General features: G+C 42.8%; 2 protein-coding genes across 2 annotated transcripts; one reads left to right on the top strand and one right to left on the bottom strand.

Annotated features, from left to right (window-relative positions):
- Positions 1-41,542: 41,542 nt before the first annotated feature.
- On the bottom strand, positions 41,543-49,525 carry LOC126259906 (dnaJ protein homolog 1). Its single transcript, XM_049956995.1, has 3 exons — positions 49,374-49,525; positions 42,407-43,220; positions 41,543-42,297 (listed from the first exon to the last, which is right to left on the bottom strand). Exons 2-3 carry the CDS (start codon positions 43,211-43,213, stop codon positions 42,064-42,066), a joined length of 1,041 nt encoding a protein of 346 aa, XP_049812952.1. The 5' UTR covers positions 43,214-43,220; positions 49,374-49,525; the 3' UTR covers positions 41,543-42,063.
- A 98-nt stretch (positions 49,526-49,623) lies between these two features.
- On the top strand, positions 49,624-116,206 carry LOC126259340 (very-long-chain enoyl-CoA reductase). The gene is made up of 6 exons (XM_049956049.1): positions 49,624-49,770; positions 49,873-49,923; positions 55,521-55,834; positions 102,641-102,857; positions 113,610-113,802; positions 115,127-116,206. The coding sequence occupies exons 1-6, from the start codon at positions 49,765-49,767 to the stop codon at positions 115,252-115,254; spliced, it is 909 nt and encodes a 302-aa protein (XP_049812006.1). The 5' UTR covers positions 49,624-49,764; the 3' UTR covers positions 115,255-116,206.
- Positions 116,207-144,179: the final 27,973 nt, after the last annotated feature.

Here is a 144,179-nt window from a genome sequence, read left to right on the forward strand (position 1 = left end):
ATGTACTGCTACAGCTCTTAGCCCACTGCAGTTGGCAGCAGTCGTAACCTAAGACAGTCTTCACGAAGAGTACCTACGTGTATCGGTAGTAAGTAGCGAGCAAAAGTTCAGCTTATAGACATCATGCCGTTTCTTGCTGCTGCCAAACTTTGCGATGTAAGAGACGTTGTGTTTCTGTGTCACTCTTTACAACTCTGTCTGAAGTCTTCATCCATCAAGTTGTGGTCCAAATCCATCTCTGCTCCAGGTATGCACTGGTATTCTTTACGCCTGTACCTACGAGAAACTATGATATAATCAATTTGGGATCTGTTGTCATTCAACGTAGATATCCATGTTTATCTTCGTCTCCTGTGATTTTCAAACAGTGTCTCTAATCACAAGAAAAGTTTCTCGGCAGAAATTAAATAGTCTTTCACCCCGCTAGTTCCTGTTTCCCAATCCAAATCTTCCAACCACTGCCCCCTTCTTTTCCTTCTCCTACTACTGTATTCAAATCCCCCGTTATGACGATGCAGGTGCTACTTTTTTCTTAATCCATAATTTCTTCCTCTACTTCCTCATCAGTGAGTTGACTTTTTGGCATGTAAATATGTATTAAAACGACATCCTTCTTGTTCCTCTTAATCTCATCATCATCATCATCAGTCTTTCATCTATGTACCCCACTTTCAATGCGTTTTTTATCAGCCGTTTTCCTATCATAATTGTCTCACCTCTCCCTTACTACCCTATCTCACTTTAAATATATCTAATACATCCAGTCTATTCTTCATCATTTCCTGTTCGGGAATTTCCAGCTTAGCAGCCTCCAATAGTGTGAGCACATTCCATGTTCCAAACTTAACTTCCCTTCCCACTTCCTTCTCCGTTTACTCTTTCCTTCTTTATCCTCCTACAACATTTCTGTATTTGATCTCGATGTTACCCTCTCCCAGTGTTCCGATTGAGGTGAAGTTTTGCTTCTGGATCCTTTAACATAAAGAGCCATATCACGTGTATCCTGGGAAAAAATAATGTAATAGTATCCTGTTCGTTTCAACGTAGGCAGATGATTGTCCAGCCGAATTCAGTCGCTGTTTGTGGCCACCTCTCTGAGAACAGATGCTACAATTTTTCTCCTCCGGTCTCGACAAGGTACCGAAGTCCATCTTCTTCGCTGCCTCCGACGTTACAGATCATGATGAGGTCCCATACTTCGAGGAGCATAGGGGACGATGCGGGAGACCCACACCGCTGTACTAGGCAAGGTCCTAGTGGAGGTGGTTTGCCATTGCCTTCCTCCGACCGTAATTGGGATGAATGATGATAATGAAGACGACACAACACCCACTCGAGGCAGGAAAAATCCCTGACCCCGCAAGGAATCTAACCCGGGACCCTGTGCGCGGGAAGCGAGAACGCTACCGCAAGACCACGAGCACCGATGGAAAAGAAATATTAAAAATACTCTCAAGCCTCGAAACTTAATAAAGGGGGTATCAGAAAGAATCATCCGATTTGGTAAGTCTATATTTCTGAAGCTAACAAACATATATGATGAATTTTGTTTTTTATGAACGGGAAACTCAAGATCTTTTTTGATACTTTTTCATAGGTGTTCAATCTGCCCCCCTTGAGATGCACGGCATATATCAATGCGGCACTCTGCAGCGAGCATGTCTTGAGTTACAACTTCCATAGCTGTTGCTATACGATGTCTCAGTTCATTCATTGTTGTTGGTAACGGAGGCACGTCAACAGTGTATTTTATAAACCCCCACTAGAAATAATCGCATACAGTCAGGTCCGCTGACCTTGGAGGCAAGTAATATAAGGCTGAATCATTTGGTCCAGTGCGACCGAACCACCGTTCAGTAGTTCTTTGATTTAAAAATTCACGCAGTTCCAGACTCCAGTGTGGCAGTGCCCTATCCTGTTGGTAAATGAAGCCGTTCGAATCAGTCTCCAACTGTGGGAAAAGGAAGTTCTCAAGCATATCGAGATATGTGCCTCCTGTAACAGTGTTCTCGGCAGAGAAAAGTGGACCAGACACTTTTCTCTTCAAACTGCACAAAACACATTAAATTTTGAAGAGTCCCTCTCATGCCATCGTCTAATGCTCTGTGCTATAGGAGGATCACCATGCCCAGTACGAAAGTCACCCTGAACAGTTATTACTGACCCGCACTGCGCAGAATGTAGAACAAAAAAAGCTTTCTGTTGTCCCAACACCATTTTTACTGGAACTCAAGTGGACACAAATTGCTGCTATCTAGGAGGAACCATGTAAAAATGGAGAGTTTGCCCTTTGCAACAGTACATTGTTCACCCACGTATCACAAATAACAATATTTCTGATTTTTTTCAATGCAATGATTCTTTTTGAAACATCCTGAACATTTGGGGTAGGAAAAAGAAGAGTTGATCAATGGAGGCCGACAGACAGCAAGACAGCAGAAGCCTGACACAAGTAGGTGTGAGTAATGTCAGACTTAGCTAAAGGCCCATGTGGTGGCCATCTACATACTCCCAGGAAGGTGCTTCCTAGTGGGTCTACACTTTGTCTGCTCTCTCACCTACTGACCAGACTGGCATTGGCGACCCCACCAGGATCAAAGTTCAGTAGATCATTGAGACACACAAACCTCTCCGCCAACCTTAAGGTGGTAGTCCTTGAGAAGGATAAGTGTGCAGAATTTAATCTCATATTCATTACAATTAATAACTGCCATATCTTAACGTGAGAGACTTTACACCCACAAAAACGTAACAGAGAGAGAGAGAAGGGAAGAAAATTTGACTATATAGTTGTAGATTGGGGGGAGACGGGGAGGGGAGTGTGGTTGGACCACCTGCCCTCCCCCCCCTCCCCGTATCTACGCTCACGATTTAAATACAGGTTCCAAGGGAGAGGTAATGGGCGTGCCCCTGTGAACTGCGCCGATTGTAACGGACAGATGAACAGCAGTGCGGCCAAGGCCGAGCAGAGCGGCGCGGAGGCTGACCTCTGGCCAGGTCGGCGTTAGCGGTGCGTTTCCTGTGCAGCCGCCGCCGCTGTTACCAAACACGACGGCCTCGCTGGATCGCGGAGCCAACGGCGGCCCAGCAGTTCTGGGGGTCACAGTTTATGTTTTGTGAAGGGGGTCCGCTACGTCTCATAAATTTAAAAAGCATCACAGCTCATCACCAAGAGCAGCTGATAAATACTTCTTCATGACAAACGGTTTCAGTCCGCAGACCATCATCAGGTGCTTCAAGAAAGTTAAATCAACTTTCCCTGAGGTAGCAAAAGTCATGGGAAAGCGATATGCATACATACATATGGCGGTAGTATCCTGTACATAGGATATAAAAGGGCAGCACATTGGCAGAGCTGACATTTGCACACAGGTGATTCATGTGAAAGGGTGTCTGGCGTAATTATACACCCAAGACGGGAATTAAAAGAGTCTGAACGAGTAATGGTAGTTAGAGCTAGACGCATTGGACATTCCATTTCGGATATCGCTAACGAACTCAATATTCCAAGATTCACAATGTCAGGAGCGTACCGAGACCATTAAATTTAAGGCGTTATCTCTCACCGCGGACAACGCAGTGGCCGACAGCCTTCACTTAACGACCGAGGGCAGCACCGTTTTCGTAGAGTTGTCAGTGCTAACAGGCAAGCAACACTGAGTGAAATAACCGCAGAAATCAATGTGGGACGTACGACGAACGTATCCATTAGCACACTGCGGCGAAATTTGGCGATAATGAGCTATGCCAACAGACGACCGACGCGAGTGCCTTTGCTAACAGCACAACACCTTCAGCTCCTCTCCTGGGTTCGTGACCATATCGGTTGGACCCTTGATTACTGGAAAACCGTGACCTGGTCACAAGAGTCCCGATTTCCGTTGGTAAGAGCTGATGGCAGATGAAGACATGGACCGAAGTTGTGAACATGACACTGTGCAAGCTGGCGGTGGCTCCATAGTGGTGTGGGCTGTCTTTACAAGGCATGGGCTGGGTTCTCTGGTCCATCTGAACCGATCATTGACGTTAAATGTTTTTGTTCCGTTATTTGGAGATCACTTGCAGCTATTCATGGACTTCATGCTGCTAACGGTGGAATTTTTGTGAATGACAATACACAATGTCACGAAACCGCAATTGTTGTTCGTGATTGGTTTGAAGAACATTCTGGACAGTTCGAGCGAACGATTTCGCCACCCTGACTGCCTACATGAGTCCTCTCGAACATTTATGGAACATTATCGACAGGTCAGTTCGTGCACATATTCCTGCACCGCCAGCACTTTCGTAAGTATGAGCGGCTATAGAGGCAGAATGGCTCAGTATTTCTGCAGGGAACTTCCAACGACTTGTTGAGTCCATGCCACGTCGACAACATATTAGGAGGTATCCCATGACTTTTGTCACCTCAGTGTCTGCCCAATCCATCGACAATGTGCTGACGTTATAGTAGCATCTGACCAACGCATCTGAAGCAATCCGAATGCAGCCAAGGTATTGAGACGAAGAAGTTAAGGATTTGCGGTAGACCAATTAAGGTTTCCGTCAGCGTTGAAAATAATATTTTCACTAGCTACTAGTTTCGAACGTTTTCGTTCATTTTCAGACCATGTATTTAGCTGTAACATTGTGGTCTATGAGACACGTAGCATTTGGACACATAATAAACAAATGAAGGAGCCTGTCAAGTTTTTGTATATAAACAACTAAAGACGCCTATCGAATTTTGAATGTAGCGCCTGTGGAATTTTGAGTGTATCAAGACAATAGTAATACAGTCACGTAACATTTGTTATACTGACCTGGTGTAAAAAGAAAAGTATTATGTACAGTGGAACATTACAAACGCAGGTATGTAACAACTGATTTAGTGCACTGCTTTAATCTGTGTAGACAAAAAGTTGGAAAATGTTGTATTTCACGTTTTCTTAATAACATTGTACCTACTAATTTAAGTAATGGTTTGAGAACGAACGAAAATGCTCCAAACTAGTCACTAATAAAAATATTATTTGTTACTCTGACAGAAACTATAATAAATATATTACAAATATATTGCGTTGCTGAATCTAATATCACACAGTGTTGGAATTACGGAAGTCCTTAAGGATTTGTCGGAGCGAGTGATAGCCATATGCAGCATTGCCTACGGTACTTCTTTCTACGTAACAGACAGATGGGAATGAGAGAACAGATTCAATCATATGTCAACAGGTAATGGTCTGCGGACATATCATTATAGAAAGCACTCTTCTACATCTACATCTACATTTATACTCCGCAAGCCACCCAACGGTGTGTGGCGGAGGGCACTTTACGTGCCACTGTCATTACCTCCCTTTTCTGTTCCAGTCGCGTGTGGTTCGCGGGAAGAACGACTGTCTGAAAACCTCCGTGCGCGCTCGAATCTCTCTAATTTTACATTCGTGATCTCCTCGGGAGGTATAAGTAGGGGGAAGCAATATATTCGATACCTCATCCAGAAACGCATCCTCTCAAAACCTGGCGAGCAAGCTACACCGCGATGCAGAGCGCCTCTCTTGCAGAGTCTGCCACTTGAGTTTGCTAAACATCTCCGTAACGCTATCACGGTTACCAAATAACCCTGTGACGAAACGCGCCGCTCTTCTTTGGATCTTCTCTATCTGCTCCGTCAACCCGATCTGGTACGGATCCCACACTATACTCAAGTATAAGTCGAACGAGTGTTTTGTAAGCCACCTCCTTTGTTGATGGACTACATTTTCTAAGGACTCTCCCAATGAATCTCAACCTGGTACCCGCCATACCAACAATTAATTTTATATGATCATTCCACTTCAAATCGTTCCGCACGCATACTCCCAGATATTTTACAGAAGTAACTGCTACCAGTGTTTGTTCCGCTATCATGTAATCATACAATATAGGATCCTTCTTTCTATGTATTCGCAATACATTACATTTGTCTATGTTAAGGGTCAGTTGCCACTCCCTGCACCAAGTGCCTATCCGCTGCAGATCTTCCTGCATTTCCTACAATTTTCTAATGCTGCAACTTCTCTGTATACTACAGCATCACTCGCGAAAAGCCGCATGGAACTTCCGACACTATCTACTAGGTCATTTATATATATTGTGAAAAGTAATGGTCCCATAACACTCCCCTGTGGCACGCCAGAGGTTACTTTAACGTCTGTAGACTTCTCTCCATTGGTAACAACATGCTGTGTTCTGTTTGCTAAAAATTCTTCAATCCAGCCACACAGCTGGTCTGATATTCCGTAGGCTCTTACTTTGTTTATCAGGCGACAGTGCGGAACTGTATCGAACGCCTTCCGGAAGTCAAGGAAAATAACATCTACCTGGGAGCCTGTATCTAATATTTTTTGGTTCTCATGAACAAATAAAGCGAGTTGGGTCTCACACGATCGCTGTTTCCGGAATCCATGTTGATTCCCACAGAGTAGATTCTGGGTTTCCAAAAACGACATGATACTCGAGCAAAAAACATGTTCTAAAATTCTACGACAGATCGACGTCAAGGATGTAGGTCTATAGTTTTGCGCATCTGCTCGACGACCCTTCTTGAAGACTGGGACTACCTGTGCTCTTTTCCAATAAGCTTCTAGTTTTGACCAATACGACTCCCGTAGGAATAAGTGACACTTCCTTTTAAACAGCATATATACTCAAAAGTATGCGTCACTATAAAACCAAACCCTTAGTAAATATGTTTCTTTTAAACAGTGGGACTTTAATGGCACTGAAAACCTCGAAAGAAACCAAAATAAAGCTCAAAAACAGTTAAACCTACGTAGCAAAGTAGAGAAAACTTTAAATGGAACCATTTTCTATTAGGCCTAAACGCGACTGTTATGAATGTCAGTTGAAATACATAATAAACTGTAAGGATTCAGTTTTATTGATCTTCCAGTACACGTTTCGGAGGATTATACCTGCGTATCAGGTGGATTTATTTAACTTAAGAAGATATAGACGTTTTAACAAACGATTTTTCTGCTGCCTACTCCACTACTCTACTATAGAAAGAGTATGTGGAATCAATACCATTAAAAAAATAGCTTGTGAACATTGACAGCAGCGCCACCGGTTTTCCAGAAATCGTAAATATAAATCCACGAAAATGTGGAAAAAGATCGCTAAACAGTGATCGTTACAGTTATACGAGTATTTCTGTTGAAAGTAGAGAATACTTCGGTTCCCTTATTGTTAGTTGATACGGATGAGATGTTGGTTATTTTCTAGTAGTCAACCCATGCTCGTGCGCCGGTAGCACTTTCAGTAATGAGCTACATAATTGTGAAGTAGCTCTCGGCTTCTTCAAACAGCCTCGAGCAAAGCTGGTGACTAATGCGTGAACGCGGAGTTAATTGGAGAAATAGGACGGCCAGCCGGCTATTCTGGGCGAAAACAGTCCGCGGACGATTCCTCGCACTGACTGTGGTCCGGTGCGGTATCTGAGGACTATTTCACAGTGCCCAACTATCCTCGTAGTGGTTATCTAACTAAGCTGCTGCAATAAAAGGTGTCTGGCACTCTCTCGCATGTTTCTCGTTGTTTCCATTTTTACCGAAAGTTTCATTCGTGTCCTTCTCACACAGAGATTAGACGAGTGTGTTTTACCCTCTGACTTACAGGGGATGGACAAAATAATGTGGAAAGTGGTAGTCTTTGGACGGTTGTGTTTGACAGTCAACAACACAGGTAAGGCACGTGTCGCGCTGGACTGTGTGTGTTCAGTAGGCACTAGGCATCAGTGCAGGTTGTTTACGAGTGGTGCACACTTCGTATTTGCATTCAGAGGCCGAGGTCGACGTGCGATGAAAGACCTTACAGAGTTCCAAAGAGGACAGATTGTTGGGGCCCGATTAGCTGGAGCATGAGTAACCAAAACAGCCAACTTACTGAATGTTTCAAGAGCAACTGTTTCAACAGTCTGGACAGCCAACAAAAAACACGGAAAGACATCATCGTATAAACGTAATAGTGGGTGCAAATCAAAACTAAATGAGAGAGATCGTCGTACGCTAATACGAAATATATCATGGACGAGCTGCTGTACCGAAACCATTAGTGACGACAACGAACGCAAAGAAGCGTAAAACATGGTGTCAGGAGCATAAATCCTGAACGGTTAACCAGTGGAAACGAATCATATGGTCCGACGAGTCAACGTTATCGTTATTTTCAACGTCCGACCGGGTTTACGTCTGGACAACGCCAAAAGAAGGCTACAATCCTGATTGCTTGATTCCAACGGTTAAGCGTGGAGGTGTAAGTGGCCAGCCATATCATGGTATTCTAGTGGTCCCATCAGTACTCTCAAAGGTCGTGTTACAACCAACGATTGTGTGAACATTTAGGTGATCAGTTGCACCTCATGATTCAAACGTTGTTCCCCAACAATGATGCCATACTTCAGGACGATAATGCACCCATTGACACAGCCAGGACAGTACAGTCGTGGTATGAGGAGCATGCAACTGAGCCTCAGCGTCTTCCCTGGCCAGCACGGTCCCCGAACTTGAACATTATCGAACCCTTGACGACGGCATTGGAGCGCAGACTCCGGAGCAGATTTCCGCCTCCCTCGGCACTAACGGAATTAGGAGAGGTTCTGATCGAAGAATGGCATAATACTGCATTGGAGACTATACAATCATTATATGGCAGTATTCCAAGAAAAATCGCAGCTGTATTACGGGCAAATGGGGTCCAGTCCTTATTAACAAACCATTCCCGAGTAAGTACAGGTGTTCACATTATATTGCCTATCTCTTGTACGTCTCTCTCTCTCTCTCTCTCTCTCTCTCTCTCTCTCTCTCTAGGCCGGCCGAAGTGGTCGTGCGGTTAAAGGCGCTGCAGTCTGGAACCGCAGGACCGCTACGGTCGCAGGTTCGAATCCTGCCTCGGGCATGGATGTTTGTGATGTCCTTAGGTTAGTTAGGTTTAACTAGTTCTAAGTTCTAGGGGACTAATGACCTCAGCAGTTGAGTCCCATAGTGCTCAGAGCCATCTCTCTCTCTCTCACTCACACACACACACACACACATAGCACGCAGAACTTCCGCAACATACGTAGCATGTCTGAAGTAGTGCTGGAGGCAACTGACACCATGAGTCCTGCAGGGCTGTCCATAAAAACGTAAGAGTATGAGGGGGTGCAGATAGCTTCTGAACAGTACGTTGCAAGGCATCCCAGATATACTCAATAATGTTCATGACTGGGGAGTCTGGTGGCCAGCGGAAGTGTTTAAACTCAGAAGAGTGTTCCTGGAGACACCCTGTACCAATTCCGGACGTGTGGGGTTCACATTGTCGTGCTGGAATTGTCCACGTTCGTCAGAATGCACAATGGGCATGAATGGATGTAGACGATCAGACAGCATGCTTACGTACGTGTCACCTGTTGTATCTAGACGTATTAGGGGTTCCATATAACTCCAACTGCACACCAATAGAGAGTGTCCACCAGCTTGAACAGCCCCCCTGCTGACATGCAGGGTCATGGATTCGTGAGGTTGTCTCCATACCCCTACACGTCCATCCGCTCGATACAGTTTGAAACGAGACTCATGCGGCCAGGCAACATGTTTCCAGTCATCAACAGGCCAAAGTCTGTTGACGGACCCAGGCGACGCGTTAAGCTGTGTGTTGTGCAATCATCAAGTGTGCACGAGTGGGCTTTCGGATCCAAAGCCCATACAGATGATATTTCGTTGAATGGTTCGCACAGTGACACTTGTTGCTGGCCCAGCGTTGAACTCTGCTGCAATTTGCGGAGGATTTGCACTTTTGCCACGTTGAACGATTCTCTTCAGTCGTCGTTGGTCCCGTTCTTGCAGGATCTTTTTCCAGCCGCAGCGATGTCGGGGATTTGATATTTTACCGGATTTCTGATATTCGCGTTACACTCGTGAAATGGTCGTAAGGGAATATCCGCACTTCATCGCTACTAAATAACTGTTGGCTCCGATGTCGACCAGTAGAGTGGTACCATGCAGATATACAGGCCCTTCCAGTAAGGTGGCGTAAGGTCTTCACATTGAAAGGAAATTTTGTCGAAAACTAGGGTATTGTAACCAAAAGAGTGGGGAATAATATGGTGTAGTGGAATCCTGAGAAAACCAATACGCTTTCAGAAAAAAGTTGTATTTGAACGCTCCTCGTACAAGTATGAAGTAAGAACTAAAGAAAAATGGACTCGTTATATTAAATATTATCGATAATATGAAGTGGGAGGGTCTGCTGCAATCCTACAGTGCCCATAAGGGAACCTCCACTCTGTCCATACGTCGTTGATTGGGAGGCTCTTGAGAAATGGGTCAGCTGCCCTAGTCTGTATGCTTTACAGTTGCTTTCCTCGCGACGAGTGCCTGCCTCTGGTGGAATTTTGATTGTACAATTATGAGCAACTGATAGAGAAAGCTGCTGTGTTGGAGAGAGCGCTGTTGCAAATTAGAACAGTACAGTGTGTGACGTGACTGCATGCAGTCAGATGACCTGTGTGCGGACACCCAAGTTTTCAGATTATCTGGGTGTCCAGTTACAGGTATGCTGGCTACTGTTGCGATATATATAGGGATCGTATCAACCCATTCCGCATCAACTACAGCCTGAAGATGGCGCACTGAAACGCCGAACTGGTTGCAACAAAATAAATAAAATCATAAGGACGGCTGTAGGCGTTTTACTTTCTCACGTTTACATTTTTGTGGTTGAAGAACGCGCATAAGTCGTTGCTTCAGTTTCCTGAGGGTAGTACAGTACTCTTCAGAGTTGAACGTTCCACCATGAGGTAGGACATCAAAGAGAATAATCCTTTTACAGTCCCCGAAGACCGTCGCTTGACTTAACCGGCTGAGAGTGCAGATTTGAACTTGTTTTTGGAGGAGAGGTGATGCGGCGCCACTCCATGGATTGCCTTCTTGTTTCCGGTTAGAAGAGATGAACTTAAGTGCTATTCCCTGTGACGAAATTCTACAAAAAACTGTCGCGATCAGCCTTGTAACGCGCAAGCAGTTGAGCACAGATGGTCCGTTGAAAGGTATGTGCTATGGTCTGATCATGGTACATCCAGAAAATAAAGTCGGTAGTTGCCAACCACAAGGTGGAACGAGTATAATATCTTTGAGTAGGAGGATCTCTGATGCTTAAGAGAGCCGGACGCGCGCAGTAAAAAACCGGAGAGTCGCAGCTAGATGCCCGGAGGAAGTAGACGTGTGGTGACAGCTTTAAGGTAGGACCCGCGCTCGCTGCCCCTGACCAAACTTTAGCTCGTAAATGAGAGAAGATATATAATGATTTCAAAATGGTTTTTGTTAAATAAAGTTCAGAGTTAGGATTTGTATGTCCAAGGTTTGACACAGTTAGCGTTTGCTAAAAATTTTTGTAAGAGTGATTCGTGCTACAAAAATGTTGGAAATGGTAGCTTTTGTGTATGACTTAAAATTTTAACAATATACATATTGAGATCAACATTGTGTTTAAATCTAACAGCCTGAATCATAATCCACATCCTTTACTTGTGTTGAATATGAAAATGAGTAGTAAAGTCACCCACCAATGAAAGAATGTAAAGAAAATGAGGCCTCTATGCAATACAAATGTGCAGTTCATGGTTTGAAATCGATTTTAGTCTAACTAACATTATCAGAGCAAAGTTATTTCAAATAACTAATTTTATGCCATTGCAGAACTGGCGTTATTGAAGTCAAGATATAATTTCATTAAGTAAACATCAGGGCCAAAAGTTAAATTTTCAGTGCCATCTTAATGCCCTTGCACAAACGGCATTATTCTCTTAAACTTGATTGCTGAGTCAAATACATGTTGCATTTCTGGCAAAATGGAGGTGTCCAAGAAACAAGTTCACAGACGCAGTCAGATGCAGATTTGTTGAATAATTAATTTGGAACAATCTTATCATTGATACTTTCACAAATAAAAAGGGTACAATTTTATCTAAGAACTTTCACCGTCAATACTCTTGATCGTTTTATGTAAGGCGGCGAGCAACCCAGCGGGCATATACTTTTAGGTATTCCAACTGGACGAGTGTGTCAATGCCACCAACAGAGACCTCCAGTTGTGCAGCGATGTGTTTGACTGTGACCTGTCGATCACATCGAATGAGAGTGTCCACACGTTACAACATTGCAGGAGGCACAGCTACGTGCGACGGGCCAGCACACGGGAGATCGGACAAGTTTGCGCAACCTTGTTGCGATGATGACAGACGCCTCGCTCACGACTCGCCGTGCTTTTGTTTAGTGTCTGCTCTCAAAAATGGCTCTGAGCACTATGGGACTCAACTGCTGAGGTCATAAGTCCCCTAGAACTTAGAACTACTTAAACCTAACTAACCTAAGGACAACACACACATCCATGCCCGAGATAGGATTCGAACCTGCGACCGTAGCGGTCGCGCGGTTCCAGACTGTAGCGCCAGAACCGCTCGGACACCAGCGGCCGGCTGTCTGCTCTCCGTACACGTTCTGCAAGCGCCAATGAATACCTGTGATGCTCTCTTTTTCAGCACAAAGAAACTCAATGACACCTCTCTGCTTGGAACGCACCTCTGTTACAGATGGCTTTTTAAATGCTACATATAGCGCCACCACTTATCGGAACTTCACGAAACCATAGGGGCTGAAGTGGGAATATTCCACGGTCTCGTAACAAATTCCGCATATTTTCAGCCGAAGCTGGCCGAGAAAAAAATGTGCTGCATTACTTATTGAACGCCCCTCGTGCAACATATAATCCTTAAGCTTAATGTCAGTAACCATCCCCCAGTTAATGAAAAAGATGCAAAAATGGAAATGAGTGTACGGCATTGTGGGCCGGGAGTCCCCCATTCAGGGAAGTTCTGCCGCCGAGGGCAAATACTTATTGCATTCGACGCCACATTAGGCGACTTGCGCGTCGGAGATGGGGATGAAATGATGATGAGGACAACACAACACCCAGTCCCTTTTTTTTATAACGTAACTATTTTTTGTGGGGTACCTAACAATAAGAAATAAAACAAAATCATAGCCATCCCTACGGGGCACAGCCACTTGCGTTCCTGCCAAACAAAAATGAACTCTTACCTCTTCGGGTGTTACCATCCTAACTATACGTAACCACCCCCCATCTATAATGTGAAGAAACTATACTATACGGGACTAACGTTGAAACGTCCCCTTAGAAAAATTTGTGAATTTTTACTGTGCTGATAAACCTCTTTCATTATTTGATTTTCAAACAGCTGAGCAGAACTGAACGTACTCAGACATTTCGCTCTTTACCTATTCTGATCAACACTAAACTGACACACAATATTTTTCGCGCAACGCAATCTGACTTTCAAAAATCCCTACAAAAGAATGGCCCTGACTGACATTAACCTATACCTTTCACAAATCACTTACCTCACAAAAATCTTCGTTACTCGAACTACTGCAATACAGCGAGCGCCACTACTGCCAGCTAAATAAAAGATTCAAGCTACTGAAGGCACTAACTACTGATAGGCATAGTTGGCAAATGGAAGATTTTGATAAAGAGCAAACAATGTATTTACCTTAATAATGTTCAAAAGACATCATATATATGTATCAATTCATGATATCCAATAATACAAATTTACTCTTTCTGATGGACACACGTCCAGATAGTCCGCTCTCAAAATTCTGCCATTTCTCTCCCCACATCCACCACTGCTGGCGACTCACCTCCAACTGCGCAATGCTACGCGCTGTTCACATACAACTGCCCAACACTACAATAGCAAATATTGCAACAATGCCGACCAGCCTCAGACTGCACACAGCACAGTCAGTGATTTTCATATAGAGCGCTACATGGCGTTACCAACATAAAAACCTAAACAGCCTACTTACAACGTGTGTGCGCCAACCCACAAAAACACAAAAAGGAAGTGTGGGAAGGGTATTTCTAGTAGGGCGCAGAAGGTTTTCTTTTGTTATGTACAGTATGGACACATAGATATTAATGTGCGAACAGTCATGCGTAGTCAAGCCTGGAAAACTAAAACAGAATGAAGACACCATCGATGATAGTAAACATAAATAACATGAAAATAAAGCTACCACTTCGTAGTCAGGCTTCCAAGCAACTGCGCCCACTGATAAAGATAGTTCAATGTATGAGCGTTTGCACTTCGTTCTGACCTCATCTACCACGGCCGGGAACATTCCAACTACACGGCGGGCTGTGAAAGGCACTCCATAGGTAGTTTGCGAAGCATCGTCGATATCTGGTATGCCCGGCAATAGCTTGAAGTCTTTCTTGCACCACGCGCCACCGTACATCAGAATATTTTAGTTCGACCACATTAAGGGGGCAATAGATGAGAAATGGAAATGAACGTATGGCCTCCTAGGCCGGGAGGATCCTATTCGGGGAAGTTCGGCCGCCTAGTGCAAATCTTGTTGCAGTCGACACCACATTGGGCGACTTATGCGTCGGAGATGGGGATGAAATGATGATGAGAACAACACAACACCCAGTCCCTGAGCGGAGAAAATCTCCTTCCCCAGGCGGGAATCGAACCCGGGCCCCTTGGCGTGTTATTCCACCGCGCTGACCACTCAGCTAACGGAGGCGGACGAAAAACACGCATAAATCTTTGTATAGATCTGGGCACTACACAGTTCCAGTGGCTTGGTGTTCGGTTGTTGTGCGCATGCGCATGTTGGACACTGCACGCGAGATTGCAGGTGAGAGGGGCACAGTCGCTTCCGCAGTGCAGGTAGAAGGTAGGTTTTTTTCTTTTTTTTCTCTCTGCGTGTTGTGCTTAACAGTGTACCATTTACTTGAACGATGTGTGTGGAATTAGACTACTATCTGGCTTCCAGCTATTCTATTTGATTCACTTCTTCAGTTCTTTTAGTTTAAGGAAAATTTTAACTTTGGGGTTGCATCGCCAAGAAGAAACTTCTGTGACTGTAAGCGAACTTTTACAGCTTAAGTTTTCACAGTTGTCTCTCAAAGAAAATGTTGACAAAAGAGGTCATTCAACACTAGGTATTCTAGTATCACAGGCAGCATAGGCAATAACATGAAATATATTCTCAGCTTTTATTCTGTATGGTTCGAACGGAAAAGTTGGCTTTACGGCTGTGTGGTAAAAAACGCATTGTTCTGCTTTCGCGGTTTGCAGCTAAGAGGTGATGTCATGTGGACAAAAGATGGTTTTACACTCCTGGAAATGGAAAAAAGAACACATTGACACCGGTGTGTCAGACCCACCATACTTGCTCCGGACACTGCGAGAGGGCTGTACAAGCAATGATCACACGCACGGCACAGCGGACACACCAGGAACCGCGGTGTTGGCCGTCGAATGGCGCTAGCTGCGCAGCATTTGTGCACCGCCGCCGTCAGTGTCAGCCAATTTGCCGTGGCATACGGAGCTCCATCGCAGTCTTTAACACTGGTAGCATGCCGCGACAGCGTGGACGTGAACCGTATGTGCAGTTGACGGACTTTGAGCGAGGGCGTATAGTGGGCATGCGGGAGGCCGGGTGGACGTACCGCCGAATTGCGCAACACGTGGGGCGTGAGGTCTCCACAGTACATCGATGTTGTCGCCAGTGGTCGGCGGAAGGTGCACGTGTCCGTCGACCTGGGACCGGACCGCAGCGACGCACGGATGCACGCCAAGACCGTAGGATCCTACGCAGTGCCGTAGGGGACCGCACCGCCACTTCCCAGCAAATTAGGGACACTGTTGCTCCTGGGGTATCGGCGAGGACCATTCGCAACCGTCTCCATGAAGCTGGGCTACGGTCCCGCACACCGTTAGGCCGTCTTCCGCTCACGCCCCAACATCGTGCAGCCCGCCTCCAGTGGTGTCGCGACAGGCGTGAATGGAGGGACGAATGGAGACGTGTCGTCTTCAGCGATGAGAGTCGCTTCTGCCTTGGTGCCAATGATGGTCGTACGCGTGTTTGGCAGCGTGCAGGTGAGCGCCACAATCAGGACTGCATACGACCGAGGCACACAGGGCCAACACCCGGCATCATGGTGTGGGGAGCGATCTCCTACACTGGCCGTACACCACTGGTGATCGTCGAGGGGACACTGAATAGTGCACGGTACATCCAAACCGTCATCGAACCCATCGTTCTAGCATTCCTAGACCGGCAAGGGAACTTGCTGTTCTAACAGGACAATGCACGTCCGCATGTATCCCGTGCCACCCAACGTGCTCTAGAAGGTGTAAGTCAACTACCCTGGCCAGCAAGATCTCCGGATCTGTCCCCCATTGAGCATGTTTGGGACTGGATGACGCGTCGTCTCACGCGGTCTGCACGTCCAGCACGAACGCTGGTCCAACTGAGGCGCCAGGTGGAAATGGCATGGGAAGCCGTTCCACAGGACTACATCCAGCATCTCTACGATCGTCTCCATGGGAGAATAGCAGCCTGCATTGCTGCGAAAGGTGGATATACACTGTACTAGTGCCGACATTGTGCATGCTCTGTTGCCTGTGTCTATGTGCCTGTGGTTCTGTCAGTGTGATCATGTGATGTATCTGACCCCAGGAATGTGTCAATAAAGTTTCCCCTTCCTGGGACAATGAATTCACGGTGTTCTTATTTCAATTTCCGGGAGTGTATAAATATACACAAAATGAAAGAAAAAACTAATGAACGTTGAACTCAGAGAAGCACGTTCATTTCACTGTCACTTTTAGGAATGGTTAGTATTAAGGAGAAACTTGGTGAATCATACAGACTTTCAATGAACGAGCATAATATAAAGGATTAAAAGAATCGTACAATTTTGTCCAGATTAATAGACTGCATTCTCTTTTGTGAAGACATTGAAACTCCTTTACGTTGACATGAAGAAAAAGACAATTCAGTAAAATTTGGGGTATTTGGAGAACTACTCATTTTTGTATCCTAATTAGATTCAGATTTGAGTAATCACTTGAAAACCAGTGCAGCCTTCAAACACTATTCAGAATGAGTTAGTTGGTTGCCTTTACATACACTATGTGATCAAAAGTGTACGGACACCCCCAAAAACGTACGTTTTTCGTATTAGGTGCATTGTGCTGCCACCTACTGCCAGGTACTGCATATCAGCGACCTCAGTAGTTATTGGACGTCGTGAGAGGCGGAACTCGTGGACTTCGAACGTTGTCAGGTGATCGGTTGTCACTTGTGTCGTACGTCTGTACGCGAGACTTCCACACTCCTAAACATCTCTAGGTCCACTTTTCCGGTGTTATAGTGAAGTGGAAACGTAAAGAGACACATACAGAACAAAAGCGTACAGGCCGACCATGTCTGTTGACTGACAGAGACCGCCAACAGTTGAAGAGGGTCGTAATGTGTAATACGCAGACATCTATCCAGACTTTCATACATACAGGAATTCCTAACTGCATCAGGATCTACTGCAAGTACTATGACAGTTAGGTGGGAGGTGAGAAAACTTGGATTTCATGGTCGAGCGGCTGCTCATAAGCCACACATCACCCCGTTAAATGGCAAACGACGCCTCGCTTGGTGTAAGGAGCGTAAACATTGGACGATTGAACAATGGAAAAACGTTGTGTGGAGTGACGAATTACGGTACACAATGTGGCAATCCGATGGCAGGGTCTGGGTATGGCGAATGCCTGGTGAACGTCATCCGCCAGGGTGCGTAATGCCAACAGTAAAATTCGGAGGTGATAGTGTTATGGTATGGTCGTGTTTTTCACGGAGGGGGCTTGCACCCCTTGTTGTTTTATGTGGCACTATCACAGCACAGGCCTACATTGATGTTTTAAGTGCCTTCTTGCCACCCACTGTTGAAGAGGAATTCGGGGATGGCGATCTCATCTTCCAACCGATCGAGCACCTGTTCATAATGCACGACCTGTGATGGAGTGGTTACACGACAATAACATCCCTGTAAGGGACTGGCCTTCGCAGAGTCCTCACCTGAATCCTGCAAAACACCTGTGGAATGTTTTCTAAACGCCGACTCAGTACCAGGCCTCACCGAGCGACAACGATACCTCTCCTCAGTGCAGCACTCCGTGATGAATGGGCTGCCATTCCCCAAGAAACTTTCCAGCGCCTGATTGAACGTATGCCTGCGAGAGTGGAAGCTGTCATCAAGGCTAAGGGTGGTCCAACAACATACTGAATTCCAGCATTACCGATGGAGGACGCCACTAACTTGTAAGTCATTTTCAGCCAGGTGTCCGGATGCTTTGGTCACATAGTGTAGTAGATAAGGACGGGAACTGGAAGAGCCTCTTGTGTAGCTCTCGTGGCTAATGACGCAAAAAACGTTTCGGAACAGACTTCAATGGTTCTTTTTCAATGGAACGTACTGAATGGAGAAATATCTGAGAGTTTTTGCGGACTCTTTATTTCACAAAATCAAACTTCAGATGGCGTATCAAAGAATGTATTTTAGAGTAACAGGAGATAATCTTTCACGGAAATGGACAAAAACTGATAGGTCAGACTTTTGTTATGCAAATGTCATGGAAGGCAAAAATGCAGGAGTTCAAGCCAAAATCCAAACAGTTTATAGTAATGCGTTTTTCATTCAGTATTATGCACATCAACGTAATTTAATAATGAGAAATTCAGCAAATATTACCCAAAGCGAAAGAATATTTTTTCTAACATTCTGGCTATTCCAACATTCTTCTCAAGATCACCGCAATATGTGTCCATTCTCAAGAAGCATGTGGACGTCAGCATTCCAGTCCATCTTTTACAAGTTGGTACTTCAACACACGGATCAGAAACAGAAGTTCATGAAAATTTCCAACCTTTAAAAGGCAGCTTTACTAAAAATTAATGAACATCAAATGCAGAACAAACCACTGCAGAAGCAACAGGAATTTTAAAATACATGAATTGTGATAATTTCAAGTTTCGGTTAGGGTATTTCCAAAAGATTATGCTTCATTTTGAAATAGCTTAGAACCAAATACAGTCTCCAGAAATTAGATAATGGATATAAAAGAGAATTCGAAATTGCTATTGCCGGCCAGTGTGCCCCAGTGCTAGGTGTTTCAGGCTGTAACCGCGCGACCGCTACGGTCGCAGGCTCGAATCCTGCCTCTGGCATGGATGTGTGTGATGTCCTTAGGTTAGTTATATTTAAGTAGTTCTACGTTCTAGGAGACTGATGACCTCAGATGTTAAGTCCCATAGTGCTCAGAGCCACTTGAACCATTTTTGAAACTGCTAATTTAAAATTAAGAAACTCAAAGTACTGACAATCCTTCAAAGACACTCATGATAGAAGGAAGTATGTCACTATATATGTGTTGATATAATGGAGAGGTATACTGCCACCGAACCTTTAGCAACAATTAAATTGTTCAGCAAGAAATGCTTCGCTAGTTTTAAGAATGAACATCCTACAGAAGATATAGTACTGACCACTGAAGCACATCCAATGAGAATTAGTCTGCAACACGACACGTTAACAGAACATGTAGAACAGCAGAACCATAAAAAATTATTTAAATGGCAGAAAGGTCGCGTACACTTAGGCCCAACAATATTACGCAATACTCGGTCAGTGGCCGGCCGGAGTGGCCGAGCGGTTGTAGGTGCTACAGTCTGGAGCCGCACGACCGGTACGGTCGCAGGTTCGAATCCTGCCTCGGGCATAGATGTGTGTGATGTCATTAGGTTAGTTAGGTTTAAGTAGTTCTAAGTTCTAGGGGACTGATGACCTCAGAAGTCCCATAGTGCTCAGAGCCATTTGAACCATTTTGGAACTCGGTCAGTGCGGAGTCGTCATACGAAGTGGAAACGTGAAACGAAATGCCAGCGTGCCACGTCGACATCACAGAGCGAATATCGGCATGCGGGTGCGTTCTAATGGGGCAGAGTGGTTGGTCTCCGGAAGGCGGGTCCGTTGTCCCGTGACAAAATGGTTCAAATGGCTCAGAGCACTATGCGACTTAACTTCTGAGGTCATCAGTCGCCTAGAACTTGGAACTAATTAAACCTAACTAACCTAAGGACATCACACACATCCATGCCCGAGGCAGGATTCGAACCTGCAACCGTAGCGGTCTCTCGGTTCCAGACTGTAGCGCCTAGAAACGCACGGCCACTCCGGCCGGCTGTCCCGTGACACTGCAGCCCGTACAGGCGATGCTGCTTCATCAGTGAGGCGTATTTGGAACTAATGGAGCAAAGACGGCCTAACAGTGCCGACAGGGCACTGGACGACACAATGTGACCACAGCGCAAGGTGACCGCCATGTTGTCCGCTTGGCCGTAATGGACAGAACAGCTTGATCCACAATGTTGGTGCGACGTTGGAGCACTGCAACGGGTATGGACAAGTCGGGGTCGACAGTCTGACGTCGTCTTCTGCGGGCTGGACTGCTGGCACGCACGGCATTGCATTAGCTGCCATTGACCAGAACTCATCAACGCTGCAAACTGCAATGGGCACGTGCACGCCGGCGCTGGCGCGCTGAGTGGCAAAATGTAGTGTTTTAGGACGAATTCCACATCAGCTTGTCGTGCAGTAATGGCCGCATACGCGTTCGACACCACTGTGGTGAACGCAGTTGGGCGGGTTATGTTATTGAGCGACATAGCGGACAAACGCCAAGGGTGATGGTTTGGAGCGGTTTTGCGTATAACACGCGATCTCGCATCCTACGTCTTGAGGACAGTCTGAAAAAAATGGTTCAAATGGCTCTGAGCACTATGGGACTTAACATCTGTGGTCATCAGTCCCCTAGAACTTAGAACTACTTAAACCTAACTAACCTAAGGACATGACACCCATCCATGCCCGAGACAGGATTCGAACCTGCGACCGTAGCAGTCGGGCGGTTCCGGACTGAGCGCCTAGAGGACAGTCTGAGCAGCTACCGCTACATCAGGGAGGTTTTACACACCGAGACAATGCCCCTTATGCAGGTCGTTCCACATGCCATACTTCAGTACGACAACACCCAGCCGCTTATGTTGAGAAATGGGCAAGCCTTCAGCGAAGAATGACGGGTACCACTTCTTTCCTGGCCTGCCCGTTCGCCTGCGATGTCGCGCACAGAACTCGTCTCGGATACGAACTGTCGGCAACTTGTTCGTTCAGGTCCTCCTCCAGCCACAGTGAACTTGCCTACAACCGCGTGGCAGGGTATTCCCCAGCAGGACATTCAGGCGCTCTTTGAACCCATGCAGTGATGTCTAGCGGCTCTGATCGCAGCAGGTACTCCGTAGCGAATTTCCACAGTAAATGTAAATGCCGTGTTACTAGGGCCTCCCGTCGGGTGGATCGTTTGCCGGGTGTCAGTCTTCCGAGTTGACGCCTCTTCGGCGACTTGCGCGTCGATGGGGATGAAATAATGATGATTACGACAACACAACACCCAGTCCCTGAGCGGAGAAAATCTCCGACCCAGCCGGGAATCGAACCCGGGCCCTTAGGATTGACATGCTACCGCGCTGACCACACAGCTACCGGTGACGGACATTTCCACAGTTAGAATGGACGTGCAGGCCTGTAACACTAATCACTTGTGTGGTGTCATGTCCCTAATCGGTGGAATAAATTTCATTGTGATCGCATCTCTCGGTCTTGGTGTTTCACTTTTGCCAAACAGTAGTGTATACTGTAAGTTTGATGGTATTCATGAATATTACAAGTAACTGTGCTGCTGTAATTTATCTTGGAAAAGTATGTAGACAATGCTCTTAATGAAATTACGGAAGTGATTTAAAATCCCCTTCATAGTTCCCACAGCCACGCCAGAGGCAGAACGCTGTTTTTCAACATTGAAAAGAATAAGAACTTTTCTGAAAATTTCTATGATTTCGGAAAGTCTTAAATACACTTGCAATGCTTTCAATTTTCTCGGATGTCATTCAGAGATCAAGGATACAGATAATGTTCTTTTGTACAAATTAAAACAAGAATAATGGACTTCCCTTTTACATGAATAGACCGTCCGCCCCCGGCAGCTGAGTGGCAGCCGGCACGGTAGCTCAGCGTGTTCGGTCAGAGGGCTTCCCGCTCTCTGTGATAAAAAAATTGGGCAAAATAATCAACGATCAAGTTGAACGGATGTCTTGTGACGTCCACCCAGACCAAACGCAACGAAAAATACAAAAAAAAAAGTGGTCAGCGCGACATAATGTCAATCCTAAGGGCCCGGGTTCGATTCCCGGCGGGGTCGGAGATTTTTATCTGCTCAGGCACTGGGTGTTGTGTTGTTCTAATCATTATCAGTTCATCCCCACTGACGCGCATGTCGCGGAAGTGGCGTCAAATCGAAAGACTAGCACCCGGCGAATGGTCTACCCTACGGGAGGTACTAGTCACATGACATTTACATTTTATTTTTAAATGAATATTCCAAGATCACAGTAAGGTTACTGTAAGTAAACAGTATTTTACTTTGTTATTTTAGGATTTTATCAATTTTCTGCATAAATTTTCTTTTTATAGGCGTTTGTTTTCTTTTATACAATCCCGCAGCCCCGCTGATTCCGGCTACGAGGCGCCACTGCATACAGTTGAGATTTACTTATATACATGAGCCCTGCTGAGCGTTTTTCTGCGTTTTGCATCCGTTCTGCAGGTAAGGTCAGTCTGCTCCGACACTACGAAACTATCATTTGCATAAAATGCCTGTATTCCCATTGAACCGCGGATTCACGGAGCAGGATCAGTTAACCCAGCCTTTAGTTGTGCCCTGTTACCACACCAGTCGTACAGTCATGTGGCAGCTGTCCAGTGTGACGTCCACGTGACGGCCAACACGCAGCTCACGCCAGTACGCGATCAAGGTCTTTGCCGTCGACGCCGGCAGCGGCGGCGCCACGGCACAGTTGTGGCCAAGATCCCAGGAGCAGCACTAAATCTGCTCCAAGCGACGGCGTCGGTGGGTATGGGCTCCCACACACAGAGCGAGGCACACTTCCTTCAGATGTTCTGTTTACTCAGTCGTGGCTTAGAACATACTTGACGCAATTAACTGCACGGATGGAATTACTAGTATTCTTCGTATATCATCAGTAGTCAGTACAGAACCCAGTAAGTTGTCCTCGACGGCGAGTGTTCATCAGAGACAAGAGTATCGTAAGGAGTGGTCCAGGGAAGTGTGACAGGACCTCTGCTCTTTTCTACATACGTAATGATCTGGAGGACAGCGTAAGTAGCAGTCTTCGGCTGTTTGCTGATGATGTTGTAGCGTATGGGAAAATGTCATCGTTGAGTGACTGTAGCAGGATACAAGATGACTTAGACAAAATTTCTAGTTGGTGTGAAAAACGTAGAAAAAGCAAGGTAATGTATATGAGTAGGAAAAATAAACTCATAATGTACGAATGCAGTATTCCTAGAGTATTGCTTGCCACAGTGACGCCGATTAAAGAGCAAGGCGTAACCTAGTGTTGCACAGCAATATGAAATGGAATGAGCATGTAAGGATTGTAGTGGAGAAAGTGAACAGTTGACTTCAGTTTATTGGGTTAGGAAACTGTGGTTCATCTGTCAAGGAGACCGCATATAGGATATTGTTGAGTACTGTTCGAGTGTTTGGGATCCGCACCAGATCGGATTAAAGGAATACATTAAAGGAATTCAGAGGCGGGCTGCTAGAATGTTACCGGTAGGTTCAAACAATACGCAAGTATTACAGAGGGGCTTCTGGAACACAAATTAGAATCACTGCAGGGAAGATGTTCTTTTTGAGGAGCTTGAGACGTAACAGTCCATTAAAACCGATTTAAAAAATATTTTTCGACCATAAACAGAAAATTTCTGACGTAAATACTGTAGGGGTATAGGTAAACATGTACTTGTTGGAATAGATACAACTAGGGCAGTTACTGCGTTGCAATTGTATTGAACGGTGTAGGTCATGTAATTGGTAGGAATATTGCCCTAAATATGAATCTTCTGTAATTAATAAAAACTACCTATGTATCGTTAACGAACGATACTTAAGTGTTTGTGCACTTTAAATTAATAAACGTGCTAAGATTCACTCATATATTTAATATATAAGAGTCAATGTTATTTATGAAATATTGTACTAATTCTGATAAACAAGTTTTCTTTGTTATTTATTTTAAAAAAGCATGGACAACAATACAGTAGATTGTTAACGATTATATAAATAGTGGGAGCCATCTTGGCATGGGGGCCGGGGGGGGGGGGAGGGGGGCAGTACTTCGAGTGATTTTGAATGGAAAGCATGTAGCTTGTTAAGTAAGATTCATTTCATTGTTGTAAATACGTTAGAAATTATTTGAGTTTTTGTAAAGGAAGGTTGGATTTTTCGAAATTACAATAAACAATATTCTGAAACTTAATACTTGATTCATTGAACTTTTCAGTCTATTTTACAGTCGTTGTCTAAGAATCCAGGATCATGGCTGCGACGGATTACGATGAGTAAAAACCCCAAAATTAATTATAACTACTAGCTAGATATGTTTCAAGCTCTATTAAGAAAATGTCGATAATCTGCATTTGAGGCTGTCTGCAGTACTATTCTACTGCAGCCAACTTACGTTTCGTGTAAGGACCATGAAGATTAGAGAAACAGGGCTATAGTACAGAGTATATAGATAGTCGTTTTTCCCTCACTGTATTTGCGGGTAGAAATTACTACACTACTGGCGATTAAAATTGATACACCACGAAGATGACATGCTACAGACGCGAAATTCAACCGACAGGAAGAAGATGCTGTGATATGCAAATGATTAGCTTTTCAGAGCATTCACACAAGGTTGGTGCCGGTGGCGACACCTACAATGTGCTGACATGAGGAAAGTTTCCATACGATTTCTCATACACAAACAGCAGTTGACCGGCATTGCCTGGTGAAACGTTGTTGTGATGCCTCGTGTAAGGAGGAGAAATGCGTACCATCAAGTTTCTTGATAAAGGTCAGATTGTAGCCTATCGCGATTGCGGTTTATCGTATCGCGACATTGCTGCTCGCGTTGGTCGAAATCCAATGACTGTTAGCAGGATATGGAATCGGTGGGTTCAGGAGGGTAATACGGAACGCCGTGCTGGATCCCAACGGCCTCGTATCACTAGCAGTCGAGATGACAGGCATCTTATCCGCATGGCTGTAACGGATCGTGCAGCCACGCCTCGATCCCTGAGTCAACAGATGGGGACGTTTGCAAGACAACAACCATCTGCACGAACAGTTCGACGACGTTTCCAGCAGCATGGACTATCAGCTCGGAGACCATGGTTGCGGTTACCCTTGACGCTGCATCACAGACAGGAGCGCTTGCGATGGTGTACTCAACGACGAACCTGGGTGCACGAATGGCAAAACGTCATTTTTTCGGTTGAATCCAGGTTCTGTTTACAGCATCATGATGGTCGCATCCGTGTTTGGCGACATCGCGGTGAACGCACATTGGAAGCGTGTATTCGTCATCGCCATACTGGCGTATCACCCGGCGTGATGGTATGGGGTGCCATTGGTTACACCTCTCGGTCACCTCTTGTTCGCATTGACGGCACTTTGAACAGTGGACGTTACATTCCAGGTGTGTTACGACCCGTGGCTCTACCCTCATTCGATCCCTGCGAAACCCAACATTTCAGCAGGATAATGCACGACCACATTTTGCACGTCCTGTACGGGCCTTTCTGGATACAGAAGCAACACCGACCATTCCTGTCGTGTATATTTACAGGTGATGAGAAATTATGTCTTTGTGCCAACATAAGGAAAAGAAAGGAATGGTTGAGCCCAAATAAAGCACCAACTTCCCGTACAAGAAACTGCGCGGGCACTCACAAAATATAATGTTATACATCTGGTGAAACAGCGACGGGATGGTGTACTACGAATTGCTTCTCGAGATGCAACTATCACTGCTCACATTTATTGTCAACAACTGAGACATCTTGCACACGAAATCCAAGAACGATGACCAGGAAGACTGCGTGAAGTGATGCTACTCCATCATAATGCCCGCCCGCATTCTGACAAAAAACACTATACAGGAGTAAGGTTGGAAAGTCGTTCCGCACCCACCTTACTCACCTGATCTTGCACCTCCAGATTTTCACCTTTCCCGCTCTCTTTTGAACAAGTGTCAAGAAACTTCCTTTCCGGGTGAAAATGTGTTACCAACATGCCCCGACGAGTTCGCCTCAAAGCCACGTGATTTGTACAGCCACCATCGTTAATATGATTTCAAGAACATAAATTAAAATGCCTTAAAATTTTCAACCTGTAGTGATCTAAATATATTCCATCTGTTGTCAAAATTGTGTATAAATATTGTAGCAAAATTTCTTAAGTCTTTCTGATCCAACACAAACTTGTGTACAGTGCAAACTGCAACATGATTGAGCCTCTGCTGTGACATTCTTGAACCTAGATGACTCTTTAGTCGTCATAGAGCAGTGAAATTGCATTCTGCATCGCAGCTTGAAGCTGTACACAAACGCTTAAGTCTTGCCAAAGCTTCAACATTAGCAACTAATTCTCGCAATTTTTTTTACATAGACACCAAATCATCATTTGTGTCTTTCAGGAACTTTAGGTAGTGTCGTAAACGAAAGAGTTCGAGTTGTGAAAATCAATTTACGGATGTGAAGCTTCCAAATCATGTCCTTTCTTTTTTCCAGACACTTTTTTCAAGGAAACCTATTTCTTCATGCCAGGTTGGTCAAATATTCGATATCGAAGCCCTTGGGCAGCCGTATCAGTGATTTCAAAATATTACTGCCCGTAACAAGTGATTATGTGGATCTGTGCCACCCTCCTACAAACTTACAGCGAAACAAAGAAGATTCGTGCTTATCTACCCCGATCCATCACTTGTAATCACACCAAAACAATTCATTAAAACTTCGAAATTTGGTTTTCAGCGAATCTTGTAAGTGAATTTGCTTTACTGGCACATTAGTGAATCCTGTAAACCATTAATTTTTCATGTGCAAGAGCTTTTAGTATGTGTAATTAGTTAAGCTTGAATATATATGTTCAAGGGTGTCTTTTTTTGTCAACTAAGAGTCAAACAATGGAAATTGATTTTCACGTCTCTCCCATCCTCAGCCGTTGATGCCATGATGAACAGTGAAGGAGAATACATCACTGATGGCTGAAGTGTCTGTTGTATTTATTAAACCTAAGGAAAAATGATTCGAACTTACGCACAAACCAGTGCAAATATAGCGGATCAACGCGTAAGGTAGATTTAGCATTAATTTACGGCAGTGGATTGCAGCCATGCCCGTAAGACAGTTGCAGGTTTGTTGATAATAACTTTGTGCAGCATGAAGTAGCAAAGTGTGTCGAACCAACATGGGCGCAAGAGTTGCCCCAACGGCGTACTCAGCGAGGTTGCGGGGAACTCTTGCCACAAAGTGCCATCAAAACCAGCGCACTACTGCTAACCTAATGTGTGTCAGTATGTGACCCGAGGAGACATATTTGCTAAACATATGCGCACTGCCGAGCATAAATAGTGGGTAGTCAAGTAGTACCAGTGTTACAACTCGCTTTGACAACGGTGCTGTGCTACAGGGAGGCTACATGAAGCTGCCAGAGGAGGAACACGGTTCCAGACTGTGGTAGGGCCACAGCTTATCCCTCTGAGTTCACAAGGGACTCAGACCCAGCCAGCAGCGGGCCAGACCAGGTTTTGCAGCAGAACAGTAGATTCCTGACCGGAGGCAGGGAGAGGAGGGGGGAGTAGCATCCTGGCTGCTGCAAAGGCCATCCACCCAACAGTATCTGTCTTCCACCATCAGAGGGAGCAGCTCAACGTGGAGGAAGTGGCGCTTGTCAACGGAGGCCGCTGCAGGGCCATCATCAAAGAGTTCGTTGCTGGGGTAGTGTGCCTCGTCGTGGCTGTCACAATTGGGCCATGAGCAATGGGACTGTGTCCTCAGTAAAGCAGAGTGACCAAACCACCAAGCGAGCGGAATTCGACGTGAGCAGCACCACGGACACCTATTCTGCGTGAGGCAAAGGAAAATAAAATATGTACAGATTGCCACAACGTCTCTCTGGAGCCGTGACTTGCCCTGTGCCCCACCCCACAGCCTCCACACCAGCATCCGTGCACCTCTGGCGACTTTATCTGGTGTCGGAGTAGTGGGCATCGTTTTTGCAGTATGGCATTCGGATCCACCAACTACATTTGGATACAGCAGTGGAAACGTGTGATTAGATACTAACAGTTTTGTTTTCGAATGTGTAGGAAGTATGGGAGGTGCACAGTTACATATGTAGAATTTTTTTAAAGTGATGTGTTGGTTTATTACAGAATTGTTTGGAAAAGCACTGAAGAATTGTTTTGTTGCGTATCTTAGTGAGATTTGTAGTGTGAGGAACCTGTTGTTTTTTTACTGTCTCACGGGGGTGGAACTCATGAACCTTTGGTATCTGTAAGCCTCGTATTCAGTTTGCGGCACTAGAGTATTATATTTGTCGCCGTTTCAGCCACAGTACATATCAATGTTTTGAGTCTCTGTGTTAAGACGTAGGAATTAAGGTTGTTTTGTTTGATGTTGTGTTTTAGTGATTTACAATGGTAAGTTGAGGAATAGTGGCGCGACCAGGGAGAGGAGTTTTTCATTTTGTGGTTGTGTGGTTTCTGATTTGGGATGCTGAAGGATGAAAGCAGCACAGTAGCAGAGTCAGAGATGCAAGATGTGTCAGAACCGGAGGTACTGCGGGTGTTACTGGAAAAGCTAGCTCAAATAACAGTACATAATATGCTTTTAAATAATCAGACAGCTGAGTACTAATTTGTTACAGCCGGGTTGGTACTTGCTGAAGTGCAGAAAGAACTGCCACCAGAGTTACATTAGGTAGTGGAACCTGGCAAGCAAAACCTACCATTTTACTATCACATGGTATCGGTGGAAGTAAAGACTGACCAAACATGAGTATACATTCTGGATCGATGCATGCGAAATTCCAGTGTTATAACATCCATCTGTGGGAGTGGAAGTGAGGATTGAGGGGATGTTGCTAATCTCGGCGGACAGAGACAGGTCCGCCGAAATTCCAAGAGAAGAATGCGAAAATTGAAACAGAAGAAGAATCACTTTGTGTCCATCCAGTGTGATACACTTCGATGTGAATGTACGTGCAGTTCAATTGTTTCTATCCAGGCAGAAGAAGATAGATTGCCCAAGAGATATTGTGAAACCCAGCCTGAGGCTACACTGAGTCGTGCTGCATCGGGTTTACTCCAACTTCGAATGTCTGGTGGTAGTAGCAAACTGCTATGAGCAGGGTGGAGTCTTGGAAGCTACACACCTAAAACTCGGAGGAAGTGGAATACTGATTAATGGGACTGCATGCAACATAATAGGACCAACTTCACATCTAACGGCGTTGATTTCAGGGGTCACACAATTGAACATCACACAGCCAAAGCTGTACTGGGCAGAGGCAACGTTAGGATTTTTGCCCAAACGAAATATAACCTTTCCGATTCAGACTTTGAAGACGGGCCTAATACAATCTGTGGATCAAATAGTCACCAGGGAAGAGGGACGCATCTCAGCCGAGCAGTTGATGCAGCATGTTACACGTTACAGAGGGTAGCAGCAGGAATAGTCCTTCTGAGCGCCACAATGCAGAGTGCCTCAGTGGCCCTGGCTCTGATACATGTTGCTTTCATTCTTATAAGGTGGATAGCCAGCAAATAAAAGGAACCATCATGGTACAAATCCCAGCGGATAAGATACCAAGGCCATGAGAGAAAGGAACTCCAGAATTCTTGGTGCCTAGTGCTTAAGTAAAAGTATAACTTTATGATCCACGTGCTTGTAGGTGAACGAATTCCCAGAGTACCACAATGTAATATATCCTATCATGAACACTTGCAGAAGGCATGTAATAGATTAGGTTGTGCTTAAGAGAAACCCACGGTACTAAGGATTATGTAACAGCTGTTAAAAGTCGACCCAGAGACTGGGTCTTCCCATAGGCGAAAATAATGTAGCGTGTCACCCCATAAGATAGTTTTAGTGTGAATTTATGGCAGTGGATTGCAATCGTACCCATAAGTAAGGAGTGGAATTGTTGATAGTAACTTTGTGTAACGTGAAGTAGCAAAGTATGTTGGGCCAACATGGATGCAAGAGTTGCCAAAACAGCGCACTCAGTGGGATTGCAAGTAAGTATTGCCGCAAACTTACATCAAAACCAGGACTGGCGCTAACCTAATCGTTGTCAGTACGTGACTCGAAGAGGCGCATTCGCAAAACATATGTGCACCGTCAGAGCTGCGCCACTTGAGGCTACCGACGGAAGATCACAGTTCCAGTCTGTGGCAGGGTCATTGTTCCACCATCCGAGTTCGCAAGGGACTTGGAACTAGCCAGCAGAAAACCAGACTAGCAGAACAGTCGACTCCTGTCCAAAAGCAGGTGAGGTCACATCCCGACTGCTGCAGAGGAGATCCAACCACCAGCATCCACCTTCCGCCATCGCAGGGAGCAGGTCCGCATGGCACGAGTGCCATTTGTCACCAGTGGTCGCTCTGCGACCTTCATCGAAGAGTTTGCTGTTGGGGGTAGCGTGCCTCGCCAGGGCTGTCACAACTGGACCACGGGCAACAGGGTTGCGTCCTCGGCAAAGGAGAGCGACCAAACCACAGAGTGAGCGGAATTCGACATGAGTGGGATAATGGACACATGTAATCCCTGAAGTAAAGGAAAATCAAATGTTAACAGATTGCTGCAGCGTCTCAGCATCCGTGAGCTGACCTGTGTCCCGTCCCCCATCCTCCGCTCCAGCATCCCCGTACATCTGGCGACTTCGACAGTGACGTGAACGTTTTGTTCGCAAATGTCAGGAGGTGGTCACAGCGAGATTTCAGATTTTCTGCTTGGGAAACTGCAGCAATAAGGCCGGTATAAATTTTCGTTAGCTAGTAACTGGCGACCTATACACCAGTTTGAACTATTTCGCATTTCAAAACAAAAACATTTCAGTGAATATTCCTAAAACTGAAAAATATTTAATGTAGGTTCTTAGTCGTTAGGTGAAGGTTAAATATCTTTCAATGCATCATTAAAGGCTATATGTGGATTAAATCCTCAGACTCTACAAATTTGCGGACATCATAGATGCAGAACCCATTAGAACGGAAGTTGTGTCCAACAATTCTGTATTATTTGCATCATCAAAGTTCTTCATTTTCTTTGTAGTAGTTTGTTGAGGAGCTACACATACCCCCATCATTTATTATGGTCAGGTGTCAGGCTCTTCAGCTGTACAATTGAGCTGCCATAGCATGAATATTCATCCATAGTTTTCAAAACACTTTTCTTGAATTCCTGGTATATTATTATGTTTTCCTACTTTGAAAAATGCAATGCCTTAATCTTTAAAGCAGCGTCATCAGAAACCTTAATACTCGACGCTCAGGGCGTCTCATTTCAAATTTTTATTCAAAAAACCTTTAGAAGTGGCGTTCCATACGATTTTTGTTTGCCTGTAATCATCTATAGATTTACGCGTGCTTCCTTTGGAGTCAGCAGACATTATTGAACAGAAATCTCTTCACAGCACAACCTCAACACACTGCACAATGAGACACACAAACGCCCCCGCTGTCTGTCTTCTGCAAAAATCGCACATTCCCACCCAAGGCGAGAAGCAATGCATTTTATGCACGGCCTCCATTTCCGCGAAATTACGCATGCACAAATGTTTTTATAATACCAATGTAGCCTGATGATGAGGTACCGCCTCAAAACATGTCAGTAAATAAATAATCTAGTAGTCAACAAATTTTGTGATTGGTACCGGTATCTGAAAACCTTTTCATAATTTTGAAAGTCAGCGTCTATTAATGGTCAATATAGCTTTAAATTATTAAAATATGGGACTTTGAGAGATGTTGAGTACATGCATTTCAAATCAAATATCTGCCAGACAAATTACCATGCAACGACAGTATATCATTAAAACCAAAATGTTAAAGTTATAAGATTTGGCGACAGAGGACAACAACACAATAATTACCTGTGAAACGTTTGTGCAGTGGTCCAGTAACACCCACTACATCGAATCAACAGCACATGGAGCACTCCACAAAGCAGGACGTGTCATTACAACACTGTAGGTAATTTCCCCAGTCCTTCACAAGTTTCATTTTACCCTCCATATAGGAGGCAGTACAATGTAAAAGAAACCTTGTGCTCAGGCTGAAACAAAAGTAACTCACAAAAACCATCTTCCCTTTAGCCTTGTGTGTCAAACAGTACACTCACGCAAGGAAGATTGGACCTGTAAGGCTGACAACTAAAATTATTACTTAAAACATTCTTCACTGCAGCTGGGACAGTATGTACTTGGCAGTTTGAAGCATAACTACAATTCATGTCAAAACTCCACACTACACCAACAGGGGTTGATAGATTTCAAACTTTCCAGATAAACTTGGCAACCACACTTCATGACCACAGATTTTTTACGCAATGATAGATTATCCATTCACCCCCAACACTGTTCCTCATGGCAAAAAAAGTAAATAAAAACTCTTCCTCAACTGCCGCATGCTGGCAATGAAAGTTACTTGGAAATCTCAGTGTGAAGACTGCTTGGACACATCCACCCTCCAGCTCTATATCTACATAGATACTCCGCAAGCCACCATACAGTGCGTGGTGGAGGGTAACCTGTACCACTACATGTCATTTCCTTTCCTGTTCCCTTAGCGAATAGAGCGAGGCAAACAGAGCATCCATAAAAGCCCTAATTTCTCATATCTTACCTTCATCGTCCTTATGCGCGATGTATGTTGGTGGCAGTAGAATCGTTCGGCAGTCAGCTTCCAGTTCCAGTTCTCTAAAAGTTTCTCAGTAGTGTTTCTCGAAAAGAAAGTCGCCTTCCCTCGAGGGATTTCCACTTGAGTTCCTGAAGCGTCTCCATAACACTTATATATTGTTCAGGCCTCTGAATTGGTTCAATGTCTTCCTTCAATCCGACCTGGTACGGACACCAAACACTCGAGCAGTACTCAATAATAGGTCACACCAGGGTCCTATATGCGGTCTCCTTTACAGGTGAACCACTCTCATCTAAAATTCTCCCAATAAACCGAAGTCGATCATTTGTCTTCCCCACCACAGTACTCAGGTGCTCGTTCCATCTCATATTGCTTTGCAACGTTACGCCCACATATTTAAATGACTTGACTGTGCCAAGCTAGATACCAGTAACACTGTATCCGAACATTACAGGTTTGATCTTCCTACTCACCTGCATTAACTTATGTTTTTCCACATTTAGGGCTAGCTGCCATTCAACACACCAACTGAAATTTTGTCGAAGTAGCCGGCCGAAGTGGCCGTGCGGTTAAAGGCGCTGCAGTCTGGAACCGCGAGACCGCTACGGTCGCAGGTTCGAATCCTGCCTCGGGCATGGATGTTTGTGATGTCCTTAGGTTAGTTAGGTTTAACTAATTCTAAGTTCTAGGGGACTAATGACCTCAGCAGTTGAGTCCCATAGTGCTCAGAGCCATTTTTTTGTCGAAGTCGTCTTGTATCTTCCTACGGTCACTCAACTTTGAAACCTTACTGTACAACACGGCATCATCAGCAAACAACCGCAGGTTGCTGCAAACCCCGTCAGCCAAATCATGTGTGTATACAGAGAACAACAGCGGTCCTACCACACTTTCCTGGGCCACTTCTGACGATCTCCTTGTCTCTGATGGACACTCGACATCCAGGACAACATATTGGGTTCTACTATTTAAGAGGTGTTCGCAGCCACTCGCATAACAGTGAACTTATGCAATATGCCCATACCTTTGTTAACAGCCTGCAATAGGGCACCGCATCAAATGCTTTTCGGAAATCTAGAAATATGGAATCTGCTGTTGCCCTTCATCCATGGTTCGGAGTGTATCATGTGTGAAAAGCGCAAGCTGAGATTTGCACGAGCAATGCTTTCTAAAACCATGCTCGTTTGTGGACATAAGCTTCCCAGTCTCAAGAAAGATTGTTATATTCGAGCTGAGAATATGTTCAAGGATTCTGAAGCAAACAGAAGTTAGGGATATTGCTCTGTAATTTTACAGGTCCGTTCTTTTACCTTTCTTATACAGTGTGTCCCAGTAATCTTGACCATCCTAAATAACTGTTTGCCCAGATGCAAATTACAAAATGTTTCAAGCAAATGTTCTTTAGCCATCAGGGGCACATCAATCAGCATGATTGACTTCGTTGTAGCTTTGTTTTTTACAAAGATATGAATAGCGGTATGGCTTGTTTAAATAGTACCCTGTATTTTTTATTCGGTAATTCATTTCCTCTCCTAAAGACCTATTCAAACATGTATCACAGTGTATCATTCACTGAAACACAACGTTATTAATGACATAACACAAGACTGATTTTGAGCCCGGGATCATAAACTCGTCCACTTGCTGGAGTTGTCAGAAAACAAATGAAAACCAAGTAAAAACATGACACAAAACTTTGAGTCTCCTCTACCGTTGCCCAGGAGTAGAACATTCAAAGGTGCTCAAAGTGGTGACCATGGACACCGATACACTGGTGCACTCGTTGGATGAAAGAATTATTTACTGCTTCCAGTGTTGCCTGCTAAAGAGAATTACAAGCAAGCACGATACATTCCTGCAAGTCCTCAGGAGTTGTTGTAATACCGCGATAGACAACGTCTTTAATGCATCCCCAAAGAAAAAAGTCCAGAGGATTAAATCAGGAGACCTAGCAGGCCAAGTAACTGCTCCTCCTCGAACAATCCATCTGGCAGGATACCTTCGGTTCAGAACACGACGTGCACGCAAGGCATTATGTGCTGGACATCCATCGTGTTGATACCACATAAGCATTCTGGTTCTTAGCGGCACTTCATCCAGAAGAGGAGGAAGAATTCGTCTGAGGAAGTTGGCATACGCTGTGCTGTTTAGACTACCATTGATTAAATAAGGGCCAATAATTGTAGTACCAAGCATCCCACACCAGACGTTAACTCTCCATTGACGCTGATGTTCCACCTGCCTAAGTCATTGTGGGTTGTCGCTGGACCAATAACGCATGTTCCTTGTATTTAACTGTCATTTATTTGAGAAGGAACATTCATAGGTAAGTAGGACATTGGAGAAGAAGTTCGGGTTGGAGAGGATTTGCTGCTGCGCCCACTTACAGAACTGTAGACGATTCTCTTAAATCATTCCCATGCAATTCTTGATGTGGTTGTGCATGGTAAGGATGGAACTAGTGACGTGTAAGAATACGATGTACACTGGTTTTATGACTGCCAATCTCGTGTTCAAGCTCTCGTGTGCTCACATGTTGATTCATAGCAACGGAAGCAAGAACAGTAACTTCGGCAGTTTCGTGTGTGCGAGTGCTACGACTAAACTACTGTACTAAATGTATCCGTACATCAGTAAACAGTATTGGAATTACTGTTCTGCTAACTTACATTCCCCATAGATGAGTAGCATTTCTACCCTCTCTTCTTTGGTGTACATTCTCTCACGCGACTCTTGAACTGACGATGGTTGACGGAATGATGGATGTGCATTCTAAGTATGTTTACATTTGTCCTCTGTCAACGCCAGCACGTGTGTGTGTTCCATTACCCCCAGTACCTGCCTGCACTAAGCGCTGGGAGCGTCAACGTCAATGTTATGTAATTAATAACGTTTTTTTCAGTGAATGGTACACTGTGATAATTTTGGAATAGGTCTTTAGGTTAGGAAATGAATTACCGAATAAAAAATTAAGGTGCCACTTTAAAAAGTCTGTTCGTATCTTTGCCAAAAAAAAAAAAAAAAAAAAAAAAAAAAACTACAACTAAGGCAATCATGCTGATTGATGTCCCCCTGACGGTAAAGAGCATTTGCTTGAAACATTTTGTATTTTGAATCTGGACAAACAGTTATTTAGGGTGGTCGAGATAAATGGGGCACCCCTGTAAACTGGAATCACTAGCGCTTTTTCCGGTCTTTTGGGACTTTGCGCGGGGCGAGAGATCCACGATAAATGCAAGACAGCTCAGGGACCAATGCCGCACAATACTCTCTGTAAAATCGAACTTGGATTCCATCCTGACCTGGTGACTTATTTGCTTTCAAATATTTCGGTTGCTTCTCTACGCCAGGGATGTTTCTCACAATGTCGTTCACACGGGAGTGTCACACAGTCAAATGGTGGTATGTTTGTACGATTCTCCTGGGTGAACGATTTCTTGAACGTGAAATTTAAAACTTTGGCTTGCATTTTGCTGTCTTCAACTGCCACACCAGACTGGTCACAAAGGGACTGAATGGAAGCCTGAGATACGCTTAGTTATTTTACGTAAGACCAGAACTGTCAATGCGCGAAGCATACAGCTACCACGGGTCACACCTAAGCAAAATATCTGCCCGAGGACACAGAACTTAACTAGGTTTTTTGCCAGATATTTTTCTTGGGTGTGACGGTGGTAGTTGTATGCTACCCGCATAGATCTTTTCACAGACGCGCGAATCTGTACTAACCCTCGCTTGTCATCATTTGTCCGTTCTCTTTTGAACCGAGAGTGCAACAGTCTCTGCTTCCTCAGCATCGTCAGAATTTCGTTGTTAAACACTAGTGGATCTTTTCCGCAGACCGCGATTTACGATCTGCTTAAGTTTTGCCCATAATTCCTCTACATCCATCTTACTGGAGCTAAGTGATGCCAATTCACTGTCTGAGATGTTAGTAACTTCTTATCTGCTCTATCTAGCGGAAACACTCTCCTAGCCTTCTTGGTTGATTTATTAACTTTCGTAATCATAGTTGCTATAATGACATCACGATCGCTAATCCCAGTTTCCATACTAATATTATCGATAACGTCCGGCCTATTTCTATCTACAAGGTCGAAGATATTTCCATTACGTGTGGGCTGCTCAAGACAGTCTTCAGAAAACGTGTTCAAAAGTATTTCGCATGACTGTCTGTCTGAACCCCGCAATGAATCCATAGACATCCCAGTCTATACTTGGTAGGTTTAAGTCGCCACCAATTAGTATTGCACGACATGGGTATTTACGCGCCACTGGCCGTAGACTTTCTTTGATTGACTTTAGAACTGTCACAGCAGATCGGGTGGCCGGTAAAAAACACCCAACAATTAACTTCGTTTCACCTACACCTGTTATACGCAACCAGATTAGTTCATTGTCACACTCAACTCCGACCGCAATCAAGACAATATTTTTGTCAACTGCAATGAACATTCCCCCTGCTACAGCCTCTAATCTGTCTTTCCGATATACTTTCCACAACTCGCTAAACATCTCAGATCTTTCCACTACAGATTTCAGCCAGATCTTAGTCTCAAGAATAATCTTGAGCGCGGGAACTTTCCTGGAGGGCAGTAGATTCAGGAACTTTATAACGAATACTTGTTTTACTGATACAATTATAACAGTCGAAGTGTCTTTATTCTGAAAGCTGTTTGACTTCCCTTGCTGTATATCGACTGGCGAGTGTTCATCAAGGCACCTGAAACAACTACCTAGCGTAAAACACCCTATGTGCACTCTAAGTATTCTGCAACCCGAATAGCTGCTTCTGTTGTGTAGTGCACCCCTGACCTATCGAGGGGAGTCCTACAAATCCCCTCACGATAACACAGGTCTAGAAATCTGCAGCCAAGGTCGTCACAAAGTCGACAAAGCCTCTGGTTGAGACCCTCCACTTGGCTCCAAACCGAAGGACCCTGATCAACTCTCAGAATGACGCTGCAAATTGCGAGCTCTGTTTGCACCCCGTGCACGAGGACAGCAGACTTCACCTCCGCCAGCTGCCTGTATGAACTTAACATCACCTCAGCAGTCAGTGGCGACATAAGCCACATCTTGCAGACTACTGCACCCTGCACACTCGATAGCCACAGGCAAGGCCACCTCCACATCTCGCATCTCGGAATGACAACCCCCCCCCCCCCCAGCAGACATACCGAATGCACACTGGCTTGCTTTCTAGCCCTGAACGCGCTATCTGCCTAAAGGTGCTGCATAACATGGAGCTCCCAATAATTAGTAAACCCCTCCCCAGTGTGCCTGCTGAAGGAGCACTCCATTGTACACCTTTCATAAGTTGAAACAATGTCAGTACTATGTTACTCTTCCATTGTGACAACCGTTATACGTCTTCAGGTGCGCATATTTCACTTCAGCACAACTCTTATTTTTCAAAGTTGAAAATAATGACAGACACAAGGGAGGGTGATTGGAGCTTAACATCACATTGATGACGATGTCATTTGAGGCTTAACATCAAATTGGTAAAGTTTAAGGTTGGAAATCAGCCAGGCCCTTTCAAAGAAACTGTTCCAACATTCAACTTGGACATTTTAGGAAAACCACAGATAATCTAGATCTGAAAAACCAAACAGTAATTGTAACTGGCATCCTAAGTAAGTCCAATGTTTTATCACTGTGCCATATTACACAGTTAATCATCAGATCATCCATAAACTTTGTTAACTGATATTAACTTCAAACATGCTCTTAATTTACACCTGATAAAAATGTATATACAACATTTAATAAGGATTTGCATGCAAAACACCCTGCAATCAATGTGTGTAACAGTAAATTAAGTCTCACTGGGAAACAGATTTTTTTCATAATGTGTCACTCCCTAAAGAAATGCACAGCCTACCTGTAGTGTAGTATGAGTGGGAAAAATATTTACTTATCGTGTAACAGACACTGAAAATTACTATGAGAACAATGGTATATTTATAGCAGTCCCTGAGCTGTATATACAGCTAAAACATGTTAGGATGACAGCACTACCACAGCAGCTGTTGCAAAGCAAGGTAGTGAAAGAAATTGTGACTGCCAAATTGTGTTAAAAAAAATAGAGAAAAACCACTGACAGCGTTTTACAGGATGGAGGCACACAGCTGTCAGTCACAATTCCATAAGTTTTTATTACGCTTGCAAATCTGGATTTCAACTATAAATATTCATCTTCAGTGCATTTTCATCAACACTCATGGCAGCTCATGTCAACATATATTCTTACAGCTGTATAGGCAGGACACTGAGCTCCTCTGTGACTGCCACAAGTTTGTTGAATGGAAATAGAAAATGCACTGAAGATGGCTATTTATAGCTGAAATCTATATTTGCAAACATGATAAAAACTAATGAGATTGCACCTGATTGTTGTGTGACTCTCCTTCCTTACAATCAACAGTCGATATGCACAGTGGTTCCTGAAGGAATCAAAGTTCGCATTTTACAGATCGTCGTCAAACAGCATGTCATCATTTCATGAAAGACTTGATCACAATGTGTGCCAGATACTGAGGTGATGGTGGGCGAGACGATGAGTCATTACCTTTTCGTCAAGTGGGCTATGTAGCAAGCACAAAATTTTCACCTTCGTTTTTCATTTTTATGCTGTGGAAAGTATATTGTACAGCTTTCATCACAAGCAAGCACACAATACAGCAAAATTTCATGTGAATACATTATAGAAATAAGTTTTCTGTTTGGAGTGTTTCCAACAGTCCTTAACATTCAACTGAGATTTTTCCTTTCTTTTTGCATTTCCAAGATATTTATATTTGTTTAAAATGGTTTAAAAATGTGAATATGAAGTTTATTGAAAATACAAGTTGAGTAAAGACCCATTCACAAATATTTTTAGATAATTTAAAACAATTTGTATCCTTGGTGGATTTTTGAATCTTAAGGTGAAAGCTACACCATAATCCTAATCCATAAATCAAGCAAAATTCCACTTTTTAAAAAGTGGCTTCACACAGTACAACATGCAGTCCACTTTTTACCACCCCTGCCGTTTTTGTGGCAGTGGGGTGCATTTTAATAAAGTGGAATTTACTAATGTTACATTGCCACAGGGCCATATAATTTATGCATCAAAGGCTGGAGCTCACTTTTGTGAGTGAAAAGTTAACAGAACGGCTAAATATTTTCACTTCAAATTTATCCTCCGGTCCTCAAATTTTCTCAATGTTTCTACAGTAATGAAGTATAGGTGACAGCAAACTGTTCCACAGTAGGTATTGTGCAGTTCTTTGAAGCTGCACCTGCCATGAATTCCTACACGTTTTAATTCAAAACAGAATGAAACTACCTTTGCTATAAAAGCAGTGGCAATGTATTGTGGTTAACTTTTTGGTCACATGCACTTTGTGGCTTGACCCAAAGTGAACAAGGGTATGGTGTATAAGAATCGCTGGTGTATAAATAATATGGCACAAACATTCTAGAAAAATTATCTGGCATACTTGCCACTATCATTCTCTATTAGAGAAGACAAATATTGTCCTATTCAGTACAAGGTATATAAGTCAACAGTTAATGTTTACAAGTCTTCAATACCAAATCTTGTTTCACTTTATTAGTCTTAATTTCTTGGTAATGTAAAAGTAGCCTACTTTTCTCATTTTACATAGTTCTTACTGGCACAGATTCTTCCCTGTGTGAAACACTATCAATGCTGGATACAGAACATTATCAAACCTATAAATTTCTAGTGTTGATTATTATTTTGAAGCATTTCAGCTATGAGGTTATCAGGTTATCTGTCCATCCTCAGCAATCTGCCAAAAAGAAATGTAGCGTGAGGCGATGTTTCAAAGTTTTCAAAATTTGATAGTACTATTACTTTTAGATTTTTCTTTTAATACTTCATCTACGATTCCAAATGGAGAAACAAATCTACTAATAATTATGAAAGTATTATTGTGTAATATACCAGAAGGACAATAGATGAACACATGACTCTGCTCAGGGGCAGAGCACCTCCCCTAAAAATGCACCCTCCCCCCACAGTGGGACCAAAACTGCTGTAAAAGGTAATTTCTGCTAATATTCAGCAAAGTACTTATTTTTATATAATGGAACTTGTATGAACATCCATTACACTGCATGTGTGTCCAACATGTCTCTATACACCGATTTAGAAAATGCAGCACAAAAATGACATGAGAATAGTACTACTTGGTTGTGAACTATAGATCACCATAATTTCACAAAACCAAAAGTATACTGCAATTAAAAATGCCACAGTACAACACTAAGCTGGACAGCTGTGAAACACTGCTACCTTTAACACTACATGTGCACTGAAAGAAAAAAAATGGAAGTATGTAGTGTTGTAGTGTTCTACAGTGAGCCCAAATCACTTGGAACTGTTATCTCAATTAGCTTTTGAAACATCAAAGCACTGTGTTAGCAAACCAGTGTTCACAAATTTCTTGTTTACTGTATAGAATTCCACTTCCACACTGAATGCTTTACCCATTCTTATTGCAAAAGATATTTCACAAAAACAACCAGGCCTACTAAAATATCTTGCACATTAACCATAAACTGAGCAGTAACAAAAAATAGATTCATGACCTGAATTTTTTTTACTTCTGTATGTGTGTTTTTATGGTTTGTACCTTTTCCCTAATCTAGATGTGTGGACACACACACACACACACACACACACACACACACACACACACACACACACACAGCCCAAACTACGGTAAGGGAAAATGAGGGATCAGTTACATAAAAAATGCAACTTTAATACAAATTTTATTAGCTAAGCTATTGGTTACACAATACTATTCACAAACTAATTATTTACAATATGTATGCAGGCCCACAGAACAGGCAGACAATATAGCATTGTACTAAAACGTACAAAATACAGATTGGAAAATAATAATGTTTACAAATAAAAATTAAATCTTCAATTAAATTTATTACAAATATAGACAAGAACGAGATAGTGACACTGTCACCATTTTGTTATAATCAGTCAACATTGCCACATTCTCACATAACATTCTTGCAGCAATTTAAGGAAAATCTAGACACACACACTTGCACAGAAGAGCAGATTCACTCTCAGATCACACAGCATAAAAGGAACACACACTCTTTATAACAGTCTTTTCATGTAACTGCCAAACCAACAAAGAATGAAAAATAATAATCACATTCTACATGGAAAAGATGAATGAATCTGCATTGCAAGTAGGAGAACAGACATCACTTAAACAGCTTTAACCATAAAATACCCTCACATTAACATTCAATTTGGCAATGTATCATATAAAATGTCTCTGACACTTTGCGAGAGAACATCAGGGAATTTAATATCAAACGAAACCAACAAGTCCCCTTTCCTGCTTGGTTCCTTTGGGAATGGCAGACCATGACCCTGAATGCGCTTCACTGTAGTTGGTTTCACTATCTCATTTGTGAGATTTATAGGAATTTTTTCGCCTGTCAGCGTAGGAACCTGGACGACAGTTCCACATAATGCCTGAAAGAGGACAATTATCATTCAGATTGGGTTGTATTAAAATTGGAGTACATAGTATTTAACACCAGAGACCAAATGAACATAAATTCTAAATAAATAAAAAACTTACCTGTTTCAAAGTAATTTTTGAAGTGAAGCGGATGTCACTTCCTTCTCTCTTGAAAAGAGGATGTGGCTTGTCTCTTATTATGAAAACAATATCAGCTGGAATTTTGTTTCGGCCTTGGTCCCCTTCACGCTGGAAGGTAATTTTCGTGCCTGCCTTCCAACCAGGTTTCACACTTATTGTCAACACTTTATCCTCTTTACGTGTAGAACCATCAGGCTGCAAAACCTTCCTTGATATCTTCATTTTCTTGATGCAACCTCGCAGAATGTCCTCTAATGTTACATATAAATCATGTTCAATTGGAGCATCCTGTATTTTGTCCTTGCTACGAGTAGGAGATCCACCAGGATGGTAGTTGAAAGAATGAGATCTGAAAGCAGGACCACCTGATTTCATGCCCATTGAGGTAAATGGATCATCTAACTCCATGTCATCAAAGATCCTGTTGCCACCAGGCCCACTCATTTCAAAGAAAGCTTGGAATGGGCTTGAAGACCCAAAGAACTGTGCAAATGTTGCACGTGGATCGCCGTGGAATGTGTAAGTGAATCCAGGTCCACCACCTTCAGCCGCACCAGGTGCACCTCCCTTCAGCCCTTCCTCGCCATATTTGTCATACACATCTCTCTTCTTTTTATCACTTAAAACTTCATAGGCTTCAGCTACCTCCTTAAACCTTTCCTCTGCACCTGGGCTCTTATTTTTGTCAGGATGGTACTTCAGAGCCAATTTGCGGTAAGCTTTTTTAATTTCATCATCTGTGGCACTTTTGGGGACTCCCAGGATTTTGTAATAATCTTTCCCCATCTTCAACCTGCAACAAATGAATGACCCATGTCAAAATTATATTAATCAATACTTACAGTATCCTGAAGAACTAACTACAAGTTATCATGAACCAGTCGATAAGGTCCGGCCTATTTCTATCTACAAGGTCGAAGATATTTCCATTGCGTGTGGGCTGCTCAAGACAGTCTTCAGAAAACGTGTTCAAAAGTATTTCGCATCAGTTGATTTTTTTTTTATCAAGTCTGCATATTCTGGACATAGATCATTGCTAATGCATTCACATTCATTTGCTATGACTGGAAGTTGAAGTAGAATAAAACAAAGCCTAAACCACACCAGCTCCCACATGTCACAATTCAAAAGTGGGAATATTTGACACTGCTCTGATACTGTGAGCAACTGTGACAACAGTATACATGATCAATAAATATGAACACTATGGAGATCCCTGCATCTTCTGTATTATTGCTATTTACACTTTATATTTCTGACGTAGCTAAAGGAAATGCAATCACTTGAACCATTTCTTAATTACTGCTCTCATCAATTTTGCCTATCAAAGTATTTTGGTGAAAGAGGATACAAAGTTACCTCCATTTACGTAACAGTGACAGTAACGTTCTTTCCATTTTGACATGTTTGCAGCTAACTGCAGACAGAAGAAAATAGTAAATGATACCTACATATGCTTGAAACACAGGATTTACAAACCATTATTACTGCAGTTAATGATCTTCCTGTACAAGATAAATGTTATTTCAATAATGAAGTGTCATTTAGGCATGTCTGATATTTTTCGAGATTTCAAATTGTGCTTGAGAATGGCTATATAGTGGAAATCATGATTGTGCAAAATAAATTAATAAAATTCTGTAGCTAAGTAGCTGAAATTTTAAAAAAAAGAAAAAAAACTATCGTGGGATTTAATCGAACTGTTCAGGTCCATCACTGAAATCGAAAATTTTGTTGCAGGTGACAATTGTGATAAAAGAACTTTTTGTATCTAAATTTAATGTTCTCCTTAGGAGAGAGAGAGTACTAACAAGTATTTCCAACAATTTACAAATTAATGGCAAGTACTACAACAATTGATGGAGCTGGAGTATGTACCATGGACCAATGATTTTTAAGTGTACAGCCTAGTAATAACAACTCTTACTGTGTGCAGCTGGCAGGATAGTATTACAACTACACTATCATACCAATTCCTTCGTCATTTAGGTACAATACTTTCTTTATACTTAAGATCCCAAAATCAAACAGGAAATGACATAGTCAAAATGAATGTTAAATTGGAGTGTTTTCGTGGCCTAGCAAAAGAACTCAGACAATGAGAACAGTATGTATAAACATTTATTCACATGAAGAGCTTGACTTCCCATCCAGACTAACTCAGAAACTACTACAAACCTAATTTTTACTGCGCTCAACTGCTACCTCTACTAACCTACTACATTAGGGAGAAATGCCCATCAACATGAGTCATTCAAAACATTATGCCAGCTAAAGTGGGACTCAAAAATGAATAAGTTGAGGCAGTAAATTATAATGACTCTGTATGAAGTGATTCACAGGATGCATTTAGAACTCAACCCTAATCTGCCACTTCACTGGTGAAAATGCCTGCTTCAGGCAATATATTTCTATTACTGTGGCCAAGTTGGTAACATACAGATAGGTAACCAAAAAAGGTGCCTGACAACAGCCAATGTGCCTCAACATGCTTTGAGAACCAAAATTTTAAGATTTGAAAACTGTTGTCCTAAGCTTTTCTATTGCTCTCCACCACCTGTTGGAATATATTAAGTACTAGACAAACCGGCAATTGCAACAAATGTATTAGACTTAAGATTTACATCAAAATTTCCTTCTCCCTATTCTGTCCATCTCCTCCTTCCTCTGTTCTATGCCCCCCCCCCTCTCCCCCCCCCCCCACCTCTGACTTTTAGAGCCTTGTTTATTGTTATTACAAACAAAACCTCACTTAGAGTGGGTAAAATGGTTGGGATCATTGGTATACACAGTAAAAGACAGATCTCTACAGCTACTTGTCAGTTAACAGGAAGGCTGAACAATGCCACCTGGAGGTTTAGTATCATGAAGAATACTGAAGTAACTCTGAAGAACATTTCAAAATTTTTGATAATTTCACACATTGTCTTGTCTGTATATAGTTGCATAGATGAGACATCTGTGATTAATGTGAATTGTCATGACTAAAGTGTGTGTAATAGTTGTGCAGTAACTGCAGCATATTGCCGACTGCAATTTGTTCTGAAATTACCGCACATCCTGAGGTTGTGGTTAAATTGGGACAGAAGAGGAACTAACTTTGCCCAATACCCATGGATGACTAAAACCTACTGTCATGTTCCCATCACGACTCTACAGCTAAACTCCAAAAGCCATCCTGCAGTGTGTGGCAGAGGGTAATTTGTCTACCACCACCACTTCCTTTCTTTCTTGTTCCAGTCATGAATTGTTCACAGGAATAACAACTGCTCATAAGCCTCAATGTGGATCAAGTCAATATAATTTTATCTTCACTGTCGCAGATACACATAGCAGGAATCAATATACTTTTGCTGACTTCTACAAATGCACCCTGTCGGAACTTTAAACAGTAAACCACATTGTGACACAGAATGCGTTTCTTGCAGTGCCTGCCAGTGGAATCTGCTGAGCATCTCCATCATGCTTTAACACGTAATAAACAAAACACTAATGAAATGTGCAGCTTTTTTTTTTAATCTTCATTTTTCCCTGTTGGCCTTATCTGGAATAGATTACACAGACGAGCAATATTCAAATATTGGTCAAACGAGGGTTTTTGCGAGCTATCTACACTGTGAGTTGATTAAACTTCCTGAGGACTCTTCCAGTGAATCTGACTTGCATCTGTCTTAGCTGCAATCAATTTTAGGTGATTGTTCCACTTTAAATTGCCCGATACGCACACTCCTAGGTATTTTGTGACTGCTTCCACTGATTGTTTTGCAGTCATGTAGTCATACTGTAATTTGTCTTTCTGACTGTTTATCCACAATGTGGGGCATGGCCAAAGTTATTTTTATACCTGAAGATTTCTCTCCACAGAGTGACATGCTGTGATCTGTTTGCTAGAAACTCTCCAATCTGAACACAGTGTTGGTCTGATTTTCAGTATGCCCATATTTTGTTCACTACATGGCAGTGCAGAACTGTATCGAATGACTTACGGAAATCAGGGAACACGGCATCCACCTGGGTGCGAGTATTTACTGATGGCAATAATAATACGTAAATTGCAGCACCCTTACTTTTATCTCTGCTTACCTATGAATGGCAACTTCAAATCAAATACGAAGAGTGCTAATTGTAACTACTTGGTACATGTTAACAGCACAAACCTTGTCCAAGAACATTCCACACATTTGAAAAATTTAATAGTAAGTTAAGGGAGAAAATTATTGAAGGCGAGAATCTAAAAGTGCCACCATATCTGTATGTACACACAATGTTTACTATCCCCGCACCTTTAACACTTTAAACAAATCTGTTTGCAAGTGCTTCACACAATGCAAGTTTTTTTACATACATTCCTGAAGAATTAAATATGTTTAACTAAAGTACAACCACAAATGTTATCTTGCAAATTGCATAAGAAACATTATCACCTACAAAAATGTTAATACCTGAACAGTTGTGTCTTCCCCCCCCCCCCTCGTTATAGTTCATTGAGCACATTCCCACAAAATCTAAAATTTTTGTCACACCACATATAATATTACAGCAGTATTACCCATTTCTCTCTCATTTCCATAACAGAAATTAAAAACTTGACACTATGTTGCAAGAATTTATGATTAATGATAAATCGAGAAATAGTAGTACAGTGTATACTGCTCTTTTAAAATGTTGGTAAAGATACTATGAAAACCTACAGTTCCTAACTCTAAGCACCTCTTCAGGTTCAAACATATACAATCTTAAACCCATATACGTAAAATGCATTTCACATTTTCAACATTAAATCGCACAGATTTCACAATATTGACCTATGTCGTAACCTACTGTATTCGCTGTACATGCGAGTAGCAGACGAATCAGGATAAGAATATAGTATACCCATACTGAATAATCAATTTTCATAATTATAAAAAGATGGAATGATAGCAACCATATCCCGCATTTACTATTAGTGTGTAACAATGGAACTAACTCCTATTAATTAGCATGTAGCCAAGCACCTTTATAATTTAAATGTCACTGCACATTGAACACACTTATGTTGTCAATGCAGGTACGTTAGTCAAAGTATGTGATAACATCCTTAGCCGCCATTTACTAGCACACAATTATGCAAAATATGTTAATAACTTACAAAAGTTGTTGAGAATGTAATGAAGTTTTACTGTAAATTAGTGAACAAAATAAATATATCCATATGAAATCTCCCCCATAAATTACTTATCCCAATAACTGCCCCCCCTCCCCAAATCCCCACTGCTACAAACAAAATACAAACTGTCAACCTTACAACATCCCATTGCTCCAGTTTCCCCAACAGCCCTACAAGACAGCATTGTCAAGATCAATATGTGTCCTATTAGAAGTATCAGAACACCTAGTAACAGTTACATGCAAATAACAGTGACATGCAAATACTATTTCTACTTAACTTTGAATGTTTCAATTTGTCTGCTATGACAATTTCACAGCAAAACAACTAATATGCTGCTTAAAATACAGAAACACAAATTTACATGGATAAACCATGAATTGTCAATGTATACGCAATCACAATACCCAAGTTCCATGAAAGACTATTCTATTTCCATCACAAGCTAGACACACACATACACTTGCAGTTACCCATGCAGCACCAGTTTATAATTTAATCATCACACCTCATTAGCACATGCAGTTGGCAAAGCTAACAAATGTGAATGCCAAATACAAATTTTGCTAATATAATGGTCTGTGGTGACGCCTAACGTCACAAAAATAAATTGCATAGCATGTTCAAAGAACATATTTGGTAATGGAAAAATCAGTTATTTTGATATTATGTACACATACAATACACAAAACATGTAAATTGCAAGGGGTCGGGCCAAGGAGTATCTTTTACACACACTTAATTTCCGGAATCTTCCAAGATCCGTAACTATTATCATCTGAATTTTCAGATTTTAACATCTTCGATTCCATTGTCATGCTGTCGCAACCTCAGGTGCTAATATAAAAGCAGTACTATGAGCGTTGTTTTAATGTGGTTACTCTATTAACTTAAAGTCAAGATTTGGGAATACACATTGAGGGCAATACGGATACTATCATCAAAACATTGCATTTTTCGCGCAGATATCCATATATCACATTATAATGTGGTGTCAACTGCTTTATTGACGACGTCCTGAAGTGCAACACCGTACTGCACACAAATTCTACGAAAGACTAATCACTTCTGTTGGAGATACTGATTCTGCCATAAAAGCTTACCAACACTAAATGTAAACAAGATCAAAATCTGACGTAACCTAACTATTTAGAACTATAAATAACTTGTTGAAAGCTCTGCTACTGTAACTTCTGCCACAAACCATTCTCGGTTGGAATTTACAACGAGATATCTCCTATATTGGCTAATGTTTTCTTTAAAATGCCTATTGTGAGAGAATGAATACGACCTTAGAATAAATGTGACATTAGATGCAATTAGTTTGTTTAGCACGAGAGCAATTACATAATTTGATATGAGCGCCTATATAAACTAACTTGCCCTAAATTTGTACTGTTATATCCTGATACCTGCCACGTAATTTTTTTATGCGACACGTTACGTGGAATTATCTCCGTCAAAACTGCAACGTCAAAACTTTTCGAAGTGAATTACGCAGATAATACAAAGAGGAAAAAATGGCTAAGGACAGTGAATAATCCAATGCACTCTGAAGGTACGATAACATAAAATGGCTCTACAAAGGAAGCGAAACTTCGCACCCCACCAATACGATCAACCTTTCCCTCAAATATTAGAATATAATTCATTTTCACTCACATTTTCGACGAATAACTAAAATAGTTCGCTCTTGCTTCACTGCATCACACTGCGGATCATTGCTCAGCAGAGAACACAGTCGCATCCATTTGTAAAATATTAATAAAAGCTTCTGAAACATATGGGAGTACTTACGATTTACAACGATGTAGAAGATTCTGCAAATAATTTAAACAAACACACGACCGACAGCACAACTCACAGGACTTCGTCAAACTAAACCCTTACGCGCTTCTGCTCCGTGCATATATACCCACACTCTTCGAGAATATTCCGGAAGCGTCTGTACGCTGGCAGATTTCCAACACGGCAAAGATAACATTTGGAAAGATGTACTCAACGTTTCGATTATCGATATTTTACCTTCGAGCTGTCTGGTGTAACATCCTTGTTGCTGAAGTGCTTCTACCTGTCGGCAAAGAAACGATACTAAGTTTTGCCTTAGTCAGGTTTTATGCAAATATAATGCGGGAGGTACGGATAAACTGGTTAGAAGTTGAGCGTTGAGCGCCGTAGATTAAGCAGGATGAATGTAAGCTATGAAGTTAAATGTAGCGACAGATATGAAATGCAGTTTGTTAATATAATGTGGTTAATATTATTAAATGATGTTGATATGTTTTGTTTCTTTCAGATTGAAATTTTCGCTGCCCAAGATTCAAAACGTATCGGAACTCTCGATAATGTAAGTCACTGTAAAATTATTACGGAAAAAAACTTTATTACAGAAGTGGGGCCCATATTGCTGTATTTTGCTATTTCCTGTGGTTACTTAGTTAAGGAATTTATATTAAAATAATAAAATGCTAATACAGATTCTAAACAATGCATATGATTGACCATCTCTAAGAATCTGAGAAATTATGTTTAATGGGAATAATTATCATGCCCAAGAAAAAGGAAACAATGTTTTTTCTGGTAGCGCAGTTTGTTGCGTGGTCAAGAATATTTGATAGAATTCGTAATTGACAGCATGCTGATAGCTGCTGATTTCAAAGTAAGGTTTAGCGGCAAAAAAAATTAAGGAAAGGTTTCGGAATATGTCAAGTTATGTCATAAAAAAAAGCTCTAATGTGCGCTAGAATGTTGCACGAGATGGTGTTGGAACACTTAAGTTTCCCATTAGAGGAAAAAAAAAAAAAAAAAAACTAGATTTTCGGTGTTTATTAATCAACAGACGTGGAGTTATGAAGACCACCGTGTGCAAAATAAAATAACTTTCAAACTTATTATTTATTCAACAGAATATGGTGCAAAGTTGTTGATAATGATACCTCATGCAAAAGTCTTTTTGGAGACCTACACGTTCTTGCTCTTATGCTGATACATTTCCTGCCTAGTGGTATCTGTGGTTGATAAGGAGTGTACTGAAGATGAACTGTGCAGTTGACAGCCACAATATCGGAAGTAAAACCTAGTAACAAAATACATTTGCCCAGTGTACTTGTATTGAAAGTGTATGTAGTGTAAATATTACTGGTCACGCAGTCTGTGAATACTGCCAGACTGTGCCAAACGTTTACCAAAGGCCGTAAACACAATACACATTGACACAAATCCACATGATGGTGGATGTGCAACCTTCTAATACTTAATAAATGTAAAAGGTTACAGTGCTTAGAACTTTCAGCTGATACTCAGAGCTATCAAGTTCAAGCCTAACTTTAAATGTTCACATTTAAAGTCCATAAGGATCTAGTTGATCACTAGTCCTATTCAAACCCCAAATCAGGAATTTGATTAAATGGACAGGATCGTTCCTATCATTAGTGTTGATAGGAAGAAAAGTTTTGGAGAGTTGATCTCTCAGAAACACTTTAAAGTAGCAGATGAGAAAGCAGTAAAAATGTGGCACCTTGCAGGTTTACCTTATACTGCTGAATAATTGTTGCTTTATTATTAACTGAGTCACTAATTCCACTATAGAATGTTAAATACAAGCTGCTGTTAACTATGTGGGTTTCCAACATTATGAAACTAGGTATCTTTCAGTTTGAACGGGAAGTGACTGCATCTGTCCCAACATTAGAAGTGGGACATCATTGCTCAAATCAACCCCATCTTTCCTTTACATTTCCTAAAAATATAACTGCTTTATATGTATTTAGATGTGTTCTCAGTCAATTGTCGTGGGAATTTTGCTGTTTATTGTGGAAGATTAAAGCAGCAGCAACCTCTGTATTCAACAGGTTCGTCATCAAAAAGACAGGGATGAGTAATTCCATGCCAAATCAAACTAGCTGCCAACCTGACCCTTTCAGATTTTCATCAAATTTGGTGTGTTCATTGCCCATACAGAGAGTATGAAAAATGTCAAATTTCATCATTTTAGCACATCTACGACAAATGTAATGGCTGCCGGAAAAATCGAAAAATATGTGTACAATCACTGCTGATACTAACCGCTGTAACTTCTAGATCTGTGAAACAGGTAATTTTGGGAAGTGCTACGAAGATTTCAAATGATACCTCACATGGCCATATTCAAACCATATCCATAAAGGTCAGTGACATTGATCTTTAATCTTCTGAAACATGTTGCCTTCAAAATCTCTGTAAAAAAAAAAAAAAAAAAAAAAAAAAAAAAAAAAAAAAAAAAAAGAGAGAGAGAGAGAATCGGTTTTTTCATGTTACGCTACACAACATAAAAGAAACGTCTAGTTGGGACAACATTTGGAGATACAAATTAATATCTACAGCTATGTGATACAATAAAGCAATACTAATTGAATGCAAAGTGCAACAAAATGGCACAAACTACTGAGAAACATGTTAACAATTAAAACACTGTTGTGATAGCAACACACATTAAGATAGCAAGATGAACTGGACAATAACGAGCATTTGCAATATGCAAGGTAACAGGCTATGACCTCGGACTTCCAGGAGGCAAAATGTGATGATATCATCCCTACCAAATGTGTGGAATGTATGGCAAGTAGATTAAAATTTATACAAATGTATAAAGACCTACCATGCCTCAGTGCTGGGTAGCAAGAGATCACTGTGCATATTTTGGCAAGGGATCACCGTGGATCTTTTGGCGAATGGACAGACATGTCACAGGCAGTTCTCACATCGGCCTTCGTAAGAATGTCTGTCTTGCCCACAGTAAAGATGACAGGTTTCTTGGAGTATTCAGATGAAGTTGAACAGCCATTATGATGCAGAAAGTTTTCAGAATACACCCAAGGCAACAGTGACCTTCATGCGTGCATGCGGCAAACTCAGTAGTATCACTGAGGTATGACACTTGTTGTGGCCCACGTTAGATATTCTTTTTTGATATGTGGTTAATTGGAGAAAAACTTTGTTATGGTCTTTGGAAATAACACATTGTAGTTTATGGATACCTGCACTAGTGCAAACCTGTGCAAATTGCTCTTGAAGGAGAGCTGCTTCATCACATTATTAGTTCTTTAACGGAAGTCGCACGGTCATTTTCCTTGGGGTGTGACAAGGAAATGCCACACTGAACAATCATTGAAATCGCTGATCAAAAGATATGTTTGCAAAATTGTTGCGGGTTTTGTAAAGGGCCACAGCACCATCTGAAAAGTAGTAAATGTACCTGAGTGTTCTATGAAAATGAGATATCGTGAAGTTTACCAAATGATGTTGGATAGGCTGAACACCCGGAGGAAAAATCAATTGCATGATATTGTGGATGTCTATAATAAATAGTAAATGGATGAATGGTGGCCTGTGTGATGTTCCAGAGGTACCTCTCTCGTACTGCAGTGTAAATGCCAAATTCTCTGCAAAATCTTTCAACAACGTGTCCATTGTCACAAAGTGTCTTCCAGCTGATGAAGAAATTCAGACAATTGGGTGGTTACAAAGGAGTGCAGAGCAGCCCCCTCCACCTCTGGCCCAAGAATTCTTCCACAGAAGATAGAAGAGTGAAGGAAGTTGTTGTATATGTGCACAGTTTGTATGTTGTTTCATCAATTCCATTTTCATCAAACAGCTCTCCTGGGCATCTCATGAGACACTGTACCTGGGCAGTTCTCATATGTTGACATATTACTTCTGCTGTGCGAGATGGCAATTGATCTTGGCAATACTGTGTACTTGTTAAGTAGACAGTTGGCGTCACATGTCAACTCTTTCAATCTGTAACCTTCCAACACGAGCTTCACAATTTGGTGAATACTGCAAATACACACACGGTCAGTACCAGTTGCACCAGACAGAAAAAAATTCTTGGACCATAACTGGCAAATTTTGGATAATGCTTCTTTCAAGGCCTTGATGTTTATCGTAGTGCTAGATACAGCTCATTTGGGTTTCCTTACACCAGTAATCTCTATTTATGAACCCTGGAAACATTTTCCTTGAGAAAAACAAAATCTTTTTTCCCAGCAAACAGCAGCTGTTGTAGAATTTTGTCACAATATGTTCACTTAGATCACAGATTAGGAGTTACTAAGATACCACATCTTTGGCTAATTGTTTTGCCTTTCTCATGAAATAGTTTGAGGCTCCAAAACCATATTTAGTTCTTTGAATGCTCTAACCTTTTGGAAGAAGTGTCAACATTTGGATCTGCTCACTGATTATGGTACTAGTACTGAATTTCCCTTTCACTTGCATTATAATTTCAGATTCCACATTTGTTTCACCCTCTCCATTTTTTTTTCATATGTACTTTGCAGTAGCTCCCTCCCTCCCTCCCTCCCTCCCTCCCTCCCCTTCTTCACCAGTGATTTGCCAAGGGATAACACACAGTCATTTGATACAAGTAAAGCAATGTGTAGAACAACAGACATGTCTGACATGCCAGAGGAGTAATGAAGGTTTGGAATTCCTGTCTGTGTAGTTGGTTCAGTGACAGGCATTGATTGTGTGTCATATTTTTACTACATCTATCTCACATTTTGTGGTCTGTCATTCATCATATCGACAAAACACATTTTCCCTGTGAATAATAAAATAGCTTGCTACTGGCTTGTTCATATTGTTAACTACTGTGTGTTGCTATCACATCATCTTTTTAACTGTTAACATGTTTTCAATACTTTGTCATTTAGTTGCAGTTTGCATTCAATTTATACACTTTTATTCTATCATATTACTGTATGTGTTAATTTGTATCTCCTAATCCAGATGGCATCCCGAATTTATTTTTTTACTATGTTGTGCAGTGCAACATGAAGATGCAAATATTTTTCAAAAATTTTAAAGATGATATGTTTTGAGACATTCAGGATCAAAGTCACTGACCTTACTCGTGTATATTGTTTCAATGTTGCCATGTTGGATATTATTTGAAAGCTTGTTCCTAGCTCTTTCAAAAATTCAAACCAGTCTCAGGACTGAAGACCACAACAACAACAACAACAACAGTAGTTCTGTCTCTACTAGAACAGAAGTTACAGCCATTTGTGTTAACAATGTTAGTTGAATTTTCTGTGCATTTTTAGAAATCAGGACAGCCATTACTTTTGTTGTACATGTTAGTTCTAAAATTTTGCAATTTTCATTCCTGCAATGTGTGCAATGAACACACCAAAGTTGACAAAAATTGGACATGGTTGGGTTGAAAATTGTACTTTCCTGTGTTGATTTGGCATGTAATGACCCCGATTTCACATGTACTGGTAAGACTTTTGAGGAATCAATTTTCAACAATTACTGTGATTTACATGCATCAGAAAAACTTGAATGAAATGATAACGGTTTGTTAACTGTCTATGTCAATTAAATTCACCAACAGCCCTGTATCTTAAGATGTTATTTTATTTTGAAGGCTATCAGTTTCATGACTTCACTACACCATCTTCAGGCCCCATAAGCATCTCTCCAAATAAACAAGAATGTCATATATAGCCATAAATCTCTGGAGGTCATTAACTCAATTGTTACACTAGTGTTTCATTCAGACTTGATAGCAACTCACTGAAACACTAGTGTAACGATTGAATTCATGACATCCAGAGATTATGGCTCTATATGACATTTTTGTTTGTTTGGAGAGATACATATGGGACCTGAAGATGGCACAATGAAATGCTGAAACTGGTGGCCTTTAAAATAAAATAAAATAAAATCATAAGATAAACGGCTGTTGGTGAATTTCATTGATATTGACAGTTACTTAACTAGCCGATGTCTCCTGTCCATGATGAACCAACAGAGGCAGTCTATTAACTGTTCAATAAGCAAAGTTATTCATATTTTATTGATATATTGCTGTCATTATAATGCAAAGAATATTTTTGATAGTTTATTGTTTATCAGCATGTAAATTTTTTATAAACAAATTAATGTAAATTTCAGGTGAGTCCATCAAGCAACATAAGAAACATCAAGAAACTGATTGAGGAGTTGAGGCCAAAGTTATACCCTGATAGGCAGTCAGTCAGACTTGAACCAAAGGGAAAGACATTGAAGGATGAAGAGACTGTGAGCTCATTGGGATTAGGAAATGGATCTAAACTGTACGTAAAAGATCTTGGGCCTCAAATAGGGTGGAAAACCGTTTTCTTAGCAGAGTATGCTGGTCCACTTGCAGTTTACTTGTGGATTTATCAGAGACCATGGCTGTTCTATGGTTCAGATGCTGCAGCACTACAACCACATCCTGTAGTTCAGTATGTATTTTATTCCAATATAAATTTTCATTTTATTTCGGTCTTTATTGGTTTGAGAGTAATTTATGTGGTCTTAACACTTACCAGGCAGAAAGGGACTTACAAAATTATTACTATATCACCAAGTTTGAGTGGGGGAAAAAAAAAAAACTTTCATTTCTGATACCATCTTACTGCAGCTTGTGATCAACATTTTTCTAAACTTGTGTTCACACAGTGTTTTTGTGTGCAAATTTTAATAACCTTCACAGTAATGTCCCCGAAGATAAAGCCGCAAGGTGACGACCTTAAGAGAAAGAAAAGACCTTAGAAATGAAGTGTAAAATCATTGGAAAAATATGAACAGGGTGTGAACGTTGCTGATTCAGCACGCACATACAGTTGGTCTACATAAACTATTTGCACTGTCCTCAAGAATGAGGACAATATTAAGCAGATAGATGCTTCAAAAGGGAGTGACAATAATATCTTAACAGCAGTTTCATATTCTGGACGATGTTGAAAGGTTGCTCCTCACGTGGATAAATGAAAAGCAATTGCAAGGTGACACTATTAACAAGATCATCATTCGTGAGAAGGCGAGAATGATTTTCGCCAACTTCGTTAAGAAGATACAAATAAGGCTGCTTCGTATGCTGAAAATCATCACCCCAATAAAGCAGTGGCTACATACACTACAAATTTATTTGATGATAATGCTGTGTTGCATTTTTGCCAAAAGTTGGTGTCGGCTGAAAAAATGTTTACAGATACCTTCCTAGAAAAAAGAACTAGTTATGTATAGTGAATAATAAGGTGCATAATAATGTAAGAGGGTTGTACCAAAAGTAAGGTTTCCATATTTTTTACAAATAGCAAACATTGTTTATCATTATTAATTTATACATCGTTCAAAAGCTTACACTTTTGTCTATTTTTCAACATGGTCTCCTGGTTTGACACGCTTTTGAAGATGGTGCTCCAGCTTTTGTATTACGAAGTCGAAGAAGTCTCCCGCCAACTCGTTGAGGAAGTGTGTGACCTCTGCTCGGACTTCGTCACTCTTGAAGCGTTTGCCACCAAAGTGTTCCTTTAGCTTGGGGAAGAGGTGATAATCACTGGGGCTAAATCCGGGTTTATGGGGGATGGTGCATAAGTCCACCCAAATTTCTTCAAAAGCTCCTGTGTTTGATGTATGACGTGGAGTCTAGTGTTGACGTGAAGAAGCACTACTCCCTCCATCAGTTGTCCTCTCCAGTGATTCTGGATTTCTTGCTGAATTTTGGTTAATGTTTCACAATATATGTCTGAGTTTGTCTCCCCAGGTTGCATGAAATCGATGAGGAGTACCCCCTTTTGATCCCAAATCACAGTCGCCATAACCTTTCCTGCCGACTGCGTTTGTTTCAGTTTCTTTGGTGACGGTGAACTGGAGTGACGCCACTAATAAGATTTTGTGTTGTTTCGGGGGTGTGACGGTAGTCCAACAACGTTCTGCTTGTTGCCTCTCCCTTTACATTGTTGAAGAAACTTGCAAGCAGTCAAGTTGTTGCTCCTTGTGTCCGTCAGTCAGCATCCATGGGACCCAGCGAGCACACACTTTTCGATAACCCAACGTTTCTGTTAAAGGTCTTTCAGTAGTGCTGTGGGAAGCTTAGGAATGCCTTAAACAAGTTCATGGATAGTGACCTTCCGATCTTTGAGCAGCTTACTGTATCTTCTGGACAATCGCATCCAAAACTGGCAGTCTTCCACTCCATTCATCATCATGAACTTCTGTGCAATCCTCAGAAAAAGCCCAGCACTCTTCACAATAAACCTCAGTCAGTTGCCAATGAATCTCCATGGGCAGTAACTTCTTTGGGTGGAGGAACCGGATTGCTGCTCGAACCTCGCACTTGGTGGGAGCGGCGATCAACACTTCATTCTCTGATGGCTGCTAAGACAACACTGAGCGACGCTTCAAATTGCGGACATGCGGGCTCGAGACAGGGGGAACCTCTGTGCACGGCACTGTTGCTGGATTTAACCTAGCATCTTCCCTCAAGGCTGTAGCTCATTGGGAACCTTACTTTTGGTACAACCCTCGTATGTATAATTTTCTTTGAATAAATGTCATGAATAAGATAAAACTTTTCACACTCTTTCTAAAATCGTATTGGCAAAGCAAAATAATTTGTGGGCAGACCAACTAAAAGTATTTGTTTACTTTGTACTGCACTTGTGTGTTTTGATGGTTTAAACTCGAACAGGGTTGGAAGATCAGTAAAGAGAAAATTCTTGATCCGTTACTGGTTTTGTATGCTTCACCATTCACTCGGAAATATAAAAAAAAAAGAGCTTTCACCTTGTATTTCTTAAAACTGTAGAACCCAAATTATGCCATCAGTGTAAGATTTAGTTGGTTCTGCTTCCCTCCACATGTCTTATTTCCTCGCAGTAGTCTCTGTGCAGTGTGATCCACACTTAAACTTTTTACTGGGCCTGTTACACGTGTAGTAGGGAGCAACCTATTAAATCTATAGACATACTCGGCAAACTGTTGTGAAGTGCATGGTAGAGGGTACTTCCCATTGAATCAGTTATTAGGGCTTCCTCCCATTCCATTCACATATGGAGTGCAGGAAGAGAACATTAGTTTAATCTTGTCTTTGCTCGTTGTAGAGGAGCCACACAAAAATGGTTGTAGTGTCTTCAGAGATTCATCAGTTAAAGCTGGTTCTTGAAATTTGCAAGTGGGCTTTCTGAGGATAGTTTGTGTCTATCTTGAAGTGTCTGCCATTTCACTTTGTTCAGCGTATCTGTGACCTTCCTCGAGGTGTGGTAAACCTGTGACCATTCATGCTATCCTTCAATATGTACATTTCATATCCCCTGTTAGTCCTATTTTGTGCAGGTCCCACACACTTGAGCAATGTTGTAGAATGGATGGCATGAGTGATTTGTAAGCAATCTCATTGGTAGACTGATGTTATTTCCCTGGTATTCTACCATTGGACCAAAGTTTGTCACCTGCATGTGCATTTGTTGCATTTTATATCCCTAGAGTGTGTTACACGCAGGTATTTGTATTTCCAATTGGGACTCATTAATACTTTAATCATAGGATACTGCACAGTTGTACATTTTTGCCACTATTTGTACCACTGTGGAAGGTTATCAAGATCTGATTGAATGTGTGTGCAGGTTTTTTTTTTCTTCAGATAGTAGATTATAGAAAAATGCAATGCATCATTAATGAAGAGTCTGAGGTTCAGTGCAGGATCATTACTATACAACAGAAACAGCAAGGGTCCCAAACAGTTCCATGGGTAGCAGTTCCAGAAGTTACACCTACATCTGTCAATGACACTCTATCAGAGATAACATGCTCTGTCCTTCCTACCAAAAAATCAGTTCAGTCACAAATTTCGCTTTATGCACCACACAATTGTACTTCCAGTTCAGTAATAAGCTTAGCTATGGTACTGCTTCAAATACGTCCCGTTAGTCGAGGAATACTATATGTACCAGACTGGCTTGATCTGTGTATCAGGATGTCATATGAGAAAAGTGAGTTTGGCTTTATGAGCAATGTTTTTGGAATATGTGGTGGTTGTCTTAGAGGTGGTCATTCTGTTTGAGAAACCTATTACTGAACCTGCTTCTGTAGCCAATGTCACCAATGCATGTTCCTCCCCCCCCCCCCCCCCCCCCAATCCTCCCAAGATACTACAATAAATTGATGTCAGGTGTATTGGACAGTCCTCCTGTGATTCACTATTTCTACCCTTCTTGTAGATGGGCGTGAGCTGTGCTTTCTTCCAACTACTTGGCACAGATGAATTTTTTGCCATTCAAGTGTGTATTTGCTAATCAGTCTAACTGAAACTAAAATGTGTGTACAATGCTGGAGCTGGCAGCTGATAGATCATGTCCGTATATTTTTGTTGCACAGTATTTTTATTACCTGTGATGTCATTATACTAGTATAGGCGTGTTAAGTTATAAATTGGTGCAGTGTGGAAATACGTTGAACTAGGAAATTCATTTGGGTGGCACTGTGAAGAGCTTGCAGAGCAGTACTTAGCATCTAAAGTGAGACAGTAAAAATACTGGTGGAATATAAGTGAAAACCTGTATTAAACAAAAATTACAAAATGAAAAGGTATCATCTTGTACAACTGTGAAATGTGCTTGGAATTACAGAAAATGCATGTGAAAGGAAAGCTCACATCAATGGGAGTCCAAGAAATCAAAAAAAATCCAGTCTTGAGCAGATGGGAGAACTGTGGAAGTGTAGGGGGGACGGCGGTTCAGAGGGGCCACGTAGCTGGCCCATCTAGCATACAGCAGCCAACAATAATCTGGGACACTTGTCTCATATGCCCCCCGCCACCCCCTTTCTCACAGGAGACTTAAATGTTAATATTGACAGTGATAAAACAGTACTGAGTAATTTCATGCTCACACAATTTGGTGTTGTGCCCATGACGATTCCTGCCACAGCACTCAGCAACACCAGCATCGATAGGACTTTCACTAGACACTTGTATTCGTTACATTATGAGATGTACACATGTTACTTTAACTATTACAGACACTTGCTCATGCTGTAAATGTAGGACTCATCCATGCTGAAACCATTACACTACTCTGCATTGCATTAATGAACAGTAATATGGAAAGGATAGATTGCTTCTCACTAAATGATGTAGGCACTGAGTCAGATAGGCAAAATAGGCATAAAATAGTTGGACCCTTCTATCACCCACCAGACGTATCTCCAGGTGTAACCAAAAACTTCAGAGAAAATCTCAGTTCACCTGTAACTGAGTTCCCCAATCGTACTGTAATCATTGGTGGAGACATTAATAGTCCAACAATTAATTAGGAAAATTGTAGTTTTATTAGTGGTGGGCATGACAAGGCATCCAGTGATGGCATCCTGTGAAATGTGTCTTCTCTGAAAACTGTCTAGAACAGATAGCTAGGAATGCCACTCATGATGGAAATACATTGGATCTAATGGCAACAAACTGAACTGACTTTTTTGAGGATGTCCACATTGAAACTAGTATCAGCGGCCATGACGCGGTTCTGACAAAAGTGATTACCAAAGTACAAAAGGACAACTAAAACAAACAGAAAGATACGTATCTGCAGTAAACTAGATAAAAGGTTAGTAGTGTTGTATCTCAATGAGGAACTATAGCTCAAGTTTAAAAGAATAGTTGACCATGTACTGGATAGATATGTACCCAGTAGAACAATTCATAATGGGTGGGACCCTCAATGGTATACAGTCACTTTAAAGAAACCTGTAAAGGAACAGAGATCACTGCACAATAGGTGTAAAACAAGGCATAGGACTACAGCTACAGAGATGCTGAATGGAACATGTTTGGCTGTCAAGGGAGCAATGTGTGATGGTTTTGATGACTACTGCAGCAGAATATTGTCAAATGATACTTCACAAACCCAAAGAAATTTTGGTCATAGGTAAAGGCTGTTAGTTGCACCAAAGTTTGTGCTCAGTCCCTAGTGAATCCCCCCAGGGGGTCCACAACTTTTTTGTGTATACGTGCGTAGCGAGCACGGGACCCCAAGCTAATGTGGCCCTCCTTCCTTACCGGGCTGCATACCTTCCTTTTCCGCATCCTTCTCCATCCCCCATCTTCGCCCCCCTCACCTCCGCCTCTTTCCTTCCCTTTCTCCCCCTCTGGGAGTATGTTTTGTGCCTACATCCGGAGACAGACGCTCGAAAATGTAACACATTCTTCGCTTTCTCTGCTTGCAAGTCTTCGTCCTTCCTTTGTCCTTCTCTTTTCCTTACCTCTTCTCTTTACCCTTTTCTCCGCTGCGGCGTTTGAGACCTCTCTTCTTTCCTTTCCCTTTCTTTGTTCCTCCCTTTCTCTTTTTTCTCCCTGTGCGTGTCTGAAGGCCGACCCACACATTTCCATGCGTAGCCGGTGACGGGGTAACGCGTAATTCCCCGCCCCGGGTAGACAGGTAGGACACATACGAACCACCTGGTAACGGCCAGGCCCAGGGAGGGGTGATTACCCGAGCTGATACCTTCCGAAAGTGCCGATTGGTCCCTCCGTCCGTTTCTCGGGAGGTGTGACCTGAGGTGTGAACAATCACCAAAGGCGGGAGTGCCCTCAGAGAGGGCCCCCACAAGGGAGGAGCGCGCCATCAGAGACGCCGGTAATTGTAGGGTATACTTCCGCAATGGTTTCCTCATCTTCTACTATGTCTGCTCACAAGCGTAAGTTCAATGAGTCTCAGCCACAGACAGTTCTTCCATCGTTGCCACAGTTCCTTATTGTTTCTCGGTCTGATGAAGGTCACGACTTCTCCACGGTCAACCCTTTCATTATTCAGAAAGGTGTCGACGCAATTGCAGGTCCTGTAAAGTCTTCTTCCAGATTACGGAATGGCACCTTGTTGTTAGAAACGGTCAGTGCCCTCCAGGCACAAAAATTGCTGCGTACTTCACTGCTCCACACCTTTCCCGTCCGGGTTGAAGCGCACCGCACTTTAAATTACTCGCGTGGAGTCGTTCATACACGCTCCCCCGATGGATTGTCTGACGAAGAAATTCAGCACTACCTGTCTGACCAGGGCGTAACGGCTGTTCATAGTTATGAAAAGGGTTGACACGAACATCATTCCAACCCGCACTGTCTTCTTGACATTTGACAAAGTTCAACTCCCATCGAAAATCAAAGCAGGCTATGAGATAATTTTCGTTCGCCCTTACGTCCCAAACCCTACACGTTGCTATCGGTGTCAGCGGTTCAATCACACCAGCCAGTCCTGTTCCAGTCCGGCCAAATGTGTTACGTGTGGCAAGGATGCCCATGAGGGTGCTTGTCCACCTCCATCCCCTCACTGCATCAACTGTATGGGTGACCACGCTGCTTCCTCTCGAGATTGCCCCGTTTTTAAGGACAAAAAGCTCATCCAGGAAATCAGAGTGAAGGAAAAGGTGTTGACCTTAGCTGCTCGAAAATTATTCGCCAGTCGACAGCCCATCGTGCCTCAGACAGGAAACTACAGCACTGTCCTTGCTTCTCCTCGGCCAACAAAGGAGGCGGCCACGCAGACTTGCGACCTCACCTTTAGTGCCACGGTCGTCAGATCGGCCAGTGCAAAGATCGCCCGTTCAACCTCACCACTTTCGCCTGCCCACTCTATAGCTCACCCTTCATCGGGTACTGCTAAATCTCGAGCCCAAAAGTCAGACACCAAGACTTCAAAAAAAGAGTATACCCGTGAAGATTTTTTACGTACCCCAACTTCACAACCATCATTTCCTCCTCCTTCTTCTAAACATCATAATTCCAAGAAGGCTACAAAGAAACCCAGTTCCTCTCCTTCTCTGTCAAGGCGTGTCCCATCTACAGCACCACCTGGCGGTAGCTGCACTCGGCCGTCTTCTGTGTCGCCGAGGCCCACTGCTGGCGGCTGATCAACCGGCCGATCGCTGGTGGCAGGAGCTGCTCCTGAACAACCTATGGATCAGGATCTTCTGCCTTCGGCTGAATGCCATTCTATGCTGTCAGTCGCAAGCTCTGAGCAGTCGTTGAGTTGACAGCAACCTTGGTCACATTCCTCCATTTTCTGTTCACCCTATGTCCATTATCCACTGGAATATCCGCGGCATTTGTGCCAATCGGGATGAATTGTCGATCCTCTTACCATCCTACTCGCTGGTCATCTTCTGTCTTCAGGCAACAAAGCTGCGTCCCCATGACAGCTTGTTCTCCCTCATTTTCAGTCCGTCCGATATGATCTCCCCTCTGTTGAAGGCACTCCAGCCCATGGAGGACTCGTGATTCTTCTCCATGATACTCTCCATTATCACCCAATCCACTTAAACACTTCCTTCCAAGCTGTCGCCGTCCGTCTTTCCCTTTCTGGATACACGTTCTCTCTTAGTACTGTATACATTCCATCGTCCACACCAATGGCACGAGCTGATCTTCATCTTCTTGGTCAGCTTCCACCCCCCTATTTGCTGGTTGGGGACTTCAATGCCCACCACCCGCTTTGGGGATCTCCACATCCTTGTACACGTGGCTCACTATTGATAGACGTCTTCCACCAAGCGGATCTAGTTTGCCTCAACACTGGGGTCCCTACATTTTTGTCTGCCTCCACGACAAATTTATCTCATTTGGACCTTGCGGTCGGTACTGTTCCGCTAGCTCGGCGCTTCGAATGGTTCGCCCTTGATGATACACACTCGAGTGACCACTTTCCATGTGTCCTTAGACTGCAGCCTCAACTGCCATATATGCGCCCACGACGCTGGAAGTTTGCCCAAGCCGATTGGACACTTTCTTCGTCTCTAGCGACATTCGATGACCGTCACTTTCCCAGCGTCGACGATGAGGTCACACGTATTACTGACGTTATTCTTACAGCTGCGGAACGTTAAATACCACGCACCTCCGAATTGCCCCGGTGCCTCCCAGTCCCTTGGTGGAACGAGGCATGCCGTGACGCAATACGTGAGCGGCGACGTGCTCTTCGCGTTTTCCGCCACTATCCTACTTTGGTCAACTGTATCCGCTATAATCAGTTCCATGCGCGATGCCGTCACGTCATCCGCGATAGCAAGAAGGCAAGCTGGAAATTCTTTAGTACCTCATTTAACACCTTCACTCCCTCCTCGGAAGTTTGGAGTCGGATTCGATGGTTATCTGGTGCGCCTAGTTTCTCCCCGGTCTTTGGGCTCACTGTCGCGCATGATACATTAGTGGACCCCGTCGCAATTTCTAACTTATTGGGTGAGCACTTTGCTGAGATTTCGAGCTCTTCAAATTACCCGCCAGCGTTTCTCCCGAAGAAACTTGCAGCGGAAGTGCGACATCTTGCTTTCTCCTCTCAAAATCGCGAAAGCTACAATACTGTTTTCTCCATGCGGGAACTCCAACATGCACTCTCTTCTTATCGCTCCTCCGCCCCAGGACCGGATGGTATCCACATCCAAATGTTGCTGCATTTATCAACCCATAGTCTGTGTTACCTCCTTCGCCTTTATAATCGAATTTGGACTGACAGTACTTTTCCCAGACGATGGCGGGAAGCTATCGTCGTTCCTGTTCGGAAACCTGGAAAGGACAAACATCTCCCCTCTAGCTATCGCCCCATTTCTCTCACGAGTAGTGTCTGTAAGGTTTTGGAGTGTATGGTGAATTACCGTTTAGCTTGGTGGCTGGAATCCCGCAGTCTTTTAACACCTGCCCAATTCGGATTCCGAAAGCATCATTCTGCAGTTGACCATCTTGTTGCTCTCTCCACTTATATCATGAACAATTTTCTCCGGAAACGCCAAACAGTAGCAATATTTTTTGATCTGGAGAGAGCATACGATACCTGTTGGAGGACAGGCATCCTCCGCACACTGTTCTCTTGGGGCTTTCGAGGTCGGCTGCCCCTTTTTCTTCGCGAATTTATGGCAGAGCTCACATTTAGTGTGCGGTTGAACACTACTCTCTCCCGTACTCTCTCCCGTACTTTCTCCCAAGAAAACAGGGTACCCCAGGGCTCCGTGCTGAGTGTTGTACTGTTTGCCATTGCAATAAATCCAATTATGGATTGTCTCCTTCCTGATGTCTCGGGCTCCCTCTTTGTGGATGATTTTACGATCTACTACAGCTCTCACCGGACCAGCCTTCTTGAACGACGTCTTCAAGGATGTTAGATCGCCTCGACTCTTGGAGCATCGAAACCGGCTTCCGTTTTTCTCCCAGTAAGACCATTTGTGTTAATTTTCAGCGATGTAAGGAGTTCCTTCCACCCTCCTTACATCTAGGACCTGTCAACCTTCCGTTTTCAGACGTTGCTAAATTCTTGGGTCTTATGTTTGACAGAAAACTGTGCTGGTCCTCCCACGTTTCCTATCTTTCGGCTCGCTGTCTGCAATCCCTCAACACCCTCGGTGTCCTGAATGGTACTTCCTGGGGAGCGGACCGAGTCGTCTTTATCTGCCTCTATCGCACCTTCGTGCGCTCGTCGACTCTATCCACCACCGTGGATTACGTTTAGTGTCTGGAGCTTTTCACACCAGCCCTGTGGAAAGCCTTTATGCTGAGACTGCTGAACCTCCGCTGTCCAATCGGTGAGCAGTCCTTCTAAGTTGTTATGCTAGCAATCTGCCTTCCATGCCTGCTAATCCAGCCCATGACATTTTTTTCGACACCTCCTTTGATGTAGGGTATGCAGGCCGCCCCTCCTCCCTACTACCACCGGGAGTCCGCTTCCGTCAACTGCTCCATTCTCTTTCCTTCCACTTTCCTAAAACCTTCTTGACAACTTGGGGTACAGCACCGCCTTGGCTCCGTCCCCGGATCTGCCTGCACCATGACCTTTGTCAATTTCCCAAGGATGGTACCCCTTCACTTGTTTATCGTCGGGCATTTGCTGCTCCATGTGCACAAATGAAGGAAGCCACATTTATTTACACTGATGGCTCAAAAACATCGTTAGGTATAGGGAGTGCCTATATTGTTGGCGACACCCCAAATCGATTTCGGCTTCCCGACCAGTGTTCGGTGTATACTGCGGAGCTTTACGCTGTTCGCCAGGCTGTCCACTACATCTGCCGCCATCAGCGGATACAGTACGTTATCTGCTCAGTTTCTCTCTGCTCTTTCCTCAGTCTCCAAGCTCTTTACCCTGTGCACCCTCTGGTCCACCGGATTCAGGACTGTCTGCGCTTGCTCCACCTGGGGGGCGTCTCTGTGGCGTTCCTCTGGCTCCCGGGACACGTTGGTATCTGTGGAAATGAGGCGGCCGATATAGCAGCCAAGGCTGCAGTCTCTCTTCTTCGGCCAGCTATTCAATCGATTCCCTTCGCCGATCTACGGAGCGTTTTATGTCGTCGTGTTGTTTTTTTATGGCATGCGCATTGGTCCACACTTCCCCATAATAAATTGCGGGAAGTGAAAGCTCTTCCTTGTGCTTGGACATCTTCCTCCCGAACGCGTCGTTGGGAGGAGGTAATTTTAACTAGACTCCGGATAGGGCACTGTCTTTTTAGCCATCGACGTCTTTTAAGCGGTGATCCTCCCCCACTCTGTCCCCACTGCTCTCAGCTGTGGGCGGTAAGACACCTTTTAATTGAGTGCCCCTATTTTAATCCGTTACGCTCCCGTCTACAGCTGTCGCCAGATATATCATCGATTTTAGCAGATGACACGCGCTCAGCCGATCGCATTCTCGAGTTCATTAGTGCCAGTAAAATGACGTCAGTCATTTGAAGCTTTTGTTGGGGACAACCAACCCCTTTCTGTAGTGGATTTTTAAGCCTTCCTTCTGCTTTTAGTTTCTCCAATTTTATGACTTTCTTTCCCATTGCCGCTGGTTTCCATTTTCGGGTTTTTACTGTTCCCTAAGTCACGGACCGGGCGCTAATGACCATAGTAGTTTTGCGCCCTAAAACCAAAACAAACAAAAAACCTTCCCTGTCTGGGTGGAATCGCACCGCACTTTAAATTTTTCACGTGGGGTCGTTTATACACGCTCCCTCAACGAATTGTCCCCCCTGCGTGTCCGGGGTAAGAATAGGCCTGATGTATTCCTGCCTGTCGTAAGAGGCGACTAAAAGGAGTTTCCACCATTTCTGCCTTCCATGTGATGGTCCCCCTTGGGGTTTGACCTCCATTTTTCAAAATTCTACAGAAGTAAGTCTTTTGGGGAAGGACGCCTTACGTGGTGTATCACTGGTCCTCAGTGCACTAAGACCTTGGCACTCAGCATTGTAACGGCGTTGTAACCACACCCACTATTCCTCAAATTGGGCCCAAACGGCTGATGGGTTGCATAAGTTACGCCCATAGTGCGTCCCCATCTTCACCTACGATCATGATGGACTTTCCATGGCACCCGAAATCCAGCACGGTAGCCAGCCCGTTGTGGTGGGGTCGTCATGTACCATCTAGGTTGTAGCCCCCTGACAACACAGGGATCGTACTGCCGATACCTGAGCTGCACCCTCCCCACGTCAGCCGAGGAGTAGATGCCTGTCTCCTTGGGGCCCTTGCTGAGGCTGGGTGGCGCCCGTGGGGAGAGCCCCTGGTCGGAGTGGGTGGTATCGGGGCGGACGTTTTGCAGATGAAACGTCAACATGTATCAGGCCGATCTGCGGCCGAGTCTTTTAAAAAGAAAGGTACTGTCTCTGGTTCTGGTTCTCCTGCCCTTTCTGCCTTGGCCACTCCCTGGGAGGAAGAACAGGCCCGCCGGCTTGGGGCGAAGTACTTCCCCCACTATTTAGTCTGTTCTCGGACCGATGGGGGGACGTTCGCCATCTCCAAGCCCATGTTCTTTGTCCAGCACATCGAGGACATCTTCGGGGAAATCGAGGCTCTCAGTAAAATGCGTTCGGGGTCCGTTCTTATAAAGACCACCTCCGCCACCCAGTCGGCGGCGCTCCAGGCGTGTGACCGACTAGGGGACATCCCAGTGTCCATTGTCCCGCATCTGGCACTGAATAGGACGCAGGGGGTTATTTTTCATCGGGACCTCCTGCTGCAATCTGATGAGGAGCTCCGGGCCAACCTGGAGCGCCGAGGCGTGCATTTCGTCTGGTGAGTCCAGTGTGGCCCCAAAGACAGTTGCATTGACACCGGGGCCTTTAGCCTCGCCTTCAAGGGGGACCTTCTCCCGGAGAAGGTAAAGGTGATGTGCTACCGGTGCGACATGCGACCTTACGTCCCGCCTCCTATGCGCTGCTTTCGGTGTTTGCGCTTTGGGCACATGTCGTCACGGTGTGAGGCTTGAGCCCCTTTGTGGCGATTGTGGACGTCCTCTTCGTGAGGAACATACATGCACCCCACCACCTCGGTGCGTCAATTGTCCTGGCATCCACTCGCCTAGATCTTTAGACTGCCCTGCGTATCAGATGGAAAAGAAGATTCAAGAATTAAAAACTTTGGATCGTCTCTCTTATTCTGAGGCCAGGAAGAAGTATGACCGCCTCCATCCCGTGACGTTGACAACTTCGTTTGCCTCAGTCGTGTCCACTCCTTCCACAGTATCCTCACCCCTATCCTGTCCCCCCTCCACCTCCTCACCCCATCCGAGGTCTATGCCTCCGCCTCCCAAATCCCTCCCTTCCAAAGCCTCCTCCCTCGCGGCCCCCGCCCCCTCTGCCCCAGGGGCCACCATTCCCCCCCTCCGCCGCCTGAGAAGCGATCCTCTTCTTAGGTGTCCATCGGGGAAACGATCCGGATCCCGGCTTCCGAGGTCCGGCATTCCAAAACAGACCCCGCGCGTGAGGACCTTCTTAGGGTCCAGCCCACCACTCCCGTGCCTCATCGGACTTCCAAGAAGGCCTCCAAGAAGAAGTCTTTATCCCCCTCTCCACCCCGGCGCGTTTCGTCTGACGCTCCATCCGCGAGTCGTTGCTCCCGGCCATCCTCAGTTTCGCTGGGACGCTCTGCTGCCAGGCGCTCAGCTGGCCTCTCGTCGGCAAATGATGCTGTCCCTCCTACGCAACCCGGGAAAGCGGCCACAGCTGGCGACGACTCAATGGAACAGGATCCGCCTCCCGTCGGTTGTAGCGTTGTTCCCTCGAAACCTGGCCCTCTGCGGCCGTCGAGGTGACCAGCTCTTCACCCGTTTCGTTCCCCCTTTTTTCTGACTAGCGATGGCTTTGTTACATTGGAACATAAGAGGTATTCGATCTAATTGGGAGGAATTACAACTGCTCCTCCGCCTGCACTGTCCGCTCGTCCTTGGTCTCCAGGAAAGCAATCTGCGCCCAATTGACCGTATTGCTTTTACCCACTATACCTCGGAGCGGTCTGACCTCACCCCTGTGGACGGTATTCCAGCTCATGGTGGGGTCATGTTGCTCGTTCGGGACGATGTCTATTACCATCCCATCGACCACCCCACTCCAAGCAATAGCTGTCCATATTACTCTTTCTGCCTTTACTTTTTCTGTTTGTACCGTCTAAACTCCATCGTCATCCGCAGTTAGTCGGGCTGACATGATTCACCTGCTTGTTCAGCTTCCTCCGCCGTTTTTATTGTTTGGCGACTTCAATGCCCATCATCCCCTTTGGGGCTCTCCTGCATCCTGTCAGAGAGGCTCCCTCTTGGCGGATGTCTTCAACCATCTCAATCTCGTCTGCCTCAATACTGGTGCCCCGACTTTCCTCTCGGACTCTTCTCATACCTACTCCCACTTGGACCTCTCGATCTGTTCTACCACTCTTGCCCGTCGGTTCGAGTGGTATGTCCTTTCTGACACCTATTCGAGCGACCACTTCCCCTCTGTCGTTCGTCTCCTGCACCACACCCCATTCCCACGTCCTTCGAGCTGGAACATACCGAAAGCTGACTGGGGACTTCTCTCCTCCCTGGCGACCTTTTCAGACCACGATTTTCTCAGTTGTGACAGTCAGGTCGAATACCTCACGGCTGTTATCATCAATGCTGCCAAACGTTCCATTCCTCATACTACCTCTTCTTCACGTCGCGTTTCTGTCCCCTGGTGGAATGAGGCTTGTAGAGACGCTATATGTGCGCGACGATGTGCATTACGCACCTTTCGCCGCCATCCTACGTTGGCGAATTGTATTGGATACAAACGACTCCGAGCGCAATGCCGTAGAGTCATCAAAGACAGCAAAAAAGCTTGTTGGGCCTCTTTCACCAACTCCTTTAACAGTTTTACTCCCTCTTCTGTCGTCTGGGGTGGCCTGCGCTGGCTGTCGGGCATTAAGGCCCACTCCTCGGTACCTGGCCTGACTTGAGGTAATGAGGTCCTTGTTGATCCTTTGGATGTCTCCAACGCCTTCAGCCGCTTTTTCGCGGAGGTTTCAAGCTCTGCCCATTATCACCCTGCCTTCCTTCCCAGGAAAGAGACAGAAAAGGCTCGGCGACCTTCCTTCCACTCGCTGAATCTGGAAAATTATAATGCCCCCTTTACTATGCGAGAACTCGAACGTGCACTTGCACTGTCTCGGTCCTCTGCTCCGGGGCCAGATGCCATTCACGTTCAGATGCTGACACACCTTTCTCCGGCAGGCAAAAGCTTCCTTCTTCGTACCTACAATAGCGTCTGGACCGAAGGTCAGGTCCCCATGCGTTGGCGTGACGCCGTCGTTGTTCCTATACCCAAACCCGGGAAGGATAGACACCTTCCTTCTAGTTACCGCCCCATTTCTCTTACAAGCTGTGTCTGTAAGGTGATGGAGCGCATGGTTAATGCTCGGTTAGTTTGGATTCTTGAATCTCGACGGCTACTTACCAATGTTCAATGTGGCTTTCGTCGCCGCCGCTCTGCTGTTGACCACCTTGTGACCTTGTCGACATTCATCATTACCAACATTTTGCGAAAGCGCCAAACGGTAGTCGTGTTCTTCGATTTGGAGAAGGCTTATGATACCTGTTGGAGAGGAGGTATCCTCCGCACTATGCACAGGTGGGGTCTACGCGGTCGCCTGCCCCTGTTTATTGATTCCATTTTAACAGATCGCAAGTTTAGGGTACGTGTGGGTTCCGTATTGTCCGACGTCTTCCTCCAGGAGAGCGGAGTGCCTCAGGGCTCCGTCTTGAGCGTAGCCCTTTTTGCCATAGCAATCAATCCAATTATGGATTGCATTCCACCTAATGTATCAGGCTCTCTTTTTGTCGATGACTTCGCGATCTACTGCAGTGCCCAGAGAACATGCCTCCTGGAGCGCTGCCTTCAGCGTTGTCTAGACAGCCTATACTCGTGGATTGTGGCAAATGGCTTCCAGTTCTCTGACGAGAAGACGGTTTGCATCAACTTTTGGCAATATAAAGCGTTTCTTCAGCCATCCTTACATCTCGGTCCCGTTGTTCTCCCATTCGTGGAAACAACTAAGTTTCTAGGGCTCGCACTGGACAGGAAACTTTGTTGGTCTCCGCACGTCTCTTATTTGGCTGCCCGTTGTACACGTTCCCTTAATGTCCTCAGAGTTCTTAGTGGTTCATCTTGGGGAGCAGATCGCACTGTCCTGCTTCGCTTGTATCGGTCCATAGTCCGATCAAAGCTGGATTATGGGAGCCTTGTCTGCTCGGCCATCCCTCTTACGCCGTCTCAACTCCATCCACCATAGGGGGTTACGTCTTGCGACCGGAGCATTCTACACTAGTCCCATCGAGAGTCGTTATGCTGAAGCTGCCGAATTACCATTGACCTACCGGCGCGATGTACTGCTGTGTCGGTATGCCTGCCGGCTGTTGTCAATGCCCGACCACCCCTCTTATCAGTCCTTCTTCGCTGATTCTCTCGACCGTCAGTATGGGTTGTATGTGTCTGCCCTGCTGCCCCCTGGAGTCCGCTTTCGTCGCCTGCTTCGACAATTGGATTTTGCCCTCCCTACCACCTTCAGAGAGGGTGAGAGCCCAACACCACCTTGGCTCCAGGCTCCGGTTCATATTTATCTCGACCTCAGCTCGCTCCCGAAATTTATCTCATTTGGACCTTGCGGTCGGTACTGTTCCGCTAGCTCGGCGCTTCGAATGGTTCGCCCTTGATGATACACACTCGAGTGACCACTTTCCATGTGTCCTTCGATTGCAGCCACAACTGCCATATATGCGCCCGCGACACTGGAAGTTTGCCCAAGCCGATTGGACACTTTCTTCGTCTCTAGCGACATTCGATGACCGTCACTTTCCCAGCGTCGACGATGAGGTCACACGTATTACTGCCGTTATTCTTACAGCTGCGGAACATTGAATACCACGCACCTCCGAATTGCCCCAGTGCCCCCCAGTCCCTTGGTGGAACGAGGCATGCCGTGACGCAATACGTGAGCGGCGACGTGCTCTTCGCGTTTTCCGCCACTATCCTACCTTGGCCAACTGTATCTGTTATAAGCAGTTCCATGCGCGATGCCGTCGCATCATCCGCGATAGCAAGAAGGCAAGCTGGAAATTCTTTATTAGCTCATTTAACACCTTCACTCCCTCCTCGGAAGTTTGGAGTCGGATTCGATGGTTATCTGGTGCGCCTAGTTTCTCCCCGGTCTTTGGGCTCACTGTCGCGCATGATAGATTAGTGGACCCCGTCGCAATTTCTAACTCATTGGGTCAACACTTTGTTGAGATTTCGAGCTCTTCAAATTACCCGCCAGCGTTTCTCCCGAAGAAACGTGCAGCGGAAGTGCAACCTCTTGGTTTCTCCTCTCAAAATCGTGAAAGCTATAATACTGTTTTCTCCATGTGGGAACTCCAACATGCACTCTCTTCTTCTCAATCCTCCGCCCCAGGACCGGATGGTATCCGCATCCAAATTTTGCTGCATTTATCATACCATAGTCTGCGTTACCTCCTTCGCCTTTATAATTGAATTTGGACCGACAGTACTCAAACATCTCCCCTCTATCTATCGCCCATTTCTCTCACGAGTAGTGTATGTAAGGTTTTGGAGCGTATGGTGAATTGCCATGTAGCTTGGTGGCTGGAGTCCCGTATTCTTTTAACACCTGCTCAGAGCGGTTTCCGAAAGCATCGTTCTGCAGTTGACCATCTTGTTGCTCTCTCCACTTATATCATGAACAATTTTCTCTGGAAACACCAAACAGTAGCAATATTTTTTGATCTGGAGAGAGCATACAATACCTGTTGGAGGGCAGGCATCCTCTGCACACTGTTGTCTGGGGGCTTTCAAGGTCAGCTGCCCCTTTTTCTTCGCGAATTTATGGCAGAGCGCACATTTAGAGTGCGGGTGAACACTACTCTCTCCCGTACTTTCTCCCACGAAAACTGCGTACCCCAGGGCTCTGTGCTAAGTGTTGTACTGTTTGCCATTGCAATAAATCCAATTATGGATTGTCTCCTTCCTGATGTCTCGGGCTCCCTCTTTGTGGACGATTTTGCGATCTATTACAGCTCTCAACGGACCAGCCTTCTTGAACGACGTCTTCAAGGATGTCTAGATCGCCTCGACTCTTGGAGCATCGAAACCGGCTTCCGTTTTTCTCCCAGTAAGACCGTTTGTGTTAATTTTCGGCGACGTAAGGAGTTTCTTCGACCCTCCTTACATCTAGGACCTGTCAACCTTCCGTTTTCAGACGTTGCTAAATTCTTGGGTCTTACGTTTGACAGAAAACTGTGCTGGTCCTCCCACATTTCCTATCTTTCGGCTCGCTGTCTGCGATCCCTCAACACCCTCGGTGTCCTGAATGGTACTTCCTGGGGAGAGGACCGAGTCGTCTTTCTCCGCCTCTATCGCGCCGTAGTGCGCTCGAAATTGGACTATGGAAGCATAGTCTACTCCTCTGCTCGGCCGTCTATTCTTCGGCGTCTCGACTCTATCCACCACCGTGGATTGCGTTTAGTGTCTGGAGCTTTTTACACCACCCCTGTGGAAAGCCTTTATGCTGAGACTGCTGAACCTCCGCTGTCCAATCGGCGAGCTGTCCTTCTGACTCGTTATGCTAGCCATCTATCTTCCATGCCTGCTAATCCGGCCCATGACATCTTTTTCGACGTGTCCTTGGATTTAGGGTATGCAGGCCGTCCTTCCTCCCTACTACCACCGGGAGTCCACTTCAGTCAACTGCTCCATTCTCTTTCCTTCCGCTTTTCTAAAACTTTCTTGACAACTTGGGGTACAGCACCGCCTTGTCTCCGTCCCCGGATCTGCCTGCTCCCTGACCTTTGTTAGTTTCCCAAGGATGGTACCCCTTCACTTGTTTATCGTCGGGCATTTGCTGCTCTATGTGCACAAATGAAGGAAGCCACATTTATTTACACTGATGGCTCAAAAACATCGTTTGGTGTAGGGAGTGCCTATATTGTTGGCTACACCCCAAATCGATTTCGGCTTCCCGACCAGTGTTCGGTTTGTACTGCGGAGCTTTACGCTGTTCTCCAAGCTGTCCAATACATCTGTCGCCATCAGCGGATACAGTATATTATCTGTTCAGATTCTCTAAGCTCTCTCCTCAGTCTCCAAGCTCTCTACCCTGTGCACCCTCTGGTCCACTGGATTCAGGACTGCCTCCACTTGCTCCACTTGGGGGGCGTCTCTGTGGCATTCCTCTGGATCCCAGGACACGTTGGTATCTGTGGAAATGAGGCAGCCGATATAGCGGCCGAGGCTGCAGTCTCTCTTCTTCAGCCAGCTATTCGCATGATTCCCTTCACTGATCTACGGAGCGTTTCATGTCATCGTGTTGCTCTTTTATGGCAAGCACATTGATCGACATTTCCCAATAATAAATTGCGGGACGTGAAAGCTCTTCCCTGTGCTTGGACCTCTTCCTCCCGAACACGTCGTCGAGAGGAGGTAATTTTAACTAGACTCGGGATAGGGCATTGTCTTTTTAGCCATTGACATCTTTTAAGTGGGGATCCTCCCCCACTCTGTCCCCACTGCTCTCAGCTGTGGACAGTAAGGCACCTTTTACTTGAGTGCCCATATTTTACTCCGTTACGCGCCTGTCTACAGCTGTTGCCTGATATATCTTCCATTTTAGCAGATGACACGCGCTCAGCCGATCGCGTTTTCGAGTTTATTAGTGCCAGTGAGATGACATCAGTCATTTGAAGCTCTTTTTGGGGACAACCAACCCCCTTCTATAGTGGTTTTTTAAGCTTTCCTTCTGTTTTTAGTTTCTCCTTTTTTTGCGTCACAGACCGGGCGCTAATGACTGTAGAAGTTTTGCGCCCCAAAACCATAAAAAAGTCCCAAAGGAATGAGGCAGAAACTTAAATTGAGGGCAGCAAAGCAAATGCTGAAATGCTTAACTCCATTTTCAAATGTTTCTTTACAAAGAAAACTCCAGGAGAATTGCCCCAATTTAATCCTCACACCACTGAAAAGATGAATGAAGTAAATATTTGTGTCAGTGGTGTTGAGAAGCAGCTCAAATAATTCAAATTGAACAAAGCCCCTGGCCCCAATGGAACCCGTTTCAGATTCTATTCTGAATTTGTGGCAAAGTAAGCCCCTCTTCTAACTACACTCCTGGAAATTGAAATAAGAACACCGTGAATTCATTGTCCCAGGAAGGGGAAACTTTATTGACACATTCCTGGGGTCAGATACATCACATGATCACACTGACAGAACCACAGGCACATAGACACAGGCAACAGAGCATGCACAATGTCGGCACTAGTACAGTGTATATCCACCTTTCGCAGCAATGCAGGCTGCTATTCTCCCATGGAGACGATCGTAGAGATGCTGGATGTAGTCCTGTGGAACGGCTTGCCATGCCATTTCCACCTGGCGCCTCAGTTGGACCAGCGTTCGTGCTGGACGTGCAGACCGCGTGAGACGACGCTTCATCCAGTCCCAAACATGCTCAATGGGGGACAGATCCGGAGATCTTGCTGGCCAGGGTAGTTGACTTACACCTTCTAGAGCACGTTGGGTGGCACGGGATACATGCGGACGTGCATTGTCCTGTTGGAACAGCAAGTTCCCTTGCCGGTCTAGGAATGGTAGAACGATGGGTTCGATGACGGTTTGGATGTACCGTGCACTATTCAGTGTCCCCTCGATGATCACCAGTGGTGTACGGCCAGTGTAGGAGATCGCTCCCCACACCATGATGCCGGGTGTTGGCCCTGTGTGCCTCGGTCGTATGCAGTCCTGATTGTGGCGCTCACCTGCACGGCGCCAAACACGCATACGACCATCATTGGCACCAAGGCAGAAGCGACTCTCATCGTTGAAGACGACACGTCTCCATTCGTCCCTCCATTCACGCCTGTCGCGACACCACTGGAAGCGGGCTGCACGATGTTGGGGCGTGAGCGGAAGACGGCCTAACGGTGTGCGGGACCGTAGCCCAGCTTCATGGAGACGGTTGCGAATGGTCCTCGCCGATACCCCAGGAGCAACAGTGTCCCTAATTTGCTGGGAAGTGGCGGTGCGGTCCCCTACGGCACTGCGTAGGATCCTACGGTCTTGGCGTGCATCCGTGCGTCGCTGTGGTCCGGTCCCAGGTCGACGGGCACGTGCACCTTCCGCCGACCACTGGCGACAACATCGATGTACTGTGGAGACCTCACGCCCCACGTGTTGAGCAATTCGGCGGTACGTCCACCCGGCCTCCCGCATGCCCACTATACGCCCTCGCTCAAAGTCCGTCAACTGCACATACGGTTCACGTCCACGCTGTCACGGCATGCTACCAGTGTTAAAGACTGCGATGGAGCTCCGTATGCCACGGCAAACTGGCTGACACTGACGGCGGCAGTGCACAAATGCTGCGCAGCTAGCGCCATTCGACGGCCAACACCGCGGGTCCTGGTGTGTCCGCTGTGCCGTGCGTGTGATCATTGCTTGTACAGCCCTCTCGCAGTGTCCGGAGCAAGTATGGTGGGTCTGACACACCGGTGTCAATGTGTTCTTTTTTCCATTTCCAGGAGTGTATAATCTATTGTAGATGCCTCGATCAACAGTCAACCCAGTTCTTGGGAAAAGGCATAGGTCACACATGTGTACAAGAAGGGTGGTAGAAGTTATACACAGAACTATCGTCCAGTATCCTTGACATTGATTTTTTGTAAAATCTTAGAATGTATTCTGAGATCAAACATGATAACGTAGCTTGGACAGAATTACCTCCTCAATACCAACCACCATGGATTCCGAAAACATCGATCTTGTGAAATACGACTCACACATTTCTCACCTGACATACTGAAGTTTTGGATCAAGGGAGTCAAGTAGATGCAGTATTTCTTGATTTCCGAAAAGTATTTGAGCCAGTGCCACACCTAAGCTTGTTGTCAAAAGTATGATTGGATGGGGGTATCAAGTGAAATTTGTGATTTGATTGAGGACTGTTTGGAAGGGAGGATGCAGCATGTTATCTTGGATGGAGAGTCATAGTCACGTGTAGAATTATCTTCAGGAGTGCACCAGGGTAGTGTGGTGGGACCCTTGCTGTTCATGTTGTAGTTTATTGACATTGCAGACAGTATTAACAGCAACATCAGGCTTTTTGCAGATGATGCAGTTATCTGTAATGAAGTGCTATCGGAAAGAAGCTGCATAAATATCCATTCAGATCTCGATAAGATTTCAACTTGGTGCAGAGATGGGCAACTTGCTCTAAATTTTCAGAAATGTCAAATTTTGCACTTCACAAAATGATAAAGCATAGTATCCTATGACTATAATCTTAATGAGTCACTGTTGGCTGGAGCCGGCCAACCCATGCATGTTCCTGGGCATAATACCTTGCAGCAATATTTAATGGAATGATCATGTAGGTTCAATCGTGGGTAAAGTGGATGTAAGACTTCTGTTCATTGGTAGAATGATTGGGAAATGCCATCAGTCTACAAAGGAGATTACTTACAAATCACTCATGCGATCGGTTCTAGAATATTGCTCAAGTGTGTGGGGCCCGTACCAGACATAACTGACAAGGGATATTTAATGTCTACAGAGGACAGCACAGATGGTCATAGGTTTGTTTATTCTGTGGGTGAGTGTCACAGAGTTATTGAAGGAACTGAACTGGAAGACACTTGAAGATTATTAATAAACTTTCTCGGATAGTTTGTCAAGAACCTGCTTTAAGTGATTACTCGAGGAATATACTACAAACCCCTACATTTCCCTCGCATAGGGATTTGTGAGGATAAGTAGAACAATTACTACACTCACACAGAGGCATCCAATCAATCATTCTTCCTGCACTCCATATGTGAATGGTGCAGGCAGAAACCTTAGTAACTGATACAATAGGACGCACCCTCAGCTCTGCTCCTCATGGTGGCTTGCAGAGTATTGATGTAGAATGATAATGAATGCCAAAAATATTTTAGTGTTTGGACAAAGTCTTTTTTTCTGAAGTTGAAAACTCAACACACATTGACACAGGCACATGTCATACACAGATGGCCACGGTCTCCAGGCAGTAAGTTTTCTACTTAAGAATGGGGACTTTGTCCAAAAACTAAAATATTTCTAGCATTCTTTTTCATTGTGCTTGGCGGCAGCTCAACTTGTGATGTATACGGTGAGTAGCAATCTATCCTTTCCATATTCTTACTATTCCATCCTGGACTTTCCACTGCAGTAAAGAGACTGATAATTAAATTACATATTAAAATGAAGCAGTTGTTAAAATTGTATCCTGATGTTCTCACAAAAATCTGTGGTATGGACTCAAGCTGCACACACAGAATTTTCTTCCTTTTTTTTTCTCCCAGGGGGTCTACTGATATTATGGGCAAAAGAGGGGCTAACTTGGCTAAAAATTCTGTACAGAATCTGATAAGGATTGCATCATTGGTCTGCACTATTTTCACTTGCAGTGATTTCAGCTGTTTCCCAGTGCCACTTGCACAAATGTCACTCACCTTTGCAATGGTACAAGCAGTAAACTGGGGTGTACATCTAATTTTTTTTAGTAATGTAACTTTTGGAAATGGAGTTCAGTATTTCTGCTTTAGTTCTGCTGGCCTCAGTTTCAATTCCTGTTTCATCCACCAGTGTCTGCATGAGATCTTTATTGCCACTGATAGCCTTTTCAAATGACCAGAATGTTGTTGGATTTTGTGACATCTTTCAATAACAGTAGTCACACATTGTCTACTATAGTAGCTGTTAAAGGCTTTGCGCATTGTAGAATTGGCAGCCAGATGTGTTAAATTTAGCATTTCATTATCTGTATGTAGCTCTCTGCTTTGTCTTACATGTATGCAGTAGTTGATGTTCCTTCACAAAGACTGTGCACTGCAGAAGTTCCCTCATACCCACAAATGTTCTACTGGATTACATATCTATCCAGTACATGGTCTACTGATCATTAAAACTTGAGCCATAATTCTACACTTTCCGAAGATGATTGTTTAAAGTTTATCTCTGAGATATGACACTACTTCCTCTTCATCTAGGGTTTTAATTGTCCTTGGCATTTCGCTAATCATTGTTGTTACAATTCCCTTATGGCCACTGCTAGTTTAATATGTTTGTTTGCATGGCCATCTTCCATGGCAGCTGTTGAAATCAGTTGTTATTGGTTTTCTGTCTTGAGCTTGCTGCAATTTAACTAAAGAGAATTACACCAGATGTGTTTTGCTTTTATTGATTAAGCATCTTCCTTGATTATTATTTTTTCTTCACATTCTCCACACAACTGCTTCTACCCCCCTTGCTAACAGAAGTTTATGTAAAAAGACTTCGTTTCACATGTGTACTTGGCAATTTTTACCATTCTGCAGTATTTCTTGCATTGCATTTGGATTATTTACACTTCACCTTTGCGAACTGAAGTTATGTGCATTTCTCGTCCTGCACATTATAAACACTGTAATATTGAGTAGTGTGAGAAATACTCACAACTCCAGTTCAGTTTACAATGATGAAGTGTAAATAACCAAAATGCACCACAAGAAATACTGCAGAGTGGCAAAAACTGCCAAGTGCATATGTGAAACCAAGTCTCTTGAAGTCAACCACTGCTAGCAAGGTCTGGTGTAGGTCTAATTCTCTTTAATTAAAAATTGCAGTAAGTTCAAGATGGAAAACAAGCAATAACTGATACTAGTTTAAAATCAGACATTCTCAAAGTGGTGAGATACAGATATATTTGTTGCCATTAGATTTAGTATAGTCCCATCACAAATTGATTCCCAAAAAATCTCTTCTAGGTAGTCTCTGAAGAATGCATTGTTCCACAAATCTTGGTAGATTTGAGTTTCTTGTCTGAGACAAATACACCACCTCTGTTACCGAGTAGCCTAATTTTCGATATACATGTAAATCCTTTTAATGCATTGTGCAATCCAAACAGCACTGCTGACCATCAGTCCACAAGTCCATTGCGTGCCACATTATAGAGGCCTTAAGGGGTGTTGTAGGCATTCAACAATGCAGTTTGCAACTGCACAAAATGATGAAGTCCTTGTCGTTTGTATCTTGTACAGCTTGACCATTGCAAGAAATATTTCTGCCTCCCGTTGCTGAACCGGGTCAGAGGTCACTTTTGGGGGGGGGGGGGGGGGGGGTGATAGCATACACATGAAATTCAATAGCAGTTGAATGTGCACTCCACATTCTCAGAGGTTTGTGTTTCCTGTGGATTACTTACGGCCACATAATGTACCTTTGTCACCACAAGGCAGTCCCATTAGTTGTGTGAGACTGTGTGTCAACCTACGAGGTGCATTCAAGTTCTAAGGCCTCCGATTTTTTTTATAATTAACTACTCACCCGAAATCGATGAAACTGGCGTTACTTCTCGACGTAATCACCCTGCCGACGTACACATTTTTTCACAACGCTGACGCCATGATTCCATGGCAGCGGCGAAGGCTTCTTTAGGAGTCTGTTTTGACCACTGGAAAATTGCTGAGGTAATAGCAGCACGACTGGTGAGTGTGCGGCCACGGAGAGTGTCTTTCATTGTTGGAAAAAGCCAAAAGTCACTAGGAGCCAGGTCAGGTGAGTAGGGAGCATGAGGAATCACTTCAAAGTTATCACGGAGAAACTGTTGCGTAATGTTAGCTCGATGTGCGGGTGCGTTGTCTTGGTGAAACAGCACACACGCAGCCCTTCCCAGATGTTTTTGTTGCAGTGCAGGAAGGAATTTGTTCTTCAAAACATTTTCGTAGGATGCACCTGTTACCGTAGTGCCCTTTGGAACGCAATGGGTAAGGATTACGCCCTCACTGTCCCAGAACATGGACACAATCATTTTTTTCAGCACTGGCGGTTACCCGAAATTTTTTTGGTGGTGGTGAATCTGTGTGCTTCCATTGAGCTGACTGACGCTTTGTTTCTGGATTGAAAAATGGCATCCACGTCTCATCCATTGTCACAACCAACGAAAAGAAAGTCCCATTCATGCTGTCGTTTCGCGTCAACATTGTTTGGCAACATGCCACACGGGCAGCCATGTTGTCGTCCGTCAGCATTCATGGCACCCACCTGGATGACACTTCTCGCATTTTCCGGTCGTCATGCAGGATTGTGTGCACAGAACCCACAGAAATGCCAACTCTGGAGGCGATCCCCCAAAACAATTTTCTCCACATTCTCGATCATGTCGTCAGACCGGCTTGTGCGAGCCCGAGGTTGTTTCGGTTTGTTGTCACACGATGTTCTGCCTTCATTAAACTGTCGCACCCACGAACGCACTTTCGACACATCCATAACTCCATCACCACATGTCTCCTTCAACTGTTGATGAATTTCAATTGGTGTCACACCACGCAAATTCAGAAAACGAATGATTGCACGCTGTTAAAGTAAGGAAAACGTCGCCATTTTAAGCATTTAAAACAGTTATCATTCTCGCCGCTGGCAGTAAAATTCCATCTGCCGTACGGTGCTGCCATCTCTGGGACGTATTGACAATGAACGCGGCCTCATTTTAAAACAATACGCATGTTTCTATCTCTTTCCAGTCCGGAGAAAAAAAATCGGAGGCCTTAGAACGTGAATGCCCCTCGTACTAATGATGTGTGAGAATTGTGATACTAGGATGTCAGAATTTCTGAGTGCTCATATGTACCATGTTGCAAACTTTTAGTGGGGAGTGGAGGTTTCAGTCAGTGTACGGTAGTCCTTCTGTGTACTTTCAGCACTTAGTACAGATTTTCAGATAGCTGAATCCAGGTAGAGGTCACTACCCATCATAGTAGAAGGGCGAGCAATGTGGCCTCTGTTAACATGCTGACTTGTCTCTTTATATCCACTCCTCAGTACCTGGCAGTGGCATGTGATGCGAGTGCAGGACCATCTTGCCCTTCAGCAAGTCCTTTAACTCCTTGTCATCAGATCTGCAAAGTCCACAGCTGGTTAAATGCTTTGCACTCTAAACAAAGAATAGGCAACGGCTCTTTTTGAACCACTGAAGTTTAGAGTATCTGTTGCAAATTTCAAAATAAAATTGGGTTGCAGTGGAGGATAGTGGCTCCAAAACTGGGAAGTCAGTGGCTGATGGTCTGTATATAATGTGAAAGCATGTCCTCCTGCAATGAATTGGAAGTATCTGCTTCATAGGCTCTGCTAAGTTCTGTGTAAAATTGTGACCAAGAGTGATGCTTCTCTGTGATATCCCTGGAGAAGAAATCCAAAATTTTCCTGTACCCATTTACATTTTGTTGTAGCACGGTAATGACATTGTGGGATGAGGCATTGGAAAAAATCACAAGGGGGGGGGGGGGGGGGGGGCGCTTGGGCAATCTGATGTCTGGGCCATTTGAAAGCAAAAGGACAGGTTGTGGTCCTAATGTGAAGCACTGTTGAGTGGTGGGACTGTGATATTTATGTGTAGATATGAGTAAACCGTTTGCAGCTGTTGTGTTGTAATTTGTGTGCAGTTGCCATAGCATGTGCCTCTGATACACACAATTCTGGGTCAGTATCTATCAGAAACTGCATATTAGTGGTTCTGTTTGTTAGCACTAAATGTGAAAGTTTCCCAAGTTGTTACTAATATACTTACTCATCGTATGTGGAAGGCTGCCATTCATATGTCCCACCCAGGAATATGACAATGTGCACTTACATACACTGCTGATAAAACAACCATGGTGAAAACACTTATTGTGATCTAGGAAGAACTACATGCTACATTGTCATTGTAATGGCTCGCAGTCTTGTCATTTGTATATGCCAAGCATGCAATGTAAATTGCTGAGATGTGAGGTGGTGATGGCTCTGCCAGGCAATTAATTGGCAATTGCAGACTGATCTTGTAGCTGTCAGTCTTCTCTCTAGTGGGCATTGCCTGCAGAGTGATGGCCTCAGTTACTTTGCCTGCGATCTCTTGACACCTAGCTGGAGTTCATCTCGTGCATTACCAAGAGCATGGTTTACCAAGAACACGGTGTGGTGCATCTACAGCAAATGAGACATCTATATGGATCATAGGTGTAACCAAGGTGCAGGGATGTTGCAGAAACGTCGACAGCTTCCTGCTGCCAGTTTCATTCATTTGCATAATTTATTCTAAGCTTTGCATGAGAGCAAAATCCACCAAATGTGCTTGTCATTCCGTGCATCATTCTCTCTGGAGGCAGATATGTTAGTGATAAGGTGGATAAGCTTGCCCATAGAGCAGCTGTCTAACAGTGCCATCGTATTTGCATATTTGGTGGTCATGTTGTCCTAGTGGTGACATAATTACTTTACATGTTTGTGAACTGTAGGAATAGATAATCTATAAAGAGTGCTAGTGCTGTAAGTGCTATGTGTTTCACTCGTACTGCTGGGAAGGTCCCAGATGGTGGAGGCAGGAGATAAAACTCATCGAAAACTTGAGGCTATAGGCAGGTTGAGACAGGGTCATGCATGGGGGCACAGGTAAAGGTGGTGTTGACTGCTGACAGTCAGTGTCAGAGTGCCTGGACACCAGCTTCCCTAGGTTCATGACTGTGGCAACTCCTGTAGCTGCATCATAGGTGGTCACTCTGACTTTGACCATATTTGTGGCTGCTCCTGGTGTCACTGCTGCAGTGTGGCCTCTGTTCCATGTTGTACCGCTGCTGATTGCACAGTAGCTGCTGCTGTTTCATCAATTGTTGCTGGTGCCGTAATTGTTGCTGTAGATGATCTAATGGTTGTTGTTCATACGTGATAGTTCTATCAGGGTTGCTGCATAGTAGGTACTTAATAAATGGTTAACTTCACCTAAAGACTTTTTATTGGTGTGTAGAACTAAATGATATCTACCTGTCACATATATTATTATCATTTCCTAGTTATTCCATGTTACACACGTCAGACAGCCTCGCACATTTAATCCTCGCACTATGGCAGGTAGCCATTTACTTGCTACTGGAGAGTGTGGTCTTTCCAGCAATGGTCTTTCACAACATTGCCAATGGATAGGTGTGGAGTGGTCTGCAATCTGAAATCACTAAATCATATCTTCCTCCCATTATGACAGCATTTAAAATCATCTTTGTTGAATACATTGCTGAGACTTATAATTGTCAGTAATGCTTAGAATATGAAGTTGAAACATTTGTGGGGAAGTTCATAATTCAGTAATTTTCTGGCAGGCAGGTAGTGCACTGAGAATTTCTTATATTTGCTTCCTATTTCTTATTGAAATATTGGGAAAAATTATCATGCAAAATTATTCAGCTGGTATGAACAGAGATTGCCCAAGGGCACTGCTTTCTGGTAGTCATTTATGTCTTGCACCAAAAGTTAGCAGCATAACATTTTAAACCCAGTCTTTTTTTCAGTAGCTCAGATGTGAAAGTGGGTAGTAAGTTGATAGTAAATACTCCATATAATTGTACTTACATTAATAAGCATTAATGTGGGACTGAGTTAATCTCTTTTCTGAAGCCATGACTTTCAAAATGTCATGTGGAAAGGTGCAAGTTCTGTTTCTCACAACTGATAGTTTCCAGAATCCACGGTATTCTGTGTGGAACAACTCATTCTGTTAGAGAATTCATTAAATTCCAGCTCAGATTATCTTCTAAGACTCTGTAACAGATACATGTCACACATTGGATATGGGTCACTGGGTCACTTCTGCTACCTGTTTGTAGGTAGGTGTGGCCTGTACTTGCTTCCAGCTACTGTGTAAAGTTTTTTTTTTTTTTTTTTTCAAAGTATCTATGGCATATTGCGTGGACCTTGATTTCAGTGATTAAACCTGTATCTTCAAACAACTTGTATTGTTACTGTTACGAAGGAGAGTTAAGAGAAGGGGTATGGTGGACACATCTGCCCAACATCTTTCAAAATCTTGTCAAAGAACACTTCATTCTGCATGAAAAATAGTAATTAATATGAGTACGTAATGTGTCACTCGCATACTTATATGTTCAATATTATTTTAACAATTTTCGTGTGCTGATCTGCTGCTGCTATGTATTCACCACAAAATGAAAATGAATAAAATTAAGCAAGTGAATTATTATGAAATGAAGTTAACTATTTTCCATGTAAAACTTAATCATGCCAGTTCGGTTAAAGAATAGCACATCTCCTGAAGGTGTACTTCACTTCACCAGTTTAAACTTCACAATCTGATGAAAATAACATAATAATTAGATAGTGCTGTACTACTTCTTTAATGATGGACTCATTAATTTCACACATTTACACTGCATTTGTGAATTACAACATAAAAATGTTCAAAACAGAAACATTTCTGGCACCAGCTGCAGGAAAGAAACTGCACAATGTGATGCAATGAACAAAGCATGTTTCCAATGTCAAAACAGTATTTAACAATCCTCTTACTCAGTCTGTTGCATAGTACTTCACACTCAGGCATGACCCCCCCAGGGGATCCACAACTCTTTTGTGGATACGTGCGTAGCGAGCACGGGACCCCGAGCTGATGTGGCCTTCCTTCCTTTCCGGGCTGCATACCTTCCCTTTCCGCATCCTTCCCCATCCCCCATCTTCGCCCCCCTTCACCTCTGGCTCTTTCTTTCCCTTTCTCCCCCTCTGGGGTTATGGTTTGTGCCTACGTCCGGAGACGGACGCTTGTACATATACTACATTCTTCGCCTTCCTTCCTTGCTTGTAAGTCTTCATCCTTCCTTTGTCCTTCTCTTTTCCTTACCTCTTCTCTCTACCTTCTCCGCTGCGGCGTTTGAGACCTCTCTTCTTTCCTTTCCCTTTCTCTTTCTTCCTCCCTGTGCGTGTCTGAAGGCCAACCCACGCACTTCCATGCGTAGCCGGTGAAGGGGTAACGCGTAATTCCCCGCCCCGGGTAGACAGGTAGGACACGTACGTACCCCCTGGTAATGGCCAGGCCGAGGGAGGGGTGATTACCCGAGCTAATACCTTCCGAAAGTGCCGATTGGTCCCTCCGTCCGTTTGTCGGGAGGTGTGACCTGAGGTGTGAACAATCACCTAAGGCGGGAGTGCCCTCAGAGAGGGCCCCCACAAGGGAGGAGCGATCGGAGACGCCGGTAATCATGGGGGATTCTTCCGCAATGGTTTCCTCACCTTCCACTATGTCTGCTCACAAACGTAAGTTCACTGAGTCTCAACCACAGTCAGTTCTTCCATCGTTGCCACAGTTCCTTGTTGTTTCTCGGTCTGACGAAGGTCACGACTTCTCCACGGTCAACCCTTTCATTATTCAGAAAGGTGTCGACGCAATTGCAGGTCCTGTAAAGTCTTGTTCCAGATTACGGAATGGCACCCTGTTGTTAGAAACAGTCAGTGCCCTCCAGGCACAAAAATTGCTGCGTACGTCACTACTACACACCTTCCCTGTCCGGGTGGAACCGCACCGTACCTTAAATTCCTCGCGTGGAGTCGTTTATACACGCTCCCTCGATGGACTGTCTGACGAAGAAATTCAGCACTACCTGTCTGACCAGGGCGTAGCGGCTGTTCCTAGGGTTATGAAAAGGGTTGACACGAACATCGTTCCAACCCGCACTGTCTTCTTGACATTTGACAAAGTTCAACTACCATCGAAAATCAAAGCCGGCTATGAGATAATTTCCGTTCGCCCTTACGTCCCGAACCCTACGCGTTGCTATCGGTGCCAGCGGTTCAATCACACCAGCCAGTCCTGTTCCAATCCGGCCAAATGTGTTACGTGTGGCAGGGATGCCCATGAGGGTGCTTTCCACCTCCATCCCCTCACTGCATCAACTGTATGGGTGACCACGCCGCTTCCTCTCGAGATTGTCCCGTTATTAAGGACGAAAAGCTCATCCAGGAAATTAGAGTAAAGGAAAAGGTGTCTACCTTTGCTGCTCGAAAATTATTCGCCAGTCGACAGCCCACCGTGCCTCAGAAAGGAAACTACAGCACTGTCCTTGCTTCTCCTCGGCCAACAAAGGAGGCGGCCACGCAGACTTGCGACCTTACCTTTAGTGCCACGGTCGTCAGATCGGCCAGCGCAAAGATCGCCCGTTCAACCTCACCACTTTCGCCTGCCCACTCTCTGGCTCACCCTTTGTCGAGTTCTGTTAAATCTCGAGCCCAAAAGTCAGACACCAAGACTTCGAAAAAAGAGCATACTCGTGAAGAGTTTTTACGTACGGCAACTTCCCAACCATCGGTTCCTCCTTCCTCTAAACATCATACTTCCAAGAAGGCTACAAAGAAACCCAGTTCCTCTCCTTCTCCGCCAAGGCGTGTCCCATCTACAGCACCACCTGGCGGAAGTCGCCCTCGGCCGTCTTCTGTGTCGCCGAGGCGCACTGCTGGCGGCCGATCAACCGGCCGGTCCCTGGTGGCAGGAGCTGCTCCTGACCAACCTATGGATCAGGATCTTCTGCCTTCGGCTGACTGCCATTCCATGCTGTCGGTCGCAAGCTCAGAGCAGTCGTTGACAGCGACCTTGGTCACATTCCTCCATTTTCTGTTCACCCTATGTCCATTATCCACTGGAATATCCACGGTATTCGAGCCAATCGGGATGAATTGTCGATCCTCTTACAATCCTACTCGCCGGTCATCTTCTGTCTTCAGGAAACAAAGCTGCGTCCCCATGACCGCTTTGTTCTCCCTCATTTTCAGTCCGTCCGATATGATCTCCCCTCTGTTGAAGGCACTCCAGCACATGGAGAACTCATGATTCTTCTCCATGAAACTGTCCATTATCACCCAATCCATTTAAACACTTCCTTCCAAGCTGTCGCCGTCCGTCTTTCCCTTTCCGGATACACGTTCTCTCTTTGTACTGTATACATTCCATCGTCCACACCAATGGCACGAGCTGATCTCCTTCATCTTCTTGGTCAGCTTCCACCCCCATATTTGCTGGTTGGGGACTTCAATGCCCACCACCCGCTTTGGGGATCTCCACATCCTTGTCCACGTGGCTCACTATTGCTAGACGTCTTCCACCGAGCAGATCTAGTTTGCCTCAACACTGGGGTCCCTACGTTTTTGTCTGCCTCCACGGCAAATTTATCTCATTTGGACCTTGCGGTCGGTACTGTTCCACTAGCTCGGCGCTTCGAATGGTTCGCCCTTGATGATACACACTCGAGTGACCACTTTCCATGTGTCCTTAGACTGCAGCCTCAACGGCCATATATGCGCCCGCGACGCTGGAAGTTTGCTCAAGCCGATTGGACACTTTTTTCGTCTCTAGCGACATTCGATGACCGTCACTTTCCCAGCGTCGACGATGAGGTCACACATATTACCGACGTTATTCTTACAGCTGCGGAACATTCAATACCACGCACCTCCGAATTGCCCCGGCACCCCCCAGTTCCTTGGTGGAACGAGGCATGCCGTGATGCACTACGTGAACGGCGACGCGCTCTCCGCGTTTTCCGCCACCATCCTACTTTGGCCAACTGTATCCGCTATAAGCAGCTACGAGCGCGATGCCGTCGTGTCATCCGCGATAGCAAGAAGGCAAGCTGGAAATTCTTTATTAGCTCATTTAACACCTTCACTCCCGCCTCGGAAGTTTGGAGTCGGCTTCGACGGTTCTCAGGCGCGCCTAGTTTCTCCCCGGTCTCTGGGCTCACTGTCGCGCATGACACATTAGTGGACCCCGTCGCAATTTCTAACTCGTTGGGTCAGCACTTTGCCGAGATTTCGAGCTCTTCAAATTACCCGCCAGCGTTTCTCCCGAAGAAACGTGCAGCGGAAGTGCGACCTCTTGCTTTCTCCTCTCAAAATCGCGAAAGCTACAATACTGTTTTCTCCTTGCGGGAACTCCAACATGCACTCTCTTCTTCTCGCTTCTCCGCCCCAGGACCAGATGGTATCCACGTCCAAATGTTGCTGCATTTATCAACCCATAGTCTGTGTTAGCTCCTTTGCCTTTATAATCGAATTTGGACTGACAGTACTTTTCCCAGACGATGGCGGGAAGCTATCGTCGTTCCTGTTCGGAAACCTGGAAAGGACAAACATCTCCCCTCTAGCTATCGCCCCATTTCTCTCACGAGTAGTGTCTGTAAGGTTTTGGAGCGTATGGTGAATTACCGTTTAGCGTGGTGGCTGGAATCCCGCAGTCTTTTAACACCTGCCCAATGCGGATTTCGAAAGCATCGTTCTGCAGTTGACCATCTTGTTGCTCTCTCCACTTATATCATGAACAATTTTCTCCGGAAACGCCAAACGGTAGCAATATTTTTTGATCTGGAGCGAGCATACGATACCTGTTGGAGGACAGGCATCCTCCGCACACTGTTCTCTTGAGGCTTTCGAGGCCGGCTGCCCCTTTTTCTTCGCGAATTTATGGCTGAGCGCACATTTAGGGTGCGGGTGAACACTACTCTCTCCCGCACTTTCTCCCAAGAAAACGGGGTACCCCAGGGCTCCGTGCTGAGTGTTGTACTGTTTGCCATCGCTATAAATCCAATTATGGATTGTCTCCTTCCCGATGTCTCGGGCTCCCTCTTTGTGGATGATTTTGCGATCTACTACAGCTCTCAACGGACCAGCCTTCTTGAACGATGTCTTCAAGGATGTCTCGATCGCCTCCACTCTTGGAGCATCGAAACAGGCTTCCGTTTCTCTCCCAGTAAGACGGTTTGTGTTAATTTTTGGCGACGTAAGGAATTTCTTCCGCCCTCCTTACATCTAGGACCTGTCAACCTTCCGTTTTCAGACGTCGCTAAATTATTGGGTCTTACGTTTGACAGAAAACTGTGCTGGTCCTCCCACGTTTCCTATCTTTCGGCTCGCTGTCTGCGATCGCTTAACACCCTCCGTGTCCTGAATGGTACCTCCTGGGGAGCGGACCGAGTGGTCCTTCTCCGCCTCTATCGCGCCTTAGTGCGCTCGAAATTGGATTATGGAAGCATAGTCTACTACTCTGCTCGGCCGTTTATTCTTCGGCGTCTCGACTCTATCCACCACCGTGGATTACGTTGAGTGTCTGGAGCTTTTTACACTAGCCCTGTGGAAAGCCTTTATGCTGAGACTGCTGAACCTCCATTGTCCAATCGGCGAGCGGTCCTTGTAAGTCGTTATGCTAGCCATCTGTCTTCCATGCCTGCTAATCCAGCTCATGCCCTTTTTTTCGACGCCTCATTTGATGTAGGGTATGCTGGCCGCTCCTCCTCCCTACTACCCCCGGGAGTCCGCTTCCGTCAACTGCTCCATTCTCTTTCCTTCCGCTTTCCTAAAACCTTTTTGACAACTTCGGGTACAGCACCGCCTTGGCTCCGTCCCCGGATCTGCCTGCTCCGTGACCTTTGTCGATTTCCCAAGGATGGTAACCCTACACTTGTTTATCGTCGGGCATTTGCTGCTCTATGTGCACAAATGACGGACGCCACATTTATTTACACCGACGGCTCGAAAACATCGTTAGGTGTAGGAAGTGCCTATATTGTTGGCGACACCCCAAATCAATTTCGGCTTCCTGACCAGTGTTCGGTGTATACTGCGGAGCTTTACGCTATTCTCCAGGCTGTCCACTACATCCGCCGCCATCGGCGGATACAGTACGTTATCTGCTCAGATTCTCTCAGCTCTTTCCTCAGTCTCCAAGCTCTTTACCCTGTGCACCCTCTGGTCCACCGGATTCAGGACTGTCTGCGCTTGCTCCATCTGGGGGGCGTCTCGGTGGCGTTCCTCTGGCTCCCGGGACACGCTGGTATCTGTGGGAATGAGGCGGCCGATATAGCGGCCAAGGCTGCAGTCTCTCTTCCTCGGCCAGCTATTCAATCGCTTCCCTTCACCGATCTACGGAGCGGTTTATGTCGCAAAGTTGCTCATTTATGGCATGCGCATTGGTTAACACTTCCCAATAATAAATTGCGGGAAGTGAAAGCTCTTCCTTGCGCTTGGACTTCTTCCTCCCGAACGCGTCGTCGGGAGGAGGTAATTTTAGCTAGACTCCGGATAGGGCACTGTCTTTTTAGCCATCAACATCTTTTAAGCGGCGATCCTCCCCCACTCTGTCCCCACTGCTCTCAGCTGTGGACAGTAAGACACCTTTTAATTTAATGCCCCTATTTTAATCCGTTACGCGCCCGTCTACAGCTATCGCCTGATCTATCGTCGATTTTAGCAGATGACACGTGCTCAGCCGACCGCGTTCTCCAGTTTATTAGTGCTAGTGAAATGACGTCAGTCATTTGAAGCTTTTTTTGGGGACAGCCAACCCCTTTCTGTAGTGGATTTTTAAGCCTTCCTTCTGCTTTTAGTTTCTCCAATTTTATGACTTTGTTCCCATTGCTGCTGATTTTCAGTTTCGGTTTTTTTTACTAAGTCACAGGCTGGGCGCTAATGACCATAGCAGTTTTGCGCCCTAAAACCAAACCAAAAAAAAACTCGGGCATGACACGACTGCAGTCGTGTAAAATGAGTAACAAACAAGAGATAGGCATAGAAGTTTAAAAGCTGTACTTTCAAAAGGTTGTAACTATGTACCAACAGAATTATGGCCCCAATTTTTATCTGGGTTCAATTGCTGGTTCTGATATCTTGCAATATCATGCTGTTTTCTTCTTAAAATGTGAGGTCAAGGCGGTTGTGATTTGTTGAAAGTTCAGTCATTGGTGATGATGGACCTATATACTACAAAAAACTATCAGTGTATAGGACTGGGTCAGTACTTAAAATTACCTATCGACTGTTCAGTGGCAAAGTTAATTTAATTGTGGCACAAAACACAGTTCACGTTTACATGAAATCGTCACATTTCATGCTAAACATTATAGTGGATTACACTTAATTATTTAATTTAATCCAGTCCATAACAAGCATTGCCATACAATGTTTAATTGTCACTCATTTTGATGACAGTGACTTTTTGCAAATACTTCGATATATACTTTGATATACAGAATGTGCATGAATGTGGTGTGAACCAACACGGAGTGCACCCAACATAGGTCTTACTGGTGGGCTTTCTAGCAGTGAACTTTTGGGTGATGTCAGACTGCTTTTAGGGGCACATGAATGAGTGGTTGTTTTTAAACTACATTATGCTTTTAAAATTGGCTAGGCTGTATTTTACTGTTTTGTATGAACTTCAAGAGCAGACAGGACTAGATTGTAGACAGTGTTCCTGGTTAGAAATTCAGGAAAATACTTGTAAACTACTAATCTTCCATGATGTGGCTCCCGTAATTTACATGTCTGAGTGTCATATGATAAACTAGGGTAAATTTCCTGAAATTATTACTGAGTTATTTAATTAGTGCTGCAAACAATATTATCCAGAAGTATTACTCGAAAATAAGTCTAACAGTCGTTAGGGTAAAAACTACAGTCAAAATTGGTAGTGACTCAGAAATTAAAGTTTAATTATTTTGAAAGATAATTACAGTAGTTGTAGGCAAATTAAAATATGTCACTGGAGAGTCAGAATGCAGGTTTTGCATGTTGCAGACTGTTGTTGTTGTTGTTGTTGTTGTTGTTGTTGTTGTTGTGGTCTTCAGTCCTGAGACTGGTTTGATTCAGCTCTCCATGCTACTCTATCCTGTGCAAGCTTCTTCATCTCCCAGTACCTACTGCAACCTACATCCTTCTGAATCTGCTTAGTGTATTCATCTTTTGGTCTCCCCCTACGATTTTTACCCTCCACGATGCCCTCCAATACTAAATTGGTGATCCCTTGATGCCTCAGAACATATCCTACCAATCAGTCCCTTCTTCATGTAAAGTTGTGCCACAAACTCCTCTTCTCCCCAATCCTATTCAGTACCTCCTCATTAGTTATGTGATCTACCCATCTAATCTTCAGCATTCTTCTGTAGCACCACATTTCGAAAGCTTCTATTCTCTTCTTGTCCAAACTATTTACCGTCCATGTTTCACTTCCATACATGGCTACACTCCATACAAATACTTTCAGAAATGACTTCCTGACACTTAAATCTATACTCGATGTTAACAAATTTCTCTTCTTCAGAAACGCTTTCCTTGCCATTGCCAGTCTACATTTTATCTCCTGTCTACTTCGACCATCATTGGTTATTTTGCTCCCCAAATAGCAAAACTCCTTTACTACTTTAAGTGTCTCATTTCCTAATCTAATCCCCTCAGCATCACCCGACTTAATTCGACTACATTCCATTATCCTCGTTTTGCTTTTGTTGATGTTCATCTTATATCCTCCCTTCAAGACACCATCCATTCCGTTCAACTGCTCTTCCAAGTCCTTTGCTGTCTCTGACAGAATTACAACGTCATCGGCGAACCTCTAAGTTTTTATTTTTTCTCCCTGGATTTTAATACCTACTCCAAATTTTTCTTTTGTTTCCTTTACTGCTTGCTCAATATACAGATTGAATAACATCGGGGAGAGGCTACAACCCTGTCTTACTCCCTTCCCAACCGCTGCTTCCCTTTCATGTCCCTCGACTCTTATAACTGCCATCTGGTGTCTGTACAAATTGTAAATAGCCTTTCGCTCCCTGTATTTTACCCCTGACACCTTTAGAATTTGAAAGAGAGTATTCCAGTCAACATTGTCAAAAGCTTTCTCTAAGTCTAGAAATGCTATAAACGTGGGTTTGCCTTTCCTTAATCTTTCTTCTAAGGTAAGTCGTAAGGTTAGTATTGCCTCACGTGTTCCCATATTTCTACGGAATCCAAACTGATGTTCCCCGAGGCCGGCTTCTACTAGTTTTTCCATTCGTCTGTAAAGAATTCGTGGTAGTATTTTGCAGCTGTGGCTTATTAAACTGATTGTCCGGTAATTTTCACATCTGTCAACACCTGCTTTCTTTGGGATTGGAATTATTATATTCTTCTTGAAGTCTGAGGGTATTTCACCTGTTTCATACATCTTGCTCACCAGATGGTAGAGTTTTGTCAGGACTGGCTCTCCCAAGGCCGTCAGTAGTTCCAATGGAATGTTGTCTACTCCGGGGGGCCTTGTTTCGACTCAGGTCTTTCAGTGCTCTGTCAAACTCTTCACGCAGTATCTTATCTCCCATTTCATCTTCATCTACATCCTCTTCCATTTCCATAATATTGTCCTCAAGTGCATCGCCCTTGTATAGATCCTCTATATACTCCTTCCACCTTTCTGCTTTCCCTTCTTTGCTTAGAACTGGGTTTCCATCTGAGCTCTTGATGTTCATACAAGTGGTTCTCTTATCTCCAAAGGTCTCTTTAATTTTCCTGTAGGCAGTATCTATCTTACCCCTAGTGAGAAAAGCCTCTACATCCTTGTATTTGTCCTCTAGCCATCCCTGCTTAGCCATTTTGCACTTCCTGTCGATCTCATTTTTGTGACTTTTGTATTCCTTTTGGCCTGCTTCATTTACTGCATTTTTATATTTTCTCCTTTCATCAATTAAATTCAATATTTCTTCTGTTACCCAAGGATTTCTACTAGCCCTCGTCTTTTTACCTATTTGATCCTCTGCTGCCTTCACTACTTCATCCCTCAGAGCTACCCATTCCTCTTCTATTGTATTTCTTTCCCCATTCCTGTCAATTGTTCCCTTATGCTCTCCCTGAAACTCTGTACAACCTCTGGTTCTTTCAGTTTATCCAGGTCCCATCTGCTTAAATTCCCACCTTTTTGCAGTTTCTTCAGTTTCAATCTGCAGTTCATAACCAATAGATTGCGGTCGGAGTCCACATTTGCCCCTGGAAATGTCTTATAATTTAAACCTGGTTCCTAAATCTCTGTCTTACCATTATATAATCTATCTGATACCTTTTAGTATCTCCAGGGTTCTTCCATGTATACAACCTTCTATCATGATTCTTAAACCAAGTGTTAGCTATGATTAAGTTGTGCTCTGTGCAAAATTCTACCAGACGGCTTCCTGTTTCATTTCTTAGCCCCAATCCATATTCACCTACTACGTTTCCTTCTCTCCCTTTTCCTACACTCGAATTCCAGTCACCCATGACTATTAAATTTTCGTCTCCCTTCACTATCTGAATAATTTCTTTTATTTCATCATACATTTCTTCAATTTCTTCGTCATCTGCAAAGCTAGTTGGCATATAAACTTGTACTACTGTAGTAGGTGTGGGCTTCGTATCTATCTTGGCCACAATAATGCGTTCACTATGCTGTTTGTAGTAGCTTACCAGCATTCCTATTTTCCTATTCATTATTAAACCTACTCCTGCATTACCCCTATTTGACTTTGTTTTGATAACCCTGTAGTCACCTGACCAGAAGTCTTCTTCCTCCTGCCACTGAACTTCACTAATTCCCACTATATCTAACTTTAACCTCTCCATTTCCCTTTTTAAATTTTCTAACCTACCTGCCCGATTAAGGGATCTGACATTCCACGCTCCGATCCATAGAATGCCAGTTTTCTTTCTCCTGATAACGACATTCTCTTGAGTAGTCCCCGCCCGGAGATCCGAATGGGGGACTATTTTACCTCCGGAATATTTTACCCAAGAGGACGCCATCATCATTTAATCATACAGTAAAGCTGCATGCCCTCGGGAAAAATTACGGCCGTAGTTTCCCCTTGCTTTCAGCCGTTCGCAGTACCAGCACAGCAAGGCCGTTTTGGTTATTGTTACAAGGCCAGATCAGTCAATCATCCAGACTGTTGCCCCTGCAACTACTGAAAAGGCTGCTGCCCCTCTTCAGGAACCACATGTTTGTTTGGCCTCTCAACAGATACCCCTCCGTTGTGGTTGTACCTACGGTACGGCTATCTGTATCGCTGAGGCACGCAAGCCTCCCCACCAACGGCAAGGTCCATGGTTATTGGGGGTGGGGGTTGCAGACTGTAGTACTAAAATCACTTAATATTTCCAAATTATGAGTGTCCTAGTGAAAACTGATTATATCAACATAAACAGAACAATGAAAATAAGTCTGAATAATAAAATTCAAGAGAAATTAATCTAAATAAGATATAGAGGTTTTTGTGTCATTTGCCAATAGATAAATGTATTGAAAATAAGAAAAAAATTGGTTATTATTGGGAATAGAAAAGGCATAACAGATGAGAAGATTCCAGTATGCTATGTGACACACTGACAGTAATAGCACTCACCTCTGCAGTGCTACAGTAGTTAAATTCGGGCTTCGTAATCATATGAGGGTAGGCTGAAAAGAAATGCACACATACTTGTAGGACATGAACAAAACAGCTAGAAAGATTGGGCAAAAAGTACATTTAAAAAATTCTTAAGCTTTAAAATTATATTAATTTTTTCACACGGTTACCGTTCGGTCTACCCTATTTCTCCCAACGTATGAAAAGGTAACATTCCAGCACAAACTTTCTTCCAACTTTTCTTAAGTCAAGCTCTTGACAACTGCCTTCAGCTCATCATCCAGGTGTAATGATTACGCTTGAGGTCTGTCTTGAGTAGAGGAAAAAAATAAAGATCGCAACGTCGAGGGAGTAAGGAGGTTATGGAGCCATTTCAAACTTAGGTTTCATGGAGCCTCTTCAGTTCCGTGCAAGGTGTGTAGGCAAGGATTGTCCTGTTGCAAGATTATTGGCACTAGGCTGCCTCAAAAGCTATATTTTGCAAGGTGAGGAAATTTGTCGGTGCATGCTGTGGAGTACACCTGCGTCTTTCGCTGTCCAGTGTGGCCCAAGGGCTGCTATGTGAAATGTTTTCCGAGGCCTTGAGGCAATGCATGTCAGAATGTAAAAAATGAAAGTGACTCTTCTTATACTTAGACAACTGTACACGATAGTGATAAGAGAAAAATCTTCAGTGAAAATTTTGTGCTATTGAAATAGAGAAATATTTAAACTTTTTTAAATTTGGTTTTTCACGCTACTCAATATTTATCACAACATATCTCCTAAAATATGTGTCGTACAACAACATAATTTTATAGTTAGTTGCAGTAGTTCATGTTGATAATGTGTGCACACTTTCTGGCCAATAGAGCTGCTGACAGTTAGATAATAAATTAAAATGTCACATGGCAAGGAATTTTTTGCAAATCAACGTCAGAATGTAGTAAGCAGCAAACCGTTTTCCTTCACATTTTCTGTGGGGGATCAAAGTGAGAAAAAGTCTTGTAAAGATTTGAATTTATTTTTACATTTTGCTGGAAGTTCGAGGGTCACACAGTTTCCCCTAGATGAGGCAATATTGTGTGGTTCATTGACGCGACGCGAGCTCCAGCATGCTATGAGGAACATCTTGTTGTTAAAGTGCAGTGCGACAGCAGGAGTAAAGGCAAAACATGCAGTGCAGTGATTGATATAAGAACTTGTTAATTTTGGCACTCTGAAAGTACATGGAAGCTAGGGAAGAGGAGGAAGACTGTTTAATTGTGAAGAATACTCAGGAAGTGCAAAGCAGTCACACAGATCTTCTTAAATTATGAAGAAGAATGAGCATCAAACATTTTAGTAACAACAGTTGCTTGTTGTAGAGGAATGCCAGTTCCCAGTGCCTTGTGTAACACACACAATATCAGAAATTAATGACCTGACAAAGGACAACATGGTACTGTTGGTAGGTGCTGGCAGTTACACCAGAGTTGATGGATTCACTGACCAACTTAATCGTTGTTCACAGTACTGATCGTGATAACAACAACATCCAACTCATTACAACACTGGCTAAAGGTTCAGTACAAATATATTTACAAAAGTATTACATCAGACAGAATCAAAGGCATTTCTTCTTACATTTTTCATTCATTTTTCTGCCCAAATTAACTCCTTTTACGTTTAGTTTCTCAACTCAGTGTCAGCCATGTTCGATAAAATATTCCTTTCAGATACAAATTCAGTAAGCAGTTCATGCTATAGAGCAGAGAAGTGGTCAGCTGACATATCTGGCGAATGTTTCAGTAATAGGATTGGAACAATTACCTATTCTCTTGCTGCTTGTGTGCACAAAACAAATACTCCAGTTATTGTCTAGTAGTTGCTACTGCTCAGACTTACTAGCTCCTCCAACCAAGCAAATCACTGTGATGTGTGGGACGTATTCCTCCTGAAGGCCATAAGTATTTCCTGCAAGTAGAGCCCCCAGTGGCATTGTGTTACCCACACCATAGGAACAGTTTGGTATGTTGGCATTGTGCGAGTAGGGGGCGCATTTTACACAGTATGTTGTGGGAATTTGCCACAGCTAGGGAAACATAGCTTAATATGTTCAAACTCAACAGTGGAAGTGATTTAGGGTATTACTGTTGCACTTTTACCAGACAATTAGTCACATAGACTCCATGAGCATCTCGGGACGCAGTCAAGATTCTCTCTCTCCCCCCCCCCCCCCCCCCTCCCCCCAGGAACCAATTCACCTGAAGAGAAGACAGAACTTTCAGGAAACATTCCTCACACACGAAGAAAGAAAATACGTTATGTGGACATGTGTCCGGAAACGCTTACTTTCCACGTTAGAGCTCATTTTATTACTTCTCTTCAAATCACATTAATCATGGAATGGAAACACACAGCAACAGAACGTACCAGCGTGACTTCAAACACTTTGTTACAGGAAATCCTCAAAATGTCCTCCATTAGCGAGGATACATGCATCCACCCTCCATTGCATGGAATCCCTGATGCGCTGATGCAGCCCTGGAGAATGGCGTATTGTATCACAGCCGTCCACAATACGAGCACGAAGAGTCTCTACATTTGGTACTGGGGTTGCGTAGACAAGAGCTTTCAAATGCCCCCATAAATGAAAGTCAAGAGATTGAGGTCAGGAGAGCGTGTAGGCCATGGAATTGGTCCGCCACTACCAATCCATCGGTCACCGGATCTGTTGTTGAGAAGCATACAAACACTTCGACTGAAATGTGCAGGAGCTCCATCGTGCATGAACCCCATGTTGTGTCGTACTTGTAAAGGCACATGTTCTAGCAGCACAGGTAGAGTATCCCGTAAGAAATCATGATAACATGCTCCATTGAGCGTAGGTGGAAGAATATGGGGCCCAATCAAGACATCACCAACAATGCCTGCCCAAATGTTCACAGAAAATCTGTGTTGATGATGTGATTGCACAATTGCGTGCGGATTCTCGTCAGCCCACACATGTTGATAGTGAAAATTTTAAATTTGATCACGTTGGAATGAAGCCTCATCCATAAAGAGAACATTTGCACTGAAATGAGGATTGACACATTGTTGGATGAACCATTCGCAGAAGTGTACCCGTGGAGGCCAATCAGCTGCTGGTAGTGCCTGCACACGCTGTACATGGTACGGAAACAACTGGTTCTCCCGTAGCACTCTCCATAGTGACGTGGTCAACGTTACCTTGTACAGCAGCAACTTCTCTGACGCTGACATTAGGGTTATCGTCAACTGCACGAAGAATTGCCTCGTCCATTGCAGGTGTCCCGTCGTTCTAGGTCTTCCCCAGTCGCGAGTCAAAGGCCGGTATGTTCCGTGCTCCCTAAGACGCCGATCAATTGCTTCAAACGTCTTCCTTTCGGGACACCTTCGTTCTGAAAATCTGTCTCGATACAAACGTACCACGCCATGGCTATTGCCTCGTGCTAATCCATACATCAAATGGGCATCTGCCAACTCCGCATTTGTAAACATTGCACTGACTGCAAAACCACGTTCGTGATGAACACTAACCTGTTGATGATGCTAGTACTGTAGAGCAATGAGTCGCATGTCAACACAAGCACTGAAGTCAACATTACCTTCCTTCAATTGGGCCAACTGGCGGTGAATCGAGGAAGTACAGTACATACTGACGAAACTAAAATGAGCTCTAACATGGAAATTAAGCGTTTCTGGACACATGTCCACATAACATCTTTTCTTTGTGTGTGAGGAATGTTTCCTGAAAGTTTGGCCGTACCTTTTTGTAACACCCTGTATATCCTTCCTCTGTTCGACCTGCACCCATTAAGACTGAAGACCTTTTTGTGTTTCCCAAGGCAGTCTAACCTAAGAGACCACCCAGTACACACCACACAACACCCACTGCCTATGTAGCTACCTCTATGTGCAATGGACTCTTGACGTATTTAGTACAAGCTTTGGTGCAAGTTGCGGAATCTGCAGCCCCTGATTCAGACCATCCATTCAAGTTTGTACCAGGGGTCCGCAATAGGTCCTGTTGACTGTGCTGCAAATGGTCAGCTCTGCTTTCATCTTGCGGGGACAACTAGCAGCCTTTACCACTTCAGATACTGTTCAAAACCTGAGAAAATCTCTTCCAATCCAAAGTGACACACACCACTGGTATCAAAATGAGCCACCACCTGAAATTGGCTGCACCCTGTGTCCTTCATGGCATCTGTAACGTCCAATTCCACATCTGGACTCCACCTCATATGCACCCGGAGTGCACAGTGGCTTTCTTACCCTCCTTGGTGTGTGGTCACCCATAACACATAACAGTGGAGCTTCCAGCAATAGATAATCCCACCTGTGTGCCTGTCTGGATCCTGCAGGCTGAGAGGTTTTCTATGAAACAGGACAAGCAACTTCATGTGGCCGAGGGACATTGTCAGCCACAGATAGCTTAGTCTGCTACGTGCTGAGATGATCTCTCACCCAACCACGGGTGTGGGGTCAACCTCAATGCATGCAGTAACTGGGCTGGCCACCAGTGTGGGCTGACTGGCAGACATGTGGGTCATGCTGAGCGTCTGTTGGATCCCCACGGTCAGCCCACAAAATTCATGTCCATCCACTGTGGCCTCAAGCTATGTAACCAAAGCCAACACAGGCTGGAGCTGAGAGCAAAGTGTCACCACCAAATCAGCTTGCATCCGCACGCTACAATCACAGTCCCTGTCTGTACTAAAGATGGCGGAAAACTACACTACACAGACAGAAAGCTATTGACACACGCTGTGCAAATCTACAGTAGACACTAATGAAAATGAAAAAACTGTGTCTTTGTAAATTAGATTAACACACAGAGATTCAAAAACTAAATACCGAATCACACTCAGCCCTTGTCACATCATTCTAATTGACATCATGTCCTTTGTCATGGTAGCTTTGCAAAAGTTGCTTGAAGCATTCCAGTTGAATTTTTTTGTTCTTTCCTGAAATACAGTGTAGTACTTACCTTTGGTGCACAGATTTTACAGAATTCTAGTTGTACATAGTTGACACTTCCCTTGGATATTCCAGTGTGGTTTGAGATACGCTTTTCAGTGAACCACCAATCATTTTGAATCAAATTGTTGATGAATTTGCAGTTTTTATTGTCTGTGGCAATGATGGACAGCTGTTTTGTCTTTCACCAACAATTATAGCTTTCCCCGGCTTCATAAAATTTTACAGTAGTGCAAAGATTTCCCACGTGCTTTAAATGTTGAGAAATACAAAGCTGTGCTTCCCCCCCCCCCCCCCCCCCCCCCAAACACGCGCGTGCACACACACACACACACACACACACACACACACACACACACACACACCTCCCCTCCTCCCCCCCCCCCCAATTTAAAAAAAAAAAAAAAAAAACTACTACCAGGCTACAATATCAGTGGGTTAAAACTGTAATCATTTCACTCGCAACAAATATCCGTATGTAACATTTTATGTGGATTAGAAATGAAATACTCATAGGTATTGTTACAGGTAAGGCAGATGGTAGCGTTCAGTTCATGGGTAGAATACTTAAAAACTAGTCAGTCAGTCTACAAAAGACATTGCTTCCAACACTCCCTTGCAACCCATCAAAATATTTTCCGAATGTGTGTCATCTATACCAAATAGGAATAGCAGAGGACACTGTACATAAAGAAATAAGGGCATCATGAATGATGAAAGATCTGTTTAATCTGCAGTAGGGTGTAATAACAATGTTCAAAAACCTGCATAGGCAAACAAATATTATTCCACAAAACCTCAGAAAGTTTAAAGAAACAGTATTAATGAAGTAAGTTATTGTAAGTGATATGCTATCTGTAAGAGAAACCTTAACTATGTAACATTATTGAAAATGGTAGCCTTTTGCACAGTATACACTTTCCTACAAGTTTTACTATGTTGAATTTAGTTTGGCTAAGTGATCCAGAGCCCTTCAGTATTTTAATTTTTGGTGATATCTATGAAACTCAATGTGTAAATATTAATTTTTTTTTTTTTCAGTATTGCAGCAGCATGCTGGTCTCTACATTATGTCAAAAGGCTGCTGGAAACCATATTTGTACATCGGTTCTCTCATTCTACTATGCCCCTACGTAACTTGTTCAAGAACTGCACATATTATTGGGGTTTTGCTGCATATGTTGCATATCATATCAATCACCCACTGTATACTGCTCCAAGCAATATCCAGATTTATTCATCATTAGCTGTTTTCTTGGTAAGTAGTGAGATTTTAGTGATTACTTGTGACATATTTTAGAAAGTGAGAAACAGCCCCTCACTTTGCAATTTAGACTTTTGTATGCTTCTCTATCTGCTCCAACATCTTAATCGTTCATTTATCAAGCATACTGCAAGAGAATGTATTTTTCTTTATTTCCACCTTCCTGGTTGTTAAGATAGATAGGTATGGTGAAGACCCAGCATGGTTCAGTACCAATATTAGATTATTTTATTGTAACAGTGAGAGCTGCATAAGGTATGGTGAAGACCCAGCATGGTTCAGTACCAATATTAGATTATTTTATTGTAACAGTGAGAGCTGCATACAACTAAATTCCTAGTTGAGAAACAAAACCTGAATGTCCAGCAAGATGTAATGACAGTTACACTACAAAGGTGTGTGGAGGAAACAGCCAGACTTTATATGCTGAACTGTCAAAAAATCTTTGAAAATTTTGGTCCTCCATCGAGTCAGCCAATGAAGAAATTTTTATTCCATGTGAACACCTTACCTAACACCACTGAATTGCAAACACTACATTCTGTCTTCAGAACTACATCCCCAAAAACATCACAATGCAGAAATAGAACTGACTGTGGAACCAGTTCAAAATGCTAGAAAGAAGGGATACATGACTTGATGAGTGTTTGCTAAATTCTGTATTGAATATGTGGAGCAGCCTGCCCCATTTGTCAGCATCAGTTTGCCATTGGTTATTGCAACAGGACAAGCCGCTTTACGTGGCTGAGAGACATGGTACCTGTATACTGCTGTTTCCAGGTACACATGATTGAAATTCCACATTGAAGCAAAAAGAACTAGAACAGTTTTTTGAAATGTTCATTACAGGTACCAAAATTTTGTCACATGTAACAGTGACACATGAAAAAGGCAGTTGTCAAAGTATGGTGAAACTCTGCAGAGAGGGTACTAGTATAAGAAGTGCCAATTTTGTGTATGGAAGGATGACAAGGATTTGAAAACAATTTGTCCATTACGAAATCAAATATTTTATTCTAAATTCTTTTTTCAACAATTAGAAAGATTACATCTGACATCAGACAGTTAGAAGGAATTAAGCAAGATTTATATATGACAGTTTTTGTACCACCTAATATCGGCATGACAGTGGCATGCCACATGTTCCTCTTTATCACCTCAAAAATGGAGAAAACTTGTTTGTCAGGTTGAAGCCTCCATCTCACTTGTTGCAAGAGGTTATCTTTTGTATACTTCTCTGCAGGATGAGGTGAATTTTACTTCAGAAGTAGTCTATGGAAATAACATTCACAGCTTTGATTTTACCATATAATTACTGCTTTTGCCTATTAACAGTTTTTTGAGCTATCTTGCTAATTAATCATAAATTCCCAAGAATTTATGAATTTTGGAAAGATTTAAAGTGCATGTTTTCATCTTCTAGTACACATGGCATTATGCCATAATAAAGAACCAAACATGAGGTAAAACAGTACTGGTACTCCAAGAAAATTTACATTCCGAAAACCACACTGAAAAGCTTAATATCACGTCGAGACCTACTTCATTGGGAATCTGGACATACCAATGTGCACTATAAGCCAAATTATACATTTTAATATGGTTCACGAAATTCTGATGCTCTTGGAGTACCCTCTGATTTTTTTTTCTTTTATGACATAAAGTAAGATCTTTATAAAGTTTTACACGTATGAACATATGGGCTCCCTTGGTCATCGTAGCTGTGCAAGTTTGGTGACGCATGTTATCTGGTGCTCTCTGGCAACTGATGAAACGAACCTATTTTTAACAGGTCGCAGGAAAACATTGCGAATGGTGGTTTCAAAAGCATTAAGCCTAGTTGACACGACGACATCGGGTTGCGCCACTCATTGCGTAGAAAGAGTTACATGCAGATGGTTTCATGTATGACTGTAGACACAGCGACACAAGTATGCATTTCAGTTACATTGTTTTGTGGGTTCCTGAGTTGTCTTAAATGAAAGTTTTGGCAGCTGCACGTTGCTCAAGTTGTGATGGAGCGAAAGCTCGTTGTGTGGAACCAGTGCGTAACAAAAAAATAAGAAACGTGTTTCAATTTGTGGCGGGATGAAAACGTCAGCTCGGTTGCTCAGCAACCTTGTGCAAATAATTTGTAATGAAGACCCAAGAAGGTCTTTTAATTATCTTAGAATGACACCAGAACTATTAAAGTTTCTTCTTAATGGAGTTAATTATGCGATAAGGGAAAGATACTGTAGTGCATGAAGCACTGTTGTTAGAACTGAAATTACATATCACATTGCGTGCATGACAATTGAGAACACTCTGAATGCTAGAAGATGCAGTTTTAGTTGATGACACTTTCCATTAACAACAAGAATTATTAACATTAATTACCAGTAATAATTATCAACATTAACAGCAATAATTGTTCAGAGCAGGCTGCATTAAGAAGAGAATGGGTTGCAAACTATTGTCTTGAAGATAGATCTGCACAGTGGCAATATTTCAAAATTCAAATATATGTGCTGTGACATTTTAAAGAGATGAATATTGATTAAAGAATGCAGCTTCTTGATTTGTGTATCCTTCTCTCGTGTCAACACTATTCCATAAAAAAGAGTAGGTCAACTCAAATGATAGGATTTTAGTCTTGTAGACGAGACCATTTCCACAGCCAGAATTGTACTAGGTTGTATTTTCTTAATTAAGTTGTATATGTACTCCTAATTCAATAAATTGTACCCTGCAGCTCAGGTATTGTCCATTTATGTTCTGATCGCACATGACGATCTCGGGGGCAGCAATATGTTGCTTATTTTTTTTTTTTAATCAGCATCACTGAAATCCCACAAACGTCTGTGCAAAGCATAGATATTCGGAAAGCGAACATTATTTTCCATTCCGCACTTCATATTTCAGTTTGTCCACACTCTGTGACATACACAAACTCAATACTCGTGCAACCAGTGCCGCCAAATTTGGAACACATCAAAAGTGTTTAGTTTCACTGAGTTGGGCAAACACGCGGGGCCTGAAATTTAGCAACTTCACTAATTTTAAGCCATCGCAGAACTGTATGAGGTTAAAGTAAAGCATGATATCCATTTTTTTTTCTTTTCTTTTTTGACCTGATGAAACTAATAAAATATATTCCAGACGTGGATTTGCAGTAGTTTCCCAGAACATCCAGAGAAGCAAAGACATAATTTCATAAAATTTTTAATTTATTAATGACTTAGCTCAATTTGTTTTTGTAAATTACAGACAATTGCACAAAGTTTACAACAGAAGTGGTAGAGAATTTAATTTTGGAAAAATGATGGTAATAGTGTATGAATGTGTCAGGTAATCTGCTTTTATTAATACCCTAGCACATGTGAATTCATGTTAAACCAGAAAAAAGAAAGCTCAATGTATTTAACAATAAATGTTCAAAAATGTCTCCACCGACTTCAATGCATTTAGTTGCACGTGTATAAACAGATTTCGTTGTTCGTTCCAGTTTCACAGGGTTGTTCTTAGTGTTGTAAAATTCCCGGGAATTTAAAACCGAAGAAATATTCCCAGGGAACATTGCCGGCAATATTTCCAAAATTCATAAATTCCTGGGAATTTATGATTAATTAGCAAGATAGCTCAAAAAACTATTAATAGGTAAAAGCAGTAATTATATGGTAAAATCAAACTCAAAAGCTGAAATATATTTTAAGATAAATTTTTAATTAAATAAAATTCCTGGGAATTTATAATTTTAAAAATTAAATTGCTCAAATTAATAGGTCAGTGTGGTATTATGTGATTTTAAAAAAACATGAACACACTTGTATGTTCAAAAAATATTGTAATTGAATAAAAACATCAGAAAAGAACCAGAATGTAAAATCTTATAAAAATAAAATTAAAACTACTAAAAGGCAAAAGGTTTAATACAGCATCTTTACTTTCCATATTCAATCATTTTTCAGGTTCCCTAGACACTGTCACTCTCAATGTCCATTAAATCCTCTTGATCCTCCTCCTCCTCCTTCTTCTACATTCCCTCCCCCCCCCCCCCCCCCCAAAAAAAAAAATTGTTACTGTTACAGTCACTTGACTTGATCTCATCATCTTCTTCAATCTCAAGGATTTCATCATCTTCTTCCTGTCCTCCTGTTTCCTCTGGGTTGTCTTCTGCGTGCTTGCTTGTTTCTTTCTTCTTCTCTTTTGGAGGTGGAGCATTCAAGAGCTTCCAGTTGTAAGAAAGAAATGTCAGATTCGCCTCTCACTCAGAAGAAATACGGTTTCTTTTCTTGGAATGCAACCAAGAAAATGTACTAAATGTAAGCTCTGTGGCAGCTGAAGTTACTGGTGCGCCCACTATTCTTATGGCTAGATGTGCCAAGTTGCAGGTACTTCTCAACCTCATCCACCATAATAGAGGCCTGATAATTTTATCCTTATCGTCCATCCCTTCCCAAAGAAACTTTCTTGAAAATAAGCCTTCGTTGTCTCTGTAGTCGGCTAAACTTCCTCTTACTTTTAAGACGTCCAAACCCATATGCTGAACACAATCACAAACAAAACCTATGGTGTCTAGTAGTTCCGTAGGGTTGAGCAAACTTCCCTGCATTTTAGGGTCCAGCCTAAATGCTGCAAGATGGATTGGTTGAATCCCAAATTTTTTCTGTCGATGACCTTCTCCATGACTGTCTTTTCTTCTGATTTTTGCGTGGATGATGTTGGTAAGTTTTCCTTCATACTTTGCTCTAGTTTATTTAATTTCCTGGCCACTCTATGTATTTGTGGGTCATTTGATTCAGTGGATGTGATAAGATAAACAATTAGTTTCAGCAGATTTATCATTTTTTCTATTCTAATCCAAAACACAGCATCGTCTAGTAGTTTTCTTTTAATGCATGGGTCTAGATCAGCCTTTTCATTGATGATGGCCAGTTTTTGGAGGACCACTTTGTTCGATTGCAAGCTCTCCAAAGGATTGGTTTAGCATCTCCTGCCAAAAAATTATTAATGATAATGAACAATTTACTAAAGGCACAACAAAGAATAAAAACTATTAACTTGTGCCACCTAAAAAGTTTTTATTACTATTGAGAAATGGGGTAAACATAACAGTACTTTTTGCTTTATTTCCAATCCCGAGTAAAAATTATGAAGAAAATAATCGGTATATCACAACTACACCTACAGTGTACACAAACTACTTCCGCTTTACACAAACTACTTTCGTAATTTGCCTTCTTAATACAATGAAATACATACAACATTCTTACTATTCAACACCATAAAAACAATTTAGACCTACAGTATAATAAGATACAAAAAAGACTACTATAAATGTCCATTTTCATACCAAAGAATAGTAGGCCTTAAACGATTTGAAATTATATTTGTTTGGTTATCCATGTGATCAAAAAATGCAGTTATTCCTCTTGATAAATTTGGGCTGTAAAAAGAGGTCCAAAACTGTCCGTTCTTCCTTGACCATTTTGTAACAATGAATAAAAACACAATAATGAACAAAATAGGAAGCGGCCTACTCACAGGTATTTGAGTCACTTGTCACTTAAACGTTACAATTTCCCACTCTAATCTCACACAAAGTTGTAATGAAACTGGTTCTTTAACTTGCAAACACAACTGTCAACTGAAGAAAAAAAAAAAAAAAACAATATGACTCTCTCTGAAAGCTGCAATGATGCAGTTTTTTTTTTTTTTTTTTTTTTTTTTTTTTTTTTTTTTTTTTTGGGTGGGGGGGAAATTTCCCTCTTTTGTCTTCTAAGAATGAAATTTCCCAATTACAGTTCATTGTAATTAAATTACCCTTAAGACCTACAAGGTGCTATCCAAAATTTTCGGGACTGGTGCTGCTATCTGTTGAATACCTTATCTTTGGACTAATAGTCACCATCACCCTCGAAGTAGTTCCCATCCGCATGTACACACTGGTCCCAGCTCTTCTGCCACTGCTCAAACGTTTTCTGGAAGTGCTGTTCTTTGAGGGTGGTTATCACTGCCAGCGATGCTTCTTGAATCCTCTCTAGTGTTGAACCGATGGCCTTTGAACTTGAGTTTCAGTTTTGGAAATAGCGCGAAGTCACAAGGTGCCAGATCTGGCGAGTACAGTGGGTGGGGTACAACCCCCATGTTGTTTTTTCCAAAAAAGGTCCTGGTGAACAAGGACGTGTGACAGGGCACGTTGTCATGATGCAGCAGCCAGTTCCCTAGACACCAAAGTTTGTGCCGTCGTCGCTGCACGTTTTCTTCACGGAGCCGTCACAAAACGTCGCAGTAGTACGTGGAATTCACTGTTTGGTTGAGTGGGACGAATTCTTTGTGCATGATTCCCTTGGTATCAAAGAAAACGATGATCACGCTCTTCACATGTCTCGCTTTTTTTCGGTCTTGGAGAACCTGGGCTGTTCCACTGGGACGATTGTTGCTTTGTCTCTGGGTCATAACTGTAAATCCAGCTCTCGTCATTGGTGATAACCCGTGACAAGAAGGTTGGATCATCAGATGTGGTCTGACTAAGGTCCATGCACACTTAAACACACTGTGCCTTCTGATCGGCAGTCAAGATCCTTGGCACAAATTTTGCGGTGACACAATGCATGCCCAATTCATCAGTCAACATTTGTTGACATGTCCCATAACCAATACCCACTTCATCCGCAATGTCTTGAATGGTTAGACTTTGATTCACAGGAACCAATTGTTGAAGTTTGGCAACAGTGTCTGGCACTGTGCGACTAATGGGCCTTCCAGTGTGAGCGTCATCTTAAACCAACCCTGAACCAAGCATGCCACTCTCACATGCTTACGGCTTACGTTCTGTCCCCCAAACACTTGTTGAATCATTGCGAGAGTCTCCGTAGTTTTTTTTCCTGAGATTCACCCAAAATTTGATACACGTGCACAGTTCTGTTTGTGGATCCGTCGTAAAATCACCACACACCAAACAGAGTATACGGAAATCACTGTGGACATGAACCACATACTCCCAGCTGAATGCCACTCTGCACGCTGACTCATCAGATATGCAGCCCTCGCCACCTAGCAGTGCAAACATATATTACTACTCCTTTCCAGATGGTAGCACCAGTCCTGAAAATTTTGGATTCCACCTCATAAACCATGGTTATAATCAACGTAATTAGCTTTTTTTATTTTAATACTTCTTTTTATTTGAGCACTTCTACTTATTTTAAATTATAAATAAAATATTTGGATAGGTTTTATGTTCAGGTTTATATGGATCTGGACTTAATCTCTTTGTTAGAAATAAACAATTTTTTTGGTTTTCAGTGTTTTAAATATCAAAGAATTAGCCCTAGAACTGCCAACATCGAAATAATCAACATTTAAAAAAAAAAGAAAGAAAGAAAAAAAAAGTTTATAATATTGGTACGCCATCTAATGAGTAACTAAAATACACTTGGAATTTTGTTTATTCAATTTTTTAAGTTTCCAGTTGAAGTTAGGGATATTTTAGGCTAAAAAGTTTCTTTTAAATTCGTGCGAATTTTGTAAACATTAGTCACTGAAAATGGCATTTTGGCGAAAAATTACAGCTGAGATTTATGATTTATTTGAAAATAAGTGATTTTATTCACATAGAACATGTTAAAATATTAATTAACAATTCTAAAAGTGAAAGTGAAAACGATATTTTTGGAAAATAAATTTATAAATCATAATTCATCACAGGAAATGAGTTTTTGAATTCTGAAAGTGAAGCACCTCTAGTCATTCGTTTGGAAAAATCAAAAAATACTTCAGATCATGGCCAGTTGAGAATTACACCTCCAGAGAAATATTTTGTAAGCTTAGGTTTCATTCAGAGAAATAGGGGGTTACAACTAGCCAAAAAATGGCTTAGTGAAAATTTTAATTATTTTTTCCACCAGACTTACGGTAAATGATGTTTTGCATGGAATTTGCAAGGAAATTAATGCATGGAATGATAAATCTTGGATTAAAATGGATGAATTTACTTAGTAAACCTAGATCAGTTTGGATTACGTAGAAATGTTGGAACACGTGAGGCAGTACTGACCTTACGCCTTATCTTAGAAGAAACATTAAGGAAAAGCAAACCTACTTTTCTAGCATTTGTAGATTTAGAGAAAGCTTTTGACAATGTTGACTGGAATACTCTCTTTCAAATTCTGAAGGTGGCTGGGGTAAAATACAGGGAGCGAAAGGCTATTTACAATTTGTACAGTAACCAGATGGCAGTTATGAGTGTCGAGGGACATGAAGGGGAAGCAGTGGTTGGGAAGGGAGTGAGACAGGGTTGTTGCCTCTCCCTGATGTTATTCAATCTGTATATTGAGCAAGCAGTAAAGGAAACAAAAGAAAAATTCGGAGTAGGAATTAAAATCCATGGAGAAGAAATAAAAACTTTGACACAATTACAATGTCATTGGCGAACCTCAGAGACGGCAAAGGACTTGGAAGAGCAGTTGAACGGGATGGATAGTGTCTTGAAAGGAGGATATAAGATGAACATCAGCAAAAGCAAAACGAGGATCATGGAATGTAGCCAAATTAAATTGGGTGATGCTGAGGGAATTCAATTAGGAAATGAGATGCTTAAAGTAGTAAAGGAGTTTTGCTATTTTGGGAGGAAAATAACTGATGATGGTCAAAGTAGAGAGGATATAAAATGTAGACTGGGAATGGCAAGGAAAGCATTTCTGAAGAAGAGGAATTTGTTAACATTGAGTATAGATTTAAGTGTCAGGAATTCATTTCTGAAAGTATTTGTATGGAGTGTAGCCATGTATGGAAGTGAAACATGGACGATAAATAGTTTGGACAGGAAGAGAGTAGAAGCTTTCGAAATGTGGTGCTACAGAAGAATGCTGAAGATTAGATGGGTAGATCACATAACTAAGGAGGAGGTATTGAATAGGATTGGGGAGAAGAGAAGTTTGTGGCACAACTTGACAAGAAGAAGGGACCGGTTAGTAGGGCATGTTCTGAGGCATCAAGGGATCACAAATTTAGCATTGGAGGGCAGTGTGGAGGGTAAAAATCGTATAGGGACACCAAGAGATGAATACACTAAACAGATTCAGAAGGATGTAGGTTGCAGTAAGTACTGGGAGATGAACAAGCTTGCACAGGATAGAGTAGCATGGAGAGCTGCATCAGACCAGTTTCAGGACTGAAGACAACAACAACAACCTAGATTTAAGGTTCTCTAACTGTTAATAAGTGTTAAAACATTCAAAATCTAAAAATTTTCATAAATTCCCAATTTTTGGGAATCTTCCTGGACCAAAGAGATATTCCTGGCAATATTCCCATTTTATAAGTTCCCTCCCACTGGGAATATACCCGGCCGACACCACTACTCATGTGTATTGACTTTGTCCTCATAAATTAAGTCTTTCATCCACCTCCATGCACAAAAATCCATTGGTTTTAAATCGGGCGAAGTTCTGTGAGTTTAGTTTTCTGAAGTGCTGAGAAATTCTACGCCAGTGTATAAAACCATAGCCATTCAAAGTATTGACAACTTTTCAGTTCCGAGGGAAAGTATTCTGTCACTTAACACTGAAAAAGTGTGTTTTCACCCAGGAGAAAATTCATTTTTAACTGGGAATAATCCAGAATTTATTTTTCCTTGCCCACCTATACACCCTGTTACAGATTTATGCCAGTGGGAAAATGCTCCACGGTCACCAGCCAAGCCTTGCACCCTCCTGCATGTGTTCATGCCACCCCACCAACTCAGTTGGCTCAACCCTCAGCATGGTTTGTTCCTAGCCTTGCAGTCTGCCAAACTAAGTAGATTCCAGACACTGTCCACAGCTGCCAAGGCCACTGCCTCTGTATTGTATGCACCAGTTATGGGCCGGTGGCACACCACCACAAACAGCTGCATCCTCATGCCACAGCGAGGGCCACATTTCCACCAGTCCTCCTCCTTCATTAGTCACTATCTCGGCCTCGTGGGGCATCCCTACTGCACAAGCAGGCGCGCCCTCTTTGTGGGTGTTTCCACCTTCTGCCTCTCCTGAGGGTTGCAGCCCCTCCAGCTGAAGCTGCTGGGCCTTCCCGCAGTGCCTTGCTGCCACTGGCGATTCCTCTGACACCTGGACCAGTGCCTTCAACACCAGTGCCTTCAACACCAGTGCCCCCAACTGAGTAGATGGCTAGCACAGAATCTCCTTCCGCCACCGCTGTCATCACCTGCAGTGTCCCCTGCTGAGGCCATGGATGTTTAAACAGTCAACCCAGTGCCCACATCTGGACACCACCCTCTTACCAAGGGGAAGGGATGCTATAACCCTGTACGTAATACTTCAGAGACGTGCCCACAGCACCAGATCACAAGTGCGTTACACTTCGAATATTCCACCCACGGGCATCTGCGTGGGCCGACCATCAGAGGCTGCCTGTGGTGGACCACATGACTTGTGCATGCGGCACTTCATCCACTGTGCTGTCTAGAGGAGCTCTCCTCGTTATGATCTCAGCACAGCAGGCACTTAAACTTATATTGTGTTTGTACTTATCAGCAACTGCTTGTATCAGTATCTAGATTGTTTCTATGTATGTCTCTCTATTGTCACCTGTTGTTACTGATATGTGGGAGAAGAATAAACTTTGGTTCATTGTGGCCATGCTGCTGTTTGGGTACAATACATCCCCTTGGCATTCTCATCAAACAAATATAGTTGAGAACAATTGAAGAAATTGGTGTGCCATCAGTTATATGTATGTAATTCTCTCTCTTTCTGTTTCCAGGTTTGTGAACTTGGTAATCTGAGCATTCATGTGGCTTTACGGAACCTTCGGCCACCAGGCACAACAATCAGAAAAATTCCAGTTGCCACAGGCAATCCTTTCACGACACTGTTCAATTTAGTGTCTTGCCCAAATTATACATATGAATTTGGAAGTTGGTTTGCATTTTCTGTTATGACCAGTTGTTTACCAGGTAAGATGGTTGCTAGTGATGTAGTAAGTATCAAACAAAGTAAAACTGAAATGCTTAAAACAACATGTTGCATACTGTGCTTTCCGTGTGTGTGAATTTCCCCCCCATTCTTGGAACAGTTATGATGTTGCATTTTTATTTATTTTTTATTTAACTTTGATAGAAAATATATAATAGTACAAAAAGCAGTAGTTGGTTTATTTGTATATCATAGTATCAGAGGCATACAATATGAGCATTATGGCAGCCAAATTAAAATTGGGATTAGACATTATAGTACTGAAAACTAGAATTCGGCAACATCGAACATGCTAATGATAGATTTTGTAAAGTCTTAAGCAGTACAGAAGGCCGAATGTAAACAGCGCAGAACAGTGGTCCGTGTAGAAGTCACTTAGCTGTCTCCGCTGTGCTACTGGTTCTGGTCACAGATCAATAGTTATTTGAAGAAATGTGTTTTCATTGTGAAATATGTGTTTTATACTGAATGTGACACTTAGCAGCACTGTTATTATAGTTGGCAGTATAAATAAAATCAGCATGCCATTTGACCATTGTCAGTACATGGATTTGTTAATTATGGACAGCAATGATACTTGTAGTGCGCATAGCTTAAATATTAAAAGGCTTGAATATGCTAAATGGTAAACCCGGTTGATATTCATCAGTGTCTTCACCACTAAGGTAGTGACAGATATTCAAGAATTTAGAGTTTGAAATATGCAGCACACTAGAGAACTATCTGCTTTAATGTGTGCTGAGATTGTCTGGAAACTGGTACGTTTGCGTAAAAGTCCTTCATAAATATCATAGCATTAGCAACTTAATTATGGTTATTGATGCTACATTGTTTTGAAATGTAAAAATTGCTCATTTATGTCCAAAAATTGTGATAGTAATGCAACAATGGAAGGTCCATATCAACAATTATGAAATGAATAGATTCCTATTCACTGTTAAGATGACACATGGAGTTGCAGACAGGCAAAAAGAAAAAAATTGTTACACACTAAGCTTTTTGACCAAAGCCTTCTTGGAAAGTGGCATTCTGGTGTGTGTCTCTGTGCGTAACGGACTTTTTGTTGTGCATGCCTGCAACTCAATATGTTATCTTAAAAGGTGAGTTAGAAAAATAAAAGGATCTTTAAAATAGTTAGAATTTCTTGCACTGGAGTATTTTATTTCTGACTGAAACGTTATTACTGGTTGAAACTTCTCTGTTCTGGGCATCTATTAATTACTGTTTAAAATTTCTTCAGTTGACTTATATTGAAAATGTGTAAAGTATTCAAAAAGAAAATGAATTCTGCTTTTTTTGTTGCAGCTGGAATTTTTGCTCTTGCTGGTCTGTACCAGATGTCTGTCTGGGCTATTGGGAAGCACAGAGCTTACAAAAAAGACTTCAGCAACTATCCTCGAAATCGTAAAGCAATCTTGCCTTTCCTTATTTGAGGAAAAAATTATCAATGACTGGGATTAACCATCAGAAGAAATGTGTTCTATCATTCCACATTAGTGGATAGTTGTTTTGGTTTTGGTTATGTGTGTGTGTTTTTTTAACATGACTTGTAACAATATCAGTACAAATAAATATATTGTTGGTTGTAGTTCAATGTCTGGGAACAGTTTCCTAATGTGTTGTATATGTAAAATAATCTTAATGTCACTGTGTTTATCACATTCTTGTAGCTACTGATCAAAGATCTTACATACAGTAGTTTAAAACTACTTTCGACTTCACAGGTTTTGTGTGTTTATCTTTGTTTGTGTTGTTCGTAGAACTTGCAGTGTATTCTATATTTTTATGAACCATTGAAAAAAACTAACAATTGTGGTAGGTTGATCAGATCATCTGGATAAATGTGATGGTAGCCTTTAACAAATTTGGGTTGCAGAATATATCATAATTGTATTCTAAATAGCAGTTATCTTCTCAGTGCAGAACAGGCATTCTATCTTAATTTCCACAGTGTAAAAATATAATATCTGTGTTGTATGTTCTGTCTATCCTTGTATCAAAATTTGTCTTGTACTCTACTCCATCCCACTCCTCTTCTGTAGCTACCATCTTACTAGTATAGTGACAGACTTTACAGATGTTTTTCTTTTTGTGAAACAACTAGTGAGACTAGCTAAGCATTTATTAACAAATTATTTGTAGTGTTATTTGGTGGTACTGTATGTTGTTTCAAAAAAATTAAGGGAAAAACATTAATTACTTTAAAAATGCTTAGTTAAACATTCCCCAAAGAGCAGGATGCTGTGTGTCACATACATTTCTCAGTAGCTGTCTTGAATAAAACATTATCTACAGAATCTGTAGTATACTGTCTATTCTGCATTGTAATTGTTATATGTAGGGAATCCTGTGCTTGTTTATATAAATAAAACTGCATTCAGAATTCCCATTTGTTGAAGTTCTTTTGAATCAGTCCAGGTGAACAGATTGATTTACATAGAAGAGATTACATAGTCGATCATTTCCTAAATCACACTGTCATGCAAGTTTCATAAATGGTCACACTGCCAACAACACGAAATACCAGAAAAATAAAGGAGGGCTACTACTCGCTCTACATCATTTGCATTAGAACCAAAGAAAACACACACACACACACACACACACACACACACACACACACACACACTTATTCAGTTTATGGAATAATGTTTATACAGTTCAAAATTTTATTCCGTTGGGGTATAGTGTGTAACATGTCAGTAGCTGAGCCCATCTTTACTATTGTTATGTGTGTATAGTAAGAGCCTAAAAGAAACTTCCTGGCAGATTAAATCTGTGTGCTGGACCGAGACTCGAACTCGGGACCTTCGTCTTTCGCGGGCAACTGCTCTACCAACTTGAGCACTTGCCTGCGAAAGGCAAAGGTCCCGAGTTCGAGTCTCGGTCCGGCACACAGTTTTAATCTGCCAGGGAGTTTCATATCAGCGCACACTCTGCTGCAGAGTAAAAATCTCATTCTAAGAGCCTAAAAGAATTACAAATCACGAGACTTTGTGAAGCGTTGAGATTTCTTGTTTCCTCTTCATTTTATTATGATGATAATTATTAGACTGACCCTTTGTTTTCCTGTCTCTTATATTAGTTCCCAGCATAGAGCTTCCAAATGCACATTGAAAAGCTCTGTTTTTAAATGGATTTTACATTGTAAGTCAGTGTATCAGTAGCATATTAATGGCAAATTTCTGTTTAAGGCACACCAAAAGCACTCTTGACCAATTTTACTCTTCTGATTGTCTTTTAATGTCCATTCAGTTCCTGTTTGTTACCCAGAATACAAAAAGTCATCCACTGAGTTTGACATCATTGTTACAGATACTTTATATATAATAGAGGGAAACATTCCACGTGGGAAAATATATCTAAAAACAAAGATGATGTGACTTACCAAACGAAAGTGCTGGCAGGTCGATAGACACACAAACATACACACAAAATTCAAGCTTTCGCAACAAACTGTTGCCTCATCAGGAAAGAGGGAAGGAGAGGGAAAGACGAAAGGATGTGGGTTTTAAGGGAGAGGGTAAGGAGTCATTGCAATCCCGGGAGCGGAAAGACTTACCTTAGGGGGGGAAAAAAGGACAGGTATACACTCGCGCGCGCACACACACACACACATCCATCCACACATATACAGACACAAGCAGACATACTTAAAGTTTTGAGTTTTCAAATATGTCTGCTTGTGTCTGTATATGTGTGGATGGATATGTGTGTGTGTGTGCGCGCGCGAGTGTATACCTGTCCTTTTTTCCCCCCTAAGGTAAGTCTTTCCGCTCCCGGGATTGGAATGACTCCTTACCCTCTCCCTTAAAACCCACATCCTTTCGTCTTTCCCTCTCCTTCCCCTCTTTCCTGATGAGGCAACAGTTTGTTGCGAAAGCTTGAATTTTGTGTGTGTGTTTGTGTTTGTTTGTGTATCTATCGACCTGCCAGCGCTTTCGTTCGGTAAGTCACATCATATATATAGAGGGAAACATTCCACATTCCACATGGGAAATATATCTAAAAACAAAGATGATGTGACTTACCGAACGAAAGCGCTGGCAAGGAGGACACCATCAGATACGCTGGCAATCATGGAGGATTTTCTCGCAATAAACCAATAATCTTCTTCATGGTCAATCTCTACTAAACATAAACGGAATAACGCCAGCTACACCACGGTCCCTCGTGGTTTCATATACTGAAGACGATCAGTCCTTTGCTACAGTAAATCTATTATTCAGAAAGCTGTCGATCCAGTTCCCAACCCTGTGAAATCTTGTTCGTTTATGCAATAGTGCTTTGATTTTGGACTACTTAAAATTCTCAAGCACAATTGCTTCAACTTTGCTCCTCCATGGCTATCGTTTTTGTGTTGAGGCCTGTCGAACACTGAATTCTTCCTGTGGTGATATTTACACTATGCTGCTTGATGGTGTAGCTGAGGCAAGAATTCAAATGTACCTCTCTGATTAGGGTGTCATTGGAGACCATTGGGTGATGGAACAGATAGATGCATCCTTAGTGCCCACACGCACTTTTTTTCTCACTTTTGATAGAGTGGTGCTTCTGTCAAAGATTAAAGAAGGCTATGAAGTTCCCACAGTCTGACTGCGCATTACAAACCCGATGTCCTGCTGCCAGTGTCATCGTTACAACCACACTCATATGTCCTTTCGGCATGCGGCCAAATGTGTAACCTGTGGTAGGGATGCTCATGAAGGCAATTGTCAGTCGCCTCCTTCCCGCTGTATCAATTTCAATGGCAACCATGCTGCCACCTCCAGAGATTGTCCCATATATATATCGATGGGCAGACTGTCCAGGAGAGCTGGGTGAAGGAAAAAGTGCCTCACCCAGTCGCTCGCAAGTTGTTGGCTAGTTGGAAACTGTTCTACCACATGGCACGTACAGTACTGTTCTGTCATGTCGCTCCATGAAGGACATTGCCAAACAGACATACAACCTCAAATTAAGCACCATGGTTGTAAAAATTGCCCAGTGTCATGGTAGCATCCCTGACTCTTCCACCAGCTGTGCAATAAGCCACCAAACTTTTGCCTCGTGGGGTGAAGTCAACTGCTACAGAACTGGCAGGCCAGAAAGGACAGAAGAAACATTCACACGAAGACTTCTCATGCCCCTTCAGCCAACAAACATCTAAGTCTTCCTCTGCCAACCGGAAAGGCTCCAAGAAATCAAAGAAAAGGCAAACTGTCTTCTCTTTCACCAACTTCGAGATTCCCATAGACGGCGTCGCCATGTGATGCCTACACCTGGCCAACCTCCGTGTCACCAGTGCACACAGCCAACTGTTTTTCTGCCATGAACTGTGTAGACCAACAGGAGGATTCTCTAGCCTCTGCGAAGTGTAGCTGTGAGTCTTCGAAGGCTGGCACTCAGCAGCCGCCGAGGTGACACCCCATCTTCCCCCCCACCCCTCCCTTCCCTTTCCTCATCATGACTCTCCTCCAATAGAACATTCGCGGCCTTCGATTATACAAAGAGGACTTATGGAACTGCACCCTCCACTTATCCTCTGCCTCCAGGAAATAGAATTGCATCTTCACGACCACTTTGAGCTCTCGCATACCTTCCCGGTCCATTTTCTCCTTCATACATTCAATCACATTTGAGCAGAGGGCATGTTTCCCAGACACTGGCATGAAGCCAATGTCATACCCATGCCTAAGCCTGGTGAGGACAAACACCTTCCTTCTAGTTATCGCCCCAGTTCTCTCACTAGCTGTGTTTGGAAAGTGATGGAACATATGATTCTTGCCCAGCTGGTATAGTGGTTTGAGTCTTATAATTTACTGACCACTGCTCAGTGTGGATTTAGAGCTCACCATTCTGCAGTTGACCATCTTGTCACTTTTTCAACCCATGCCATGAATGGTTTTCTGCAGAAATATCAGACTTTGGCCATGTTTCTCAATTTGGACAAAGCCTGGGACACCTGCTGGTGGACTGGTATGTTCTGTACTCTCTACACGTGGAGCTTCTGTGGCCGCATGCCTCATTTCCTTCAGGATTTTTAAGAGACAAAGTTTTAAAGGTGAGACCTGAGTGTCTCCTGGCGTATACAATTTTCAGACAACTTATGGGTATTCAGCCAGGTAATATTTTCAGCGACTGCCGATATTTCGGCGGGAGTACATCCCGCCATTTTCAAGACAAACTGCAACGGGCAGGTGATGTACAGGCAAATTTAAAACCTCAGTTCTTAGACTGATGCAGGAACACTAGTGCCACCAAAGATGACCAAAGTCAGAGAAATTGATAGTGAGACTACGAACTAGCAGGTGAGGTAACATTGACTCTATTCCTCTGTTTCTGACAAGGGAGAGAGCAGGATTCCTGAAGAAAAATGGGTTATCGCAGGACACTATCAAGAGTCTTAACACCTATAGTGCTGTTCCCCCTAGGTTATATGGCCTTCTGAAGATATACAAGGAAAGGGTTCCTTTCTGTCCTATAGTGAGTAATATCGGCGCTCCGACATATCGTGTAGCCAAGCATCTTGTTTCTCTGTTGAGTCCACAAGTTGGTCGGTGTGAACATCATATCAGGAACTCAGCTAATTTTTTTTTTTTAGATCATTTGGAGGGGCTGCGGTTGAATGACTGCTCAGTATTAACAGCAGAGCTCTTCGCCCTTTATTGGGCCACACAGTATATCCGGAGAGACAGGCTTTTCAATTGTCATCTGCTCCAACTATTTCAGTGCCGTTCAGAGCCCATGTGTTCTGTTCACTGTCCATCCCTTAGTGCAACAGGTCCAGGAAATCTGCTATTTGCTCAATTTTGATCAAGCCATTGTGATGTGGGCTCCTGGTCCTGTCGATCTGATGGAAAACAAGGGCACTGACACTTCTGCCAAGCCTGCTGTCCTCGTGCCTCGGCCTACTAGTTCTTCCATTCTCTCCATTGATCTTTGTGTGTCTGTCTGTTAGCAGATGGTGTCACTTTGGCATCACCACTGGTCCTCCCTTTATGGGAATAAGCTCCGGAGAATTATGCCTCTCCCAGCAGCTTGGATGGTCTCCTCTCGCCGTGAGATCATTTTAGCATCGTAGCATGTTGTGCACTGTCGTTCTAGCCATTGCTATTTGTTAAGTGGTGCTCCGCCTCCACTTTTTGCTCATTGCCCTCAACCTTTGACAGTTTGCAATTTCCTTGCGAATGCCCTTTCTATAACCACTTATGCTCTCGTTTATGTTTGCTGTCTGAGTTATCAGCCATTTTATCAAATGACACACAGGCTGTCGACCACATTTTACTTTTTATCCATCGTAGCAATATGGTGAAAGACATTAATCTTTAGTTCAGGACCTCTGTTTTTCTGTGGCATATTTTATGGACCTTTCTCAAAGTCCCTGGTTTCAGCTCCTCCAATCAATTGGGCTCTAACTTTCTTTTTTCTCCTACAGTTCTGATATGGGGGCGTACGACCCCAGTTGCTTTTGCACCCTAAAACAAAACAAAACAAGTTACATGTGTGTGCTAGGCTGCAGTGTGGAAATAATGCAGGAATTTTTTAATATGCTCCTGAGACAAAACATCATAGTGAGCAGTGGAACAGTGAGATATCTCCTTGACCAAAGAAACTCAAATGAGCAAATTCAAGATCAAAAATACACTTTTCTCCAGGACACTGTTACCCAAGTGTTTTACAAAGACGTTCTTGAAAGGCTCAGGAAAAGACTGAATTGAGTGAGGCCAAATATTTCAGACAAGTGAATGCTGATGGCAACATCTCGTGTCACATGGCCACTTCTGCCGTGGGATTTTTTATTTCAAAAGGCATTCCTGTTGTTCCACAGTCCCTATTCACCTGACCCAATTCATTGTGACTTTTTCTTTTCCCATAATTGAAAATTCTCTTAAAAGGACATCATTTCGAGACTCTGGAGAACATTCAGAAGAATGTGACATGTTAAAGGCCTTCCCAGTTAAAGCTTTTCAGCGTTGCTGCCGAGACTGGACTGACTCCGACTGTTGTAACTGTTGAATGGAACAATATTGTTGTTTGAAAAAGATAAAAACTTTGATAGGTAAGTCCATCTCATTACTTATCACTCACCTTGTATTGTATTCAGATGTGCCCACGAATGCGCCAAGAATAGAGTTGCCTGATTTGTTGGTGTATCGACACACTGTCCATTGTGAGTGAATAGCGTAACATGAGGTATGTAACATGGTGGAAGAACATTGGTTGTAAAAAGATCTTAACTGACTGAATCTGAGATGAGTGTCGTGACTTGCCAGAGGCAATTGTTTTTAAACCTGGATAAAAGGACCGCAGTTTACAAGCTGTGTCAAATTGGGATAAAACCCCAGACTGCTGTTATTGGTGCCACATGTGACGGGTATGAAACTGCTAGCACTCCCACTTTTTATACCCAGAGTACTAGATTATATTGTGATGACATGATGGAAGTGACACATACAGCGGTTGAGCTCTCAATGTCCATAGATAATTAATGTTTGTGCTCTGTATCCAGCATTCCATCACTCGTATTGGGTGGTAAACTATGAGAAACCTTTCTGTGTGCTCTTCCTTTATCAAGTGCTCGCTTCCATGTGTTGCTAAGTGAACCTGTCAGGAATTACTACTGTTAGTGAATGAATGAAAGTCCATCTCGACCACTTCTCGAGAACATCGCAAAGGAAACTTCAAACAGTTGACATACAAAGTAAGTTACCTCACTTCACAAAAGCACATTCCTCACGGCAGCACTACATGGCGTAGGGTGCACTGTCAGCCCAATGAGGTATTCAACCCACTGTGTGTGGAGGGTGTTGCAGATGATTGCTGCTTTGTTTTTCATACCATGTCTTTGGCCAACTCTTCAGGGCATTGTAAATATGAACCAGGGTGTTTCATTTGTAGGTAACAGAGTGCTGCTGTTTCTACATATTCGTAATGAGTCTCTGAAGAGAACACCTGTGTTTACAAGGAAGCGTACATACTTCCCTGGTTTAACGAATACTCGTGCACCCCTTCACATCTCAAAACCTAGTAAATTGCCTAATCTCATAGGAAATATGTTTACTATTTCCAACACTTTGTGATACATAGGAATCACTGGCCTTGTACATTTGTAGCTACATGGATCTAATGAAGTGAGTTCATATCTGAAGAAACTTATGGACTCTCTTCCTAACACTAGGCTAGAGATAGTGTTAGGCTGATGTCTCTAGGAGTAACTAAATTTTTTGTCCTGTGTGTTTAGTTATTAATTGCACACATTATTGCAAGTAGTAAATCTGAATTGCAATTTAATTACTGAAAAAATAAATAAATGATAAGTCTTTTACAGCAGACTTCTCACCCCCTCCCCAGCCTTCCTCTTTCACTATTTTCAATTCATTGACATACGTATAAAGTTGTATTCTATGAATAAATGGAATAAATGCTTTAATTGTTAAATTATCTCGGGCATTGCTATTCTTTTACTGCTCCCTTGCGGAACATGTCTGGGATGTTTATAGGGAGTGATCTACATCGTCTGTCACTGATGTAAAAACAGTCTCACCTTTGTTTTTCACTCCCTTTCCCTTTCTTAGTTTCCCTTCTCCTCTCATTCCTCCGCTTCGGTGTTTCAGGTTCCTCTCTCTCTCTCTCTCTCTCTCTCTCTCTCTCTCTCTCTCTCTCTCTCTCTCTCTCTCTTTCTTCCTCCCTGTGTTCTCCTGAAGGCTGGTCCACACGTCTGATGCGTAACAGGTGACTGGGTAACGTGTAATTTCCAGCCCCGAGTCTACAGGTAGGGTTCGCAAGTACCCCCTGGTGCAGGCCAGGTCCAGGGAGATTGTCTGAGCTGCAACCTTCCCAAATTGCCGATTGGTCCCTCTGTAACGTGTTTAGGAGGTATGACCTGAGGTGTGAACAATCAACTAAGACAGGTGTGCCCCTTGAGAAGAGGACCCCCCAGTTGGAAGGAGCGTGCCATCGGAGACGCTGACAATTGTGGGGATTTTCTCATAGTCAGTCAATCATCTTCCCAGTCAACATTTATGAAACTTATTGAGGGTAATGATTCAAAGACCATTCCTGCTGCACCACAGTTCCTCATGATCTCATGTCCTGAAGACTGTCAGTCCTTCATTACGATCAATCGGTTTATTATTCAGAAAGGTGTTGCAATTGCCGACCATGTGAAATCCTGCTCTTGTTTATGGAATGCCACTTTGGTTTTGGAGACTACTTCTGATTTTCAAACACGACAACTGTTTGCTGAAATTATCAAAGTCCGGCCGAACATTCTGAAATCTATGCGCTGCTACCATTGTCATCATTTCAACCACACTAGAATGTCTTGCTGACACCCAGCCAAATGTGTAACCTGTGGCAGGGATGCGCACAAGGGCGATTATCCACTGCCTCTTCCCTGCTGTATCAACTGCAATGGTGGCCACGCCACCTCCTCTAGGGATTGTCCTGTGTAACTTGATGAGCGGGCTGTCCAAGAGGTGTGGGTAAAGGAAAAAGTGCCATGCCCAATAGCCCTGGCTAGTCGCAAACCTGCATTCTCCCATCTGGTACCTATAGTCCTGTTCTTGTTACCCCTCGCTCCATGAAGGACATGGCCAAGCAGACATGAGACATCCAATTGAGCTCTGAGGTTGTGAAATCGCCCATTGCCAAGGTAGCATCACTGCCCCACCCCCAAATCCATCTGTGCAAGAAGCCGCCAATCTGTCACCTCAAGGGGCAAAGCCACCAGCTACACAACCGGTAGGCCGGAAAGGACAGGAGTAGTACTCCTGTGCAGACTTCCTCCAGCCAAACACCACCCAAGTCTTCCTCTAACCTGAAAGACTCTAAGAAGTCCACCAAAGCCAAATGGTCTTGTCCCTCGCCGACTCCACAGACTAACCGCAAAAGCAAGCCGATGCTTCTGTGATCCCCATGGAGCAAGATCCTCATGCTCCTGTGCCCTGTAGTAGCAACTCTTCACCAGCTCTCACTCAGCAGCTGCCAAGGTAACACCCCTACATCTCTTCCTCATCATGACTCTCCTCCAATGGAACATTGGCAGACTTCGGTCCCACAAAGAGGATTTATGGCTGCTTTTAGCATTGCAGTGTCCCCTTGTACTCTGCCTTCAGGAAACGAAATTGTGCGCTCATGACTGCTTTGAGCTTTCACATTTCTTACTGATCCGTTTTGACCTTTATGGCATCCCCACACTCCAACCGCGTGCTGATATTGTCGACGCTGTAGAGCTGCTACTGCCACAACTCTCGCAGTGGAGTTGACACGATGTGCGATGACGTAGGTCCCTGTTGGTGAACGGGAGACAGAAATGCGAACTCGTACAATGGATGCTTCATCCGCGTCGTACACACCACCAATTGTGAGGAAACATTGTAATTATCAGTCTTCTCGTACGTTGTTGGCTCGTTGCTGTGGAGTTGTTGAACCTGTGTGAAGAGAGATCCACAGATACTCTTTTGATCACATCTGAGTGAACCTATGCCGTAATGTTAAAAAAAAAAAGTTCAAAAGTTCTCTTGTCAATTAATGAAGTAGGTATTTTGATATTCAGATTAAATTGTCCCTGCTGAACAGTCGTTGGTTAACTATTGTTGATTAAATCACTTATGTCGTCCACGCTTGATATTTCACTTGGTACGAACAGTTTATTGTTCCTTGGGCACTAAATACTTTATAACGTTCGCACCACACGCACACATAGTTGGTTGGTAAAGTCAGTTCTATTAAAATTAAGTTTCTTGACAATTACGACAACTTGACTCTTCAGCGTAATTGTATTATCTTCGTGAAGTTGTGTAATTGTGTCCTACTCGAGACTAATTGAGTGTAGTCCTTTGATATACTATCCACTCTTCTTTTAGTTCCAACTATTTGAAAGTCAAGTCCAATATTCACTAGTTTCATCAATAAAGTTCAATTAACCCGTTATGCACGATTAAACGCGTCTATCAGTTCCTGTCTCTGCTTAGAAAATCAGTTTCCGAAGTTTGTGAATCACATCACACAAGAAACACTTCTGAACGCAAAACAATCTTGTCACGTTCTGTACTCTCAGTAACTAAGACAAGAATTGTTCTCGCACATCTTTACAGGACGAGAGCCAGCAAGCGACTTCTTCTGTGAAAGAGTATTGTAGACACATTGAATTTCTTCGTTGCGCTTACAACTCTCTTCCACAGAAGTTATCTCTGACTAACATCACCTTGGACTTGGCTTTCAAGATATTAATTGCAATTATCACTTTGATATTTGTCCATTAATTAAATCTGAGGTTTCTTCCTCTTTTCATAACAAAAACTCTGTGATGTATAATGTTATTGTTACCAAAACTTCTTGGTGTTAGCTTATTGTGAACGATGTCTTATTTGCCAAGATAGCTCTTCCCTACTTCATATTATGATATTCTGTCTTAATTGACTTTAAAGGGGTCGTTGGGGTGTTATACCTTCCCCCTGAGGTCGGCATCCCATCACATGGGGATATCCTGCTGCTCATACGGTATGATGCTCATAGTCAACCCATCTCCATGACTACCAATCTTCAAGGTGTTGCAGTTCGTCTTTTCCATCCCCACCTCACTTTTTTCCTCTGTGCTATTTATGCCCCTCCGTCATTCAGTGTCACCAGGGCAGACTTCCTTCAGCTTATTGGGCAGCTACCTCCCTCTCTTTGCTACTCAGTGACTTTAATGTGCATCATCCCCTTTGGGGTTCTCCCAGGACCTGTCGGAGAGGTGCTTTCTTGGCTGACCTTAACCAACTTAACCTCCTCTGCCTTAACACTGGAGCACTCACTTTACTTTCCGACTCCTCGCACACCTATTCCCATTTGGACGTCTCCTTCAGCACTGCCCAACTTGCACTCATCTTGAGTGGTCCGTTCTTTCTGACAACTACTCGAGCGACTATTTCCCAGGTGCTATCCGTTTGCTGACACCTACCCTATCCAAGTGCACGCCCCGATAGCAGCTTACTAAGGCTGGCTGGCAGCTTTACTCCTCCCTGGCAATTTTTGAAGAACAAGATTTCCCAAGTTGTGATGATCCCATGGAATATCTCACAAATGTTATCCTTACTGCTGCAGAATGTTTCATTCCTCGCACTTCGTGTTTACCACGCTGTGCCCTAGTCCATTGGTGGAGTGAGGCATACCATGACACAACTTGGACACGTAGACGTTCTCTCCGCGTTTTTAACAGTCATCCTACTATGGCAAACTGCATTCATTATAAACAGATGTGTGCAAAGTGTCATCGTGTTCTTCAGGATAGCGAAAGAGCTAGCTGGATTTCATTCACTAGTTCTTTTAACAGTTCCACCCCTTCCTCTGTCATGTGGGCCAACTTCCAACAGCTCTCTGAGAGGACCAAGATCAGTTCCCCAATTTCAGGCCTGACAGTAGCAGACAATGTCATCTTGGACCTTATTGCCATCTCCAACACCTTGGGCCACTATTTTGCAAAAGTTTTTGAGCTCTTCCCACTATCACCCTGCCTTCCTGCATTGGAAACGAGTGAAGGAGGCTAGGGCGATACCCTTCTCTTCTCCGAATTGTGAGTGCTACAATACCATCTTTACTATGAGGGAGCTAGATCATGCTCTCACTACATCCCAATCCTCCGTCCCGAAGTCAGACACCATCCACATTCAGATGTTGCAGCACCTTTCTCTTGCAGGCAAGCACTTTCTTCTTAACACATACAACCGCATCTGGGCAGAGGGAACATTTCCCGGACACTAGCGTGAAGCCACCGTTATACCCATACATAAACTTGGCAAGGACAGAAAACACGTGGGGCTGCCGTGGTCGGCTGCCCTGTTTCCTTTATGCATTTTTAAAACACTGAGTTTTCTAGGTGTGTATGGATTCTTCCTCGTAGGACACCTTTATCTTGGAAAACGGTATGCGTCAGGGTTCTGTCCTGAGCATCATCTTTCCTGTCACCTGTCTCCCACCAGGCATCTCCAGCTCCCTTTTTGTTGAAGATTTTGCCATCTATTGCAGTTTCCCACAGACCCTTCTCACTGAGGGGTGGTATGAGCCCTGTCTTGATAGTCTTTACTCCTGGAACATTGACAGTGGCTTTTGCTTTTCCAATGACAAAACTGTCCATATGAATTTTTGGTTATGCATTTGGTTTGCCCCACCATCTTTACACATTGGGCCTGTTGCCCTTCCGTTCTTTGAAACTACAAAATTCCTCGGTCTCATGCTCAATATCAAACACTCTTGGTCCTCCCATGTGTCTTAACTGGCAGCCCGCTGTACATGGTTCCTCAGTGTTCTTAGTGTCCTCAATGGTACTTCCTGAGGTGCCGATCGATCCTCCCTCCTCTGTTTGTACCGGTCCTTTGTATGTTTGAAACTTCACTATGGGTGCTTTGTTCATGCGTCTGCATGTCTATCCCTCTTACGCTGTCTCAGCACTGTCGACCATTGTGGGATCCGTTTAGCCAAGGGCGCTTTTACACTAGCCAGGTTGAGAGTCTGTATGCTGAAGCTGCTGAACTACCACTGTCCTACCGCCTAGACTTTCTCCTTAGCAGATATACATGCTGTTTGCCATGCGTGGCATGGCCATCCATCCTACGCCTCCTCCTTTGATGAGTCCTTCGATCCCCAGTATGGGGCACATCCCTCTTCTTTGTTACCTCCTGGAGTCCACTTTTGGCACTTGCTATTGTGGCTTAACTTCACATTACCTGCAACTTTCTTGGTGGGTGTGAACCCTTCACCACCTGGTGGGTGTGAACCCTTCACCACCTTGGATTCGTGAAGCGGCCAATGTTAACCTTGGCCTCCATTCACTTGCTAAGGTCACTACTCCAGCCTCAGTCTATCACCTTCAGTTTCACGACTTTCGCATGGAACTTCACGATTGTACCTTTGCATACATTGATGACTCTGACTGACGTGGAGTTGGATGTGCCTTCATAATTGGCACCTGTGTCTTTTGATATTGGCTTCTGGCACACTGCTCAGTATTTACAGCTGAGCTCTTCGCCATGTATCAAGCCATGGACTATATCCAGCGACACAGCCTTTTCACATGTGTCCTGCGCTCAGATTCACTCAGCGCGCTTTAAAGTCTATGCATGCTGTACACCACCCACCCCTTTGTGCAGGGGGTCCAGGAAAACTGTCACTTGCTCACTCTTGGTGGAGTCAATGTGATGTTTGTTGGTTCGTGGTCATGTCAGTCTGCCAGGAAATAAGGCTCCTGCCAAGGTTGCAGTCCACGTACCTTGGCCCGCAAGTGACTATATTCCCTCCGTTGATTTCTGTGTTGCCGTCTGTCAGGAGGTGGCATACGTTTGCGTTGCCAATGGTCCTCCCTTCGCAGGAATAAGCTCTGGCTTATTGAGCCTCTCCCAGCAGCTTGGACGACCACCTCTTGGCCCTCCCACTGGGAATAGGTCATTTTAACTAGGCTGCGTATTGAGCACTGCCTTTCTAACCATTGACATTTGATAAATGGTGTTGCCCCAACACTTTATACCCATTGCGCCCAAGTTTTAACTGTCCGCCGCTTCTTGATGGAATGCCCATTTTTTAACTGTTTATTCTTGACACGTGAGTGCAGTTGACATTGTTGCGCATAAAACAGCTTGCTTACTTACCATCAGTCATCATAACAAAACTACTGACCAAAGAGTGCAAAGAGCTAGTCCACAATAATTGCATTCTGGCTGAAAGTTAATGAACAGTGGCATTAATATTCTACAATTTTTGTCAAACAGTGTTTGGAGTGGTGTAACTAAAGCCATTCCCATAGCTTTATTGCCTGGAGCACAATGAAGATGTATACCTTTATTAAAAAAAAAAGTCTTCACCCTCAAGGTGTGCTTCATGCTGATGGGTGAATGACTGTTGAGGTAAGTCTCCAGTGGGCAACCTGTGATGGTTGGTGCAATGGGAATGGTGCTGCAAATGCTTCTGCTCTTTGGCTCTCATTGTCTAACTTGGGGACAATATCCTACTCTTCTTGCTGCCAGATATGTGCTCTTAACACCTGTTAAAGTGCCTAAATAAAATACTCTCGATGCTACTGACTGAAAAGTACAAATGTTAACCAGGGTACAGTCTCAGATGCTGATGTCGAATGATGAATCGAATGCATGTGTTAAGTTCCTTAAAATCCACAAGTTTTTATGCATAACTGAATGCACTATCTTCCAAACAGTAACGTGGCATTTTACTTACTGCTCCAGCCCCTAATAGTGATGCTGATCACGCTATAAATTTTAATAAAGATTGAATGCTGAAGAACATTGATTGAAATTTAGCAAATTGATCAATTCGCTAAAATTGCCTAATCCCGATGGTCTAAAGTTCACTCAACACTAGTGCGAATTCCTAGGTGTCTGATGCCACAGAATAATCTAAACCTGGCGAAAATTGTCCAACCTAGAAACTAAGTCCCACTGGTATCCCAAAATGCTGTTTGGAATGTTCAGAAGTAAACACTCCCAGAGTAGTGCTTCAGCAGCTAAGTGTTGTGGCACTGTAACGGAAACAGTCCCATATCTACAATTTTGCAACAAAGTTTTTGAGGTGGCAACATGCCAACAAGTGTGTGAAGTATAACTGAGTAAAGATGGAATTTATTGTTAGAATTGCCTCAGAAAACATATTTTTGCGATCTTGTGTAGATTCTAGGATCATGCGAAGCATCTTGTGATTTTTGTGGAGCACAAGAACTAATGATTAATCGCTGGGAATCTTGTTATGAAATTAACAATAGACTGGCTCCAGAAATCATTTTACAAATTTTGCAATTGGGCAAATAAAATATAATTAGTTGGCATCACAAAATTTTGAAATTCTCATTTTACTTAGCATTTAAATCTACCCACTTACATTTTTACAGTATGCATTGTTTACTGCACAATCAGAGCTTGTGACTGACAGAGAAGAAACCAACTTGGGCAATGTCCATAAGATGCAAGTTGAATAGAATTCAGTTACAAGAAGTGTGAGGCCGACACTGGACTTTATGTGAATCACACTTAGCATCACTGTGTCCCTGTGTACATACTGTGTCATATGATATTTCTGACATTCGTTCCCTTGTCTGCTGCGATAGTGTTATATCAGCTTCTATTAGTTATTCCAATCTTCTTCACAGAATTCGTGTTAGTATTTTGCAACCATGAATTGTTGAACTGACAGTTCTATGATATTCAGACCTGTCAGCACTTACTTTCTTTGGAATTTGAAATATCACGTTCTTGAGATCTAAGGGTATTTTACCTGTCTCATACATCTTTCACACCAGGTGGAATAGTTGTGTGATGGTTGAGGATACCAGTAGTTCTATCAGAATGCCATCTACTCCAGAGGGCATGTCTCGCATTAGGTCTTTCAGTGCTCTGTAAATTTCTTCCTGCAGTATCATATCTCCCATTTCATCTTCACCAATGTCTTCTTCCATTTCTATGATATTGCCTTCAAGTATGGCACCTCCGAGTACTCCTTCCACCTTTCATCTTTCCCTTCTTTGCTTAGCAGTGGTTTTACATCTGAGCTCTTGATATTCATGCAGCCACTTCTCTGTTCTCCAAATGCCTCTTTAATTTTCATATAGTCCATCTCTTTTTCCGTAGTGATATATGCTTACATTTGTCCTCTAGCCATTCTGGCTCTAGCATTTTGCACTTCCTGTCAATCCAATTTTTTAAAAATTGTTTATATTCCTTTTCACCTGCTTCATTTTTATATTTTCTCCTTGCATCAAATTCAATATCTCTTGCCTTCTTACCTATTTAATCCTCTAACTGCCTCCACTATCTCACTCATCTTCTACTGTATTCCCCTCCCCTCTGAAACTCTCAACAACCTCTGGTTCTTTCAAATTATCTAGGTCCCATCTCCTTTATTTCCCCCTCTTGTTTGAATTTTTTCAGTTTTAATCTACAGTTAATAACCAATAAAAAGTGATCAGAGTCTGCAGCTGCCCCTGGAAATGTCTTACATTTTAAAATCTGGTTTCAAAATCTCCAGCTTACCATTTTATAATCAGTCTGAAACTTTCTGCTGTCTTCAGGTTTCTTTCATGTATAAAATCTTTCCTGATTGTTAAACCAAGTGTCAGTAATGATTAAAATACACTGTGCAAAATTTTACTAGACTGCTTCCTCTGTCATTCCTTTCCCCCAAAATTTACTCACCTAATATTTTTCTTTCTCTTCCTTTTCCTACTATCAAATTCCAGTCTCCCATCAGAGTTAAATTTTCCTCTTCTTTAATCTCTTCATCATCGGTGAAGCTAGTTTGGCATATAAACTTTTACTACTGTGGTGTCTGTCAGCCTATCTTGGTAACCTGTATCAGTTAGTACGTTATTAGCCCCCAGTAGACTAGATGTATTTGAGTGGACTGGCCAGTCAAGTTCTCTTTGCTGGGTGCGTGTAGGTACTACCTGATGGTACACCCATCCTGTTAGAAGTCTATATGAACTGAGCTCATCCCTTAGGAACCCCATGAGCTACCGGGGAAACAAATATTGATCCAGGCAGAGCCTTATACAACTGGGCGGTGGCAGCTGTCCAGGTGGTTTGTGACATGACAGTTATTTGTTGTCATTTGGAGACAGAAGTTTGATTGTGGGTCGCACTTAAAGGGCATGTGCACGGTGGCCAGTGAGGCTGCCAGCGAGTGAGTGGACAGCAGCAGATCGCTCCATGTGGACCTGTCAGTCTCAATTGGCTGGCGATTATGTCACTTCATAAGGGTTTACCCCATTACAGCACATGGCTTTAAGACAATGTTTAATCCACATTTGTGTTTATTACATGCAAATGAAAATTAGTATGACGAAGTATGACATGGAAAATGAAAGAGGAGTTGAGATGAATCAGCTGAGATACTGATACGATTTATACAAATTTTACATCAACAGATATTAAATAAACAAATGTGCAAGTTAATCAACAATTTATGACTTTTGAACCAGTGCAAGTACAGAGTGGAGCGAGTACTTATTTTAAAGGTCTCGTCTAAGTGAAATGACTGACATAATTGCAGCATTAATATTTCACTGGTAAAACACCAATTTTATTAATTTGTTGCTATTAATTAAAACAAACAATACAAGACAGATATGTGAACAGCAAGGCAATGTACGATAGCAGGTGTCGTTATAAACATTTCAACATGATTAGTTTGTGATATTTCTAATTATTATGATATGTCACCTTTGTTTATCAATAATTTTAGCTTATGAAACTTCCTGGCAGATTAAAACTGTGTGCCGGACCGAGACTCGAACTCGGGACCTTTGCCTTTCGCAGGCAAGTGCTCTACCAACTGAGCTACCCAAGCACGACTCACGCCCGTCCTCACAGCTTTACTTCTGCCAGTACCTCGTCTCCTACCATCCAAACTTTACAGAAGCTCTCCTGCGAACCTTGCAGAACTAGCACTCCTGAAAGAAAGGATATTGCGCAGACATGGCTTAGCCACAGCCTGGGGGATGCTTCCAGAATGAGATTTTCACTCTGCAGCAGAGTGTGTGCTGATATGAATCTTCCTGGCAGATTAAAACTGGTGCCGGACTGAGACTCAAACTCAGGACCTTTGTCTTTCGCAGGCAAGTGCTCTACGAGGTTTACAGGAGAGTTTCTGTAAAGTTTGGAAGGTAGGAGACAAGGTACTGGCAGAAGTAAAGCTGTGAGGACGGGATGCGAGTCGTGCTGGGGTAGCTCAGTTGGTAGAGCACTTGCCCACAAAAGGCAAAGGTCCCGAGTTCGAGTATCGGTCCGGCACACAGTTTTAATCTGCCAGGAAGTTTCATATCAGTGCACACTCCGCTGCAGAGTGAAAATCTCATTCTGGAATTTTAGCTTACCGGTAGTTTTGCCCATATTTGTTTAACCTTTGTATATATCTAAATTCTGGTTAGCACATCAGAAAGACTGCTTCATATCCATATGGAAAGTGGTGCCCTACAAAGACCTGCATTGTTATTTAGTGGCGCAAATGGACAAAAACTATTTTTGCACTCTGCAAAGATAATTGCAAAACTTTAAAACATTAATTCTGGGCTAACTATTGCAGCTACAAATTGTGTAACATATGTTTTTTGATGAGAACTGAAGCATGCATATCATCATGCAAATAGAATTAAGAATATGTAAAAAGTTATGCAAAGAAGTGGTAATCAATGAAAATCAGTTTGTGATGTAGCTTGTCAAATTTTTGATCGAAGGTATTTCCAGTTCATAGTTATGTGCTTTTGCACGTGTTGTATCTTTTGGTGATCGCAAAAATATGTTTTCTGAGGCAATTCTAACAATAAATTCCATCTTTACTCAGTTATACTTCACACACTTGTTGGCATGTTGCCACCTCAAAAACTGATCGCAGAGTGCCGTGGACTGACGTCACATAAGTAGGTGACCTGAGGCAATTGTTCAACAAACTGTTCTGTTTTTATATAAGATCAGATTTTATTCACAAATTCCTGTGTTACCTTCTCAGAAACAAATTGTAGAGTAGTTGTGAGCTATATTAGCAGGTTTGCAACTGTCCCCTCAGGGTGCAATTGTGATTGGTCCATCCTTTCTAAGAATAAGCACTCACAGTTGCTAAGACTTGTAATTAGCATTCCCAGGAAAATTGATGGATGTTGAAATTATTGTTAACAAGTTCTCAGTGCAAGTATCAGCAGCAGCACAGTTGGAGCTGTATATTACATATTTAAATAGTTAATATAAATAATAAGATTCACTACCCATTTTGGTATGTGAATCCCCACTTTCTGTCCAGAACGATGCAGCTCTTGTGCACCCAGCCATTCTCACGCTATGTGACCACCTGGCACGTCGTTTAATGAGTGTCTTGTGATCCTTTCTACTTGCCAGCCTCACATAACAAAATCTTCCTACACTGTGCATTAAAACACAGCAACAAAAATGTAATAAACATGGTCACAGATGTGACATAAATGCCATTCTGACCTCGGGGAAGATCAGTTTGGATTCCAGAGAAATGTAGGAACATGTGAGGCATTATGGACACAATGACTTATCTTAGAAGATAAGTTAAGGAAAGGCAACTTACATTTATGTAATTTGTAGACAACACGGTGGCATAGTCTCCTTGATATTCTGATGGTAGCAAGTGTAAAATGTAGGAAGAAGAGGCTGTTTACAACTTGTAAAATCAGATGACAGTTACGATTTTAGGGCCATGAAAGGGAAGCAGTGATTCAGAAGGGAGAAAGACAGGATTTTAGCCCATCACCAATGTTATTCGATCTAAACATTGAGCAAGCAGTAAAGGAAATGAAAGAAAAATTTGGAGTAGGAGTGAAAGTTCATGGCAAAGAAATAAAAAATTTTGTGGTTTGCCGATCGTGTTGTAATTTTGTCGGAGACAGCATAAGACTTGTATGAGAGGTTGAACAGAGTGGACAGCATCTTGAAAGGAGGATATAAGATGAACATCTACAAAAGAAAACAAGGATAATGGAATGTAGTTGAATTAAATGAAGTGATGCTAAGGGAATTAGATTAGGAAATGAGACACTTAACATAGTTGTATTGTTATTTGAGTAGCAAAATAACCAATGATGGCCTTAGTAGAGAAGAAATAAAATGTATTCTGGCAATAGCAAGAAAAGCATTACTTAAGAAGCCAAATTTGTTAACATCAAATATAGATTCAAGTGTTAGGAAGTCTCTTCTGAAGGTATTTTGGAGGGGTGTTGTCATGTATGGAAGTGAAACATGGACAATAAACAGTTAAGACAAGAAGAGAATACAAGCTTTTGCAAGCTTCCAAAATTTAGTGGAGGCTCAACTCCAGTCTATGCGCATTCCTATAACCAGGAATGCGAACACGTACTGTAAAGTACTTTCAGGAGATTGTGGTGTACTGGTTCAGCAAATTTTGGCACGTTTGTTTTATATACTGATACCAGAGTAGCTCTCTGTTTTGCTGGAAATGTGTCCACCATCCTCAGCAATACTGACACCAGTGTCACATGGGTTCTGAAATGTTATGAACTGTTGGGCCTCATCTCTAATGTGCTGGGGAGGGGAAGTTGACTTTGACGCATTATAAACAGGTCCACCTGTGAGGACAGCCTTCATCCTCACCATCCATCCCCCGGTCCCTCCACAAGAATGGCATGCTGATTCTTCAACAAGGGACCTAATGACCAAGCTGCTGAGTGCCCCACACCCAAAATAATAATAATAAGGCCCGGGAAAAGAATAGGCCTCCGGTATGTTCTGCCAGTCGTAAAAGGCGACGAAAAGAACAAACCACTAATAGGGCTAACCCCCCTTTTAGTGTGATTAGTGGGTTCAGGACAGAACTAAAGAAGTCTCGGATAAGCGCCGTCATGGTCGGAGACGACGCTTGAACCCTATGCCCGCCCACAATGGTAACGACACTGTTAGCCAACTGGAAAATGATTTAAATCCAAATAGAGGTGTTTTGCAGGATATGCTTCCTACAACCACCCTAGAAGGAAAACAAAGGCAGAGGATGAGATGGTCACATGAAGTTAATCGACACCTCATGTTCTGTTATTACCAAGCAACAAACCTAGGAACCAACACAACTGGATACAGATCACAAGTATACACAACATTTATTACCAGATACCCAGAATTAAAATTTTTAACAGAACAACGACTACGTGATCAGATTCGTGTAATAATCAAAAGTAACAGGATACCCCAGTCAGAATTAGAAAACATCAAACAACAAGTACAACAAATACTGGAACAAAATAATGTGCAATCAGAAGAAGAAGAAAATACAGTAATGGACTCAAACATCCCAGAGCAAACAAACAAAGAACAACACGCATCAATTAAACAGTCAGAGGAAAACGAAATCTTAAGACAGCCACCAGAACAAGCACAAATAGAACACGAAGTGACACACATGTTAGATATAGAAGAAAAATTTCAGCTGACATATATAGAATACAAAGACACAAATACAGACATTAGACCATTCTTGCATAGACCACCAAATAACACACAAGTCGAAACAACAATAAAAATTATCAACACAATCATACACAACAAAATAAATGAAAACACAACTATGGAAGAGTTACAACTACTGGTTTATATAGGAGCACTCACTACACTAAATATACACACTAGGCAGAGATCAGAACCAACCAACAAACAGAAGAAACCCACAACACAGGCTACAGATCAAAATAGAAAAACTGAGAAAAGACATCGGACAGCTAACACAATTTATAAGAAATGAAATGTCAGAAAAAAAACGAAAAATGTTAGGTAAAATCTCACAACAAGAAGCGACAGAGCAATTAGATGAAAAGAAGCAGAAATTACAAGCATTAGCCAAACGACTCAGAAGATACAAAAAAAGTGAAAATAGAAGGAAACAAAACCATACATTCAACACAAACCAAAAGAAATTTTACCAGATAATTTTGCAACATGAAGTCACCCAAGCAATTAATTCTACTCACAATTGGAAAGCCCCTGGAAAAGATAAAATAGCAAATTTCTGGTTAAAGAAGTTCACATCAACACATTCACATCTAACTAAATTATTTAACATATATCTAAAAACAAAGATGATGTGACTTACCAAACGAAAGCGCTGGCACGTCGATAGACACACAAACACAAACATACACAGAAGAACCACAAAAGTGCCCCACTTGTGACAGGATACTTTCCGGGACTGGATCAGACTCTGAATGTGGCTCTCCAGCAGGGCTACGACTTCCTCAAATCCTGCCCTGAAATGAGATCCATCCTTCATGAAATCCTCCCCACTCCACCAAGAGTGTCTTTCCGCCGTCCACCTAACCTTCGTAACCTCTTAGTTCATCCCTATGAAATCCCCAGACCACCTTCCCTACCCTCTGGCTCCTACCCTTGTAACCACCCCCTGTGTAAAACCTGTCCCATGCACCCTCCCACCACCACCTACTCCAGTCGTGTAACCCGGAAGGTGTACATGATCAAAGGCAGAGCCACGTGTGAAAGCACCCACGTGATCTACCAGCTGACTTGCCTACACTGTGATGCATTCTATGTGGGAATGACCAGCAACAAACTGTCCATTCGCGTGAATGGACACAGGCAGACAGTGTTTGTTGGTAATGAGGATCACCCTGTGGCTAAACATGCCTTGGTGCACTGTCCGGGTTATCTGGATACTTCCCACTAACACCAGCCTATCCGAACTCCAGAGATGGGAACTTGCTCTTCAATATATCCTCTCTTCCCGTTATCCACCAGGCCTCAATCTCCGCTAATTTAAAGTTGCCGCCACTCATACCTCACCTGTCATTCAACAACATCTTTGCCTCTGCACTTCCGCCTCGACTGACATCTCTGCCCAAACTCTTTGCCTTTAAATATGTCTGCTTGTGTCTGTATATGTGTGGATGGATATGTGTGTGTGTGTGAGAGTGTATACCCGTCCTTTTTTCCCCCTAAGGTAAGTCTTTCCACTCCCGGGATTGGAATGACTCCTTACCCTCTCCCTTAAAACACACATCCTTTCGTCTTTCCCTCTCCTTCCCTCTTTCCTGATGAGGCAACAGTTGTTGCGAAAGCTTGAATTTTGTGTGTGTGTTTGTGTGTCTATCGACGTGCCAGCGCTTTCGTTTGGTAAGTCACATCATCTTTGTTTTTAGATATATTTTTCCCCACGTGGAATGTTTCCTTCTATTATATTCATAAATTATTTAACAGTTACATTGCAGACCCATACACATTCCCTGATACACTTACACATGGAATAACTTATCTGAAACCTAAAGATCAGGCAGACACAGGAAACGCAGCTAAATATCGCCCAATAACATGCCTACCAACAATATACAAAATATTAAGTCATTACACAAAGATTAATGACACATACAACACAGAACAAAATTATAAATGAAGAACTAAAAGGCTGTTGCAAAGGAGCACGAGGATGTAAAGAGCAAGTGATAATAGATGCAGAGGTGACATATCAAGCTAAAACTAAACAAAGGTCGCTACACTACGCATACATTGATTACCAAAAAGCTTTTGATAGTGTACCCCACTCATGGTTACTACAAATATTGGAAATATACAAAGTAGATCCTAAATTGATACAGTTCCTAAACATAGTAATGAAAAATTGGAAAACCACACTTAATATCCAAACAAATTCAAATAATATCACATCACAGCCAATACAGATTAAGCGTGGAATATACCAAGGAGACTCATTAAGTCCTTTCTGGTTCTGCCTTGCTCTGAACCCACTATCCAACATGCTAAATAATACAAATTATGGATACAATATTACTGGAACATAACCACACAAAATCACACATTTCCTATATATGGATGATCTAAAACTACTGGCAGCAACAAATAAACAACTCAACCAATTACTAAAGATAACAGAAGTATTCAGCAATGATATAAATATGGCTTTTGGAACAGACAAATGTAAGAAAAATAGCATAGTCAAGGGAAAACACACTAAACAAGAAGATTACATATTGGATAACCACAGCGACTGCATAGAAGCGATGGAAAAAACAGATGCCTATAAATATCTAGAATACAGACAAAAAATAGGAATAGATAATACAAATATTAAAGAAGAACTAAAAGAAAAATATAGAGAAAGACTAACAAAAATACTGAAAACAGAATTGACAGCAAGAAACAAGACAAAAGATATAAATACTTATGCCATACCAATATTGACCTACTCATTTGGAGTAGCGAAATGGAGTAACACAGACCTAGAAGCACTCAATACACTTACACGATCACAATGCCACAAATATAGAATACATCACATACATTCAGCAACAGAAAGATTCACATTAAGCAGAAAGGAAGGGGATTTATCGATATAAAAAACCTACATTATGGACAGGTAGAGAATTTAAGAAAATTCTTTCTAGAATGAGCAGAAACTAGCAAAATACACAAAGCAATCACTCATATAAATACGAGGTGCATTCAAGTTCTAAGGCCTCCGATTTTTTTTCTAGTTAACTACTCACCCGAAATCGATGAAACGGCGTTACTTCTTGACGTAATCGCCCTGCAGACATACACATTTTTCACAACGCTGATGCCATGATTCCATGGCAGCGGCGAAGGCTTCTTTAGGAGTCTTTTTTGACCGCTGGAAAATCGCTGAGGCAATAGCAGCACGGCTGGTGAATGTGCGGCCACGGAGAGTGTCTTTCATTGCTGGAAAATGCCAAAAGTCACTAGGAGCCAGGTCAGGTGAGTAGGGAGCATGAGGAATCACTTCAAAGTTGTTATTACGAAGAAACTGTTGCATAATGTTAGCTCGATGTGCGGGTGGGTTGTCTTGGTGAAACAGCACACGCCCAGCCCTTCCCGGACGTTTTTGTTGCAGTGCAGAAAGGAATTTGTTCTTCCAAACATTTTCGTAGGATGCACCTGTTACCGTAGTGCCCTTTGGAATGCAGTGGGTAAGGATTACGCCCTCGCTGTCCCAGAACATGGACACCACCATTTTTTCAGCACTGGGGGTTATCCGAAATTTTTTTGGGGGCGGTGAATCTGTGTGCTTCCATTGAGCTGACTGGCGCTTTGTTTCTGGATTGAAAAATGGCATCCACGTCTCATCCATTGTCACAACCGACGAAAAGAAAGTCCCATTCATGCTGTCGTTTCGCGTCAACATTGCTTGGCAACATGCCACACGGGCTGCCATGTGATCGTCCGTCAGCATTTGTGGCACCCACCTGGATGACACTTTTCGCATTTTCTGGTCGTCATGAAGGATTGTGTGCACAGAACCCACAGAAATGCCAACTCTGGAGGCGATCTGTTCAACAGTCAGTCGGCAATCCCCCAAAACAATTCTCTCTACTTTCTCGATCATGTCGTCAGATTGGCTTGTGCGAGCTCGAGGTTGTTTTGGTTTGTTGTCACACGATGTTCTGCCTTCATTAAACTGTCGCACCCACGAACGCACTTTCGACACATCCATAACTCCATCACCACATGTCTCCTTCAACTGTCAATGAATTTCAATTGGTTTCACACCACGCAAATTCAGAAAACGAATGATTGCACACTGTTCAAGTAAGGAAAACGTCGCCATTTTAAGTATTTAAAACAGTTCTCATTCTCGCCGCTGGCAGTAAAATTCCATCTGCCGTACGGTGCTGCCATCTCTGGGATGTATTGACAATGAACGCGGCCTCATTTTAAAACAATACGCATGTTTCTATCTCTTTCCAGTCCGGAGAAAAAAAATCGGAGGCCTTAGAACTTGAATGCACCTCATACATCGGCTACACCACTGCAATTTCATAACCACTTCTACAATCCTTTAGATCACATAACATCAACAGATACGGAGAAAGTAAATTGGAAAAAGAAACACTACGTGGCAAGTACCCGTATCATCTAACACAGCCACACATCGATCAAGATGCATCCAACACATGGTTAAGAAAAGGCAATATATACAGTGAGATGGAAGGATTCATGATTGCAATACAGGATCAAACCATAAACACCAGATATTATAGCAAGCATATTATTAAAGATCCCAATACCACAACAGATAAATGCGGACTTTGCAAACAACAAATAGAAACAGTAGATCACATCACAAGCGGATGTACAATACTAGTAAATACAGAATACCCCAGAAGACATGACAATGTAGCAAAAATAATACATCAACAGCTTGCCTTACAACATAAACTTGTAAAACAACACGTTCCCACATACAAGTATGCACCACAAAATGTACTGGAGAATGATGAATACAAATTACACTGGAACAGAACCATTATAACAGATAAAACACCACCACATAACAAACCTGACATCATACTCACCAATAAAAAGAAGAAATTAACACAACTAATCGAAATATCCATACCCAATACAACGAATATACAAAAGAAAACAGGAGAAAAAATTGAAAAATATATCCAACTGGCTGAGGAAGTCAAGGACATGTGGTATCAGGATAAAGTTGAGATCATACCAATTATACTATCAACTACAGGAGTCATACCACACAATATCCACCAGTACATCAACGCAATACAGCTACATCCAAACTTGTATATACAACTACAGAAATCTGTAATTATTGATACATGTTCAATTACCCGAAAGTTCCTAAATGCAATGTAATATATACCGTACAGTTAAAAGGAAGTCACGCTTGATCAAGGTTCGCGTCACTTTCCATTTTTAACCAGACATAACGTCTGAGAAAGGAAACTAATAATAATAATAATAATAATAATTATTATTATTATTATTATTATTATTATTATTATTTCTTTCCTTTCTCAGACCTTAGGTCTGGTTCGAAATGAAAGTGACGCGGACCTTGATCAAGCGTGACTTCCTTTTAACTGTACGGTATATGTTACATTGCGTTTAGGAACTTTCGGGTAATTGAACATGTATCAATAATTACGGATTTCTGCAGTTGTATATATATGTTTGGATGTAGCTGTATTGCGTTGATGTACTGGTGGATATTGTGTGGTATGACTCCTGTAGTTGATAGTATAATTGGTATAATGTCAACTTTATCCTGATGCCACATGTCCTTGACTTCCTCAGCCAGTTGGATGTATTTTTCAATTTTTTCTCCTGTTTTCTTTTGTATATTTGTTGTATTGGGTATGGATATTTCAATTAGTTGTGTTAATTTCTTCTTTTTATTGGTGAGTATGATGTCAGGTTTGTTATGTGGCGTTGTTTTATCTGTTATAATGGTTCTGTTCCAGTATAATTTGTATTCATCATTCTCCTGTACATTTTGTGGTGCATACTTGTATGTGGGAACGTGTTGTTTTATAAGTTTATGGTTGTAAGGCAAGCTGTTGATGAATTATTTTTGCAACATTGTCATGTCTTCTGGGGTATTCTGTATTTGCTAGTATTGTACATCCACTTGTGATGTGATCTACTGTTTCTATTTGTTGTTTGCAAAGTCTGCATTTATCTGTTGTGGTATTGGGATCTTTAATAATATGCTTGCTGTAATACCTGGTGTTTATTGTTTGATCCTGTATTGCAATCAAGAATCCTTCCGTCTCACTGTATATATTGCCTTTTCTTAGCCATGTGTTGGATGCGTCTTGATCGATGTGTGGCTGTGTTAGATGATACGGGTGCTTGCCATGAAGTGTTTTCTTTTTCCAATTTACTTTCTTCGTATCTGTTGATGTTATGTGATCTAAAGGGTTGTAGAAGTGGTTATGAAATTGCAGTGGTGTAGCCGATGTATTTATATGAGTGACTGCATTGTGTATTTTGCCAGTTTCTGCTCGTTCTAGAAAGAATTTTCTTAAATTGTCTACCTGTCCATAATGTAGGCTTTTTATATCGATAAATCCCCTTCCTTTCTGCTTAATGTGAGTCTTTCTGTTGCTGAATGTATGTGATGTATTCTATATTTGTGGCATTGTGATCGTGTAAGTGTATTGAGTGCTTCTAGGTCTGTGTTACTCCATTTCACTACTCCAAATGAGTAGGTCAATATTGGTATAGCATAGGTATTTATAGCTTTTGTCTTGTTTCTTGCTGTCAATTCTGTTTTCAGTATTTTTGTTAGTCTTTGTCTATATTTTTCTTTTAGTTCTTCTTTAATATTTGTATTATCTATTCCTATTTTTTGTCTGTATCCTAGATATTTACAGGCATCTGTTTTTTCCATCGCTTCTATGCAGTCGCTGTGGTTATCCAATATGTAATCTTCTTGTTTAGTGTGTTTTCCTTTGACTATGCTATTTTTCTTACATTTGTCTGTTCCAAAAGCCATATTTATGTCATTGCTGAATACTTCTGTTATCTTTAGTAATTGGTTGAGTTGTTGATTTGTTGCTGCCAGTAGTTTTAGATCATCCATGTATAGCAAATGTGTGATTTTGTGTGGGTATGTTCCAGTGATATTGTATCCATAATTTGTATTATTTAGCATGTTGGATAGTGGGTTCAGAGCAAGGCAGAACCAGAAAGGACTTAATGAATCTCCTTGGTATATTCCACGCTTAATTTGTATTGGCTGTGATGTGATATTATTTGAATTTGTTTGGATATTAAGTGTGGTTTTCCAATTTTTCATTACTATGTTTAGGAACTGTATCAATTTAGGATCTACTTTGTATATTTCCAATATTTGTAGTAACCATGAGTGGGGTACACTATCAAAAGCTTTTTGGTAATCAATGTATGCGTAGTGTAGCGATCTTTGTTTAGTTTTTGCTTGATATGTCACCTCTGCATCTATTATCAGTTGCTCTTTACATCCTCATGCTCCTTTGCAACAGCCTTTTAGTTCTTCATTTATAATTTTGTTATATGTTGTATGTGTCATTAATTTCTGTGTAATGACTGAAGTTAAT

This window comes from Schistocerca nitens, chromosome 5, assembly GCF_023898315.1.
Source record: "Schistocerca nitens isolate TAMUIC-IGC-003100 chromosome 5, iqSchNite1.1, whole genome shotgun sequence".
Lineage (NCBI taxonomy): Eukaryota > Metazoa > Arthropoda > Insecta > Orthoptera > Acrididae > Schistocerca > Schistocerca nitens.

Coding starts and splice junctions, on each gene's coding strand:
- LOC126259906 (XM_049956995.1), bottom strand. CDS start 43,213: ATGGGGAAAGATTATTACAAAATCCTGGGAGTCCCCAAAAGTGCCACA. Junction 42,298..42,406: donor CAAAAATTACTTTGAAACAG/GTAAGTTTTTTA, acceptor GTCCTCTTTCAG/GCATTATGTGGAACTGTCGT.
- LOC126259340 (XM_049956049.1), top strand. Junction 55,835..102,640: donor CAACCACATCCTGTAGTTCA/GTATGTATTTTA, acceptor TTTTTTTTTCAG/TATTGCAGCAGCATGCTGGT. Junction 113,803..115,126: donor TATGACCAGTTGTTTACCAG/GTAAGATGGTTG, acceptor TTTTTGTTGCAG/CTGGAATTTTTGCTCTTGCT.